Source organism: Pristiophorus japonicus, chromosome 6 (genome assembly GCF_044704955.1).
Source record: "Pristiophorus japonicus isolate sPriJap1 chromosome 6, sPriJap1.hap1, whole genome shotgun sequence".
NCBI lineage: Eukaryota > Metazoa > Chordata > Chondrichthyes > Pristiophoridae > Pristiophorus > Pristiophorus japonicus.
Window position 1 is genome coordinate 69,111,429 of NC_091982.1, and position 144,179 is coordinate 69,255,607.

General features: G+C 49.8%; 2 protein-coding genes across 2 annotated transcripts in view; both read right to left on the reverse strand.

Annotated features, from left to right (window-relative positions):
• Positions 1–27,990: 27,990 nt before the first annotated feature.
• LOC139266124 (transcription cofactor vestigial-like protein 3) lies at positions 27,991–94,631 on the reverse strand. Its single transcript, XM_070883970.1, has 5 exons — positions 94,509–94,631; positions 78,155–78,368; positions 77,190–77,426; positions 34,858–35,283; positions 27,991–28,034 (listed from the first exon to the last, which is right to left on the reverse strand). The coding sequence occupies exons 1-5, from the start codon at positions 94,629–94,631 to the stop codon at positions 27,991–27,993; spliced, it is 1,044 nt and encodes a 347-aa protein (XP_070740071.1).
• Positions 94,632–125,108: 30,477 nt separating this feature from the next.
• Positions 125,109–144,179, reverse strand: part of adgrg4a (adhesion G protein-coupled receptor G4a) — a 90,321-nt gene continuing 71,250 nt past the window's right edge. Inside the window, exons 20-21 of the mRNA XM_070882066.1 lie at positions 144,138–144,179; positions 125,109–125,516 (exon numbers count right to left, since the gene is read on the reverse strand). The exon at positions 144,138–144,179 is cut by the window's right edge and continues 102 nt beyond it. Coding sequence (XP_070738167.1) covers positions 125,368–125,516; positions 144,138–144,179 — 191 coding nt within the window. The 3' untranslated portion in view covers positions 125,109–125,367. The remainder of the gene's footprint in view (positions 125,517–144,137) is intronic.

Consider the following 144,179-nt stretch of genomic DNA (forward strand, 5'->3'; position numbering starts at 1 on the left):
AAGGCAATTCACACCTTGTTGGCGTTGTGGAGGCTTCCATTCAGCCTATTCACGCCGCTTCAAAGGATATGTTTGCAAGAGCTGTGGAACAATGGGGCACCTCCAGTGAGCTTGCAGACAAGCTGCAAACTCTGCAAAACCTGCTAACCACCACGTGGCAGAGGAAGATCGGTCCATAGTGGATCAAAGCAATTTCGTGCCTCAGTGAGAGGAGGCAGATGCTGAAGTACATGGGTGCACACATTTTTGATGAAATGTCCACCTATAATGCTAAATGTAAAATTGAATGGCTTACCCATAGCCATGGAACTGGACACTGGCGCTAGCCAATCCATCATGAGTAAAATTTTGTTTGAGAGACTGTGGTGCAACAAGGCACTCAGACCAGCCCTGAGCCCTATCCACACGAAACTGAGAACGTACACCAAAGAGCGCATCACTGTTCTGGGTAGTGCCATGATCAAGGTCACCTACGAGGGCACGGTGCACGAACTGCCACTCTGAATTGTCCCGGGCGATGGCCCCACACTGCTTGGAAGGAGCTGGCTGGGCACAATCTACTGGAACTGGGATGACATCTGAGCGCTATCACATGTCGATGAGGCCTCATGTACCCAGGTTCTTAACAAATTTCCTTCCCTTTTTGAGCCAGGCATTGGAAACTTTTCCGGGGCGAAGATGCGGATCCACTTGGTCCCAGAGGCACAACCCATTCACCACAAGGCGCGAGCAGTACCTCACATGATGAGGGAGAGAGTGGAAATCGAGCTGGGCAGGCTGCAACGCGAGGGCATCATCTCCCCAGTGGAATTCAGCAAGTGGGCCAGCCCGATTGTTCCAGTACTCAAAAGTGATGGCACGGTCAGGATTTGCAGCGATTCTAAAGTAACTATGAATCGTTTCTTGCTACAGGACCAATACCCGCTACCTAAGGCAGACGACCTATTTGCGACCCTTGCAGGAGGCAAGGCATTCACTAAGTTCGACCTGACTTTGGCCTACATGACGCAGGAGCTGGAAGAGTCTTCGAAGAGCCTCACCTGCATCAACTCGCACAAGGGACTGTTCATCTACAACAGATGCCCGTTTGGAATTCGGTCGGCTGCAGCGATCTTCCAGAGAAACATGGAGAGCCTACTCAAGTTGGCACCACGCACGGTGGTTTTTCAGGACGACATATTGGTCACGGGTCAGGACACCGTTGAGCACCTACAAAACCTGGAGGAGGCCCTCCAGTGACTGGATCGTGTAGGGCTGCGGCTGAAGAGGTCAAAATGCGTCTTCATGGCAACAGAAGTGAAGTTTTTGGGGAGAAAGATCGCGGCAGACGACATTCAGCTCACAGACGCCAAGACAGAGGCTATCAGGAATGCGCCCAGGCCACAGAACGTCACGGAGCTGCGGTCGTTCCTGGGACTACGCAACCATTTTGGTAAGTTCCTACCGAGGATAAGCACCCTTTCAGAGCCCCTACATGTGTTGTTGCGTATGGGAAAAAAACCAAGTAATTGCTTTTGAGAAAGCCAGAAACATTTTATGCTCCAAAAAGCTGTTTGTATTGTATAACTGATGTAAAAGATGTGCTAGCATGTGATGCGTCGTCGTATGGAATCAGGTGTGTATTAGAACAAGCTAATGTTGCGGGGAAGTTGCAACCTGTCCCCTATGCCTCCAGAAGCTTTTCTAAGGCCGAGAGGGCCTACAGCAGTTTGAGAAAGAGGCATTAGCGTGTGTGTTTGGGGTAAAGAAAATGCATCAGTACCTGTTTGGCCTCAAATTTGAGCTGGAAACCGATCACAAGCCCCTCATATCCCTGTTCGCTGAAAACAAGGGGATAAATACGAATGCCTCAGCCCGCATACAAAGGTGGGCACTCGCGCTATCAGCGTATAACTATACCATCCGCCACAGGCCAGGCACCGAGAACCGTGCGGATGCTCTCAGTCGGCTACCATTGCCCACCACGGGGGTGGAAATGGCGCAGCCTGCAAACTTGTTGATGGTGGTGCAGCCCGCAGACTTGTTGATGGTCATGGAAGCGTTTGAAAATGATAAATCACGTGTCACGGCCTGCCAGATTAGGACTTGGACCAGCCAAGATCCTCTGCTGTCCCTAGTAAAAAACTGTGTACTGCATGGGAGCTGGGCTAGCATCCCCGTTGAAATGCAAGAGCTAATCAAGCCGTTCCAGCGGCGAAAGGACGAGCTGTCCATTCAGGTAGACTGCCTGTTGTGGGGTAACCGCGTAGTGCTACCCAAAAAGGGCAGGGAGACATTCCTCTTGGATCTCCATAGCACACACCCGGTATAGTAATGATGAAGGTGATAAACAGATCCCACGTGTGGTGGCCCAGTATCGACTCTGACTTAGAGTCCTGTGTACGGCAATGCAGTGTGTGTGCTCAGTTGAGCAACGTGCCCAGAGAGGCACCACTAAGTTTGTGGTCCTGGCCCTCCAGACCATGGTCAAGGATCCATGTCGACTATGCGGGCCCATTTCTCGGTAAAATGTTCCTGGTGGTGGTGGATGCTTTTTCAAAATGGATTGAATGTGAAATAATGTCGGGAAGCACCGCCACCGCCACCATTGAAAGCCTGAGGGCCATGTTTGCCACCCACGGTCTGCCTGACATACTGGTCAGTGACAACGGGCCATGTTTTACCAGTGCCGAATTTAAAGAATTCATGATCCGCAATGGGATCAAACATGTCACCTCGGCCCCATTTAAACCAGCCTCCAATGGGCAGGCAGAGAGGGCAGTACAAACAATCAAACAGAGCCTTAAACGAGTCACAGAAGGCTCACTCCAAACCCGCCTGTCCCGAGTACTGCTCAGCTACCGCACGAAACCCCACTTGCTCACAGGGGTGCCCCCGGCTGAGCTACTCATGAAAAGGACACTTAAAACCAGACTCTCGCTGGCTCACCCAACCTGCATGATCAGGTAGAGAGCAGGCGGCAGCAACAAAATGTAAATGATGATCGCGCCACTGTGTCACGGGAAATTGATCCGAATGATCCTGTGTATGTGTTAAACTATGGACATGGTCCCAAGTGGATCGCGGGCACGGTGATAGCTAAAGAAGGGAGTAGGGTGTTTGTAGTCAAACTAGACAATGGACAAATTTGCAGAAAGCACCTGGACCAAACGAGGCTGCGGTTCACAGACTGTCCTAACAACCCACAGCAGACACCACCTTTTTCGAGCCCACAACACACACCCAAAGGATCAACGACACCACCCTGGACGAGGAAATTGAACCCATCGCGCCCAACAGCCCAGCAAGGCCAGGCTCACCCAGCAGCCCTGCAGGGCCAACAACACGCCAGCCCAGCGAGGGCACAGCCAACATACCAGAACAGACATTTGTACCGAGGCGGTCCAATAGGGAAAGAAAGGCTCCCGAATGCCTCACCTTGTAAATAGTTTTCACTTTGACTTGGGGGGGGGGGGGGAGTGATGTTGTGTATCTGTAAAGCATGCACTCCCATGTTCCGCCACCAGGGAGCGCATCCCCTGAAGTCCCCTGAAGGGATGCTGGGATCCCTTGGGAGCACTGTATATAAGCCGGCCCCTAAGTCCTGTTCCTCACTCTGGAGTGTCTCAATAAAGACTGAGGTCACTGTTACTCCAACCTCCCTGTGTGCAATCTCATCTGTGTTAGGAACACAATAGAAAGAATGAACAAACCTGTGTTTCATGACCTCAGGATGTCCCAAAGCCCATCACAGTCAATGAAGTAAATTTGAAGTGTAGAAAATACAGCAGCCAACTTCTACAAAGCAAGCTCCCACAACCAGCAATGAGATAATGAGCAGATAATCTGCTTTAGTGATGTAGTTGTCAGCCTGGATTATGTGCTCAACTCTCTAGAGTGGGGTGTGAACCAACATCATCATCAGCATAGGCAGTAACTCGAAATCGAGGAAGACTTGCTTCCACTCCCAAAGTGAGTTCTCTAGTGGCTGAACAGTCCAATACGAGAGCCACAGACCCTGTTACAAGTGGAACAGACATTCGTCGAGGGAAGGGGTGGGTGGTGCTGGTTTGCCGCGCGCTCTTTCTGCTCTTGATGCTCTTTGCATTGAGACTCGAAGAGCTCAGCGCCCTCCCGGACACACTTTCTCCACCTCGGGCGGTCTTCGGCCAGGGTCTCCCAGGTGTCAGTGGTGATGTCGCACTTTACCAGGGAGGCTTTGAGGGTGTCCTTGTTTCCCCTGTCCTCCTTTGGCTCGTTTACCATGAAGGAGCTCCGTATAAAGCATTTGCTTAGCGAGTCTCGTATCTGGCATGCGAACAATGTGGCCTGCCCAGCGAAGCTGATCGAGTGTGGTCAGTGCTTCAATGCTGGGGATGTTAGCCTGGGTGAGGACACTGATGTTGGTGCGTCTGTCCTCCCAGGGGATTTGCAGGATCTTGCGGAGACATCGTTGGTGATATATCTCCAGCAACTTGAGGTGCCTTCTATACATCGTCCATGCCTCTGATCCATATAGGAGGGTGGGTATTACTACAGCCCTGTAGACCATGAGCTTGATGGTAGATTTGAGGGCCAGGTCTTCAAACACTCTTTTCCTCAGATGGCCGAAGGTTGCATTGGCACACTGGAGGCGATTGTTGAATCTCCGCATCATTGTCTGCCTTTGTTGATAAGAGGCTCCCGAGATATGTGAAATGGTCCGTGTTGTCCAGGGCCGCGCCATGGATCTGGATGACTGGAGGGAAGTGCTGTGCGGTGAGGACAGGCTGGTGGAGGAACTTTGTTTTACGGATGTTAAGCGTAAGGCCCATGCTTTCATATGCCTCAGTGAATACATTGACTATGTCCTGGAGTTCAGCCTCTGAATGTGCACAGACACAGGCATCAGCCACATACTGCAGCTCAATGACAGAGGTTAGGGTGATCTTGGACCTGGCCTGGAGACGGTGTAGGTTAAACAGCTTCCCACTGGTTCTGTAGTTTAGTTCCACTCCAGCGGGGAGCTTGTTGATTGTGAGGTGGAGCATGGCGGTGAGGAAGATTGAGAAGAGAGTTGGAGCGATGACGCCACAATCTTCTGACTCGAGGACAAGAGTGCTGCCCCCCTGAGCCATGGCTGTGCAGAAAAGGAGATGTGGACGTCATGGATTATACTGCCCTCTGCAGGGCAGGATGCCCGTGAATGGGGTCATTGTCGATTTAAAGCTTTTAACTATGTCACCCCACGAATGTTTTCCCTTTCTGTGGAGGGCTGTGTCGTCCCATGGAATTGAAATGCCTGTTTCCACGAGGTGGAAACACAAATCAAAGAGCTGACTTTCCCCTGCCTGTTCCTAAGTGAGAAATATTGTCAGAGAACAGGGAAGTCCTGCCCCCATTGCTGCCCTGGCCAGTGGGCGGGCTGCCTTGGGAGTTGTGCCTTTCTCTGTGATGTCCTTGTTGCATCTCTCGGGATAGCTGTAGTGAGCGGTCACCCACGGCCATTGGCCTTGTGCGTTCTCTCAATCCCTGCTCTCCTACCTTGCACCTTCTCAACTTGGAAATGGAAGCAATAATCTTTACTGCCTGAACTTTTAATTTGGAGCGAAGCAACTTCACCTTTCTCAAGCCTTCTAGTTTTACCTTCTTAAACCCTCTCTCAATATCCTTGAGCCTACGTATCTTCGTCAAATGTTCTTTAGGTGTCAGTAGTCCCTGTAATTCCACCAGCTAATGCTAGCTCCTGAGAGCTGCAGACATAGGGGGTGTGGGGGGAGAGCCTAGGCACTCTGTTCCACGAGGCAGTCACACCCCTTGGTTAAGCAGCACTGTAGAGTCAATGGTCAGTGCCGGGAGGGTGTGACTGCGAGTCAGGCAGGTATGGGCACCCAGGACAGTAACATCACTGCCTGAGAACAGTCAATGATATTAATAGTCACACAATCAGGCAACATTTATTTACGGCAACTGCACATCCACCAACACGTATAATAAGATCAAATTTAAATTGTAACCTATGCCAACCACTCTTTATTGGGAGGTTGTTCTACTTGGCTCCCTCTTTGTTTTCTGCCGTCTGATAGCTGTGAAGGATAACAACACAAGAAATAGTAGCAGGAGTAGGCCATTCGGCCCCTCAAGCCTGCTCCGCCATTCAATAAGATCATAACTGATCTTCGACCTCAACTCTACTTTCCCGCCCAATCTCCATATCCCTTGATTCATTTAATATCCCAAAATCTATATATTAGCATGGATAGAGGATTGGCTAACTAACAGAAAACAGAGTCGGGATAAATGGGCCATTTTCCGGTTGGCAAACTGTAACTAGTGGGGTGCCACAGGGATCAGTGCTGGGACCCCAACTATTTACAATCTATATTAATGACTTGGAAGAAGGGACTGAGTATAATGTAACCAAGTTTGCTGATGATACAAAGATTGGTGGGAAAGCAATGTGTGAGGAGGACACAAAAATCTGCAAAGGGAAAAAGACAGGCTCAGTGAGTAGGCAAAAATTTGGCAGACGGAGTATAATGTGGGAAAATGTGAGGTTATCCACTTTGGTGGGAAAAATAAAAAAGCAAATTATTATTTAAATGGGGAGAGATTACAAAATGCCACAGTACAGAGGGACCTGGGGGTCCTTGTACATGAAACACAAAAAGTTAGTATGCAAGTACAGCAAATAATGAGAAAGGCAAATGGAATGTTGACCTTTATTGCAAGGGGGATAGAGTATAAAAGCAGTGAAGTCCTACTACAACTGTACAGGGTATTGGTGAGGCCACACCTGGAGTACCGCATGCAGTTTTGGTCTCCGTATTTAAGGAAGGATATACTTGCATTGGAGACAGTTCAGAGAAGGTTCACTCGGTTGATTCCTGAGATGAAGGGGTTGACTTATGAAGAAAGGTTGAGCAGTTTGGGCCTGTACTAATTAGAGTTTAGAAGAATGAGAGGTGATCTTATTCAAATGTATAAGATTCTGAGGGGGTGTGATGCAGAGAGGATGTTTCCCCTCATGGGGGAACCGAGAACTAGGGGGCATCATTTCAGAATAAGGGGTCGCCCATTTAAAACTGAGATGAGGAGGAATTTCTTCTCTCTGAGGATTATAAATCTGTGGAATTCTCTGCCCCAGAGAGCTGTGGCGTCTGGGTCATTGAATATATTTAAGGTGGAGATAGACAGATTTTTGAACGATAGGGGAGTGAAGAGTTATGGGGAGCGGGCAGGGAAGTGGAGCTGAGTCCATGATCAGATCAGCCATGATCGTATTAAATGGCGGAGCAGGCTCGAGGGGCCAAATGGCCGCTCCTGCTTCTATTTCTTATGTTCTTATGTTCTTATCGAACTCGGTCATTAATATACTCAATGACCCAGCCTCCACTGCCCTCTGGGGCAGAGAATTCCAAAGATTCACCACCCTCTGAGTGAAGAAATTCCTCCTCATCTGAGTCCTAAAAGGCTGACTCCTTACCCTGAGACTGTGACCCCTGGTTCTAGACTCCCCAGCCCGGGGAAACATCCTCTCAGCATCTACTCTGTCAAGCCCCCTCAGAATCTTGTCTGTTTCAATGAGATCACCTCTCATTCTTCTAAACTCCAGAGAGTATCGGCCCAATCTACTCAATCTCTCCTCATAGGACAACCCTCTCATCCCAGGAATCAGTCTGGTGAACCTCCGTTGCACCGCCTCCAAGGCAAGTATATCCTTCCTTAGGTAAGGAGACACAAACTGTGCTCAGTATTCCAGGTGTGGTCTCACGAAGGCACCGTACAATTATAGCAAGACTTCCTTACTCTTATACTCCAACCCCCTTGCAATAAAGGACAACATGCCATTTGCCTTCCTTATTGCTTGCTGTACCTCCATGCTGGCTTTCTGTGTTTCCTGTTCGAGGACACCCAAATCTTTCAACACCAACATTTAAACGTTTCTCACCATATAAAAAATATTCTGTTTTTCTATTCTGCCTCCCAAAGTGAATAACCTCCCATTTCCCCACATTATACCTCGCCTGCCACCTTACTGCCCACTCACTTAGCCTGCCGATAATCCTCTGCAGACACCTGGGGCTGGAGATTTGCTTGCGCCTCTGGGCGGAGCGCTACGTTTTCTGGTGGGAAATGGTTTGCGTCTCCGGTCGCAAAATTCACCAGCTGGGCCGTAAGTGTGGAGTGCAGCGCTAAGAGAGGCGTTCTACCCCTCTCTCAGGGTGCTAGGCCGGCTGAAAATCCAATGGAAAATCGCCCGCTATACAGCCGGCCTCGCGCCCTGAGAGAGGTTTCCGTGGAAAAAAACACCAAAAACATTCCCAATGCTTTACTAATGCCACATCCACATGAATGGCAAAAATAAAACAATAAAAGTCAATGGCACTGACCTCAGGTGGACCTTCCCTTCCCACACTGCGATCGCTACAGCTCGGACCACCCGCTTTCCCAGGCGGTCCCACCAGGGTGCGGACCAAACATTGAGACAGTGTCACAACCAGGGGGCGCTACACACCGGCACGCCTCCCCTGGGGGTATTGCTCCCCCCCACATACCCCCCACTCCCCCCCCCCACACACCAGCTTGCCTCACCCGGGCCATACTGCTCCCCGCCCCCACAAACACAGCACCGAATGTCCCGCGGGGCGCTGGAGGCTGGCCGCCCGCCCGTTACCGACATTCTGGGGCGAGTCCAGAGGCAGCAACAAACAGAAAATCCAGCACTTTGTGTTCTCCTCACAGATTACTGGCCCATCCAGTTTTGTATCGTCCGCAAACTTGGATACATTGCACTCAGTCCTTTCATCCAGGTCATTCATATAGATTGCGAATAGATGAGGCCCCAGCACTGATCCCTGCGGCACCCCACGAGTTACAGCCTGCCAACCTGAAAATAAACGTTTATCCTGACTCACTGTTTTCTGTCCGTTAGCCAATGATTTATCCATGCTGATGTATTACCCCCAACCCCATCTTACATGGCACCTTATCGAATGCCTTTTGGAAATCCAAATATACATCCACTGGTTCCCCTTTATGTACCCTGCTAATTACAACCTCAAAAAACGAATACATTTCTCAAACACTATTTCCCTTTCATAAAATCATGTTGACTCGGCCTAATCATGTTATGATTTCTAAGTAACAATGGATTCCAGCATTTTTCTCGACGACTGATGTCAGGCTAGCCGGCCTGTAATTCTCGGTTTTCTCTCTCCCTCCTTTCTTGAACAGCGGTGTTACATTTGCTACCTTCCAATCCGCTAGGACCGTTCTAGAATCTAGGGACTTTTGGAAGATCACAACCAATGCATCCACTATCTCTGCAGCCACCACTTTTAGAACCACAGGTAGTTGGACGCAAACACTCACATCTGAACATGTAACAACACCGTTGTGAAACTTAAGAGCGAAAAGATACAAACAAGATAAAACTCTGTACATCTCAAACCAAATCTAGCTAACATCTTTTGCTTCTATTGAAGGCACCTGGTCCGGCCCTCTGACCATAGTGTCAGCCTTACCTCAGTGGTTAGCACCTTCACCTCTGAGTTAGAAGGTTGTGAGTTTAAGCTCCACTTTAGGAACGTGAAAACATAATCTAAACTGGCACCCCAGGACAGTACTGAGGGAGCGCCGCACTGTCGGAGGGGCAATACTGAGGGAGTGCCGCACTGTCGGAGGGGAAGTACTGAGGGAGTGCTGCACTGTCAGAGGGGCAATACTGAGGGAGTGCCACACTTTCGGAGGGGCAGTACTGAGGGAGCGCCGCACGGTCGGATGGGCAGTGCTGAGGGAGCTCCACACTGTCGGAGGGGCAGTACTGAGGGAGCACCGCACTGTCGGAGGGGCAGTACGTAAGGAGTGCTGCACTGTCGGAGGGGCAGTACTGAGGTAGTGCAGCATTGACTGAGAGGCATTACTGAAGGAGCACCGTACTGTTGGAGGGGCAGTACAGAGGGATATAAGAACATAAGAAATAGGAGCAGGAGTCGGCCATTTGGCCCCTCGAGCATGCTCCGCCATTCAATAAGATCATGGCTGATCTGATCTTGGCCTCAGCTTCCCTGCCCGCTCCCCAGAACACTTCACTCACCTGCAGTTCAAAATCTATATATCTATAGAAGCTTTTGCAGTCCATTTTAATGTTCCCTGCAAGCTTCCTCTCGTACTCTATTTTCCCTGCCCTAATCAAACCCTTTGTCCTCCTCTGCTGAGTTCTAAATTTCTCCCAGTCCCCGGGTTCGCTGCTATTTCTGGACAATTTGTATGCCACTTCCTTGGCTTTAATACTATCCCTGATTTCCCTTGATAGCCACAGCTGAGCCACCTTCCCTTTTTTATTTTTACGCCAGACAGGGATGTACAATTGTTATAGTTCATCCATGCGATCTCTAAATGTCTGCCATTGCCCATCCACTGTCAATCCCTTAAGTATCATTCGCCAATCTATCCTAGCCAATTCACACCTCATACCTTCAAAGTTACCCTTCTTTAAGTTCTGGACCATGGTCTCTGAATTAACTGTTTCATTCTCCATCCTAATGTAGAATTCCACCATATTGTGGTCACTCTTCCCCAAGGGACCTCGCACAACGAGATTGCTAATTAATCCTCTCTCATTACACAACACCAGTCTAAGATGGCCTCCCCCCTAGTTGGTTCCTCAATATATTGGTCTAGAAAACCATCCCTTATGCATTCCAGGAAATCTTCCTCCACCGTATTGTTTCCAGTTTGGTTAGCCCAATCTATATGCATATTAAAGTCATCCATGATAACTGCTGCACCTTTATTGCATGCACCCCTAATTTTCTGTTTGATGCCCTCCCCAACATCACTACTACTGTTTGGAGGTCTGTACACAACTCCCACTAGCGTTTTCTGCCCTTTGGTATTCCGTAGTTCCACCCATACCGATTCCACATCATCCAAGCTAATGTCCTTCCTGACAATTGCATTAATTTCCTCTTTAACCAGCAACGCCACCCCGCCTCCTTTTCCTTTCTGTCTATCTTTCCTAAATGTTGAATACCCTTGGATGTTGAGTTCCCAGCCTTGGTCACCCTGGAGCCATGTCTCTGTGATGCCAACCACATCGTATCTGTTAACTGCTATCTGCACAGTTAATTCGTCCACCTTATTCCGAATACTCCTCGCATTGAGGCACAGAGCCTTCAGGCTTGCCTTTTTAACACACTTTGACCCTTTAGAATTTTGCTGCAAAGTGGCTCTTTTTGTTTTTTACCTTGGGTTTCTCTGCCCTCCACTTTTACTCATCTCCTTTCTGTCTTTTGCTTCTGTCTCCATTTTGTTTCCCTCTGTCTCCCTGCATTGGTTCCCATCCCCCTGCCATATTAGTTTAACTCCTCCTCAACAGCACTAGCAAACACTCCTCCAAGGACATTGGTTCCGATCCCGCCTAGTTCAGTCTGATTCTTTCTCCATACATAACAACTGGCGACGAGATACAGATAGCGAACCCAAAGATGCAGAGAACAGTGGGCATCCTGGAGAAATTCTTGGAGGGAGATGATTGGGAAACTTTTGTGGAGTGACTGGACCAATACGTCGTAGCCAACGAGCTAGATGGGGAAGAGAGCGCTGCGAAACGTAGAGCGACCCTCGTCACCGTCTGTGGGGCACCAACGTATGGCCTCATGAAGAATCTGCTCACTCCAGCGAAACCCACGGAGAAATCGTATGACAATTTGTGCACACTGGTCCGAGAGCATTTGAACCCGAAGGAAAGCGTTCTGATAGCATGGTACCGGTTCTACACCTACAAAAGATCTGAAGGCCAGGAAGTGGCGAGATATGTCACCGAGCTAAGACGCCTTGCAGGACATTGTGAATTTGAAGGACATTTGGAGCACATGCTCAGAGACTTTTTCGTACTTGGCATTGGCCACGAAACCATACTTCGCAAACTTTTGACTGCAGAGACCCCAACTTTGAGTAAGGCCATAGCGATAGCCCAGGCGTTCATTGCCACCAGTGACAATACGAAGCAAATCTCTCAGCACACAAGTGCTGCTACAAGTACTGTGAACAAAGTGATGTTGTTTTCGAATCGTAACAGACAGGGCAGGTCACACATACCTGCAGCTACACGTCCGCAGATGTCTCAGAGTCCACCATCAAGGGTGATGAATGCAAGGCCATTAACACCTTATTGGCGCTGCGGAAGTGATCATCGTTTCCATTCAGGCCGATTCAAAGGATACACTTGGAAGGGCTGTGGAACAATGGGACACCTCCAATGAGTGTGCAGGCGAGCTGGTAGGCCGGTTAAACCGCAAACCAGGGGAGGACAGATCCACGGAAGATCACGATGAAACAGAACCTCTGATAGAGGAGGCAGAGGTACATGGGGTGCACACATTCACGACTAATTGTCCCCCGATAATGCTGAAGGTTGAACTAAATGGACTTCCGGTGTCAACAGAGCTGGACACAGGCGCGAGCCAGTCCATCATGGGCAAAAAGACTTTCGAAAGGTTGTGGTGCAACAAGGCCTCAAGGCCAGTCTTAACTCCAATTCGCACGAAACTAAGAACTTACACAAAAGAACTGATTCCTGGAATCGGCAGTGCTACCGTAAAGGTCTCCTACGATGGAGTGGTGCACAAGCTACCACTCTGGGTGGTACAAGGCGATGGTCCCACGCTGCTCGACAGGAGCTGGCTGAGAAAGATATGCTGGAACTTGGACGACATCCGAGCACTATTGCCCGCTGACGACACTTCGTGTGCACAGGTCTTAAACAAATTCCTTCACTGTTCGAACCAGGCATCGGGAAATTCCAAGGAACAAAAGTGCACATCCACCTAATTCCGGAGGCGCGACCCATCCACCACAAGGCGAGAGTAGTACCGTACATGATGAGAGAAAGGGTAGAGATCGAGCTAGACCGGCTACAAAGAGAGGGCATCATCTCACCGATCGAGTTCAGCGAGTGGGCCAGTCCTATTGTCCCAGTCCTCAAGGGAGACGGCACCGTCAGAATCTATGGTGATTACAAAGTAACTATCAATCGTTTCTCCCCACTACCAAAGACCGACGACCTCTTTGCAACGCCGGCAGGAGGAAAGATGTTCACGAAGCTGGATCTGACCTCAGCCTACATGACGCAGGAACTGGAGGAATCATCAAAGGCCCTCACCTGCATCAACACGCACAAAGGTCTTTTTTTTTATAACAGATGCCCGTTTGGAATCCGATCAGCGGCACCGATATTCCAGAGAAACATGGAAAGTTTACTGAAGTCGGTCCCGCTCACCGTGGTCTTCCAGGATGACATCTTGGTTACAGGTCGGAACACAGTCGAGCATCTGCAGAACCTGGAGGAGGTTCTTAGTCGACTCAACCGCATGGGGCTCAGGTTAAAATGCTCGAAGTGCGTTTTCCTGGTGCCTGAAATGGAGTTCTTGGGAAGGAAGATTGTGGCGGGCGGCATCAGGCCCACCAACGCGAAGACGGAGGCAATCGAGAATGCACCGAGGCCATAGAATGTGACTGAACTGCGGTCGTTCCTGGGACTCCTGAACTACTTTGGTAACTTCTTACTGGGTCTCAGCACACTGTTAGAACCACTGCATGTCTTTCTATGAAAAGGGGGCGAATGGGTTTGGGGCAAAAGCCAAGAAAATGCCTTTGTAAAAGTGAGAAAATTGTTAAGCTCAAACAAATTGCTTGTGTTGTATGATCCATGTAAGCGTTTGGTACTAGCATGTGATGCGTCGTCATATGGCGTCGGGTGTGTATTGCAACAAGCTAATGATTTCGGGAAACTGCATCTGGTTGCTTATGCATCCAGGAGTCTGTCTAAGGCTGAGAGAGTCTACAGCATGATTGAAAAAGAAGCATTAGCGTGTGTCTATGGGGTAAAGAAAATGCATCAATACCTGTTTGGGCTAAAATTCGAATTGGAAACTGACCATAAGCCACTTATATCCCTGTTTTCCGACAGCAAAGAGATAAATACCAACGCATCGGCCCACATCCAGAGATGGGTGCTCAAGTTATCCGCATACAACTACATCATCCGCCACAGGCCAGGCACAGAAAACTGCGCCGATGCTCTCAGTACGCTGCCATTGCCCACCGCAGATCTAGCCAAGGTTATGGAAGCATTTGAGAGTGAGCAATCTCCCGTCACTGCCCGGCAGATCAAAACCTGGACAAGCCAGGACCCCTTATTATCTCTAGTCAAAAGCTGTGTGCTTCATGGGAGCTGGTCCAGTGTCCCAGTGGAAATGCAGGAAGAGATAAAGCCATTCCAGTGGCGCAAAGATGAAATGTCGATACATGCAGACTGCCTTCTGTGGGGCAATCGAGTCGTGGTCCCCAAGAAGGGCAGAGACACCTTCATCAATGACCTCCACAATACCCACTGTTAGTGTTAGTGTTTATCAGAAGAATCACTCAACACTCAGAGTCGGTTCCAATGCCAGTGCGGCCTTTATTGACGCCAGCGGGGAGAAAGTCACAGGACTGGATCCAGGCTTCTCTCCGCAGAACAAAGAAACTCATCGATCTTTATATGTTTTACAATAGTTCTTTACTACAGTTACATCAGCCCATTTCGGCTGGATACTATCCAATCATACTGATTATAGATTCAATTAGACCAATAGATAGAGTTAGTTTCTAAACGTAAAGTGGCTCATGTGTTGCCAAGAGATGTGTTGCTAAGGGGTGTGTTGCTCGGAATTACTCATGTATCTTGTAACATTGTCCAGGCCCCTTTATCTTGGGTGCTGTCTTTGGGTAGCCTCCTTATTAGAGTTACATATTCGGTTCTTGTCAGTTCGGGCTGATTAATGACCTCGTTATGTGAGGCAGATTCTCCCCTTATCTCTCTTCCTTGGACATCGGATGTGTCAAATCACTGGTTCATTGTATCCAAGGCATTCCTGGTAGTGGGCCTCACAGGGTCATTGCTCGGTCATTGCTCGGTCAGTCCCAGTTCATTACTTGACTAACGGGGTTCCCATCATGCTTGGGCAGCCATTTTATATGTGGCCGTTTTAAACTTATATGAGTTTAGATATATTCAGCAGGTGCCTAATGCCTACAACACCACCCAGGCACCATAATGATGAAAGCGATAGCCAGATCCCATATGTTGTAGCCTGGCATCGATGCGGACTTAGAGTCCTACATTCACAGATAGAAACATAGAAAATAGGTGCAGGAGTAGGCCATTCGGCCCTTCTAGCCTGCACCGCCATTCAATGAGTTCATGGCTGAACATTCAACTTCAGTACCCCATTCCTGCTTTCTCGCCATACCCCTTGATCCCCCTAGCAGTAAGGACCTCATCTAACTCCTTTTTGAATATATTTAGTGAATTGGCCTCAACAACTTTCTGTGGTAGAGAATTCCACAGGTTCACCACTCTCTGGGTGAAGAAGTTCCTCCACATCTCGGTCCTAAATGGCTTACCCCTTATCCTTAGACTGTGACCCCTGGTTCTGGACTTCCCCAACATTGGGAACATTCTTCCTGCATCTAACCTGTCTAACCCCGTCAGAATTTTATATGTTTCTATGAGGTCCCCTCTCATTCTTCTGAACTCCAGTGAATACAAGCCCAGTTGATCCAGTCTTTCTTGATAGGTCAGTCCCGCCATCCCGGGAATCAGTCTGGTGAACCTTCGCTGCACTCCCTCAATAGCAAGAATGTCCTTCCTCAGGTTAGGAGACCAAAACTGTACACAATACTCCAGGTGTGGCCTCACCAATGCCCTGTACAACTGTAGCAACACCTCCCTGCCCCTGTACTCAAATCCCTTTGCTATGAAGGCCAACATGCCATTTGCTTTCTTAACCGCCTGCTGCACCTGCATGCCAACCTTCAATGACTGATGTACCATGACACCCAGGTCTCTTTGCACCTCCCCTTTTCCTAATCTGTCACCATTCAGATAATAGTCTGTCTCTCTGTTTTTACCACCAAAGTGGATAACCTCACATTTATCCACATTATACTTCATCTGCCATGCATTTGCCCACTCACCTAACCTATCCAAGTCGCTCTGCAGCCTCACAGCATCCTCCTCGCAGCTCACACTGCCACCCAACTTAGTGTCATCCGCAAATTTGGAGATACTACATTTAATCCCCTCATCTAAATCATTAATGTACAGTGTAAACAGCTGGGGCCCCAGCACAGAACCTTCCGGTACCCCACTAGTCACTGCCTGCCATTCTGAAAAGTACCCATTTACTCCTACTCTTTGCTTCCTGTCTGACAACCAGTTCTCAATCCATGTCAGTACACTACCCCCAATCCCATGTGCTCTAACTTTGCACATCAATCTCTTGTGTGGGACCTTGTCGAACGCCTTCTGAAAGTCCAAATATACCACATCAACTGGTTCTCCCTTATCCACTCTACTGGAAACATCCTCAAAAAATTCCAGAAGATTTGTCAAGCATGATTTCCCTTTCACAAATCCATGCTGACTTGGACCTATCATGTCACCTCTTTCCAAATGCACTGCTATGACATCCTTAATAATTGATTTCATCATTTTACCCACTACCGATGTCAGGCTGACCGGTCTATAATTCCCTGTTTTCTCTCTCCCTCCTTTTTTAAAAAGTGGGGTTACATTGGCTACCCTCCACTCCATAGGAACTGATCCAGAGTCAATGGAATGTTGGAAAATGACTGTCAACGCATCCACTATTTCCAAGGCCACCTCCTTAAGTACTCTGGGATGCAGTCCATCAGGCCCTGGGGATTTATCGGCCTTCAATCCCATCAATTTCCCCAACACAATTTCCCGGCTAATAAGGATTTCCCTCAGTTCCTCCTCCTTACTAGACCCCCCGACCCCTTTTATAACCGGAAGGTTGTTCGTGTCCTCCTTCGTGAATACCAAACCAAAGTACTTGTTCAATTGGTCCGCCATTTCTTTGTTCCCCGTTATGACTTCCCCTGATTCTGACTGCAGGGGACCTACGTTTGTCTTTACTAACCTTTTTCTCTTTACATATCTATAGAAACTTTTGCAATCCGTCTTAATGTTCCCTGCAAGCTTCTTCTCATACTCCATTTTCCCTGCCCTAATCAAACCCTTTGTCCTCCTCTGCTGAGTTCTAAATTTCTCCCAGTCCCTAGGTTCGCTGCTATTTCTGGCCAATTTGTATGCCACTTCCTTGGCTTTAATACTATCCCTGATTTCCCTTGATAGCCACGGTTGAGCCACCTTCCCTTTTTTATTTCTATGCCAGACAGGAATGTACAATTGTTGTAGTTCATCCATGCGGTCTCTAAATGTCTGCCATTGCCCATCCACAGTCAACCCCTTAAGTATCATTCGCCAATCCATCGCAGCCAATTCACGCCTCATACCTTCAAAGTTAGCCTTCTTTAAGTTCTGGACCATGGTCTCTGAATTAACTGTTTCATTCTCCATCCTAATGCAGAATTCCACCATATTATGGTCACTCTTCCCCAAGGGGCCTCGCACAACGAGATTGCTAATTAATCCTTTCTCATTACATAACACCCAGTCTAAGATGTAATACATGCTCGCAGTTAAGCAATGTACCCAGGGAGGTGCCGCTAAGTTTATGGTCTTGGCCCTCCAAACCGTGGTCTAGGGTACACGTCTACTATGCAGGCCCGTTCTTGGGTAAAATGTTCCTTGTGATTGTAGACGCGTACTCCAAGTGGATTGAATGTGAGATAATGTCGGCTAGCACGTCCGCTGCCACTACTGAAAGCCTGCGGGCCATGTTTGCCATACATGGCTTACCCGATGTCCTGGTGAGCAACAACGTGCCATGTTTTACCAGTGCTATGTTCAAAGAATTCATGACCTGTAACGGGATCAAACATGTCACATCTGCTCTGTATAAACCAGCGTCCAATGGTCAGGCAAAGAGAGCAGTGTAAACCATCAAGCAAGGCTTGAAGAGGGTAACTGAAGGCTCACTGCAGACTCGCCTATCCCGAGTCCTGCTTAGCTATCGCACGAGACCACACTCACTCACTGGGATCCCACCTGCTGAACTGCTCATGAAAAGAGCACTTAAGACAAGGCTCTCGTTAGTTCACCCTGATCTACACAAACAGGCAGAGAGCAGGCATCTTCAACAAAGTGCATACCATGATAGCGCAAATGTGTCATGCGAGATTGAAGTCAATGATCCTGTATTTGTATTAAATTATGGGCAAGGTCCCAAGTGGCTTCCCGGCACTGTCATGGCCAAAGACGGGAGCAGGGTGTTTCGGGTCAAACTTTCAAATGGATTCATTCACCGGAAACACTTGGACCAAATCAAACTCAGACTCACGGACTATCTTGAGCAACCCACCTTGGACCCTACCTTTTTTAATCCCCCAACAGACGCACCAATGGTAACTGACACCACGGTTGACCACGAAGCAGAACCCATCATCCACAGCAGCCGAGCAGGGCCCAACACACCAGGCAGCCCAGCAAGGCCAGCTGCACAGCAGCTCAGCGAGGGCCCAACAAATGACTCAACAACACCAGCTTTCACACTGAGACGATCAACCAGGACAAGAAGGGCCCCAGATCGACTCACATTGTAAATAGTTACACTATTGACTTTAGGGGGGAATGTTGTTATATATGTAACCTTGCATTTAATCTGTACAGCCACCAGAGGGCTCATTCCCCGGAGTCTCAAGAGATTTCATAATCCCTTGGGTGCACAGGTAGTTAAGGAGAGGTTGGTGAGGCACTCTGGAGACCTGCAATAAAAGATTAAGGTCACACCTTACTTTTAGCTCACAGTGTTCAGTCTGACTCTTTCTCCATACACTACAATTTCCCTTTTATAAATCCATGCTGACTTGGTCCGATCCTGTCACTGCTTTCCAAATGCGCTGCTATTTCATCCTTAATGATTGATTCCAACATTTTCCCCACTACCGATGTCAGTCTAACCGGTCTATAATTTTCTGTTTTCTCTCTCCCTCCTTTTTTAAAAAGTGGTGTTACATTAGCTACCCTCCAGTCCATAGGAACTGATCCAGAGTTGATAGATTGTTGGAAAATGATCACCAATGCATCCACTATTTCTAGGCCCACTTCCTTAAGTACTCTGGGATGCAGACTATCAGGCCTCGGGGATTTATCAGCCTTCAATCCCATCAATTTCCCTAACACAATTTCCTGACTAATAAGGATTTCCTTCAGTTCCTCCTTCTTACTAGACCCTTTGGTCCCTTAGTATTTCCGGAAGGTTATTTGTGTCTTCCTTCGTGAAGACAGAACTAAAGTATTTGTTCAATTGGTCTGCCATTTCTTTGCTCCCCATTATAAATTCACCTGATTCTGACTGCAAGGGACCTACGTTTGTCTTCACTAATCTTTTTCTCTTCACATATCTATAGAAGCTTTTGCAGTCAGTTTTTATGTTTCCAGTAAGCTTCCTCTCATACTCTATTTTTCCCTTTGTCCTTCTCTGCTGAATTCTAAATTTCTCCCAGTCCTCAGGTTTGCTGCTTTTTCTGGCCAATTTATATGTCTCTTCCTTGGATTTAACACTGTCCTTAATTTCCCTTGTTTGCCACGGTTGAGCCACCTTCCCCGTTTTATGTTTACTCCAGACCGGGATGTACAATTGTTGAAGTTCATCCATGTGATCTTTAAATGTTTTCCATTGCCTATCCACCATCAACCCTTTAAGTATCATTCACCAGTCTGTTCTAGCCAATTCACGCCTCATACCATCAAAGTTACCTTTCTCTAAGTTCAGGACCCTAGTCTCTGAATTAACTGTGTCACTCTCCATCTTAATAAAGAATTCTACCATATTATGGTCACTCTTCCACAAGGGGCCTCGCACAACAAGATTGTTAATTAGTCCTTTCTCATTACACATCACCCAGTCTAGGATGGCCTGCCCTCTAGTTGATTCCTCGACGTATTGGTCTAGAAAACCATCCCTAATACACTCCAGGAAATCCTCCTCCACCGTATTGCCACCAGTTTGGTTAGCCCAATCTATATGTAGATTAAAGTCGCCCATGATAACTGAAGTACCTTTAATGCATGCATCCCTAATTTCCTGTTGGATGCTGTCCCCAACCTCACTACTACTGTTTGATGGTCTGTACATAATTCCAACTAGCGTTTTCTGCCCTTTGGTATTCCGCAGCTCCACCCATACTGATTCCACATCATCCAGGCTAATGTCCTTCCTTACTATTGCATTAATTTCTTCTTTAACCAGCAACATAGTGGATAGTAAGGGTCTATTTCCATTGGTCAATTACGAGAGGCATAGTTTTAAGGTGGTTGATGGAAGGTTTAGAGGGGATTTGAGGGGATGGGGCTTCTTTACGCAGAGGGTTGTGGGGGTCTGTAACTCGCTGCCTTGAAGAGTGGTGGATGCAGAAACCCTCACCACATTTCAAAGGTACTTGGATGGGCACTTAAAGTTCAGTAACCTGCAGGGTTACGGACCTCGAGCTGGTAATTGGGATTAAACTGGATGACCTTTTGTTGGACGGCGCAGATATAATGGTAAGTACTGCAGGGAATAGAATACGGCCAGGATGATCTCCTGGACTAGTTTCGATCACCTGGATGGGTCGGAGGAGAATTTTCCCAGATTTTTTCTCCCTAAATTGACCTGGTTTTTATCTGGTTTTTGCCTCTCCCAGGAGATCACATGGCTCCGGTTGGGGTGGAGTGTAGAATGTTTCAGTATAAGGGGTGTCGCAGTTGTGTGAGGCAGACTTGTTGGGCTGGGTGCTCTGTGCCTTTCCGTCATTGTTCATAGGTTTATATGTAACCTTTAGGGCTGCTGACCGAGGACCGTGCAGCTCTTTGTCGGCCGGTGGGACACGATGGGCCGAAATGGCCTCCTTCTGCGCTGTAAATTTCTATAAAAGTGATTTCTGATCGTGTTTGAAGCTGTAATTTAAATTAAATTCTCAAAAAAATGTGAATCTCTGCTGCCGCGCACCGTAACCTTGCCAGAAGTGTACTGGCCTTGTACATGGCCTTCTTTGACCTTACAAAGGCCTTTGACGCTGTTAACCGCGAGGGTCTATCGAGCGTCCTCCTCCATTTTGACTGCTCCCAAAAGTTTGTCACCATCCTCCGCCTGCTCCATGACAACATGCAGACCGTAATACTTACCAACGGATCCACCACAGACCCAATCCACATCCGGATCGGAGTCAAACAGGGCTGCGTCATCGCGCCAACCCTCTTCTCGATCTTCCTCGCTGCCATGCTCCATCTGACTCTCAACAAGCTCCCCACTGGAGCTATAGACTATAGAACCAATGGGAACCTGTTCATCCTCCGTCGCCTCCAGGCTAGATCCAAGACCGTCCCATCGTCTGTCGTCGAACTCCAGTAGGTGGACGACGCCTGCGTCTGCGCACATTCAGAGACTGAACTCCAGGCCATAGTCAGCATCTTCACTGAGGTGTACGAAAGCATGGGCCTTACACTAAACATCCGTAAGACAAAGGTCCTCCACCAACCTGACCCTGCCACACAGCACTGCCCCCCGGTCATCAAAATCCACGGCGCGGCCCTGGACAACGTGGACCACTTTCCATACCTCAGGAACCTACTAGCAGCAAGGGCAGACATTGATGACAAGATTCAACACTGCCTCCAGTGCACCAGCGCAGCCTTCGGCCACCTGAGGAAGAGAGTGTTTGAAAACCAGGCCCTCAAATCTAGCACCAAGCTTATGGTCTACAGGGCAGTGGTGATATCCGCCCTCCTGTATGGCTCAAAGACATGGACCATATACAGTAGACACCTCAAATCGTTGGAGAAGTATCACCAGCTATGCCTCTGCAAGATCCTGCAAATCCCCTGGGAGGACAGATGCTCCAACGTTAGTGTCCTCGACCAGGCCAACATCCCCAGCATCGAAGCACTGACCACACTCGACCAGCGCCATTGGGCGGGCCACAGTGTTGTGACACAAGACTCCCAAAGCAAGCGCTCTACTCGGAACTTCTACACGGCAAGCAAGCCCCAGGTGGACAGAGGAAATGTTTCAAGGACACCCTCAAAGCCTCCCTGATAAAGTGCAACATCCCCACCGACACCTGGGAGTCCCTGACCAAAGTGGAGGAAGAGTATCTGGGAGGGCGCTGAGCACCTCGAGTCTCGTCGCCGAGAGCATGCAGAAACAAGCGCAGGCAGCGGAAGGAGTGTGCGGCAAACCAGACTCCCCACCCACCCTTTCCTTCAACCACTGTCTGTCCCACCTGTGACAGAGACTGTAATTCCCGTATTGGACTGTTCAGTCACCCGAGAACTCACTTTTAGAGTGGAAGCAAGTCATCCTCGATTTCGAGGGACTGCCTATGATGCGATTTCTATGAAAGAGATTTCTGATCGTGTTTGAAGTTGTAATTTAAATTAAATTCTGAAAAAAATGTGACTCGCTGCTTCCGCGCACCACAACCTTACCAGAAGTGCGTCGGAAATTGAACGTCTAAATGTGGTAGAGGAGCAAAGGGATCCAGCGGTCTTGGGGTACACATTCACAAATCATTAAACATAGCGATGCAGGTTAACTCGGCCATGAAATACAAACAAAGCACTGGGGTTCATTTCTAGAGAAATAGAATAGAAGAGCAGCGAAGTTATGTTGCATTTGTATCGAACATTGGTTACACCACACCTGGAGCACTGTGCACAGTTCTGGTCTCCATATACCTTACTTAGACCACACTTGGAACATAAGAACATAAGAAATAGGAGCAGGAGTAGGCCATATGGCTCCTCGAGCCTGCTCCACCACTTAATACGATCATGGCTGATCCAATCATGGACTCAGGTCCACTTCCCCGCCCGCTCCCCATAACCCCTTATCCCCTTATCGTTTAAGAAACTGTCTATTTCTGTCTTAAATTTATTCAATGTCCCAGCTTCCACAGCTCTCTGGGGCAGAGAATTTCACAGATTTACAACCTTCTGAGAGAAGAAATTCCTCCTCATCTCAGTTTTAAATGGGTGGCCCTTTATTCGAAGATCGTGCCCTCTAGTTCTAGTCTCCCCCATCAGTGGAAACATCCTCTCTGCATCCACCTTGTCAAGCCCCCTCATAATCTTATACATTTCGATAAGATCACCTCTCATTCTTCTGAATTCCAATGAGTAGAGGCCCAACCTACTCAACCGTCCCTCATAAGTCAACCCCCCTCATCCCCGGAATCAACCTAGTGAACCTTCTCTGAACTGCCTTCAAAGCAAGTATATCCTTTCGTAAATATGGAAACCAAAACTGCACGCAGTATTCCAGGTGTGGCTTCACCAATACCCTGTACAGTTGTAGCAGGACTTCTCTGCTTTTGTACTCCATCCCCCTTGCAATGAAGGCTAATATTCCATTTGCCTTCCTGATTACTTGCTGTACCTGCATACTAACGTTGGTGTTTCATGCACAAGGACCCCCCAGGTCCCTCTGAACTGCAGCATTATGCAATTTTTCTCCATTTAAATACAGGCAGCTCTCGATTATCCGCACACGGATGTAACAGGAAACCGTTGTAACGACATTTAAAATTCCATGTGTGTGACGTCACTTTGAAACTCTGATGTTCCTTTCGAATGTTGCCTGTTGAGCCTTGCTTTTAAGTGCTCTGCCTCGCCTCAGCTCCCGCTGCTGCTCACACACAGGTCCACTGCCTCTCATAATTCATTCAAATGCCACAAACAGTTACAGGAAGTAATCAACAAACCTAATGGTCTTTAGATCGAGAGGACTAGAATTCAAGGATTAGAAGATACGCTACAGCTATTGGTTAGAGCACACCTGCTGTACTGTAAGCATTAACTGTAATGTCAACTCGCTCTAATGGAGAAATCGTTTACCCAGCATAGCCCAATCCCCGAGGGACCCGGATAATCGAGATTTGCCTGTAATAACTTTCTCTTTGATTTTTTTCTGCCAAAGTGCATGACCTCACACTTTCCAACATTATACTCCATCTGCCAAATTTTTGCCCACTCACTTAGCCTGTCTATGTCCTTTTGCAGATTTTTTGTGTCCTACTCACACATTGCTTTTCCTCCCATCTTTGTATCATCAGAAAACTTGGCTACATTACACCAGTCCCTTCTTCCAAGTGGTGGTTGACTCTTCACTGCCCTGTGGCGTGTCCCGGTGAGCCCCACAGTTTGTATCAAACCCGCTCCCAGCGGCTCTCCCCCACCTTCCCAGGGCAATGAGGGAGGGGCAATCAATGTCGGCCTTGCCAGCGACGCCCACAGCCCAGAGTGAATAATATTGTTTTAAACTCCTGGTTCTTTGGATTGCAGCCTGACTGATACCATCTGCGATGTTCTGTAAAGTGAACAGTTACTAAGAGGTATCCACACACATCTCCTTCTCCAATGGGGTCAGTTACCTTTGGGATCATGATGCATTTCAGGAGCCAGTGATTGCTCAGGAACACCTCCTCTGCCAGGCCATGTTGCAACAGTTTTAAGGTAAATCTTAAAATACTCCCCTAATTTGGCTCATTATAATTTTTGAAAGGCCGATTGATCTGTATGAGATATTCAAGCTGACCTTCCCACGTCGTATCCTCGCCATCTCCACCCACTTCCACCTCTGTAATAACGCACGGCTCAGGTTCTCTCTCAGCCCATCGCTACTGAGATCTTCATAGAATCAGAGTGATTCAGCACAGCAGGCCATTCGGCCCATCGTTCCTGTGTCGGCTCTATGACAGAGCGATCCAATCAGTCCCACTCCCCACACTTACCCCACAGCCAGGTACATTATTCCTCTTCCAGTATTTATCCAATTCCTGTTTGAAAGTCACTATTGAATCTGCTCCCACCGCCCTTTCAGGCTGCGCGTTCCCGATCACAACAACTCACTGCGTCAAATCTTTTTCCCTCACGCTGTCTCAGGTTCTTTTGCCAGTCACCTTAAATCTATGTCCCTCTGGTTACCGGCCCTCCTGCCCCTGGAAACACTTCCTCCTTATTTACTCGATCAAAATCCTTCATGATTTTGAACATCTCTATTAAATTTCCAGGAGAACAATCCAGGAGGACAATCCCAGCTTCCCCAGCCTCTCGCCATCACTGAAGGCCCTCATCCCCAGAACCGTTCTGGTCAATCTCCCTCACAGTGCAATCACGCGCAGAGCACAGAGCAGCTCGTGTTTAATTATCACAAGAATCCGTTTTCCTTTCAATAATTTATTTATAAAGCAACAAGGCAAGAATCAATATATTATTTTACTGGCACCACAACCATATAAATTAGTGGCTTTGCAAGTACCCGGAACACACAAACATAGAGCAAAAACTGGGATTAATCACAATCACGCTGCGCTGTGGGATAGGACAGGGTGAGGAATATAAAAGGAAGCACCACATCGGTAGACTGTGCCCCAGACCCACAATATACATCTCCTGGCTAAGGGCTGTCGATGTGTGATTGGTCAATCACTTTATACACAGCCTTATAGTAAAGTACATCCTTCATTCAGTGGCAGTATTGTTGCAGCCAGAGAGTCTCCAACCATCACCCCTTTGTTGCTGTCTTCAACCCAATATTTGCATCGCTGCTCCTTGTGTATATTTTTATTGAATGTCGTTAACCGCTGTCGAGATACGTGCGGTTGAAGTCTTATAAAAAGGAATCCCATGAGCCGCCCAACTGGCCAATTGGAAAGCAAACAGATTCCTCCTCACCCGGCTGGCTGAGAATCAGCCAATCAGCAGTTTTTCGATCGTTTTTTACAACTGGCAATCGATGGTGTTGAAAGGGAATGGAAGACCCCACCCCCACACACACACAATTGTGTTAATGCCCCTTTAGCTGCCCGCAGCAGACAAGTGTTCAGTTCCTGAAGCCTGCTCCAGACAGTGGTGCCGCTGTGCCAGTAGATGGGGCTCAAGGACCATGGATAGCTCAGCACCAGCACCACAGAGTTGCTTTCAATGATAGAGGTTACCAGATTTAGAAGACTTCAGCACCAAGTCTTTAGTTAATGTCAAGTACACCTATCTGTGAGTAAATGGGCAACATCTCTAGCATGGAGACATTCCTTATCATCTTGATTTGTTTTTATCCTTGTTTTCAAATCCCGCCATGGCCCTCGCCCCTCCCTATCTCTGTAATGAATATTGTGTGCAGTTTTGGTCTCCTTACCCGAGAAAGGATATATTTGCCATAGAGGGAGTGCAGTGAAGGTTCACCAGATTGATTCCCGGGATGGCAGGACTGTTGTATGAGGAGAGATTGGGTCGACTAGGCCTGTATTCACTAGAATTTAGAAGAATGAGAGGGGATCTCATTAAGATGTATAAAATTCTGACTGGGTAGGATAGACTGGATGTGGGGAGGATGTTTCCCCTGGTTGGGAAGTCTAGAACAAGGGGTCACAGTCTCAGGATACGGGGTAGGAAATTTAGGACCGAGATGAGGAGAAATGTTTTCACTCAGAGGGTGGTGAAACTATGGAATTCTCTACCACAGAAAGCTGTGGAGGCCAAGTCACTGAATATATTTAAGAGGGAAATAGATAGATTTCTAGACACAAAAGACATCAAGGGGTATGGGGAAAAAGCGGGAATATGGTGCTGAGATAGAGGATCAGCCATGATCATATTGAATGGCGGTGCAGACTCGAGGGGCCGAATGGCCTACTACTGCTCCTATTTTCTATGTTTCTATCTCCTCCAGCCCCACAACCCCCCGAGATGTCTGCGCTCCTCTAATTCTGCCCTCTTGACCATCCCTGATTATAATCGCTCCACCTTCTGTTGCCTGGGCCCCAAGCTCTGGAACTCCCTGCCTGAACCTCTCCGCCTCTCTCTCCTCCTTTTAAGGCTTATAACCTACCTTTTTGAGCGAGCTTTTGTACGCCTGCGCTAATAATCTCCTCATGTGGCTCGGAGTCAGATTTTTGTTTGATAACGCTCCTGTGAAGCACCTTGGGGTGTTAAAGTTAAAGGTGCTATATAAATGCACATTGTTTATAACTAGCCCGTGTTTTTCTCACGCCCGGAGCTGTGTGTTGGGAGCAGCCAGAAGCCTGTCTCCCTGGGCTGCCGCTATCTGTAGACCATCAGCCAAGCTCATCGAGTGCGTCACAAACGGCACCAGCTTTATGCGACAATCCGCGCTCCCGTGACAGAAGAATGTTTCGGTTTAAGGCCAAGCGGGGATGGTGTGTGAGCGAGGGTTTTGCCACGTTTATACAGGGTGCTTGTTTAGTTCGGATTGACCAATTACTCAGCACAGACTCGATGAGCCGAATGGCCCCCTTTCATTGCGGCAAACCTCTATCTCTGCAGGACAGCGAGCTCAATGATCAGGCTCCCAGAATTTACACGTGTTCAATCCAGCTCCCCTGTCCTCACACAACACAACAGCTAACTACTGGACGCTGCAATCTGAAATAACAACAGAGAAAGCTGGAAATCTCAGCGGGTCAGGCAGCATCTGTGGAGAGAGAAACCGAGTTAACGTTTCGAGTCGATGACCCTGACGGAGTTCTGACGAAGGGTCATGGACCCGAAACATTAACTCTGTTTCTCTCTCCACAGACGCTGCCTGACCCGCTGAAATTCCCAGCATTCTCTGTTTTTATTATCCCGTGTCTTCACATCAGACTGCCATTCCAATCTCGGAGCGTGTACACTGGGAGCTGGATTGGGAGTGTGTATACTGGGAGCTGGATTGGGAGTGTGTACACAGGGAGCTGGATTGGGAGTGTGTATACTGGGAGCTGGATTGGGATTGTGTACACAGGGAGCTGGATTGAGATTGTGTACACTGGGAACTGGATTGGGAATGTGTACGCTGGGAGCTGAATTGGGAGTGTCTACACTGGGAGCTGGATTAGGAGTGTGTATACTGGATTGGGAGTGTGTACACTGGGAGCAGACACCGTGTACTGCAATTCAAACTAAGCAGACAGCAGTATAAAAGAGACCTTGGTTGAGATGCAATGGTGGAGAGGTGGATGTGGGCCAGCAGTGAGGACCATGGTTGTATTGGGAATCGGATTAGATGCGGACAGCACACGCTAGTACCAGTACAGATCCTTCCGCTTCTCCACATGCTGGAGACCTGGTGAAGAAACGTACAATTAGACCAAGTAATGTTATGTTACGTATCATCTCATTCCTACCCGCTGTGACTCGGTGATAGCACGCTCGCCTTTGAGTTCGAGGTCGATGGGCTGAAGCCCCACTCGGGAGGGCGAATTGTCGGAGGGGCAGTACTGAGGGAGCGCTGCACTGTCGGAGGGGCAGTACTGAGGGAGCGCTGCACTGTCTGAGGGGCAGTACTGAGGGAGTGCTGCACTGTAGGAGGGGCAGTACTAAGGGAGTGCCGCACTGTCGGAGGGGCAGTACTAAGGGAGCGCTGCACTGTAGGAGGGGCAGTACTGAGGGAGCGCCGCACTGTCGGAGGGGCAGTACTGAGGGAGCGCCGCACTGTCGGAGGGGCAGTACTGAGGGAGTGCTGCACTGTAGGAGGGGCAGTACTAAGGGAGTGCTGCACTGTCGGAGGGGCAGTACTGAGGGAGCGCCGCACTGTCGGAGGGGCAGTACTGAGGGAGTGCTGCACTGTAGGAGGGGCAGTACTAAGGGAGTGCTGCACTGTCGGAGGGGCAGTACTAAGGGACACTGCCAGAAATGGACTAGCTAGCTGGGCATCTCACTGATGTTTGTGAAGTTCATGGAATTGCAAAATCTACTTTGGACCCAAAAAGATAAATCAATAAATCAGAGCGTGTTTTTAAATGGTGAGAAAGCAGGAATTGTGGAGGAGCAGCAGGCGTTGGGTGCACTCCCATCATTTACAGACCCAGGACAGGAACACAGGGTAATCAATCTGGCTCATGATGTGTTGGCTTTTACCTTGAGGGGGCTGCAATAGAAACGCCTCAGACATACAGAGGCATGATCCGATCCCATAGGAGCACCTTTTCACACAAAGATCTGTAACTCCCCCAAAAGGCTCTGGATCCTGGGGGTTATTTGGAGCAATCAAGGCTGTGATCAATAGACTTTTGTTGGTTAAGGGTGTCGAGGGATATGGAGCCAGGCAGGTAAAGGGGGTTGAGGAGTATAATCTGGTTCAATGGTGGGCTATGGTATCGGATCCTAACCTCAAATAGCTGCCTCACTGGCAGAGGCTGGAGGTGGGTCCCAGGAGGGGCAGTGGGTGGGTGGGTCCCGGGAGAGGCAGTGGTTGGAGCTGGTCCCGGGAGAGGCAGTGGTTGGAGCTGGTCCCGGGAGGGGCAGTGGTTGGAGCTGGTCCCGGGAGGGGCAGTGTGTGGGTGAGTCCCGGGAGGGGCAGTGGGTGGATGGGTCCCGGGAGGGGCAGTGTGTGGAGATGGGCATCGGGAGGGGCAGTGGGTGGGTGGATCCCAGGAGGGGCAGTGGGTGGGTGGGTCCCAGGAGGGGCAGTGGGTGGGCGGGTCCCAGGAGGGGCAGTGGGTGGGCGGGTCCCAGGAGGGGCAGTGGATGGGTGGGTCCCGGGAGGGGCAGTGGGTGGGTGGGTCCTGGGAGAGGCAGTGGGTGGGCGGGTCCCAGGAGGGGCAGTGGGTGGGTGGGTCCCGGGAGAGGCAGTGGGTGGGCGGGTCCCAGGAGGGGCAGTGGGTGGGTCCCAGGAGGGGCAGTGGGTGGGTGGGTCCCGGGAGGGGCAGTGGGTGGGTGGGTCCCGGGAGGGGCAGTGGGTGGGTGGGTCCCGGGAGGGGCAGTGGGTGGGTGGGTCCCGGGAGGGGCAGTGGGTGGGTGGGTCCCGGGAGGGGCAGTGGGTGGGTGGGTCCCGGGAGGGGCAGTGGGTGGGCGGGTCCTGGGAGAGGCAGTGGGTGGGTGGGTCCCGGGAGGGGCAGTGGGTGGGTGGGTCCCGGGAGGGGCAGTGGGTGGGTGGGTCCCGGGAGGGGCAGTGGGTGGGTGGGTCCCGGGAGGGGCAGTGGGTGGGTGAATCCTGGGAGGGGCACTGGTTGGGTGGGTCCCGGGAGAGGCAGTCGGTGGGTGGGTCCCGGGAAGGGCAGTGGGTGGGTGAATCCTGGGAGGGGCAGTGGGTGGGTGGGTCCCGGGAGAGGCAGTGGGTGGGTGGGTCCTGGGAGGGGCAGTGGGTGGGTGGGTCCCGGGAGGGGCAGTGGGTGGGTCCCGAGAGGGGCAGTGGGTGGGCGGGTCCCAGGAGGGGCAGTGGGTGGGTGGGTCCCGGGAGAGGCAGTGGGTGGGTGGGTCCCGGGAAGGGCAGTGGGTGGGTGAATCCTGGGAGGGGCAGTGGGTGGGTGGGTCCCGGGAGAGGCAGTGGGTGGGTGGGTCCTGGGAGGGGCAGTGGATGGGCGGGTCCCAGGAGGGGCAGTGGGTGGGTGGGTCCCGGGAGGGGCAGTGGGTGGGTCCCGAGAGGGGCAGTGGGTGGGCGGGTCCCAGGAGGGGCAGTGGGTGGAGGTGGATCCTAACAGGGACAGTGGGTGGGTGGATCCCGGGAGGGGCAGTGGGTGGAGGTGGATCCTAACAGGGACAGTGGGTGGGTGGATCCCGGGAGGGGCAGTGGGTGAAGCGGCTGTCGGGGTTGGTGGGGAAGAAGTGGCATGGACGGTGGAGTCTGGAGAAAGCTCTCCTGCTCCTTCCGCCCCACTTTGTCCGTGTTTTTATACATTAGACCTGACCTTCAGTGGGGGCGCGGGGAGGGGGGTGGTCACTGCCTGGGCTGCAGGAGACAGTGAGCGATGCAGAGAGACCCAGGCCCTCCTGTCCGCTCCATCCAATCACGTTTTACAGAAGGGTCTTTCAGCAGGCATCAGGCTTCTCAGTAACACTGGCAAAGGGGCCTATCGCCGGCTTCAGGCGTGCATCTGGGAAGCCTCAAGCAGCGGGCCTGACTAATTTAGCCATGTCCCGAACGCGCGCACAGATTGCACCCGGGGAAATCACCGCTACATTTCTCTGCTTTGCTCCAGTTTCACACCCAAAAAACACCAATTTCTGGCCCATTGAGCATCTGTGCGATATCATGGAGTCAGTCATAGAATCATGGAAATTTACAGCACGGAAGGAGGCCATTTTGGCCCATCGTGACCATGCCGGCTGACAAAGAGCCAGCCAGCCTAATCGCACTTTCCAGTTCTTAATTCATAGCCCTGCAGGTTACGGCACTTCAAGTGCACATCCAAGTACTTTTTAAATGTGGTGACGGTTGGGGGTAATATATTAGCATGGATAGAGGCTAACAAATAGAAAACAGAGAGTCGGAATAATTGGTTCATTCTCTGGTTGGCAAACAGTAACTAGTGGGGTGCCGCAGGGATCAGTGCTGGGACCTCAACTATTTACAATCTATATTAATGACTTGGAAGAAGGGACTGAGTGTAACGTAGCCAAGTTTGCTGATGATACAAAGATGGGAGGAAAAGTAATATTGAGGAGGACACAAAAAATCTGCAAAAGGACATAGACAGACTAAGTGAGTGGGCAAAAATTTGGCAGATGGAGTATAATGTTGGAAAATGTGAGGTCATGCATTTTGGCAGAAAAAATCAAAGAGCAAGTTATTATTTAAATGGGGAAAGATTGCAAAGTGCCACAGTACAGCGGGACCTGGGGGTACTTGTGCATGAAACACAAAAGGATAGTATGCAGGTGCAGCAAGTGATCAGGAAGGCCAATGGAATCTTGTCCTTTATTGCAAAATGGATGGAGTATAAAAGCAGGGAAGCCTTGCTACAGTTATACAGGATATTGGTGAGACCACGCCTGGAATACTGCGTGCAGTTTTGGTTTCCATATTTACAAAAGGATATACTTGCTTTGAAGGCAGTTCAGAGAATGTTCACTAGATTGATTCCGGAGATGAAGGGGTTGACTTATGAGGAAAGGTTGAGTAGGTTGGGCCTCTACTTATTGGAATTCAGAAGAATGAGAGGTGATCTTATCGAAGGCTCGAATGGCCGAATGGCCTACTCCTGCACCTATTTTCTATGAAACGTATAAGATTATGATGGAGCTTGACAAGGTGGATGCAGAGAGGATGTTTCCACTGGTGGGGGAGACTAGAACTAGAGGGCAAGATCTTAGAATAAGGGGCCACCCATTTAAAATTGAGATGAGGAGAAATTTCTTCTCTCAGAGGGTTGTAAATCTGTAGAATTTGTTGCCTCAGAGAGCTGTGGAAGCTAGGACATTGAATAAAGTTAAGACAGAAATAGACAACTTCTTAAATGATAAGGGGATAAGGGGTTATGGGGAGCGGGCGGGGAAGTGGAGCTGAGTCCATGATCAGATCAGCCATGATCTTATTGAATGGCGGAGCAGGCTTGAGGGGCCGTATGGCCGACTCCTGCTCCTATTTCTTATGTTCTTATGAGGGTTTCTGCCTCTACCACCCTTTCAGGCAGTGAGTTCCAGACTCCCACCACCCTCTACGTGAAGAAATTTCCCCTCAAATCCCCTCTAAACCTCCTACCAATTGCTTTAATTCTATGCACCCTGGTTGTTGACCCCTCTGCTAAGGGAAATAATTTCTTCCTATCCACTTGATCTAGGCCCCTCATAATTTTATTCAATCATGGACTTCGATTTTAGAGACATAGAAACATAGAAACAGAAATTTACAGCGCAGAAGGAGGCCATTTCGGCCCATCGTGTCCATGGCGGCCGACAAAGAGCCGCACGGCCCTTGGTCAGCAGCCCTAAAGGTTACATATGAACCTATGAACAATGACGGAAAGGCAAAGAGCACCCAGCCCAACCAGTCTGCCTCACACAACTGCGACACCCCTTATACTGAAACAGTCTACACTCCACCCCAACCGGAGCCATGTGATCTCCTGGGAGAGGCAAAAACCAGATAAAAATCCAGGCCAATTTAGGGAGAATAAATCTGGGAAAATTCCTCTCCGACCCATCCAGGCGATCAACACTAGTCCAGGAGATCACCCTGGCCATATTCTATTCCCTGCAGTACTTACCATTACATTTGCACCGTCCAACAAAAGGTCATCCAGTTTAACCCCAATTACCAGCTCTAGGTCTGTAACCCTGCAGATTACGGCACTTTAAGTGCCCATCCAACCATCTCTTAAAAGTGGTGAGGGTTTCTGCATCCACCACTCTTCCAGGCAACGAGGTCCAGATCCCCACAACCCTCTGCATAAAGAAGCCCCCCCTCAAATCCCCTCTAAATCTTCCACCAGCTACCTTAAAACTATGCCTCCTCATAACAGACCCCTCCACCAATGGAAATAGACCCTTAATATCCACTATGTCCAGGCCCCTCAATATTTTGTACACCTCAATGAGGTCTCTCAACCTCCTTTGTTCCAATGAGAACAAACCCAGCCTATCCAATCTGTCCTCATAACTAAGATTCTCCATTCCAGGCAGCATCCTAGTAAATCTTCTCTGCACCCTCTCTAGTGCAATCACGTCCTTCCTATAATACGGCGACCAGAACTGCACGCAGTATTCCAGCTGTGGCCTAACCAAAGTATTATACAATTTAAGCATAACCTCCCTGCTCTTATATTCTATGCCTCAGCCAATAAAGGCAAGCATTCCGTATGTCTTCTTAACCATCTTATCCACCTGGCCTGCTACTTTCAGGGATCTGTGGACAAGCACTCCAAGGTCCCTTTGTTCATCTGCACTATTAAGTGGCCTACCGTTTAATATGTATACCCTTTCCTTATTAGCCCTCCCCAAGTGCATTACCTCACACTTCTCTGAATTAAATTCCATTTGCCACTGCTCTGCCCACCTGACCAGTAGATTGATAGCCTCCTACAGTTCATGACTTTCCTCTTCATTATCAACCACATAGCCAATTTTAGTATCATCTACAAACTTCTTAATCATACTCCCTATATTCAAATCTAAACCATTGATGTATACCACAAAAAGCAAGGGACCCAGTACTGAGCCCTGTGGAAACCCCACTGGAAACATCCTTCCAGTCACAAAAACATCCATCAACCATTACCCTTTGCTTCCTACCTCGAAGCCAATTTTGGATCCAACTTGCCACTTTGCCCTGTATCCCATGGGCTTTAACCTTCGTGACCCGTCTACCATGTGGGATCTTATCAAAAGCTTTGCTAAAGTCCATATATACTACATCGTACGCACTACCCTCATCGACTCTCTTGGTTACCTCCTCAAAAAATTCAATCAGGTTAGTCCAACACGATCTTCTCTTAACAAATCCATGCTGACTGTCCCTAATTAATCCTTGCCTTTCCAAATGTAGATTTATCCTGTCTTTCAGGACTTTTTCCAATAATTTTCCCACCACTGAGGTTAGGCTGACAGACCTGTAATTACTCAGCCTATCCCTTTCTCCCTTCTTAAACAAAAATACCACATTAGCAGTCCTCCAATCCTCCGGCACCATGCCCAGCTCCAAAGAGGACTGGTAAATGATGGTCAAGGCCTCTGCTATTTCCTCTTTTACTTCGCTCAACAGCCTGGGATGCATTTCATCCGGGCCTGGGGACTTACCTACTTTCAAAGCTGCTAAACCCCTTAATACCTCCTTTATCACTATGTTTATTTCATCCAGAATATCATACTCCTCCTCAATAGCAGTATCTACATTGCCCCTTTCCTTTGTGAAAACAGACGCAAAGTATTCATTAAGAACCTTACCCACATCTTCCGCCTCCACACACAGATTACCCTCATGGTCTGTAATAGGCCCTACTCTTTCTTTAGTTAACCTCTTACTCTTAATATATTTATGGAACATCTTTGGGTTTTCCTTAATTTTAGTGATGTAAATGATATATTAATTGGTGATTGGAATTTATAGATGTTAATTATCTTTCCATAAAAAAACAAAAAGCACCTTGCTTTGGGATATGAGCCCTAGTTTACATCCCCAACCCCGATACAGTTGTTACCTCCTGAGTTGATCCATAGACCGACAGGCGTACCTATGTCAGGGTTCAAGCTCGGCCCCATCTCAGCGAGTCCCGGGCCAGTATCTGCCCAGGTGGGCATGAGGTTTGTCTTTGGTACGGTGTGTCGCTGGCTGGGTCCGGCCGCTGCTCTCTCACCTTGCAGCGGCACCAGAAGGGAGCTATACTGTCTGTTGCTGATTGCAGACGGCATCATCCGGTGGAGCTCGGGTATCGGCTGGCGGTAGACAGCGGCGGATAGACTTTGGCCGCTCACAGCAGGCAGGAGCCATGGATCGCGAGGCGGGGGGCGGAGAGCGTGGAGGGCATTTGGCCTGTACTGAGCCGTCGCCGTGGTTACCCTTGCCGCATTTCTGGGTCCAGCCAAGAGGGCGCGTCCTGGGTATGGGCTGGACCACAGTGGGGCTGCTGGAGCCCACTGCTTTGTGGACACTTTCTCGTCTGAGAAAAGGAGGAAATAGTTTTGAATGAATACATCGAAATCAGGCAATATAAACACGACTCATTTAACACAGTCAGTATGGCGATGTTGTGTGTGAGTTGCTGCACTCATAATCCAGAGAACGTCAGTCCAAATCCCACCGCGCCAGTTTGAGAATTGGAATTCAGTTAGAGAGAAACGTGGAAATAAAAATCCGTGACTAAAATTGTGGGAATGCCCCGTTTGGGGGCAGTAACACTTACGGGGCATGGGACTTCAAGCCAGGCACAGAGATCTCACCTCTCGCAATAAATGTGGGCAATGGGGGGGAATGGGGAATAATGGGGGACTGGAGGGATGGGAGGATGGGAGAAGGGGGAATGGGGGACTGGGGGGAATGGGGGGGATGGGGGACTGGGGGGGATGTGGGGATAGGGGATCTGGAATAAGGGATGGGATGGGGGACTGGGGGACTGGGGGGATAGGGGACTGGGGGGATGGGGGACTAGGGGATGGGGGACTGGAGGGGTGGGGGGATGGGGATTGGGCTGATGGGGTGATGGGGGGATGGGGTGATGGGGGCTTGGGGCGATGGGGGGTTGGGGCGTTGGGGGGGGATGGGGCGATGAAGGGGATGGGGGTATGAGGGGTGGGGCGATGGGGATTGGGGGGATGGGGGTGATGGGGGGTGATGGGGCAATGGGGGGATGGGGCGATGGGGTGATGGGGTGATGGGGGGATGGGGCGATGGGGTGATGGGGGGATGGGGGGATGGGGCAGTGGGGGGATGGGGGGGATGGAGGAGATGGGGCGATGGGGGGATGGGGGGATGGAGGAGGTGGGGCCGATGGGGGGGTGGGGCGATGGGGCGATGGGGGGGATGGGGGGATGGGGCGATGGGGGGATCGGGCATGGGGCGATTGGGGGGATGGGGGGATGGGGTGGTGGGGGTTGGGGGATGGGGCAGTGGGGGGATGGGGGGGATGGAGGAGATGGGGCGATGGGGTGATGGAGGAGATGGGGCCGATGGGGGGGTGGGGCGATGGGGGGGATGGGGTGATGGGGTGATGGGGGGATGGGGGTATGATGCGATGGGGGTTGGGATGATGGGGGGATGGGGGGATGGGGCAATGGGGGGGGGTGGAGGGATGGGGGGATGGGGCGATGGGGGGATGGGGGATGGGCGATGGGGGGATGGGGCGATGGGGGGATGGGGGGATGGGGGATGGGCGATGGGGGTTGGTGTGATGGGGGATGGGGCAATGGGGGGATGGGGATGGGCGATGGGGGGATGGGGGGATGAGGCGATGGAGGGGATGGGGCGATGGGGGGAAGGGGTGATAGGGGGATGGTGGGATGGGGGGATGGTGTAATGGGGGGATGGGGGGATGGGGCGATGGGGCGGATGGGGGGATGGGGTGGGGGGAATGGGGGGATGGGAGAATGGGGGATTGGTGGATGGGGACTTGTGGGGAATGGGGGGTGGGGGGATTGGGGAAATGAGGGGATGGGGGGGATAGGGGGTGGGGGGATGGGGGCGGTGGGGCGATGGGGGGATGGGGCGATGGAGGGATGGGGGAATGGAGGGATGGGGAATGGGGGGATGGGAAAATGGGGGATGGGGGATTGGGGGGAATGAGGGAATGGGGGATTGGGGGAATGGGGGGATGGGGGGATAGGGGGTGGGGGGATGGGGGCAGTGGGGCGATGAGGGAATGGGGCGATGGAGGGATGGGGGAATGGGGGGGATGGTTGAATGGGGGATGGGGGATTGGGGGATGGGGTAACCAGTATCAAGGCCTGGCACGATGAACGTGCCGAGATGGTGAGGTGTGGCGTGCACCGATCACCAGGACCCAGAGTGGAGAAGCTGCACGGAGAGGTGAATTGTGGGCCCAGCCATTGTTTACCAACCTCCCTGCCGTGAGCATCCTCCATAAAGTGGTCTTTGGGCAAAGCCGTGGGATTAGCTGGAAATGGCAGCACGGACACAGGCCATTCGGTCCATCTACCCCAAGTTTATCCTCCTCACCCGCCCTATTCCCATATTCCTTGTTCTTCCTGTTCTTTCCACCACCGGTCTAAGCTGGGAGTGCACCATGCTGCATCAGGAAGCATTTGACGTTGAGCTGATCAGATCACGAGCACTGTGAGCTCCCTGCCTCCATTGGCTGGGAAGAACTAGCTTTGGTGAGAACCTTCATCCAATGAGAGGCCATCAGTCCTCAAGCTGCAAGTGGTGGTGGTCTGGGCGAGCGTTTGTGGAACGGGACGAGAGTGTGAGCAGAAGTAAAGGGCCTTCATGACCTTATCTTTTATTGCCGTAAAATTAAATAAGAGAAGACGTCCTTTGACATCGAGCTGTGTCACGTCTCGGGACTGACCCAAAGCATTTCACAGGCACTGAATCACGCTGAGGTTCAGTGATGTAGACAAGTGTGCTAATCAGTTCCTAACTCTCTGAATCCCACACAGCCACGACATAAGTGAGCTATGAATGTATTTTGTGGATTGCTGGTTGAAGGGAGGTTACTGACCAATAAAGACAGCTCCCTGCTCTTCTGTGAACATTGATGTGGGATTTTTAACAAGCATTGCAACAGGAGATATCTCGGCTTCACAGCTCATGCAGGGGATGTGTCCTTCAACACTGCTGCACTCCCTTGGCTTCAGCCTGGATTGTGTGCTCTGATCATGGAGTAAGGTTTGAGCACCTGACCGTGGCCCGGAGCGAGTCTGTTTCCCCGCCACAGTGAGCTGTTAAAGTTACAAGCAAAGCATCCCTGCTCGCTGAGCAACCGCCACCATGGGCCACAGTGGCCTCCTTCTGCACTGTACATTTCTATGTTTCTATGTTACACAATGGTTTAATTATAATACAATGGCTTTAGAGGCATAATCTCAAAAATGACATTACATCTGGCACTAATATTAAATATCCTGGTCAGTTTGCCACTTTGCATGTCACTGCACATTTTCTGTAGCGTTTCTACAGTGTGTTGCTGAATGTCTCTGGGATTTGGCTGATATTGGCAAAGAAAACAGGCAGAAACACAGGAACAGGAGGAGGACATTCAGTCCCCCGAGTAGAGGCCATTCAGCCCCTCGAGCTCGTGGCTGATCTGCGACCTAACTCCATCGATCCGCCTTGGCTCCATAACCTGTCTTTGGCCCATGAGCAATACAGCAGCCTAGTTATATTACAGTCCGTGCACTAGCGCACTGTGACTTCTGTGCCACATTATTGCACAAAGAGCAGTATAACTGTGGTTTGGAGCTTTGCCACGCGCCGAGAGGGAAATGCCATCCTGCTTGGGATTCGTGCCAACCGCACTGTGATTGCAATCGTTGCCAGGCCACCTTTATAAATATTACTTTTTAATTTATGTTTTGAAGATTCCTACATCGATGAGTGTTTAAATGCAGGACTCTGCATAACTTGCTGCTGGCAGCTTGGACTGCATCGGTGCCAGTTCCAGTAACAAATTGGCTCGATAACTCTTTGTGCTCATGTGGCAAAGAGCTGTTAGACATAGACATAGAAAATAGGTGCAGGAGCAGGCCATTCAGCCCTTCTAGCCTGCACCGCCATTCAATGAGTTCATGGCTGAACATGAAACTTCAGTACCCCCTTCCTGCTTTCTCGCCATAACCCTTCTCACCCCCGCGCTGCCCACCGTGCGTCATCAGGTAAAGGGTCAATACCCGGCCTCCCACCTTCCTCCCTCCATAAACTTCACCTCATCCAAAACTCGGCTGCCCCGTGTCCCAACTCGCACCAAGTCCCGCTCACCCATCACTCCCCGTGCTCGCTGACCTACATTGGCTTCCAGTCTGGCAATGCCTTGATTTTAAAATTACCATCCTCATGTTTAAATCCTTCCATGGACTTGCCCTTCCCTATCTCTGTAACCCCTACACCCCTCCCTATCTCTGTAACCTCCTCCAGCCCCTACATCCCTCCCTATCTCTGTAGCCTCCTCCCCCTACACCACTCCCTATCTCTGTAACCTCCTCCAGCCCTACACCCCTCCCTATCTCTGTAACCCCCTCCAGCCTACACCCCTCCCTATCTCTGTAACCTCCTCCAGCCCCTACACTCCTTCCTATCTCTGTAACCTCCTCCAGCCTTACATCGCACCCTATTTCTGTAACCTCCTCCAGCCCCTACACCCCTCCCTATCTCTGTAACCTCCTCCAGCCCCTACACCCCTCCCTATCTCTGTAGCCTCCTCCAGCCCCTATACACCTCCTTGTCTCTAATCTCCTCCAGCCCTGCACCCCTCCCTATCTCTGTAACTTCATCCAGCCCCTACACCCCTCCCTATCTCTGTAACCCCCTCCAGCCCCTTCACCACTCCATATTTCTGTAACCTCCTCCGTCTCCTACACCCCTCCATATCTCTGTAACCTCCTCCAGCTCTACACCCCTCCCAACTCTGTAACCTCCTGCAACCCCACATCCCCCTCAACATCTCTGCGTTCCTCTAATTCTGCCCTCTTGAGCATCCCCGATTTGCATCGCTCCCCCATCGGTGGCCGTGCCTTCAGCTGCCTGGGCCCCAAGCTCTGTAACTCCCTCCTTAAACCTCTCTGCCTCTCTTTCCTCCTTTCAGACACTCCTTAAATCCTCCCTCTTTGACCAAGCCTTTGGTCATCTGTCTTGATATGGTGTCACAGTTTGTTTGATAATCGCTCCTGTGAAGTGCCTGGGGCTGTTTTCCTACATTGAAGGTGCTTTATGAATGCAAGTTGTTGTTGTAGGGACAGTTGCCTAAATGCAGAAAGCTTGGGCAGCGATTGGCCGAGTCGAGGATTAGGGATCCCCAAGGTGTGCACAAGGGTATTGCTGGAGTTTAACCAGCTAATGCTATATAAGCCACCGGCACTGAGTGCTGTGAGCTTGCTGCCGATTGCCCAGCCAGGACCATCCTATTCGTCTGGATGCTGGTTAGCGCGTTTATTTCGAGTCACGTCCCGCTGACCCCATCCCGGGGCCACAGCATACCCCATCGAATGGTGGCTCTAAGGTGGGAAACTTTAGCAGTTGTGTCTGTTGGTTTCAGCCATGACTCAGTGGGCAGCGCAATCGCCTCTGAGTCAGAAGGTTGTGGGTTCCAGCACCACGCCAGGGACTTGAACACAATAATCTAGGAAGGGGAGTTCTCCCATGTGTCCTGGGGCCAATATTTATCCCTCAACCAACACCTAAAGCAGATTACCTGGTCATTAACACATTGCAGTTTGTGGGAACTTGCTGTGCGCAGATTGGCTACCACCTTTCCCACATTACAACAGTGGCTACTCTTCAAAAATATTTCATTTGGTGTGAAGCACTTTGGGATGTCCTAAGGTGGTGAAAGGCGCTATGTAAATTCAATAGAGAGGGTACAGAGGAGATTAGCGAGGGCGTTGCCTGGACTGGAGAATTTTAGCTATGAGGAAAGATTGGAGAGGCTGGGTCTGTTTTCTTTGGAACAGAGGAGGCTGAGGGGAGACCTGATTGAGGTGTATAAAATTATGAGGGGTCTGGATAGAGTGGATAGAAAGGACCTGTTTCCCTGAGCAGAGAGGTCAACAACCGGGGGCATAGATTTAAAGTAATTGGGGGAAGGTTTAGAGGGGATTTGAGGGGAAATGTCGTCACCCAGAGGGTGGTGAGGGTCTGGAACTCACTGCCTGAAAGGGTGGTAGAGGCAGAAACCCTCACCACATTTAAAAAGTACTTGGATGTGCACCGGAAGTGCTGTAACCTACAGGGCTACGGACCGAGAGCTGGAAAGTGTGATTAGGCTGGATAGCCTCTAGTTGGCTGGCACGGACATGATGGGCCGAATGGCCTACTTCCGTGCTGTAAATCTCTATGATTCTATGATTCTAATATGTCTTTCTTTTCCTGACAGCACAGATTCACTGGAATGATACATAAGAATATAAGAAATAGGAGCAGGAGTAGGCCATACGGCCCCTTGAGCCTGCTGCACCATTCAATAAGAGCATGGCTGACCTGATCCTGACCTCAGCTCCGCTTCCCCACCCGCTCCCCATAACCCTTGATACGGGGCTTAAAGGGTTAAATTATGAGGACAGGTTGTGTCACTGTGGCCGACTCCTGGTCCTTATTTCCCAGGTTTCTGTTCTGTAACTGATCGCTTCGCTGATGCCATCAGGCCGGCTGCATTGAACTGGCCCAATATGAGATAGCCGTGCTGTGACAGGTTGTGAAGGTCTCGCTGATAATCTGCATTTGGTACGAGGACCAGTTCAGAGTTCAGAATTCAGAGTTACCCAGAGGTCCCTGCCCAACTTCACGAGTACAGGCAAAAGCAAAACATTTAGAAATATTTAACTGAGGCCACACCTCTCGGCAGCACAGGAATTATTCCCTCTGGTGAGCGAGTCCAGAACAGGTGGGCGTAATCTTTCAAATTACAGCCAGGCCATTTCGGAGGGAAATCAGGAAACAGTTTTCTACACAAAGGATAAAAGGCAATCTGGAGCTCTCTCCCCAGAAGGCTGTGGATTCTGGGGGACAGTGGAGCTTTCAAGACTGAGGTCGATAGATTTTTTGGGTAAGGGTATCGAGCGATACGGAGTTGAGGTACAGATCAAACATTATCTAATAGAATGGTGGAACAGGTTTGAGGGGCTGAATGGCCTCCTCCTGTTCCTATGTTGTGATGACAGCACCAGAATTGGAGGCACATAACCTGTTGACTAATATCGCCCCCTGTTTTACCAGCGGACATCAGGTAACCTCAGGAATATAAAAGGCCAAAGAGTGCCATCATCGTCCATCCATCCAGTGCCAAAGTTCAATCACAAAGCACACACGCTCCCTCAATCCCTCCACTGATTTCTCATCCGCCTTGATCTTAAACCATTGATGTTCTGGATCCCGCTCACAGTCCATTCCAAACATGCCCCTCCCTCCTCCCCTCCCTCCGCCATGTCTTATATCGGATCAGTCCATTAACGTCCCCTCCCCGACAACCCTGCGTCTGCGCACATACAGAGGCTGAACTCCAGGATATAGTCGACGTATTTACTGAGGCGTACAAAAGCATGGGCCTTACACTTAACATCCGTAAGACAAAGGTCCTCCACCAGCCTGTCCTCGCCACACAACACTGCCCCCCAGACATCAAGATCCACGGCGCGGCCCTGGACAACGTGGACCATTCCCCATACCTCGGGAGCCTTTTATCAGCAAAGGCAGACGTTGATGCGGAGATTCAACACCGCCTCCAGTTCACCAGTGCAGCCTTTGGCCGCCTGAGGAAAAGAGTGTTCGAAGACCAGGCCTTCAAATCTACCACCAAGTTCATGGTCTACAGGGCTGTAGTAATACCCGCCCTCCTGTATGGCTCAGAGACATGGACGATGTACAGAAGACACCTCAAGACGTTGGAGAAATACCACCAACGATGTCTGCTGCACAGGAGGGCAGGAAAAAGAGTGGGAGAGCTATAGTGATAGGGGCTTCAATTGTAAGGGGAATGGATAGGCGTTTCTGCGGCCACAACCGAGACTCCAGGCTGGTATGTTGCCTCCCTGGTGCAAGGGGCAAGGATGTCTCGGAGCGGGTATAAGACATTCTGAAAAGGGAGGGTGAACAGCCAGTTGTCGTGGTACCAACGATATAGGTAAAAAACGGATGAGGTCCTACGAGATGAATTTAGGGAGCTAGGGGCTAAATTAAAAAGTAGGACCTCAAAGGTAGTAACCTCAGGATTGCTACCAGTGCCATGTACTAGTCAGAGTAGGAATCGCTGGGTAGCTCAGATGAATATATGGCTTGAGGAGCGGTGCAAGAGGGAGGGGTTCAAATTCCTGGGACACTGGAACCGGTTCTGGGGGAGGTGGGACCAGTACAAACCGGACGGTCTGTACCTGGGCAGGACCGGAACCAATGTCCTAGGGGGGAGTGTTTGCTAGTGCTGTTGGGGAGAAGTTAAACTAATATGGCAGGGGGATGGGAACCTATGCAGGGAGACAGAGGGAAGTAAAATGGAGCAGAAGCAAAAGATAGAAAGGAGAAAAGTAAAATTGGAGGGCAGATAAACCCAAGGCAAAAAACAAAAAGGGCCACATTACAGAAAAATTCTAAAGGGGCAAAGTGTGTTAGTATGACAAGCCTGAAGGCTCTGTGCCTCAATGCGAGGAGTATTCGGAATAAGGTGGACGAATTAACTGCGCAGATAGCAGTTAACGGATATGATGTAATTGGCATCACGGAGACATGGCTCCAGGGTGACCAATGCTGGGAACTCAACATCCAGGGGTATTCAACATTTAGGAAGGATAGACAGAGAGGAAAAGGAGGCGGGGTGGCGTTGCTGGTTAAAGAGGAAATTAATGCAATAGTAAGGAGGGACATTAGCTTGGATGATGTGGAATCGGTATAGGTGGAGCTGCAGAATTCCAAAGGGCATAAAACGTTAGTGGGAGTTGTGTATAGACCACCAAACAGTAGTAGTGAGGTTGGGGACAGCATTAAACAGGGAATAAGGGATGTGTGCAATAAAGGTACAGCAGTTATCATGGACGACTTTAATCTACATATTGATTGGACTAACCAAACTGGTAGCAATGCGGTGGAGGAGGAGTTCCTAGAGTGTATTAGGGATGGTTTCCTAGACCAATATGTCGAGGAACCAACTAGAGAACTGGCCATCCAAGAATGGGTGATGTGTAATGAGAAGGGATTAATTAGCAATCTTGTTGTGCGAGGTCCCTTGGGGGAGAGTGACCATAATATGGTAGAATTTTTTATTACGATGGAGAGTGACACAGTTAATTCGGAAACTAGGGTCCTGAACTTAAGGAAAGGTAACTTCGACGGTATGAGACGTCAATTGGCTAGAATAGACTGGCAAAGGATACTTAAAGGGTTGACGGTGGAAAAGCAATGGCAAACATTTAAAGATCACATGGATGAACTTCAGCAATTGTACATCACTGTCTGGAGTAAAAATAAAACAGGGAAGGTGGCTCCACCATGGCTAACAAGGGAAATTAAGGATAGTGTTAAAGCCAAGGAAGAGGCCTATAAATTGGCTAGAAAAAGCAACAAACCTGATGACTGGGAGAAATTTAGAATTCAACAGAGGAGGACTAAGGGTTTAATTAAGAGGGGGAAAATAGAGAGGAAGCTTGCAGGGAACATAAAAACTGACTGCAAAAGCTTCTATAAATATGTGAAGAGAAAAAGATTAATGAAGACAAACGTAGGTTCCTTGCAGACGGATTCAGGTGAATTTATAATAGGGAACAAAGAAATGGCAGACCAATTGAACAAATACTTCGGTTCTGTCTTCAGGAAGGAAGGCACAAATAACCTTCCGGAAGTTCTAAGGGACCGAGGGTCTAGTGAGAAGGAGGAACTGAAGGATATCCTTATTAGGCGGGAAATTGTGTTAGGGAAATTGATGGAATTGAAGGCTGATAAAGCCCCGTGGCCTGGTAGTCTGCATCCCAGAGTACTTAAGGAAGTGGCCCTAGAAATAGTGGATGCATTGGTGATCATTTTCCAACAGTCTATCGACTCTGGATCAGTTCCTATGCACTGGAGGATAGCTAATGTAACAACCATATTTTAAAAAAGGAGGGAGAGAGAAAACGGGTAATTATAGACCGGTTAGCCTGACATCAGTAGTGGGGAAAATGTTGGAATCAATCATTAAGGATGAAATAGCAGCGCATTTGGAAAGCAGTGACAGGATCGGACCAAGTCAGCCAATTTATGAAAGGGAAATCATGCTTGACGAATCTTCTGGAATTTTTTGAGGATGTAACTAGCAGAGTGGACAAGGGAGAAGCAGTGGATGTGGTGTATTTGGACATTCAAAAGGCTTTTGACAAGGTCTCGCACAAGAGATTGATGTGCAAAATTAAAGCACATGGTATTGGGGGTAATGTACTGATGTGGATAGAGAACTGGTTGGCAGACAGGAAGCAGAGAGTCGGGATAAACGGGTCCTTTTCAGAATGGCAGACAATGATTAGTGGGCTACCCCAAGGTTCAGTGCTGGGACCCCAGCTCTTTACAATATACATTAACGATTTAGATGAAGGAATTGAGTGTAATATCTCCAAGTTTGCGGATGACACTAAACTGGGTGGCGGTGTGTGCTGTGAGGAGGACGCTAAGAGGCTGCAGGGTTACTTGGACAGGTTAGTTGAGTGGGCAAATGTATGGCAGATGCAGTATAATGTGGATAAATGTGAAGTTATCTATTTTGGGGGCAAAAACACGAAGGCAGAATATTATCTGAATGGCGGCAGATTAGTAAAAGGGGAGGTGCAATGAGACCTGGGTGTCATGATTCATCAGTCACTGTAAGTGGGCATGCAGGTACAGCAGGCGGTGAAGAAGGCAAATGGTATGTTGGCCTTCATAGCAAGGGGATTTGAGTATAGGAGCAGGGAGGTCTTACTGCAGTTGTACAGGGTCTTAGTGAGGCCTCACCTGGAATATTGTGTTCCGTTTTGGTCTCCTAATCTGAGGAAGGACGTTCTTGCTATTGAGGGAGTGCAGCGAAGATTCACCAGACCGATTCCAGGGATGGCTGGACTGACATATGAGGAGAGACTGGATCAAATGGGCCTTTATACACTGGAGTTTAGAAGGATGAGAGGGGATCTCATAGAAACATATAAGATTCTGACTGGACTGGACAGGTTAGATGCAGGAAGAATGTTCCCGATGTTGGGGAAGTCCAGAACCAGGGGACATAGTCTTAGGATAAGGGGTAGGCCATTTAGGACTAAGATGAGGAGAAACTTCTTCACTCAGAGAGTTGTTAACCTATGGAATTCCCTGCCGCAGAGAGTTGTTGATGCCAGTTCATAGGATATATTCAAGAGGGAATTAGATATGGCCCTTACGGCTAAGGGGATCAAGGGGTATGGAGAGAAAGCAGGAAAGGGGTACTGACGGAATGATCAGCCATGATCTTATTGAATGGCGGTGCAGGCTCGATGGGCCGAATGACTTAATCCTGCACCTATTTTCTATTTTTCCATGTTTCTATGTCTCCTGCAAGATCCTGCAAATCCCCTGGGAGGACAGGCGCACTAACATCAGTGTCCTCGCCCAGGCTAACATCCCCAGTATTGAAGCACTGACCACACTCGATCAACTTCGCTGGGCAGGCCACTTAGTTCGCATGCCAGACTCGAGCAATTGCTCTATGTGGAGCAATTCACGGCAAACGAGCCAAAAGTGGGCAGCGGAAACGTTACAAGGGCACCCTGAAAGCCTCCCTGGTAAAGTGCGACATCACCACTGACACCTGGGAGTCCCTGGCCGAAGACCGCCCTGGGTGGAGAAAGTGCATCCGGGAGGGCGTTGAGCTCTTTGAATCTCAACGCCGCGAGCGTGAAGAGATCAGGTGCAGGCCGCGGAAGGAGCGTGCGGCAAATCAGTCCCACCTACCCCTTTCCCCGATGAATGTCAGTCCCATCTGTGATTGGGTCTGTGCTTCTCGTATTGGACTGTTCAGATACCAAAGGACTCACTTTAGGAGTGGTAGCAAGTCTTCTTCGATTCCGAGGAACTGCCTATAATGATGATGAGTTGAACATTCCAAGGTGATTCACCAGAGGACACCACCTACATTCACCTCGAAATAACATCGGAAACCAGCAGGAAAATCAAAATTAGACCATTAAGCACCGCCACAGTGCAGCAGACCCGTGCGCTGTGCAACGTGCCGGGCCAGAGTAAAAACCTACAACTGGACTCAGAGAGAAAGCTAACTACACACTAGTGATGGAGTCGGGCCAAGGTCCTTGCAGGAAATGGGGATCGGCAAATATCTGGCTTACATTGATTTTTATGAAATAATTAAAAGATGCCATTGCAGCCACAGTTATTCCTCGTTCCAACCATGGGCGTTGGCTTATGACTATAGTTGTGACTCGGACGTCAATGATTTAACCCTCAGTGACCCTCACTTAAAGGTAACTCTAGTGGGAGCCAATTCCCATCGTGTGCCAATTTCCCTCATATCCTGACTCCTTTAAAATTCACTGAGATGTATGCACACGGGCTGCCTAAGAACGAGCAACTCTGCTTTAATCAGACTCCCGTCAAACCATGAAATGTTAATCTGTACAACAAGCACACTAGAAACATAGAAACATAGAAAATAGGTGCAGGAGTAGACCATTTGGCCCTTCGAGCCTGCACCACCATTCAATATGATCATGGCTGATCACGCAACTTTAGAACCCCATTCCTGCTTTCTCTCCATACCCATTGATCTCTTTGGCCGTAAGGGCCACCTCTAATTCCTATTTGAATATATCCAATGAACTGGACTCAACAACTTTCTGTGGCAGAGAATTCCACAGGTTCACAATTTGGAAGAAAATCTTTCTCTTCATCTCGGTCCTAGATGGCTTACCCTTTATCCTTAGACTGTGTCCCTTGGTACTTGACTTCCCCAACATCGGGAACATTCTTCCTGCATCTAACCTGTCCAATCCAGACAGAATTTTATATGTTTCTATGAGATCCCCCCTCATTCTTTTAAACTCCAGTGAGTATAAGCCTAGTCCATCCAGTCTTTCTTCATATATCAGTCCGGCCATCCCGGGAATCAGTCTGGTGAACCTTCGCTGCACTCCCTCCATAGCAAGAATGTCCTTCCTCAGATTAGAAGACCAAAACTGCACATAATACTCAAGGTGTGGTCTCACCAAGGCCCTGTACAACTGCAGCAAGACCTCCCTGCTCCTATACTCAAATCCTCTCGCTATGAAGGCCAACATGCCATTTGCCTTCTTCACCGCCTGCTCTACCTGTATGCCAACTTTCAATGACTGATGTACTATGACACCCAGGTCTCGTTGCACCTCCCTTTTTACTAATTTGTCACCATTCAGATAATAGTCTGCCTTCCTGATTTTTGCCACCAAAGTGGATAAGAACATAAGAATTAGGAACAGGAGTAGGCCATCTAGCCCCTCGAGCCTGCTCCGCTACTCAACAAGATCATGGCTGATCTGGCCGTGGACTCAGCTCCACTTACCCGCCCGCTCAACATAACCCTTAATTCCCTAATTGATTAAAAATCTATCTATCTTGATTTGAATACATTCAATGAGTTAGCCTCAACTGCTTCCCTGGGCAGAGAATTCCACAGATTCACAGCCCTCGGGAGAAGAAATTCCTTCTCAACTCGGTTTTAAATTGGCTCCCCACCCGTATTTTGAGGCTATGCCCCCTAGTTCTAGTCTCCCCGACCAGTGGAAAAACCTCTCTGCCTCTATCTTGTCTTTCCCTTTCATTATTTTAAATGTTTCTATAAGATCACCCCTCATCCTTCTGAACTCCAACGAGTAAAGACCCAGTCTACTCAATCTATCATCTATCATTTTAAGTTAACCCCCTCATCTCCGGAATCAGCCCAGTGAATCGTCTCTGTACCCCTCCAAAGCTAGTATATCCTTCTTTAACTAAAGTGATCAAAACTGCATGCAGTACCCCAGGTGTGGCCTCACCAATACCCTGTACAGTTGCAGCAGGACCTCCCTGCTTTTGTACTCCATCCCTCTCGTAATGAAGGTCAACATTCCATTTGCCTTCCTGATTACCTGCTGCACCTGCAAACTAACTTTTTGAGATTCATGCACAAGGACCCCCAGGTCCCTCTGCACCTCAGCATGTTGTAATTTTTCCCCATTCAAATAATATTCCCTTTTACTGGTTTTTTTTCCAAGGTGGATGACCTCACACTTTTCGACATTGTATTCCATCTGCCAAACCTTAGCCCATTCGCTTAACCTATTCAAATCTCTTTGCAGCCTCTCTGTGTCCTCTACACAACCCGCTTTCCCACTAATCTTAGTGTCATCTGCAAATTTTGTTACACTACACTCTGTCATCTCTTCCAGGTCATCTATGTATATTGTAAACAGTTGTGGTCCCAGCACCGATCCCTGTGGCACACCACTAACCACCGATTTCCAACCCGAAAAGGACCCATTTATCCCGACTCTCTGCTTTCTGTTAGCCAGCCAATTCTCGATCCATGCTAATACATTTCCTCTGACTCTGCCTACTTTTATCTTCTGCAGTAACCTTTTGTGTGGCACCTTATCGAATGCCTTTTGGAAATCTAAATACACCACATCCATCGGTACACCTCTATCCACCATGCTCGTTATATCCTCAAAGAATTCCAGTATATTAGTTAAACATGATTTCCCCTTTATGAATCCATGTTGCGTCTGCTTGATTGCATTATTCCTGTCTCGATGTCCCGCTATTTCTTCCTTAATGATAGCTTCAAGCATTTTCCCCACTACAGATGTTAAACTAACCAGCCTATAGTTACCTGCCTTTTGTCTGCCCCCTTTTTTAAATAGAGGCGTTACATTAGCTGCTTTCCAATCCGATGGTACCTCCCCAGAGTCCAGAGAATTTTAGTGGATTATAACGAATGCATCTGCCATAACTTCCGCCATCTCTTTTAATGGGATGCATTTCATCAGGACCAGGGGACTTGTCTACCTTGCGATCCATTAGCCTGTCCAGCACTACCCCCATAGTGATAGTGATTGTCTCAAGGTCCTCCCTTCCCACATTCCCGTGACCAGCAATTTTTGGCATGGTTTTTGTGTCTTCCACTGTGAAGACCGAAGCAAAATAATTGTTTAAGGTCTCAGCCATTTCCACATTTCCCATTATTAAATCCCCCTTCTCATCTTCTAAGGGACCAACATTTACTTTAGTCACTCTTTTCCATTTTATATATCGGTAAAAGCTTTTACTATCTGTTTTTAAGTTTTGCGCAAGTTTACTTTCGTAATCTATCTTTCCTTTCCTCATTGCTTTCTTAGTCATTCTTTGCTGTCGTTTAAAATTTTCCCAATCTTCTAGTTTCCCAGTAACCTTATACGCATTGGTTTTTAATGTGATACTCTCCTTTATTGCCTTGGTTATCCAAGGCTGGTTATCCCTTCTCTTACCGCCCTTCTTTTTCACTGGAATATATTTTTGCTGAGCACTATGAAAGAGCTCTTTAAAAGTTCTCCACTGTTCCTCAATTGTGCCACCATTTTGTCTGTGTTCCCAGTCTACTTTAGCCAACTCTGCCTTCATCCCACTGTAGTCCCCTTTGTTTAAGCATAGTACGCTTGTTTGAGACACTACTTCCTCACCCTCAATCTGTATTACAAATTCAACCATACTGTGATCACTCATTCCGAGAGGATCTTTTACTAGGAGATCGTTTATTATTCCTGTCTCATTACACAGGACCAGATCAAGATAGCTTGCTCCCTTGTAGGTTCTGTAACATACTGTTCTAAGAAACAATCCCGTATGCATTCTATGAATTCCTCCTCCAGGCTACCCCGTGCGATTTGATTTGACCAATCGATATGTAAGTTAAAATCCCCCATGATTACTGCCGTTCCTTTTTCACATGCCTCCATTATTCCCTTGATTGTTATCCGCCCCACCATGAAGTTATTATTTGGGGGCCTATAAACTACACCCACCAGTGACTTTTTCCCCTTACTATCTCTAATCTCCACCCACAATGATTCAACATTTTGTTCATTAGAGCCAATATCGTCTCTCACAACTGCCCTGATATCATCCTTTATTAACAGAGCTACCCCACCTCCTTTCCCTTCTTGTCTATCTTTCCAAATTGTCAGATACCCCTGTATATTTAATCCCAGTCTTGGCCACGTTTCTGTAATGGCCACCAAATCATACCCATTTGTAATGATTTGTGCCGTCAACTCATTTACTTTGTTTCGAATGCTGTGTGTGTTTAGGTAAAGTGTTTTAATACTAGTTTTTAAACCATGACTTTTAGTTTTGACCATTCCTACAGCCCCTTTATGTTCATACATATTGTCCCTTCCTATCACCTTGTGGTTTACACTTACCCCAGTGCTACTCTGCTCTGTTGCCTCCTGCCTTTTGCATCCTTTCTTGGGGTTCTGTTCATCTGAGCTCTCACCCGCCCTAACTAGCTCAGAGCCCTCTCCTGGGCTTCCATCCCCCTGCCAAGCTAGTTTAAAGCCCTCCCAACTGCACGAACCTTCGCTGCACTCCCTCCATAGCAAGAATGTCCTTCCTCAGATTAGAAGACCAAAACTGCACATAATACTCAAGGTGTGGTCTCACCAAGGCCCTGTACAACTGCAGCAAGACCTCCCTGCTCCTATACTCAAATCCTCTCGCTATGAAGGCCAACATGCCATTTGCCTTCTTCACCGCCTGCTCTACCTGTATGCCAACTTTCAATGACTGATGTACTATGACACCCAGGTCTCGTTGCACCTCCCTTTTTACTAATTTGTCACCATTCAGATAATAGTCTGCCTTCCTGATTTTTGCCACCAAAGTGGATAAGAACATAAGAATTAGGAACAGGAGTAGGCCATCTAGCCCCTCGAGCCTGCTCCGCCACTCAACAAGATCATGGCTGATCTGGCCGTGGACTCAGCTCCACTTACCCGCCCGCTCAACATAACCCTTAATTCCCTAATTGATTAAAAATCTATCTATCTTGATTTGAATACATTCAATGAGTTAGCCTCAACTGCTTCCCTGGGCAGAGAATTCCACAGATTCACAGCCCTCGGGAGAAGAAATTCCTTCTCAACTCGGTTTTAAATTGGCTCCCCACCCGTATTTTGAGGCTATTCCCCCTAGTTCTAGTCTCCCCGACCAGTGGAAAAACCTCTCTGCCTCTATCTTGTCTTTCCCTTTCATTATTTTAAATGTTTCTATAAGATCACCCCTCATCCTTCTGAACTCCAACGAGTAAAGACCCAGTCTACTCAATCTATCATCTATCATCTTAAGTTAACCCCCTCATCTCCGGAATCAGCCCAGTGAATCGTCTCTGTACCCCTCCAAAGCTAGTATATCCTTCTTTAACTAAAGTGATCAAAACTGCACGCAGTACCCCAGGTGTGGCCTCACCAATACCCTGTACAGTTGCAGCAGGACCTCCCTGCTTTTGTACTCCATCCCTCTCGTAATGAAGGTCAACATTCCATTCGCCTTCCTGATTACCTGCTGCACCTGCAAACTAACTTTTTGAGATTCATGCACAAGGACCCCCAGGTCCCTCTGCACCGCAGCATGTTGTAATTTCTCCCCATTCAAATAATATTCCCTTTTACTGGTTTATTTTCCAAGGTGGATGACCTCACATTTTCCGACATTGTATTTCATCTGCCAAACCTTAGCCCATTCGCTTAACCTATCTAAATCTCTTTGCAGCCTCTCTGTGTCCTCTACACAACCCGCTTTCCCACTAATCTTTGTGTCATCTGCAAATGTTGTTACACTACACTCTGTCCCCTCTTCCGGGTCATCTATGTATATTGTAAACAGTTGTGATCCCAGCACCGATCCCTGTGGCACACCACTAACCACCGATTTCCAACCCGAAAAGGACCCATTTATCCCGACTCTCTGCTTTCTGTTAGCCAGCCAATTCTCGATCCATGCTAATACATTTCCTCTGACTCTGTCTACTTTTATCTTCTGCAGTAACCTTTTGTGTGGCACCTTATCGAATGCCTTTTGGAAATCTAAATACACCACATCCATCGGTACACCTCTATCCACCATGCTCGTTATATCCTCAAAGAATTCCAGTAAATTAGTTAAACATGATTTCCCCTTTATGAATCCATGTTGCGTCTGCTTGATTGCACTATTCCTGTCTCGATGTCCCGCTATTTCTTCCTTAATGATAGCTTCAAGCATTTTCCCCACTACAGATGTTAAACTAACCAGCCTATAGTTACCTGCCTTTTGTCTGCCCCCTTTTTTAAATAGAGGCGTTACATTAGCTGCTTTCCAATCCGATGGTACCTCCCCAGAGTCCAGAGAATTTTAGTGGATTATAACGAATGCATCTGCGATAACTTCCGCCATCTCTTTTAATGGGATGCATTTCATCAGGACCAGGGGACTTGTCTACCTTGCGATCCATTAGCCTGTCCAGCACTACCCCCATAGTGATAGTGATTGTCTCAAGGTCCTCCCTTCCCACATTCCCGTGACCAGCAATTTTTGGCATGGTTTTTGTGTCTTCCACTGTGAAGACCGAAGCAAAATAATTGTTTAAGGTCTCAGCCATTTCCACATTTCCCATTATTAAATCCCCCTTCTCATCTTCTAAGGGACCAACATTTACTTTAGTCACTCTTTTCCATTTTATATATCGGTAAAAGCTTTTACTATCTGTTTTTAAGTTTTGCGCAAGTTTACTTTCGTAATCTATCTTTCCTTTCCTCATTGCTTTCTTAGTCATTCTTTGCTGTCGTTTAAAATTTTCCCAATCTTCTAGTTTCCCAGTAACCTTATACGCATTGGTTTTTAATGTGATACTCTCCTTTATTGCCTTGGTTATCCAAGGCTGGTTATCCCTTCTCTTACCGCCCTTCTTTTTCACTGGAATATATTTTTGCTGAGCACTATGAAAGAGCTCTTTAAAAGTTCTCCACTGTTCCTCAATTGTGCCACCATTTTGTCTGTGTTCCCAGTCTACTTTAGCCAACTCTGCCTTCATCCCACTGTAGTCCCCTTTGTTTAAGCATAGTACGCTTGTTTGAGACACTACTTCCTCACCCTCAATCTGTATTACAAATTCAACCATACTGTGATCACTCATTCCGAGAGGATCTTTTACTAGGAGATCGTTTATTATTCCTGTCTCATTATACAGGACCAGATCAAGATAGCTTGCTCCCTTGTAGGTTCTGTAACATACTGTTCTAAGAAACAATCCCGTATGCATTCTATGAATTCCTCCTCCAGGCTACCCCGTGCGATTTGATTTGACCAATCGATATGTAAGTTAAAATCCCCCATGATTACTGCCATTCCTTTTTCACATGCCTCCATTATTCCCTTGATTGTTATCCGCCCCACCATGAAGTTATTATTTGGGGGCCTATAAACTACACCCACCAGTGACTTTTTTCCCTTACTATCTCTAATCTCCACCCACAATGATTCAACATTTTGTTCATTAGAGCCAATATCGTCTCTCACAACTGCCCTGATATCATCCTTTATTAACAGAGCTACCCCACCTCCTTTCCCTTCTTGTCTATCTTTCCAAATTGTCAGATACCCCTGTATATTTAATCCCAGTCTTGGCCACGTTTCTGTAATGGCCACCAAATCATACCCATTTGTAATGATTTGTGCCGTCAACTCATTTACTTTGTTTCGAATGCTGTGTGTGTTTAGGTAAAGTGTTTTAATACTAGTTTTTAAACCATGACTTTTAGTTTTGACCCCTCCTACAGCCCCTTTATGTTCATACATATTGTCCCTTCCTATCACCTTGTGGTTTACACTTACCCCAGTGCTACTCTGCTCTGTTGCCTCCTGCCTTTTGCATCCTTTCTTGGGGTTCTGTTCATCTGAGCTCTCACCCGCCCTAACGAGCTCAGAGCCCTCTCCTGGGCTTCCATCCCCCTGCCAAGCTAGTTTAAAGCCCTCCCAACTGCACGAACCTTCGCTGCACTCCCTCCATAGCAAGAATGTCCTTCCTCAGATTAGAAGACCAAAACTGCACATAATACTCAAGGTGTGGTCTCACCAAGGCCCTGTACAACTGCAGCAAGACCTCCCTGCTCCTATACTCAAATCCTCTCGCTATGAAGGCCAACATGCCATTTGCCTTCTTCACCGCCTGCTCTACCTGTATGCCAACTTTCAATGACTGATGTACTATGACACCCAGGTCTCGTTGCACCTCCCTTTTTACTAATTTGTCACCATTCAGTTAATAGTCTGCCTTCCTGATTTTTGCCACCAAAGTGGATAAGAACATAAGAATTAGGAACAGGAGTAGGCCATCTAGCCCCTCGAGCCTGCTCCGCCACTCAACAAGATCATGGCTGATCTGGCCGTGGACTCAGCTCCACTTACCCGCCCGCTCAACATAACCCTTAATTCCCTAATTGATTAAAAATCTATCTATCTTGATTTGAATACATTCAATGAGTTAGCCTCAACTGCTTCCCTGGGCAGAGAATTCCACAGATTCACAGCCCTCGGGAGAAGAAATTCCTTCTCAACTCGGTTTTAAATTGGCTCCCCACCCGTATTTTGAGGCTATGCCCCCTAGTTCTAGTCTCCCCGACCAGTGGAAAAACCTCTCTGCCTCTATCTTGTCTTTCCCTTTCATTATTTTAAATGTTTCTATAAGATCACCCCTCATCCTTCTGAACTCCAACGAGTAAAGACCCAGTCTACTCAATCTATCATCTATCATCTTAAGTTAACCCCCTCATCTCCGGAATCAGCCCAGTGAATCGTCTCTGTACCCCTCCAAAGCTAGTATATCCTTCTTTAACTAAAGTGATCAAAACTGCACGCAGTACCCCAGGTGTGGCCTCACCAATACCCTGTACAGTTGCAGCAGGCCCTCCCTGCTTTTGTACTCCATCCCTCTCGTAATGAAGGTCAACATTCCATTTGCCTTCCTGATTACCTGCTGCACCTGCAAACTAACTTTTTGAGATTCATGCACAAGAACCCCCAGGTCCCTCTGCACCGCAGCATGTTGTAATTTCTCCCCATTCAAATAATATTCCCTTTTACTGGTTTTTTTTCCAAGGTGGATGACCTCACATTTTCCGACATTGTATTTCATCTGCCAAAGCTTAGCCCATTCGCTTAACCTATCTAAATCTCTTTGCAGCCTCTCTGTGTCCTCTACACAACCCGCTTTCCCACTAATCTTTGTGTCATCTGCAAATGTTGTTACACTACACTCTGTCCCCTCTTCCGGGTCATCTATGTATATTGTAAACAGTTGTGATCCCAGCACCGATCCCTGTGGCACACCACTAACCACCGATTTCCAACCCGAAAAGGACCCATTTATCCCGACTCTCTGCTTTCTGTTAGCCAGCCAATTCTCGATCCATGCTAATACATTTCCTCTGACTCTGTCTACTTTTATCTTCTGCAGTAACCTTTTGTGTGGCACCTTATCGAATGCCTTTTGGAAATCTAAATACACCACATCCATCGGTACACCTCTATCCACCATGCTCGTTATATCCTCAAAGAATTCCAGTAAATTAGTTAAACATGATTTCCCCTTTATGAATCCATGTTGCGTCTGCTTGATTGCACTATTCCTGTCTCGATGTCCCGCTATTTCTTCCTTAATGATAGCTTCAAGCATTTTCCCCACTACAGATGTTAAACTAACCAGCCTATAGTTACCTGCCTTTTGTCTGCCCCCTTTTTTAAATAGAGGCGTTACATTAGCTGCTTTCCAATCCGATGGTACCTCCCCAGAGTCCAGAGAATTTTAGTGGATTATAACGAATGCATCTGCGATAACTTCCGCCATCTCTTTTAATGGGATGCATTTCATCAGGACCAGGGGACTTGTCTACCTTGCGATCCATTAGCCTGTCCAGCACTACCCCCATAGTGATAGTGATTGTCTCAAGGTCCTCCCTTCCCACATTCCCGTGACCAGCAATTTTTGGCATGGTTTTTGTGTCTTCCACTGTGAAGACCGAAGCAAAATAATTGTTTAAGGTCTCAGCCATTTCCACATTTCCCATTATTAAATCCCCCTTCTCATCTTCTAAGGGACCAACATTTACTTTAGTCACTCTTTTCCATTTTATATATCGGTAAAAGCTTTTACTATCTGTTTTTAAGTTTTGCGCAAGTTTACTTTCGTAATCTATCTTTCCTTTCCTCATTGCTTTCTTAGTCATTCTTTGCTGTCGTTTAAAATTTTCCCAATCTTCTAGTTTCCCAGTAACCTTATACGCATTGGTTTTTAATGTGATACTCTCCTTTATTGCCTTGGTTATCCAAGGCTGGTTATCCCTTCTCTTACCGCCCTTCTTTTTCACTGGAATATATTTTTGCTGAGCACTATGAAAGAGCTCTTTAAAAGTTCTCCACTGTTCCTCAATTGTGCCACCATTTTGTCTGTGTTCCCAGTCTACTTTAGCCAACTCTGCCTTCATCCCACTGTAGTCCCCTTTGTTTAAGCATAGTACGCTTGTTTGAGACACTACTTCCTCACCCTCAATCTGTATTACAAATTCAACCATACTGTGATCACTCATTCCGAGAGGATCTTTTACTAGGAGATCGTTTATTATTCCTGTCTCATTACACAGGACCAGATCAAGATAGCTTGCTCCCTTGTAGGTTCTGTAACATACTGTTCTAAGAAACAATCCCGTATGCATTCTATGAATTCCTCCTCCAGGCTACCCCGTGCGATTTGATTTGACCAATCGATATGTAAGTTAAAATCCCCCATGATTACTGCCGTTCCTTTTTCACATGCCTCCATTATTCCCTTGATTGTTATCCGCCCCACCATGAAGTTATTATTTGGGGGCCTATAAACTACACCCACCAGTGACTTTTTCCCCTTACTATCTCTAATCTCCACCCACAATGATTCAACATTTTGTTCATTAGAGCCAATATCGTCTCTCACAACTGCCCTGATATCATCCTTTATTAACAGAGCTACCCCACCTCCTTTCCCTTCTTGTCTATCTTTCCAAATTGTCAGATACCCCTGTATATTTAATCCCAGTCTTGGCCACGTTTCTGTAATGGCCACCAAATCATACCCATTTGTAATGATTTGTGCCGTCAACTCATTTACTTTGTTTCGAATGCTGTGTGTGTTTAGGTAAAGTGTTTTAATACTAGTTTTTAAACCATGACTTTTAGTTTTGACCCCTCCTACAGCCCCTTTATGTTCATACATATTGTCCCTTCCTATCACCTTGTGGTTTACACTTACCCCAGTGCTACTCTGCTCTGTTGCCTCCTGCCTTTTGCATCCTTTCTTGGGGTTCTGTTCATCTGAGCTCTCACCCGCCCTAACGAGCTCAGAGCCCTCTCCTGGGCTTCCATCCCCCTGCCAAGCTAGTTTAAAGCCCTCCCAACTGCACGAACCTTCGCTGCACTCCCTCCATAGCAAGAATGTCCTTCCTCAGATTAGAAGACCAAAACTGCACATAATACTCAAGGTGTGGTCTCACCAAGGCCCTGTACAACTGCAGCAAGACCTCCCTGCTCCTATACTCAAATCCTCTCGCTATGAAGGCCAACATGCCATTTGCCTTCTTCACCGCCTGCTCTACCTGTATGCCAACTTTCAATGACTGATGTACTATGACACCCAGGTCTCGTTGCACCTCCCTTTTTACTAATTTGTCACCATTCAGTTAATAGTCTGCCTTCCTGATTTTTGCCACCAAAGTGGATAAGAACATAAGAATTAGGAACAGGAGTAGGCCATCTAGCCCCTCGAGCCTGCTCCGCCACTCAACAAGATCATGGCTGATCTGGCCGTGGACTCAGCTCCACTTACCCGCCCGCTCAACATAACCCTTAATTCCCTAATTGATTAAAAATCTATCTATCTTGATTTGAATACATTCAATGAGTTAGCCTCAACTGCTTCCCTGGGCAGAGAATTCCACAGATTCACAGCCCTCGGGAGAAGAAATTCCTTCTCAACTCGGTTTTAAATTGGCTCCCCACCCGTATTTTGAGGCTATGCCCCCTAGTTCTAGTCTCCCCGACCAGTGGAAAAACCTCTCTGCCTCTATCTTGTCTTTCCCTTTCATTATTTTAAATGTTTCTATAAGATCACCCCTCATCCTTCTGAACTCCAACGAGTAAAGACCCAGTCTACTCAATCTATCATCTATCATTTTAAGTTAACCCCCTCATCTCCGGAATCAGCCCAGTGAATCGTCTCTGTACCCCTCCAAAGCTAGTATATCCTTCTTTAACTAAAGTGATCAAAACTGCACGCAGTACCCCAGGTGTGGCCTCACCAATACCCTGTACAGTTGCAGCAGGCCCTCCCTGCTTTTGTACTCCATCCCTCTCGTAATGAAGGTCAACATTCCATTTGCCTTCCTGATTACCTGCTGCACCTGCAAACTAACTTTTTGAGATTCATGCACAAGAACCCCCAGGTCCCTCTGCACCGCAGCATGTTGTAATTTCTCCCCATTCAAATAATATTCCCTTTTACTGGTTTTTTTTCCAAGGTGGATGACCTCACATTTTCCGACATTGTATTTCATCTGCCAAACCTTAGCCCATTCGCTTAACCTATCTAAATCTCTTTGCAGCCTCTCTGTGTCCTCTACACAACCCGCTTTCCCACTAATCTTTGTGTCATCTGCAAATGTTGTTACACTACACTCTGTCCCCTCTTCCGGGTCATCTATGTATATTGTAAACAGTTGTGATCCCAGCACCGATCCCTGTGGCACACCACTAACCACCGATTTCCAACCCGAAAAGGACCCATTTATCCCGACTCTCTGCTTTCTGTTAGCCAGCCAATTCTCGATCCATGCTAATACATTTCCTCTGACTCTGTCTACTTTTATCTTCTGCAGTAACCTTTTGTGTGGCACCTTATCGAATGCCTTTTGGAAATCTAAATACACCACATCCATCGGTACACCTCTATCCACCATGCTCGTTATATCCTCAAAGAATTCCAGTAAATTAGTTAAACATGATTTCCCCTTTATGAATCCATGTTGCGTCTGCTTGATTGCACTATTCCTGTCTCGATGTCCCGCTATTTCTTCCTTAATGATAGCTTCAAGCATTTTCCCCACTACAGATGTTAAACTAACCAGCCTATAGTTACCTGCCTTTTGTCTGCCCCCTTTTTTAAATAGAGGCGTTACATTAGCTGCTTTCCAATCCGATGGTACCTCCCCAGAGTCCAGAGAATTTTAGTGGATTATAACGAATGCATCTGCGATAACTTCCGCCATCTCTTTTAATACCCTGGGATGCATTTCATCAGGACCAGGGGACTTGTCTACCTTGCGATCCATTAGCCTGTCCAGCACTACCCCAATAGTGATAGTGATTGTCTCAAGGTCCTCCCTTCCCACATTCCCGTGACCAGCAATTTTTGGCATGGTTTTTGTGTCTTCCACTGTGAAGACCGAAGCAAAATAATTGTTTAAGGTCTCAGCCATTTCCACATTTCCCATTATTAAATCCCCCTTCTCATCTTCTAAGGGACCAACATTTACTTTAGTCACTCTTTTCCATTTTATATATCGGTAAAAGCTTTTACTATCTGTTTTTAAGTTTTGCGCAAGTTTACTTTCGTAATCTATCTTTCCTTTCCTCATTGCTTTCTTAGTCATTCTTTGCTGTCGTTTAAAATTTTCCCAATCTTCTAGTTTCCCAGTAACCTTATACGCATTGGTTTTTAATGTGATACTCTCCTTTATTGCCTTGGTTATCCAAGGCTGGTTATCCCTTCTCTTACCGCCCTTCTTTTTCACTGGAATATATTTTTGCTGAGCACTATGAAAGAGCTCTTTAAAAGTTCTCCACTGTTCCTCAATTGTGCCACCATTTTGTCTGTGTTCCCAGTCTACTTTAGCCAACTCTGCCTTCATCCCACTGTAGTCCCCTTTGTTTAAGCATAGTACGCTTGTTTGAGACACTACTTCCTCACCCTCAATCTGTATTACAAATTCAACCATACTGTGATCACTCATTCCGAGAGGATCTTTTACTAGGAGATCGTTTATTATTCCTGTCTCATTACACAGGACCAGATCAAGATAGCTTGCTCCCTTGTAGGTTCTGTAACATACTGTTCTAAGAAACAATCCCGTATGCATTCTATGAATTCCTCCTCCAGGCTACCCCGTGCGATTTGATTTGACCAATCGATATGTAAGTTAAAATCCCCCATGATTACTGCCGTTCCTTTTTCACATGCCTCCATTATTCCCTTGATTGTTATCCGCCCCACCATGAAGTTATTATTTGGGGGCCTATAAACTACACCCACCAGTGACTTTTTCCCCTTACTATCTCTAATCTCCACCCACAATGATTCAACATTTTGTTCATTAGAGCCAATATCGTCTCTCACAACTGCCCTGATATCATCCTTTATTAACAGAGCTACCCCACCTCCTTTCCCTTCTTGTCTATCTTTCCAAATTGTCAGATACCCCTGTATATTTAATCCCAGTCTTGGCCACGTTTCTGTAATGGCCACCAAATCATACCCATTTGTAATGATTTGTGCCGTCAACTCATTTACTTTGTTTCGAATGCTGTGTGTGTTTAGGTAAAGTGTTTTAATACTAGTTTTTAAACCATGACTTTTAGTTTTGACCCCTCCTACAGCCCCTTTATGTTCATACATATTGTCCCTTCCTATCACCTTGTGGTTTACACTTACCCCAGTGCTACTCTGCTCTGTTGCCTCCTGCCTTTTGCATCCTTTCTTGGGGTTCTGTTCATCTGAGCTCTCACCCGCCCTAACTAGCTCAGAGCCCTCTCCTGGGCTTCCATCCCCCTGCCAAGCTCGTTTAAAGCCCTCCCAACCGCACTATCAAAACCACCCGCGAGAACATTGGTCCCGTCTCTGTAGAGGTGTAACCTGTCCGACTTGTACAGGTCCCACCTACCCCATAAGCGGTCCCAATTGTTCAGGAAACTAAAGTCCTCCCTCCTACACCAATGTCCCAGCCACGTATTTATCTGACTAGCCTTCCTATTTCTACCCTCACGAGTACGTGGCACTGGCAGTAATCCGAGATTACCACCTTTGAGGTCCTGGCTTTCAATCTTACTCCTAGCTCCCTAAACTCAGCTTTCAGGACCTCACCCCTCTTTCTACCTATGTCGTTGGTACCAATGTGGACCACAACCACTGGCTGTTCCCCTTCCCTCCCCAGAATGCCCTGCAGTCGCTCAGTGACATCATTGACCCTTGCACCAGGGAGGCAACACACCATCCTGATGTCACTTTTGCTGCTGCAGAAGCGCCTATCTGCTCCTCTAACTATTGAATCTCCTATCACTATAGCCCTAGTGATAGGAGATTCAATAGAAGACTAACTAGTCTTCCGTCCTGGTTCAGTGTTTGCTCTAACCTCGAATATTGTTAGCGTGCATTAAACAATGCAAATTATTCACTGCAAAACCATTCAGAAACAGATCCTCACTTAAAGGACGTGTTGTGGCAGCAGTGAGCTTTAGGCTGGCCACTGTTCGATCATGAATCATGCTCTCAGTTTCTGTCTTGCAGTGGCTCAGTGGCCAGCACTCTCGCCTCTGAGTCAGAAGGTTGGGGGTTCAAGTCCCACCGCAGAGACTTGAGCACATTACCCAGGCTGACCCTCCCAGTGCAGTGCTGAAGGAGCCCAGACTGTCCCCCACTGGGGCTTTTCCTTGGCTCGTGTCTGGCTCTGTTGTAGACCCATTGATCAAAATTGATCACTGTGATTGGTCAACAACTCCAATATCATTAGATCCTGTGACTCCCAGGGTGGGAGAAGGACTGGAAGGATCTCGGTCCTCTCTTCTCTCACAGTTCCTGTGTTTCTATCACACGGGCTTTTGTGTGGATCATAACCCCCGGCACGGATGCATTGGGCCGAATCGTCTCGAGTGCTGCACACTCAATGTAGTTCAGGTAAACCCATCTTGCAATCTTGTGAAGCCTGTTCTGTGATTATACAACACAGCTATTTATAAAGTGTTTCATATCAGTTTAATTCATCATCGTTGGTCGACCATCACTGGACTCCTGTGACTGTTCCCCGTCCCGAGCCCTGGGGCTTTGGGCTGCCCACACTCACTCTGTCAGTGACCAGTTGTATACTGGGGCTGGGTCACTGGGGTCACTGGGACCTTGGGTCACTGGGCTGCCCACACTCACTCTGTCAGTGATCGGTTGTGTACTGGGGCTTGGTCACTGGGTCACTGGAACCCTGGGTCACTGGATCACTGGGACTCTGGGTCACTGGGACCCTGGGTCACTGGGTCACTGGGATCCTGGGTCACTGGGTCACTGGGACACTGGGTCACTGGGACACTGGATCACTGGGTCACTGGGCTGCCCACACTCACTCTGTCAGTGACAGGTTGTGTACTGGGTCACTGGGTCACTGGGACCCTGGGTCACTAGGTCACTGCGTCACTGGGTCACTGGGACCCTGGGTCACTATGTCACTGCGTCACTGGGTCACTGGGCTGCCCACACTCACTGTGTCAGTGACCAGTTGTGTACTGGGGCTGGGACCCTGGGTCACTGGGCTGTCAGACCGTTGGCTAATGTCAGGGTCAGCTTGTCTGCAGTCTGATGGGGTTTGCTCCGGGTATATCCCAATCCTCTCCTCCTCCAGGGGCCCATTCCCCCAAAGCCATTGGCATTTCTGGAGGGGGCTGGGTTATTTAAACCCCCCGCCCAGCACTCAATGCTGACCAATCATAGGCAACGCCCTCTGCTATTGTTAGCTGACCTGACACCAGCAGCTTAAGGAGGAAGTTTGCGTTAGAGGCTAGAAGCGAGAGAGATTACCGATTAGATAACAAAGTTTCTTTTACGTTGTTCAGGAATGTAACAAAGATTTTCAGGTAAGTGAACAGTATTCAAGTGGGTGGACTTGGGTTTTTAGAGTTTTGAAGAATTTAGTAAAGAGGTAAACAAACAGTTTGATTTTAATGGCCGTGCCCAAGTCTGTGACTCGTGTTCCTGATGAGCAATACTCTGGTACTGAAGGGAAGAATCCGGACCTGTGTCTTTGAATCATTGAAAGAAATAAGCTTTTCAATGCCTCACTGAAGGGCATGGACAACATTAAAAACCTAGTGATTCACTCATTACATTGGTTGGCAAGTATAAAGAGCTGGAACATCGTGGCCTCCCGAGAGAATAGCTCCGCAGGTCGGGTTATAAAAGAGTGGGAGCGGCGTACCACTTCAACCTCCAGCGTGAGCTGCTCCAAGTGTGCGATGATTTTCAGATGGGAGACTGGGTGACATCATCAAAACCCTGGTCGGCGTTTTGGAGCGTGGGCAGGAACATCGGCAGGGTCCCGGTACAGAGGAGTGGGAAGGTCAGGGCGGATGAGTGGTGAGTGTTTGTGGCGAGATGCGGTGTGTGTTTATGGTGGAGGAGCGGCGAGAGATTGTGGCGGAGGGGCGACAGATGAGGGTACGCGGCCCAGAAGAGCTGAGGGCCCACGGGCCAGCCCACGCTGCGATATGGTCCGTGCAGCAGAGCAGGTCTCCAGTCGTCCAGGTTAACCCTTGCCACTGGACCAAGACCTAGCTCTGTCAAACCCGTGTGGTGGCTGGTGTACAACGGTCACCACACATTAAAAAAATCCACGCACAGGCATCTTCCACACTCTCAATTGGAGTTCAGGACTGGAACATCGGGTCCTTCATCGAAACATCTGTGAACCCGTGGAAGCAAGTCATCCTCGATCCAGGGACCGCCTATGATGATGATGATGAAGGATGAAAGTTCAAGAAAGAGATTGCATTGATATAGCACCTCTCCCATCTTCAGACATCCCAAATCTCTTCACAGCCAATGAATTGCTTTTAAAGGTAAACGGGGCAACTAGTCTGTGCAGAGGAAGATCCCAAATAAACAACAAGTGGACAGATGAACTGTTAACTTGTTTTTGGTGGCTTTGGTTGCAATTTGATGTTCGTCAATACATTTATGTTCTTTGAATAATACCATGTGATCTTTACAGGTCGGCCTTGGTTTAGTATCTCATCAAATAAGTAACATCTCCGACAGTGCAGCACTCCCTCAGTACTGCTCCTCCAACAGTGCGGCACTCCCTCAGTACCACCCCTCCGATAGTGCAGCACTCCCTCAGTACTGCCCCTCCGACAGTGCAGCACTCCCTCAGTACTGCCCCTCCAACAGTGCGGCGCTCCCTCAGTACTGCCCCTCCGACAGTGCGGCACTCCCTCAGTACTGCCCCTCCAACAGTGCGGCACTCCCTCAGTACTGCCCCTCCGACAGTGCGGTGCTCCCTCAATACTGCCCCTCCAACAGTGCGCCTTTCCCTCAGTACCGCCCCTCCGACAGCGTGGAGCTCCCTCAGTACTGCCCCTCCGACAGCGCGGCGCTCCCTCAGTACTGCCCCTCCGACAGTGCAGCACTCCCTCAGTACTGCCCCTCCGACAGTGCGGCACTCCCTCAGTACTGCCCCTCCGACAGTGCATCACTCCCTCAGTACTGCCCCTCCGACAGTGCATCACTCCCTCAGTACTGCCACTCTGACAGTGCGGCACTCCCTCAGTACTGTCCCTCCGACAGTGCGGCACTCCCTCAGTACTGCCGCTCCGACAGTGCGGCACTCCCTCAGTACTGCCCCTCAGTACTGCCCCTCCGACAGTGCGGCACTAATCTTGAACCCACAACCTTCTGACTCTATGTGATCTCCATACCCAAGCTGATACCAAATATACTGGAAATATTCCCTTAACAATTAGTAGCTGACAACGTGTCTATTAGAAGCCGCTAGTTGACAACTTGCTGCAGACAGAGCCCCGATCACGGAGTTTGTGCACAGTCTTCCGAGTTCTTCCACTTTATGTTGTTTTAAATAAAGTTATTGCATTTCAACAAATTAGAAACGATCCTGAAGAAATTCAAAATAAGAATTTTTCTGACTCCATCCACAAATCCTATGAAGTCGACCCCCCCCCCACTCTTCCCCTCACCCACTCACCCCGCACCCCCCACTTCTCCCTCCCCCACTCTCCCCCTCATCCCATCCCCTCCCCCACTCCCCCTGCACTCTCCCCCTCACCCACTACCCCACCCCAGTCTCCCCCTCCCCCACTCCCCCCTCTCCCAGTCTCCCCCTCCCCCACTCTCCCTCTCCCCCTCCCCCACTCTCCCCTCCCCACTTCCCCCGCACACTCTCCCCCTCCCCCACTCTTCCCCTCCGTCACACTGCCTCCCCCACTCCCCCCCATCCCGCACCCCCCCCCTCACCCATTTCCCCTTCACCCACTCACAATCTCCCATTCTCAGAATCCATATTCCCCACGCCTTGCTGTTGCCTTTGATCAGGAAACAAGTCCGTGGTGCCAGCTCTATCTGCCCAGCCACACATGCCCCACGGTGAGGGTTTGGACAGCACAGTCTCTCCTGTCCCTGATCCCGCGCGGACGTTTTTCCACATTCTCTCTGGCGATGTAGGTCAGGAAATGGGAGAATGAGGAAATAACGACTTTGTCTCGGACTGCACAGTCGAGGGTGAGAATAAAATAGCAGAATTACAAAGAGAACTAAAAATAAGTCGAGGGCAAGAACTGAATTCAATATAAGTAAAAATATGGATATTAAGGAAAAGGAGGGATATGGGGAGCGGGCGGGGAAGTGGAGTTGAGATGCAAGATCAGCCGTGATCTTATTAAATGGTGGAGCAGGCTCGAGGGGCCGAATGGTCAACTCCTGCTCCTATTTCTGATATTCTTATGTTCTTGTGTTATGGTGATGGAGGAAATAATGAGATTAAGGTTAATCTCCAGGACCTGAGGCTTGCCACCCCAGAGTATTAGCAGAAGTAGGTGTGGAAAGTGTTGATGCTTTAGTTATCATCTTCCAAAACTCTCTCGATTCTGGAATTGTTCTCTTGGATTGGATTAAGAAAATGTCAAGTAAAGGCGTGTGTTGTGGGGAAGTTACAGAATCTGTTATTAGGGACAGAGTGACTGAGCCCTTGGACAAACATGAGCTGATCGGAGAGAAGCTGCCTGGATGTGTAACGGGTAAGTCATGACTAATGAACCTGGCTGAATGTTTGGAGGAGGTGACTAACGTGGTAGGCAATGGAGTGTCTGTGGATGTTATTTATACGGCCTTCCACAGGCACTCGGTAAAGTTCCACACAAGAGATTGTTAATAAAAAGGACGTGCATGAAATCGGAGACAATTTATTGTCTTAGAAACATAGAAACATAGAAAATAGGTGCAGGAGTAGACCATTCGGCCCTTTGAGCCTGCACCGCCATTCAATGAGTTCATGGCTGAACATGCAACTTCAATACCCCATTCCTGCTTTCTCGCCATACCCCTTGATTCCCCTAGTAGTAAGGACTACATCTAACTCCTTTTTGAATATATTTATTGAATTGGCCTCAACAACTTTCTGTGGTAGAAAATTCCACAGGTTCACCACTCTCTGGGTGAAGAAGTTTCTCCTCATCTCGGTTCTAAATGGCTTACCCCTTATCCTTAGACAGTGACCCCTGGTTCTGGATTTCCCCAACATTGGGAACATTCTTCCTGCATCGAACCTGTCTAAACCCATCAGAATTTTGAACGTTTCTATGAGATCTCCTCTCATTCTTCTGAACTCCAGTGAATACAAGCCCAGTTGATCCAGTCTTTCTTGATATGTCAGTCCCGCCATCCCGGGAATCAGTCTGGTGAACCTTCGCTGCACTCCCTCAATAGCAAGAATGACCTTCCTCAAGTTAGGAGACCAAAACTGTACACAATACTCCAGGTGTGGCCTCACCAAGGCCCTGTACAACTGTAGTAACATCTCCCTGCCCCGGTACTCAAATTCCCTCGCTATGAAGGCCAACATGCCATTTGCTTTCTTTACTGCCTGCAGTACCTGCATGCCAACCTTCAATGACTGATGTACCATGACACCCAGGTCTCGTTGCACCTGCCCTTTTCCTAATCTGTCACCATTCAGATAATAGTCTGTTTCTCTGTTTTTACCACCAAAGTGTATAACCTCACATTTATCCACATTATACTTCATCTGCCATGCATTTGCCCACTCACCTAACCTATCCAAGTCACTCTGCAGCCCCATAGCATCCTCCTCATAGCTCACACTGCCACCTAACTTAATGTCATCCACAAATTTGGAGATACTACATTTAATCCCTTCGTCTAAATCATTAATGTACAATGTAAACAGCTGGGGCCCCAGCACAGAACCTTGCGGTACCCCACTAGTCACTGCCTGCTATTCTGAAAAGTACCCATTTACTCCTACTCTTTGCTTCCTGTCTGCCAACCAGTTCTCAATCCACGTCAGCACACTACCCCCAATCCTATGTGCTTTAACTTTGCACATTAATCTCTTGTGTGGGACCTTGTCGAAAGCCTTCTGAAAGTCTATTTACATCACATCAACTGGTTCCCCCTTGTCCACTCTACTGGAAACATCCTCAAAAAATTCCAGAAGATTTGTCAAGCATGATTTCCCTTTCACAAATCCATGCTGACTTGGACCTATCATGTCACCTCTTTCCAAATGCGCTGCTATGACATCCTTAATAATTGATTCCAACATTTTACCCACTACCGATGTCAGGCTGACAGGTCTATAATTCCGTTTTCTCTCTCCCTCCTTTTTTAAAAAGTGGGGTTACATTGGCTACCCTCCACTCCATAGGAACTGATCCAGAGTTTATGGAATGTTGGAAAATGACTGTCAATGCATCCGCTATTTCCAAGGCCACCTCCTTAATACTCTGGGATGCAGTCCATCAGGCCCTGGGGATTTATCGGCCTTCAATCCCATCAATTTCCCCAACACAATTTCCTGACTAATAAGGATTTCCCTCAGTTCCTCCTTCTTACTAGACCCTCTAACCCCTTTTATATCCGGAAGGTTGTTTGTGTCCTCCTTAGTGAATACCGAACCAAAGTACTTGTTCAATTGGTCTGCCATTTCTTTGTTCCCCGTTATGACTTCCCCTGAATCTGACTGCAGGGGACCTACGTTTGTCTTTACTAATCTTTTTCTCTTTACATATCTATAGAAGCTTTTGCAGTCTGTCTTAATGTTCCCTGCAAGCTTCCTCTCGTACTCTATTTTCCCTGCCCTAATCAAACCCTTTGTCCTCCTCTGCTGAGTTCTAAATTTCTCCCAGTCCCCGGGTTCGCTGCTATTTTTGGCCAATTTGTATGCCACTTCCTTGGCTTTAATACTATCCCTGATTTCCCTTGATAGCCACGGTTGAGCCACCTTCCCTTTTTTATTTTTACACCAGACAGGGATGTACAATTGTTGTAGTTCATCCATGCGGTCTCTAAATGTCTGCCATTGCCCATCCACTGTCAGCCCCTTAAGTATCATTCGCCAATCTATCCTAGCCAATTCACGCCTCATACCTTCAAAGTTATCCTTCTTTAAGTTCTGGACCATGGTCTCTGAATTAACTGTTTCATTCTCCATCCTAATGTAGAATTCCATCATATTATGGTCACTCTTCCCCAAGGGGCCTCGCACAACGAGATTGCTAATTAATCCTCTCTCATTACACAACACCCAGTCTAAGATGGCCTCCTCCTAGCTGGTTCCTCGACATATTGGTCTAGAAAACCATCCCTAATGCACTCCAGGAAATCCTTCTCCACCGTATTGCTTCCAGTTTTGTTAGCCCAGTGTTGGATCAGGAATTGGTGAGGAGGCAGGAGGCAGAGAGTGGGGGTAATGGGTGTGTGCTTACAGTGGCAGGATGTGACTAATGGTGCCTCCTGGGGACCTATACTGGGCCTTCGGCTTCTCACCATCGATAGCAATAACTTAGATGAAGGAATAGAGAGCCCCTATTTCAAACTGTGCTGACGACACTAAGTTAGATTGCTCAGTAAACTGTCGATGGGAGCAGAAAGTTGCAAAGGGACATAGATCGATTCAGTGAGTGAGCAAAGATGGCAGATGGCATTCAGTGTGGGGAAGTGCCCCCAAGAAAGGTTGATCAGAGCATTTTTCAAATGGCGAGAAGCTCGGAATTGTGGCGGAGGAGAGATTTTGGGTCCAAGTACAGAAATCGCACACAGCTAGTGGAAAGGTACAAAAATAAGAACATAAGAACATCAGAGTTAGGAGCAGGAGTTGGCAATTCGGCCCCTCGAGCCTACTCCGCCATTCAATGAGATCATGGTTGATCTTCGACCTCAACTCCACAGTCTGATCCCCATATCCCTCGATTCTCTTAATATCCAAAAATCTATCGATCTCAGCCTCGAATATACTCAATGACCCAGCCTCCACAGCCCTCTGGGGCAGAGAATTCCAAAGATTCACCACCCTCTGAGTGAAGAAATTTCTCCTCATCTCAGTCCTAAATGGCCGACCCCTTATCCTGAGACTGTGACCCCTGGTTCTCGACTCCCCAGCCCGGGTGAAACACCCTCCCTGCATCTACCCTGTCAAGCCCTGTAAGAATTTTGTATGTTTCAATGAGATCACCTCTCATTCTTCTAAACTCCAGAGAATATCGTCCTGGTCTACTCAATCTCTCCTCATAGGACAATCCCCCCACCCCAGGAATCAGTCTGGTGAACCTTCGTTGCACTCCCTCCAAGACAAGTATATCATTCCTTCGGTAAGGAGACCAAAACTGTACACAATACTCCAAGTGTGGTCTCACCAGGGCCCTGTATAATATTGGCACAGCAGCTCGACCTGCAAGGACCATCAGCAGGTCGGGACCTTTAAAGGAGCAGTGTGCAATATACCACTGCAAGGTATAGCACGTGCAGGAGAGTGACGGCTGTGAAGAGGGCGACTGGATTGAACATCACCATAATCCAGGTCGCTGATTGGAGCATGGGCAGGTACAGCAGGAGCGGCGAGGTTGGGGTGCAGGAGTTGCGAGTGATCGTGGAACGACGTGATCGAGGCCCAGGGGAGGCGTGAGTTCGGGGCCAGGAGCCCAGGGGCAGCACGGGCCAGCCCACACTGCGATATGTGTGTACACTAGGTCCGTGTAGCAGAGCAGGTCTCCAGTCGTCTTGGTTAACCCTTGTCACTGGACCAAGACCTAACTCTGTCAAGCCCGTGTGGTGGCTGGTGTGCAACGGTCACCACACGTTAAAAAAATCCACCACAGGCATCTTCCACCCTTCAGGATGTAGTTCGAGATCTGGAATATTAGGTCCTTCATTGAAACACCTGTGAACTCATTCCTTTTTTGATGGTGATGATATAATTGCAGTAAGTCTTTACTCTTATAATCAAATCCTTTTGTAATAAACAACAAAGTGTATTTATATAGCGCCTTTAACGTAATGAAACATCCCAAGGCACTTCGCAGGAGTGTTATGCGATAGAAATTTGATACCGAGCCGCATAAGTAGAAATTAGTGCAGGTGAAGGAGAGAGAGGCAGAGAAGTTTAGGCAGGGAATTCCAGAGCTTGGGGTCCAGGCAAAAGAACCACGGCCACCAACGGTCGAGCGATTATAATCAGGGAAACTCAAGAGGGCAGAATTAGAGGAGTGCAGATATCTCGGGGGGTTATGGGACTGGAGGAGGTTACAGAGATAGGGAGGGGGGTGCGGGGGGGCGAGACCATGGAGGGATTTGTAAACAAGGATGAGAATTTTGAAATCGAGGTGTTGCTGAACCGGGAGCCAATGTAGGTCAGCGAGCACAGGGGGTGATGGGTGAGCGGGACTTGGTGCGAGTTAGGACACGGGCAGCCAAGTTTTGGATCACCTCGAATTTACGTAGGGTAGAATGTGGAAGGCCAGCCAAGAGAGAATTGGAATAGTCAAGTCTAGAGGTAATAAAGGCAGGGATGAGGGTTTTAGCAGCGGATGAGCTGAGGCAGGGGCGGAGTCGGTAACATCACATACCATTTGTTTTCTTGCTCTACCTGCATTGTAACTTTCAGTGATTGGTGTACAAGGACACCCAGGTCCCTCTGAACACCAACATTTCCCAATCTCTCACCATTTAAAAAATACTCTGCTTTTCTATTTTTCCTACCATCATCATCCTAGGCGATCCCTCGAGCGAGGATGACTTGCTTCCACACCAAAAGTGTTGAGTTCGTGGATGTTTCAATGAAGGACCCGATGTTCCAGTCCTGAACTCCAGGGGTGAAAGAGGCCTGTGCTTGGATATTTTTAATGTGGGGTGACGGATGCACACCAGCCACCACACGGGCTTGACAGAGCTAGGTCTTGGTCCAGTGGCAAGGATTAACCAAGACGACTGGAGACCAGCTCTGCTGCACGGACCTAGTGCGCACACATATCGCAGTGTGGGCTGGGCCCCTGCTGCCCCTGGGCCCTCGTCTCTTCTGGACCCTCATTTGCCGCACCTCCGCCATGATCTCTCGCCGTTTCTCCGCCACAAACAATCGTCGCACCTCCGCCATGATCCCTCACCGCTCCTCCGCCACAAACATTTGCCGCACCTCTGCCACGATCTCTTGCCACTCAACTCTTGTCACATCCCAGCCACGATCTCTCACTGCTCATCCGCCCCGACCTTCCTACTCCTCTGCTGTACCTGGGCCCTGCCGATGTTCCAGCCCACGCTCTAACCGGTGACCTGGGCCTTGATGACATCACCCAGTCACCCACCTCAAAGTCGTCGCACACTTGGGACGGCTCGCGCTGGAAGCTGTAGCGGCTGCGATCCAGCTCTTATAACCTGTGGTGGTGTCCTCTCGCAGGTTGGGATGGCCCACGATCCTACCACAGTGGATCACTTCACATTTCTCCACATTATATTCCATTTGCCATGTTCTTGTCCACTCACTCAGCCTGTCTATATCCCCTTGAAGCCTCTTTGCATCCTCCTCACAACTTACATTCCCACCTAGCTTTGTATCATCAGCAAACTTGGATTTGGTCTCCTCATCCAAATCATTGATATAGATTGTGAATAGCTGGGGCCCCAGCACTGATCCTTGTGGTACCCCACTAGTTACAGCTTGCCAACCCAAAAATGAGCCATTTATTCCTACTCTCTTTAATGCAAACAGGGAACTACAGACCAGTTAGCCTGACATCAGTCATAGGGAAAATGCTAGAATCTATTATTAAGGACGTGGTAACAGGGCACTTAGAAAATAATAAAAGGATTGGGCAGAGTCAACACGGATTTATGAAAGGGAAATCATGTTTGATAAATCTATCAGAGTTTTTTGAGGTTGTAACTAGCAGGATAGATAAAGGGGGAACCAGTGGATGTGGTGTATTTGGATTTTCATTAACCAATCCTCAATCCATGCAAGTATATTATCCCCAATCCCATGAGCCCTAATTTTGTGTAATAACCTCTTGTGTGGCACCTTATCGAATGCCTTCTGAAAATCCAAATACACCACATCCACTGATTCCCCCTTTATCTATCCTGCTAGTTTTACAACCTCAAAAAACTCTGATAGATTTATCAAACATGATTTCCCTTTCATAAATCCGTGTTGACTCTGCCCAATCCTTTTATTATTTTCTAAGTGCCCTGTTACCACGTCCTTAATAATAGATTCTAGCATTTTCCCCACGACTGATGTCAGGCTAACTGGTCTGCAGTTCCCTGTTTTCTCTCTCCCTCCTTTCTTAAATATCGGGGTTACATTAGCTACCTGCCAATTTGCAGGAACCGTTCTAAAATCTATGGAATTTTGGAAGATGACAACCAATGCATCCATTATCTCTATAGCCACCTCTTTCAAAACCCGAGTGAAAAAGGCTAATGGAATGTTGGCCTTTATCTCGAGGGCTGCAATACAAAGGGCAGGAAGTGATGTTCCAGCTGTACAGAGCCGCGGTCAGACCCCGTGTGCTGGGCCCCGCCCCCAGGGAGAATATATCGGGCTCGGAGGGGGGCAGTGCAGATTCACCAGAATGATACCCAGGGCTGAAAGGGTTAAATTAGGCAGACAGACCAGGCTTGTATTCCTATCTTAAAATAGAAGATTAAGGGATGATCATATTGACGTTTCAAGATGTTTGAAGGATTTGATAGGGTGGATAGAGAGAAACGATTCCCTCTGGTGGGAGGAGTCCAGAACAAGGGGGCGTCACCTTCAAATTCGAGCCAGGCCGTTCAGGGTGATGTGAGGGAGCATTTCTTCACATACAGGACAGTGGGAATTGGGAACTCTCTTCCCCAAAAGCTGCTGAGGCTGGGGGTCAGTTGGAAATTTCCAAACTGAGATAGATAGATTTTTATTAATGGTTACAGAACCAAGGCGAGTAGATGGAATTAAGATACAGATCAGCCATGATCTGATGGAACAGGCTCGAGGGGCTGAATGGCCTCCTCCTGTTGCTGTGTAACAGAGCATGGAGAGCGATCAGGCTCAAGGAGCTAATTGTGCGCAGACTTCACTCTCTGAGCCTGCGACTGATGCCTGCACCCTGGGTGGGAAGCTCCTGACTCGGGAACCCGCTCGCAGACACTCGTGGTGTTGCTGTGTCAGAGTCACTGAGCTGCCTTGGGTCTGACAGCAGGCAGTGGCCACGAATACAATCCGAACGATGGTCGTGATATCAAGCTTTTCCCAAGGAAGGTTTTGATTTCCCACCAGCCGCCCCCGAGTCTCTCTGACCATCAACCCCCTGCTAACACTACCGTGCTCCCCCCGGCTCACACTCACCCCCCACCCACTCACACTCACACACACCCTACTCACACTCACACCCCCCCGCTCACACTCACACACACCTTGCTCACACTTACACCCCCCACTCATGCTCACACACACACTGTGCACACTTACACCCCCTGCTCACGCTCACACACACCCTGCGCACACTTACACCCCCTGCTCACACACACCCCCTCACACTCAACCCCGCTCACACTCACCCCCACTCACACTCACCCCCTCACACTCAACTCCACTCACACTCACCCCCGCTCACACTCACCCCCACTCACACTCATCCCCTCGCACTCAACTCCACTCACACTCACCCCCGCTCACACTCACCCCCACTCACACTCACCCCCTCGCACTCAACTCCACTCACACTCACCCCCGCGCACACACACCCTGCGCACACTTACACCCCCTGCTCACACTCACCCCTTCACACTCAACCCCACTCACACTCACCCGCACTCACACTCACCCAACTCACGTTCACACCCGCTCACACTCACCTCCCCACTCACACTCACTCCCCGGACTCCCCCACTCACCCCCCTTACACTCACTCCTGTTCGCACTCACCCCCCCTGCTCAAACTCACCCCCCACTCACACTCATCCCGCCGCTCACACTCACGTCCCGCACACACTCACCCCCACTCACACTCACCCCCGCTAACAATCACATACCCTCCGCTCACACTCACCCCCACTCACACTCACCCCCCGCTAACACTCACACACCCTGCGCTCACACTCACCCCCGCTCACACTCACATCCCGCCCCTCTCACACACACCCCCGCTCACACTCACCTCCACTCACACATCCCCGGACTCCCCCTCTCACCCTCTGCTCACACTCACCCCCGCTCACACTGAACCCCGCTCACACTCATGCCCCGCTCACACTCACCCCCGCTCACACCCCCACTCACACTCATCCCCCGCTCACACTCACCCCAACCACACTCATTCCCTGCTCACACTCTTTCCCCGCTCACATTCACCACTGCTCACATACCCTCCGCTCACACTCACCCCCAGCTCACACTCACCCCCCGCTCAAACTCACCCCCGCTCACATTTACACCCGTTCACACACACAGCCACTCACACACCCCCGGACTCCCCCTCTCACTCCCCGCTCACACTCACACTCCGCACACACTCACCCCCACTCACACTCACACCCCGCTCACACTCACATCTCGCCCCTCTCACACACCCCCCCGCTCACACTCACCCCCACTCACACATCCCCGGACTCCCCCTCTCACCCCCCTGCTCACACTCACCCCCGCTCACACTGAACCCCGCTCACACTCACCCCCGCTCACACTCACCCCCGCTCACATTTACCCCTGTTCACACACACATCCGCTCACACACCCCAGACTCCTCCGCTCACTCCCCGCTCCACTCACACTCCGCACACACTCACCCCCACTCACACTCATATCCTCGCTCACACTCACGTACCCTCCGCTCACACTCACCCATCGCTCACACTCACACCCTGTCCCGCTGACCCCCCTGCTCACACTCACACCCTGCTCACACTCACCCCCGCTCACACTCACCCACAGCTCACACTCAGCCCCTGGACTCCCCATCTCACCCCCCGCTCACACGCACCCCCGTCCACACTCACCCCCCGCTCACACCCACCTCCCCGCTCACACTCACCCGTGGACTGCTCATCTCACCCTGCACTCACACTCATCCCCTGCTCACGCTCACTCACCACTCACACTCACTCCCTGTACTTCCCCTCTCACCACCCTCACACTCACCCCCGCTCACACTCACCTCCGCTCATACTCATGTCCCACATACACTCACTCCCTGCTGACACTCATCCCCCGCCCACACTCACTCCCCGCTCACACTCACCCCCTGCTCACATCATCCCCAGCTCACACTCACTCCCGCTCACACTCACCCTCGCTCACACTCACCCCGCTCACACTCACACCCTGCTCACACTCACCCCCGCCCACACTCACCCACAGCTCACACTCAGCCCCTGAACCCCCGTCTCACCCCCCGCTCACACTCACCCCCGTCCACACTCACACCCACCTCCCCACTCACACTCACCCGCGGACTCCCCACCTCACCCTCCGCTCACACTCATCCCCTGCTCACACTCACTCACCGCTCACACTCACTCCCCGGACTTCCCCTCTCACCGCCTCACACTCACCCCCGCTCACACTCACCCCCGCTCGCACTCATGTCCCACACACACTCACCACTGCTCACATTCATCCCCCGCCCACACTCACTCCCCGCTCACATCATCCCCAGCTCACACTCACCCCCCGCGCACACTCACCCCTGCTCACACTCACCCACTCACACTCACACCCTGCTCACACTCACACCCGCTCACATCATCCCCAGCACACACTCACCCCTGCGCACACTCACCCACTCACACTCACCCCCTGCTCACACTCACCCCCGCTCACACACCCCCGCTCACACTCACCCCCGCTCATACTCATCCCCAGCTCACACTCACCCCTGGCTCACACTCACCCCCTGCTCACACTCACCCCCACTCACACACCCCCGGATTCCCCATCTCACCTCCCTGCTCACACTCACCCCCCGCTCGCACTCACCCCCGCTCACACCCCCCCGCTCACACCCCTCCGCTCACACCTCCCCGCTCACACACCCCCGGACTCCCCATCTCACCTGTCTTCGGTCCCATGCTCTCACTTTTTCTCTTGGCGGAGACATTGATGGGACTGCTGTGTCGTTTCAAAGCTCTGGAGAAATGCTCGTCCACCACGCTGTTGATGTCCCCTTCGAAGTAGGTGAAGAGCATGCAGCGCGAGTGGTCCTCGCTGTCCCGGCCTCGCGCTGTGCTCGCTCGCGGGCTCACACCCTCACCCTCCCACTCTTCCCCCGTGTGCTGTGGGCCAACCGTGCCTGTCAACGCAGAGAAAGTGTCAAACCCTGATACTGCATTCCGTCGACATGATCAGCCCATAACCTCACCCATTCCATCAATCACAGAGTGATGCAGCTCAGGAGGCCATTGGGCCCATCGTTCCTGTGCCGGCTCTGTGACAGAGCGATCCGATCAGACCCACTCCCCGCTCTTTCCCCACAGCCCGGCACATTTCTCCATTTCAACTATTTATCCAATTCCCGGTTTGAAAGTTACTATTGAATCTGCTCCCATCGCCCTTTCAGGCAGCGCGTTCCCAATCCCAACAACTCGCTGTGTTTAAACATTTTCCTCCTCTCCCCCTCTGGTTCTATCGCCGATTATCGTCAATCTGTTTCCCTCTGGTTACCCACCCTCCTGCCCCGGGGAACACGTTCTCCTGATTTACGCTGTCAAAACCCTGTAATTTTGAACGCCTCGATTAAATCTCCCCTTAACCTTCTCTGCTGTAAGGAGAACAGCCCCAGCTTCTCCAGTCTCTCCATAACTGAAGTCCCTCATCCCTGGGACCATTCTGGTCAATCTCCCCGGCACCCTCGCCAAAGACTCAACATCCATCTGAAAGTGTGGTGCCTAGAGGGACACAGTCCTCCAGCTGGGGTGGAAGCAGAGTTCTTTGGAGTCTGACAGGTACAATGCTGATCTCCCATGGTGTGCCGCACACTCCGGAGGGAGCCATGCCCTGTGCATTGCTGCGTTTCCCTACCTGACTCTTTCTCCATGTGCGAGCTGCCCTGACGATCCTCAGTACTGATGCTGACACGGAGATCGTCCTCCTCTGCTGCCCATGGCGGTGAAACTCCTGAGCTTCCTGCACTGTCTGGTCGATCCAGTTTATCTGTGTAGCGTAGAGTGAGCTGCTGACTGGAGAGGAAGGGCTGCCGATAGCACCCACCCTGACAGAGAGCAGGCGGCCTGGGCTGTGGTTACATACACAAGCACAGGAATGTTCACCAACCTGTTACCCCGGCTCAGGAATGAGGAACGATCCAACTTTCCTGCTCTAACTGGGGCCTTTCGAAAGCTGCACGTCAGGGACAGGAGCTGATACCACACTAGTGCTCAGGGATTATTTGTCTGGTTATTTTAGAAATGATTGTAGAATGTGGTCTGGCAACTAGAAGCGGCGATGACTGTAGCTGTCTGTCTCGCATCGGACTCAGGGGATCATGAAAGTAAAGTCCCCGGTGAACGGGAGGCTCAGGGGAGAAGTGAGGCTGAGTCAGCTCACAACCCATACGGTGTGTGTTCACTGCTGTCGGCTATCAGTTAGAGCACGCAGCTAATGCTCACACACACACACACACACACACACTCACACACTCAGACACACACTCACACACACATACACTCAGGCACACACACACACACTCACACACACACACTCAGACACACACTCACACACACATACACTCAGGCACACACACACACACACACACACACACTCAGACACACACTCACACACACACACACTCACACACACACACACTCACACACTCACACACTCACACACTCACACACTCACACACACACTCACACACACATACACTCAGGCACACACACACACAAATATACACACACACACGCACACACACACATACACTCACACACATACACTCACACACATACACTCACACACACACATACACTCACACACATACACTCACACACACACATACACTCACACACACACACATACACACACACACTCACACACACACATACACTCACACACACTCACACACACACACAGATATACATACACAGATACACACACACCCACATACTCGCACACCCAAGTGCACACACCCACACAAAATAATACTTGTACATATATTTATGTTTAATAATGCCTATATGATTATATATATATAATAAAACATGTAACCATAAGCAATTGTCACCTGTTAACCAGAGCTAACGTGTCTCGGTGGTAGCTCTGGTTACTGTGCGTCACGGGGTGAGGAGTTGGATCCCAGTGCAGACTCACACTCTCGTGCCGCACTGTGGCAGCGCGGCCTTTAAGTGACACTAAACCAAGGTCTCTTTTGTAAAGTCCAGTAGGGTACAGATGGACAGTGGTTCTGTTACTGGACCAATAATCCAGAGAACGTGAGTTCAAATCCCACTGTGGGTAGTTTGACAATTTGAATTCAATTTGGAAATAAAAATCTGGTCGCAGTCACAGTGACCATGAAGCTGTCGGATTGTCGTACAAACTGATGTCCTTTTAGGGCAGGAAAGCTGCCGTCCTTACCCGGTTTGGGCCTATAGGTGACTCCTGTCCCACACCAGCATCTGTAGTGGCCCAGCGAGACTCTCAGCTGGTATCAGACCCATGGGCACCTTCACAGGGCATCGGGGGACGGCAATAAACGCCAGTCCTGACAGCGACGCCCCCAACCCCAGAATCAAAATGATTGTGTGGCACGAACCAACGAGCAGCAGGTTTCCTGCCCAATATTTATTCCTCAAAACAGATTGACTTGTCCCATTGCTGTTTGTGGGAGCTTGCTGTGCAAAAATTGACCTGGACAACATTCAGGTTTGGGCTGATAAGTGGCAAGTAACATTCGCGCCACACAAGTGCCAGGCAATGACCATCTCCAACAAGCGAGAGTCTAACCACCTCCCCTTGACATTCATAGAAACATTGAAACATAGAAAATAGGTGCAGGAGTAGGCCATTCGGCCCTTCTAGCCTGCACTGCCATTCAATGAGTTCATGGCTGAACATGCAACTTCAGTACCCCATTCCTGTTTTCTCGCCATACCCCTTGATCCCCCGAGTAGTAAGGACTTTATCTAACTCCTTTTTGAATATATTTAGTGAATTGGCCTCAACAACTTTCTGTGGTAGAGAATTCCACAGATTCACTACTCTCTGGGTGAAGAAGTTTCTCCTCATCTCAGTCCTAAATGTCTTACCCCTTATCCTTAGACTGTGACCCCTGGTTCTGGACTTCCCCAACATTGGGAACATTCTTCCTGCATCTAACCTGTCTAAACCCATCAGAATTTTAAACATTTCTATGAGGTCCCCTCTCATTCTTCTGAACTCCAGTGAATACAAGCCCAGTTGATCCAGTCTTTCTTGATATGTCAGTCCCGCCATCCCGGGAATCAGTCTGGTGAACCTTCGCTGCACTCCCTCAATAGCAAGAATGTCCTTCCTCAGGTTAGGAGACCAAAACTGTACACAATACTCCAGGTGTGGCCTCACCAAGGCCCTGTACAACTGTAGCAACACCTCCCTGCCCCTGTACTCAAATCCCCTCGCTATGAAGGCCAACATGCCATTTGCCTTCTTAACCGCCTGCTGTACCTGCATGCCAACCTTCAATGACTGATGTACCATGACACCCAGGTCTCGTTGCACCTCCCCTTTTCCTAATCTGTCACCATTCAGATAATAGTCTGTCTCTCTGTTTTTACCACCAAAGTGGATAACCTCACATTTATCCACATTATACTTCATCTGCCATGCATTTGCCCACTCACCTAACCTATCCAAGTCACTCTGCAGCCTCATAGCATCCTCCTCGCAGCTCACACTGCCACCCAACTTAGTGTCATCCGCAAATTTGGAGATACTACATTTAATCCCCTCGTCTAAATCATTAATGTACAATGTAAACAGCTGGGGCCCCAGCACAGAACATTCAACAGCATTACCATCGCCGAATCCCCCACCATCAACGTCCTGGGGGTCACCATTGACCAGAAACTTAACTGGACCAGTCACATAAATACTATGGCAACAAGAGCAGGTCAGAGGCTGGGTATTCTGCGGCGCGTGTCTCACCTCGTGACTCCCCAAAGCCTTTCCACCATCTACAAGGCACAAGTCAGGAGTGTGATGGAATACTCTCCACTTGCCTGGATGAGCGCAGCTCCAACAACACTCAAGAAGCTCGATACCATCCAGGACAAAGCACTGCAGCAACTCGCCAAGGCTTCTTCAGCAGCACTTCCCAAACCCGCGACCTCTACCACCTAGAAGGACAAGGGTTGCAGGCGCATGGGAACACCACCACCTCCACGTTCCTCTCCGAGTCACACACCATCCTGACTTGGAAATATATCGGCTGTTCCTTCATCATCGCTAGGTCAGAATCCTGGAATTCCCTCCCGAACAGCAGTGTGGGAGCACCTTCACCACACGGACTGCAGTGGTTCAAGAAGGCGTCTCACCACCACCTTCTCAAGGGCAATTAGGGATGGGCAATAAATGCCGGCCTTGCCAACGACACCCACATCCCGTGAATGAATTTAAAAAATTGCAGGCCGCGATTGCTACAACAATAACGACACGGTGGCGATAAATTCATAAATTTCACACGAATAGCGTTTGTTGCTGGTGCCTGTGAAAGGCAAGGATCTGAAAGGACCATACAGACAATGACGGTCAGGTAAAGACCCTCTGGTCCATCGAGCCCATCCCACACCATCGCGATACCTTGTGTATCACAACATATACACCACCCCAAACCCTGTCACCATGTAATCTCCCTGGGAGAGGCAAAAAAACAGATTCAAAAACCCAATCTGGGGAAAATAAATCTGGGAAATTCCTCTCCGACGATCAAAACTAGTCCAGGAGATAACTGGCCCTGAATTCCCAGCAGTAACTAACAAACACCAAATCCCGCTCACCCATCACCCTGAGCTCGCTGCCCCGTGTCCTAACTCGCACCGAGTCTCGCTCATCCATCACCCCCTGTGCTCGCTGCCCCGTGTCCTAACTCACACCAAGTCCCGCTCACCCATCACCCCCTGTGCTCGCTGCCCCGTGTCCTAACTCACACCAAGTCCCGCTCACCCATCACCCCGAGCTCGCTGATCTACATTGGCTCCAGGTTAAGCAACGCCTCTATTATGTCTGTAATGTACTTATAAATGACCCCACGAGGCAATGTGTTGTACTCAAACTGTAGTGACCTTGGTCCTTTATTCCAAACTTCAGAGTGAGGCACAAGCATGGTGGGCAGCCTTTTATACTGGGCCCTGCCACCAGGGCAGGAAACCCCCAGTCTCCACCAGTTGCACCCTCTAGTGGTGCCAGCATGTATATACACAGTATAAACCTTATTGGTGGTACATCAGGCAAACAAGTCTCCATCTTATGCAACTATACAGTGACTACACAGCGAGTACATCCATAGTCTGCATATACAACAGACTCGATTTTAAAATTCTCATCCTTGTTTTCAAATCCCTCCATGGCCTCGCCCCCTCTCTTTCTCTGTAATCTCCTCCAGCCCCACAACCCCCTGAGATGTCTGCGCTCCTCTAATTCTGCCCTCTTGAACATCCCTGATTATAATCGCTCCACCATCGGTAGCCGATCCTTCAGCTGCCTGGACCCCAAGCTCTGGAACTCCCTCCCTAAACCTCTCCGCCTCTCTACCTTTCTCTCCTCCTTCAAGATGCTCCTTAAAACCTCTCTCTTTTACCACCTGCTGTAATTTCTACTTCTGCGGCTCGGTGTCAAATTGTGTTTGATAATCGCTCCCGTGAGGCATCGTGGGATGTTTTACCACGTTAAAGGTGCTATATAAATACAAGTTGCTTTGTTGATGTTGTTGTTTTGTAAGAGGTGATGTCCGCCCCAGCAGAAACCGGCCCAGCTCTCGCTTGAAGGAATTCAGTGAATCAGCGTCCTCCGCACGAGACAGCAGCCTGTTCCAAAGATCCACTATTCTCTGGGAAAAGTACCATCTCCTGACATCTAATTTAGATCTAGTCTTGTGCAACTTCCCCTTTAACCTCTGCCCCGTGAGCGGATATCGGTCTGGTCCGTGACCCACGAGGCTGGCTCTGCCACCCGCTTGCACCATCCTCGCGGGGCACGGGGCAATCTCCGCCAGGGGGCGGGGAGAGGTCAGCGCACCGCCAAGGGGTCGCCGCGTACGGCGATAACATCAATGCTGGTTGTGTGGCGGCCTGGGACGCTACCTGCGGGGCACGGTGCTGCCGTGACAACGCCTCCGCTAACTCATGGACAATTTCCCGAGGACGATAGCGACTCCCCCACCCCCCAGAGCCACTAACAGCCAGCGCAAAAAGGGGCAATATCCACCCCAAGGGCTTTAAGGGGAAGCTGGATAAAAACATGAGGGAGAGAGGAATGGAAGGATATGGTGATGAGGTGAGACGGAGAGGGGTGGGAGGGGGTTGGTATGGCCCGGCACGGACCCATTGGGCCGAACGGCCTGTTTCTGTGCCGCACAATCGATGTAATTCCGTGTAATAGAAAATGGTGTAAAGACTCAGCGGGTCAGGCAATGTCCGTGGGGTGAGAAACAGAGTTAACGTTTCAGGTCGCTGACCTGTCGTCAGACTCAGTGAGTATTTACAGCATGACCTGTTTTTTGCTTCAGATTTCCAATTACACTGAGTGGATCAGACTAATTACACTGAGGGGATTATGTTATGTATGTAACTATGTAATACTTACCACCAGAGGGCGCGACTGTTGGAGTCCTAATGGTCACCTGCACACACGTGCAGCGCCAGTATAAAAGGTTGGCTGCCATGTTGTTTCTGCACTCTGGAGTTGTAATAAAGAAGACTTAGGTCACACTCAGTTTAGCTCACAGTACTCAGCCTCGTGGAGTTCTTGTATACACAACAATTTGGCGACGAGTAACACAATACGAACCTTCACACAACCATGGCTGTCATTGAAATATTAGAGAGATTTGTAGAGGGTGATGATTGGGAAGCCTTCATTGAGCAGCTCGACCAGTACTTCGTGGCCAACGAGCTGGAAGGAGGCACTAACGTGGTTAAGCGTAGGGCGGTTCTCCTCACCGTCTGTGGGCCTAAAATATACGGCTTCATCAAGAATCTGCTCGCACCGACAAAACCAACGGAGAAGGAATATACAGAGTTGTGCACGCTGGTCCGGGACCACCTCAAGCTGAAGGAGAGTATCCTCATGGCCAGATATCGTTTTTACACGCACCATCGCTCCGGGGGTGAGGACGTGGTGAGTTATGTCGCTGACCTGAGACACCTCGCGGGACCTTGTGATTTTGGAGCTGCGTCGGGACAAATGCGGCAGGACCTTTTCGTGCTGGGCATCAGCCACGAGGTCATTCTTCGAAAGCTGCTGGCTGCCGAAAGCCTAGACCTGAGCAGGGCCATCACCATCGCCCAGGCATACATGGCCACGGACGGTAACACCAAACAGATATCTTCTCAACAGTGAAGCTCACCAGCAAGTACTGTGCATAAAATGACGTCGCTAGCAGCCGAACTGCATAGGCAGGGCCTATACATCTACGGCTGCAAGACCTGTGATGACTCAGAGTCCGCCATCGGGGGTGAATGTGAATCCATTAGCACCATGTTGGCACTGCGGGGATAATCAGCGGGCCCATCAATGTCGATTCAAGCACTATGTGTGCAAAGGCTGCGCAACAATGGGGCACCTCCAGTGAATGTGCAAACGTGCTGCGACATACCACATGGCAGAGGATGATCGATCCGGTGTGGATCACGCAGGCAACTCAACCCGAGGAAGAAGTGTATGGGGTACATACCTTCACCACCAAGAGCCCTCCTATAATGCTGAAATTCAAATTAAATGGCGTTCCAGTATCCATGGAGTTGGACACGGGTGCAAGTCAGTCAATAATGAGCCAGAAGGCTTTCGAGAAACTGTGGGACAATAAAGCACAAAGGCCCAAACTGAGCCTGATTAATGCAAAGCTGCGTACCTACACCAAGGAGCTCATACCAGTTATTGGAAGTGCGGCAGTGAAGGTATCGTATGATGGAGCTGTGCATGACCTATCATTGTGGATTGTTCTAGGCAATGGCCCAACGCTGTTCGGCAGAAGCTGGCTAGAAAAGATTAGATGGAATTGGAACGACATCAAAGCACTATCTTCAGTGGATGACGCCTCATGTGCTCAAGTGCTGAACAAGTTTCCCTCGCTATTTGAACCAGGCATCGGCAACTTCACAGGCGCCAAGGTACAGATCCATCCAAGCCTCGATGCATGGCCCGTCCATCACAAGGCTCGGGCTGTTCCGTACATGATGAGGGAGAAAGACGAGATCGAACTGGACAGACTCTAATGCGAAGGAATCATATCGCCAGTCGAGTTCAACGAATGGGCCAGTCCAATTGTTCCGGTGTTGAAAAGCGATGGCACGGTCAGAATCTGTGGAGACTACAAGGTAACGATTAAGCGAGTCTCACTACAGGACCAGTACCCGCTGCCCAAGGCAGATGACCTGTTCGCAACGTTAGTGGGGGGGAAGTCGTTCATCAAGTTGGACCTAACCTCCGCCTACATGACACAGGAGCTGGCTGAATCTTCGAAAGGACTGACGTGCATCAACATACACAAAGGGCTGTTTATATACCACAGGTGCCCTTTCGGGATTCGCTCGGCTGCAGCCATTTTCCAGAGAAACATGGAGAGTTTGCTGAAATCTGTTCCGCACACCGTTGTGTTTCAAGACGACATCCTGATCACTGGTCGTGACACCATCGAACATCTACACAATCTGGAAGAGGTTCTAAGTCGCCTAGACAGAGTGGGACTCAGGCTGAAACTCTCCAAGTGGGTTTTCCTGGTGCCAGAAGTCGAATTTTTGGGGAGAAAGATTGCAGCAGACGGCATCAGGCCCACGGACTCAAAGAGATTGGGGTAATGTACTGACGTGGATAGAGAACTGATTAGCAGACAGGAAGCAGAGAGTCGGGATAAACGGGTCCTTTTCAGAATGGCAGGCAGTGACTAGTGGGGTGCCGCAGGGCTCAGTGCTGGGACCCCAGCTATTTACAATATACATTAATGATTTAGATGAAGGAATTGAGTGTAATATCTCCAGGTTTGCAGATGACACTAAATTGGGTGGCAGTGTGAGCTGTGAGGAAGATGCTAAGAGGCTGCAGGGTGACTTGGACAGGTTAAGTGAGTGGGCAAATGCATGGCAGATGCAGTATAATGTGGATAAATGTGAGGTTATCCACTTTAGTGGCAAAAACATGAAGGCAGAATATTATCTGAATGGTGGCAGATTAGGAAAAGGGGAGGTGCAACGAGACCTGGGTGTCATGGTACATCAGTCATTGAAAGTTGGCATACAGGTACAGCAGGCGGTGAAGAAGGCAAATGGTATGTTGGCCTTCATAGCAAGAAGATTTGAGTATAGCAGCAGGGAGGTCTTACTGCAGTTGTACAGGGCCTTAGTGAGGCCTCACCTGGAATATTGTGTTCCGTTTTGGTCTCCTAATCTGAGGAAGGACGTTCTTGCTATTGAGGTAGTGCAGCGAAGGTTCACCAGACTGATTCCTGGGATGGCAGGACTGACATATGAGGAGAGACTGGATCGACTGGGCCTGTATTCACTGGAGTTTAGAAGGATGAGAGGGGATCTCATAGAAACATATAAAATTCTGACAGGACTGAACAGGTTAGATGCAGGAAGAATGTTCCCGATGTTGGGGAAGTCCAGAACCAGGGGACACAGTCTAAGGATAAGGGGTAAGCGATTTAGGACTGAGCTGAGGAGAAACGTCTTCACTCAGAGAGTTGTTAACCTGTGGAATTCCCTCCCGCAGAGAGTTGTTGATGCCAGTTCAATAGATATATTCAAGAGGGAGTTAGATGTGGCTAAAGGGATCAAGGGGTATGGAGAGAAAGCAGGAAAGGGGTATTGAGGTGAATGATCAGCCATGATCTTATTGAATGGTGGTGCAGGCTCGAAGTGCCGAATGGCCTACTCTTGCACCTATTTTCTATGTTTCTATGTTTCTATGAAATTAAGCTGTTTCACCGACGCAAAGATGAAATATCCATCCAGTCGCCTTGTCTCTTATGGGGTAATCACGTGGTTTTGCCAAAAAAAGGCAGGTAGACGTTTATATGTGACCTACACAGAACCCACCCAGGCATTGTAATGATGAAGGCAAATACCAGGTCGCATGTTTGGTGGCCCGGCATTGACTCGGACTTGGAGCCATGCGTGCATCACTGCAACACTTGCTCGCAGCTGAGCAATGCACCAAGGGAGGCTCCACTGAGTCTGTGGTCATGGTCCTTCAAACCATGGTCCAGGATCCACGTAGATTTTGCCGGCCTCTTTCTAGGAAAGATGTTTTTAGTAGTAGTGGACGCTTACTCTAAATGGATTGAATGGGTAATCATGTCATCCAGCACATCCACATCCACCATTGAAAGCCGCCGGGCCATGTTCGCCACCCATGGCTTGCCCGTCGTCCTTGCCAGCGACAATGGACCGTGTTTCACCAACTCAGAATTCAACAAGTTTATGACCCACAATGGCATCAAGCATGTCAGTTCTGCTCCGTTTAAGCCCGCGTCTAACAGTCAAGCGGAGCGGGCAGTCCAATCAAGCAGAGCATGAAACGCGTGACGGACGGCTCCCTGTAGACCCGCTTGTCTCGCATTCTGCTCAGTTACTGGACGCGACCCCACTCGCTCACCGGGGTTCCCCCGGCAGAATTGTTAATGAAGAGAGCCCTCAAAACCAAGCTCTCCCTAGTTCCCTCAGATCTTAATGATCACGTGGAAACACGGCGACACCGGCAGAACATGTACCACGATCACGCGGCTGTTTCACGTGACATTGATGCCAACGACCCTGTGGTTGTCCTGAATTACGGTCATGGTCCCAAGTGGGTTTCTGGCACTGTTTTGGCCAAGGAAAGGAATAGGGTGTTTATAATCAAACTGTTAAATGGCCAAACATGCAGAAAGCATTTAGATCAGACCAAATTGTGATTTACTGACAACCAGGAACGACTTGAAGAGGACATCACCATCGACGATCCACCAACACACACCCAACCAGCAATCGACCTCGCTGTCAATCATGAGGATGAAACCACCTGACAGTCCGGTCAGACCAGCCATAGTGCAGTGCAGCAATGGTCCGACCAACTCACACACACCAGGGTTTGAACTTAGATGATCAACCAGGGAGCGAAGGGCTCCAGATCGCCTCAACTTGTAAATAACTTGTACCGAAGACTTTAGGGGAAGTGCTGTTATGTATGTAACTATGTAATATTTACCACCAGAGCGCGCGATTGTTGGAGTCCTAATGGTCACCTGCACACACGTGCAGGGCCAGTATAAAAGGTTGGCTGCCATGTTGTTTAGGCACTCTGGAGTTGTAATAAAGAAGACTAAGGTCACACTAAGTTTAGCTCACAGTACTCAGCCTCATGGAGTTCTTCTATACACAACAGATTAGACCCATTACACTGAGTGGATTAGATCCGTTACACTGGAGTTTCTTGATAAGTATTGATGTGTCTCGTTCATGCCTCAAATTCAAGAACCTCTCCCTTTGCCAGGAATCACATCCCTCCTTTAACATATCTCCAAGTTTTCAGATGACACTAAGCTGGGTGGCGGTGTGAGCTGTGAGGAGGATGCTAAGAAGCTGCAGGGTGACTTGGACAGGTTAGGTGAGTGGGCAAATGCATGGCAGATGCAGTATAATGTGGATAAATGTGAGGTTATCCACTTTGGTGGCAAAAACAGGAAGGCAGAATATTATCTGAATGGTGACAGATTAGGAAAAGGGGAGGTGTATCGAGACCTGGGAGTCATGGTACATCAGTCATTGAAAGTTGGCATACAGGTACAGCAGGTGGTGAAGAAGGCAAATGGTATGTTGGCCTTCATAGCAAGAAGATTTGAGTATAGGAGCAGGGAGGTCTTACTGCAGTTGTACAAGGCTTTCGTGAGGCCTCACCTGGAATATTGTGTTCAGTTTTGGTCTCCTAATCTGAGGAAGGACGTTCTTGCCATTGAGGGAGTGCAGCGAAGGTTCACCAGATTGATTCCTGGGATGGCAGGACTGACATATGAGGAGAAACTGGATCAACTGGGCTTCCTCGTCCAGGCCAACATCCCCAGCATTGAAGCACTGACCACACTTGATCAGCTCCGCTGGGCAGGCCACATAGTCCGCATGCAAGTCACGAGACTTCCAAAGCAAGCGCTCTACTCGGAACTCATCCACGGCAAACGAGCCAAAGGCAGGCTGAGGAAACGTTACAAGGACACCCTCAAAGCCTCCCTAATAAAGTGCGACATCCCCACTGACACCTGGGAGTCCCTGGCCAAAGACCGCCCTAAGTGGAGGAAGTGCATCCGGGAGGGCACTGAGCACCTCGAGTCTCATCACCGAGAGCGTGCAGAAATCATGCGCAGGCAGCGGAAGGAGCGTGCTGCAAAACAGGCTCCCTGCCCACCCTTTCGGTCAACGACTATCTGTCCGACCTGTGACAGAAAATGTGGTTCCCGTATTGGATTGTACAGCCACCTAAGAACTCATGCTAAGAGTGGAAGCAAGTCTTTCTCAATTCCGAGGGACTGCCTATGATGATGATGATGATCCACTGGAGTTTAGAAGAATGAGAGGGGATCTCATAGAAACATAGAATTCTGACGAGATTGGACAGGTTAGATGCAGGAAGAATGTTCCCGTTGCTGGGGAAGTCCAGAACCAGGGGTCACAGTCTAAGGATAAGGGGTAAGCCATTTAGGACCGAGTTGAGGAGAAACTTCTTCACTCAGAGAGTGGTGAACCTATGGAATTCTCTACCACAGAAAGTTGTTGAGGCCAGTTCGTTAGATATATTCAAAAGGGAGTTAGATGTGGTCCTTACGGCCAAAGGGGTCAAGGGGTATGGAGAGAAAGCAGGAAAGGGGTACTGAGGTTGAATGATCAGCCATGATCTTATTGAATGGCGATGCAGGCTCGAAGGACCGAATGGCCTGCTCCTGCACCTAATTTCTATGTTTCGATGTTCTATGTTTCCTTGTCACCCGTGGCTCAATGCATGGCACTGTCGCCTCTGAGTCAAAAGGTTGTGGTTAAAGCCTTATTCCAGAGGCTTGAGCACGTAATGCAGGCTGACACTCCCAGCGCAGTACTGAGGGAGTGCTGCACTGTCGGAGGTGCCATCATTTGAATGAGACGTTAAACCGAGGCCCCGTCTGCTCTCTCAGGTGGTCATAAAAGATCCCATGGCACTATTTCGAAGAAAAGCAGGGGAGTTACCCCTGGTGTCCTGGCCAACAATCATCCCTCAACCAACATCACTAACACAGTTTATCTGGTCATTATCTCATTGCTGTTTATGGGAGCTTGCTGTGCGCAAATTGGCTGCCGCGTTTCTTACATTACAACAGTGACTACACTCCCAAAGTACTTCATTGGCTGTAAAGCGCTTTGAGACGTTCGGTGGTCGTGAAAGGCGCGATATAAATGCAAGCCTTTCTTTCTGCCTGTGTGTCTGAGTGTTGACCTGTAACACTGTACATAGTTTCTGGCCATAACCGGCACTTTTCAGGCTCCCTGGGGCAGTTGCACTGGGCACCACCTTGCCTGGGAATGCAAGAATCATTCCAACTATTGTTTCAGACAGAACTAAATCGACCGATACTGGCAGTGAAAGACGCAGAATATCACAACAATAAACAAGATCGCGAACAGGTTCTATAAATGTTGGTTAAATCGTCCGTTCCCAAAATGGGAGCCAGCGAGGGGTTTAATCACGGACACTTGGAACCGTCCATGGATAAATGAGACAGATTGGATGGGAGGCGGAGAGATCAGAATTGAAGTATCATCTGAAGTGACACCATTTGCAGATAACTGAGTGAAACTTCAATGGAACAACAATCACTAAATAGCAGAGCGCTGGCGAGTTAAGACACAGTGGGTTCCAGAGCACGGTGGGGCAGGACTGGTTTGTCAAGATATTATCAGGAGACAGCATTTAAGTTGTCAGCACTGGCACATATAAAGATTAATTCGCTGTGCACAACATGTGATCAGAACTCAGCTAATCTGCTTTAATCAGTCTTATTATCTCGGAAGGAGTTTGACATCAAAATATGGTTAGCAAAATGGAAGCCTGTGGGATTAAAGTGACAGTGTCAGCACGGACACAAAACTGGCTGAGGGATAGAAAGCAGAGAGTCATAGTCAAAGGTTGGTCTTCCTTAATGCCCAAAAATCTATCCAACTCAGTCCTGAATATACAATCATAGAATCACAGAAATTTACAGCACAGAAGGAGGCCATTCGGCCCATCGTGTCCGCGCTGGCCGACAAATAGCTATCCAGCCTAATCCCACTTTCCAGCTCTCGGTCCATAGCCCTGTAGGTTACAGCACTTCAGGTGCACATCCAAGTACTTTTTAAATGTGGTGAGGGTTTCTGCCTCTACCACCCTTTCAGGCAGTGAGTTCCAGACCCCCACCACCCTCTGGGTGAAGACATTTCCCCTCAAATCTCCTCTAAACCTCCCCCCAATTACTTTAAATCTATGCCCCCTGGTCGTTGACCCCTCTGCCAAGGGAAACAAGTTCTTCCTATCCACTCTATCCAGGCCCCTCATAATTTTATACACCTCAATCAAGTCTCCCCTCAGCCTCCTCTGTTCCAACAAGAACAAACCCAGACTTATCCAATCTGTCCTCATAGATAAAATTCTCCACTCCCAGCAACTTCCTCGTAAATCTGCTCTGTACCCTCTCTAGTACAATCACATCTTTCCTATTATGCGGTGACCAGAACTGCATGCAGTACTCCAGCTGTGGCCTAACTACTGTTTTATACAGTTCAGGCATAACCTCCCTGCTCTTGTATTCTATGCCTTGGCTAATAAAGGCAAGCATTCCGTATGCCTTCGTAACTACCTTATCTATCTGGCCTGCTACCTTCAGGGATCTGTGGACATGCACTCCAAGGTCCCTTTGTTCCTCTACACTTCTCAGTATCTTACCATTTAATGTGTATTCCCTTTCCTTGTTAGCCCTCCCCAAATGCACACTTCTCCGGATTGAATTCCATTTGCCACTGTTCTGCCCACCTGACCAGTTCATTGATATCTTCCTGCAGTCTACAGCTTTCTTCTTCATTATCAACCACACAGCCGATTTTTGTATCATCTACAAACTTCTTAATTATGCCCCCCACATTCAAGTCTAGATCATTAATGTATACCACAAAAAGCAAGAGACCCAGTACTGAGCCCTGCGGAACCCCACGGGAAACATCCTTCCAATCACAAAAACATCCATCAACCATTACTCTTTGCTTCCTGCCTCTGAGCTCATTTTGGATCCAACTTACCACTTTGCCCTGGATCCCATGGGCGTTTACTTTTGTGGCCATGTGGAACCTGATCAAAAGCCTTGCTAAAATCCATTTATCTTCAAGTAGCTGTTTCCAATCTATTTTGGCTAAATCACATCTCAGCTTTGTAAAATTAGCTTTTCCCCAAATGAAAACTTTTATTCCTGGTCTATCTTTGTCATTTCCATAACTATCCTAAATCTCACTGAATTATGATCACTAGCACCAAAATGCTCTCCCACGGATACCCTTTCTACCTGCACAGCTTCATTCCCTTAAACTAAATCCAGAACTGCCCCCTCCCTTGTTGGGCTTGCTGTACCACTCCAGGGACTTGAGCACATAAATCTTGGCTGTCACTCCAATGCTGTGCTGAGGGAGTGCTGCACTGTTGGAGGTGCTGTCTTTCAGATGAGACATTAAACCAAGGCCCCATCTGCTCTCTCAGGTGGATGTAAAAGATCCCACGGCACTATTACAAAGAAGAGCAGGGGAGTTATCCCCGGTGTCCTGGCCAATATTTATCACTCAATCAACATCACAAAAACAGATTATCTGGTCACTATCACATTGCTGTGTGTGGGAGCTTGCTGTGAGCAAATTGGCTGCCGCATTTCCTACATTACAACAGTGAATACACTCGAAAAGTACTTAATTGGCTGTAAAGCAATTTGAGATGTCCAGTGGTCGTGAAAGTCGCTATATAAATGCAAGTCTTTATTTTTTCTTTCATGTACTGACTAAAAAAGTTCTCCTGAATGCATTTTAGGAATTCCGCACCCTCTATACCTTTCACACTAATTCTAACCAAATTAATATTAGGATAGTTGAAATCCTCTAATATTACTGCCCTATAGTTTTTGCACGTCTCAGAAATGTGCCGACATATTTGCTCTTCTATCTTCCTCTCACTGTTTGGGGGTCTATTGTACACGCCCAGGAATGTTGAGCTGCCATACCTGCCCCTCTTTCAGCCATATCTCAGTAATAGCTATAATATCGTACTCCCAAATGTCTATCTGTGCTCTCTGCCCATCTGTCTTATTCTCTAAACTCCCTGCATTGAAGTATATACCATTTACTGGTGCCAAACTCGCTTGACTATTTTCTCGCCTTTGTTTTATCTGACTTCCAAACTCGCTTACTAATATTCTGCCTTCCAATTCCAGCTTTGCTTCTTTCCCCACTGAATCTATTCTCCGGTTCCCATCCCCCTGCCAAGCTAGTTTAAACCTTCCCAACAGCACTAGCAACCCCCCCACTGCAAGGATATTGTACAGGTCCCTCCTCCCCCAGAAACGGTCCCAATGCCTCAGGAAACTAAAGCCCTCTGACCTGCACCATCTCTCCAGCCACGTATTCATTTGCTCTATCCTCCTATTTCTGTACTCACTAGCTCGTGGCATCAGGAGTAACCCGGAGATTACTACCTTTGAGGTTCTGCTTTTTAATCTCTCTCTGAGCTCCCTAAAATCTGCTTGCAGGACCTCATCCCTCTTTCTACCTATGTCATTGGTACCGATGTGGACCACGACCTCTCCACCCAGAATGCCCTGCAGCCGCTCGGTGACATCCTTGACCCTGGCACCAGGGAGGCAACATCCCATCCTGGAGTCACATCTGCAGCCACAGAAACTCCTGTCTGCTCCCCTGATTATTGAATCCCCTATCAGTATAGCTCTTCCATTCTTCTTCCTCCCCTCTGTGCAGCTGAGCCACCCGTGGTGCCTTGACTCCGGCTGTATCCCCCCAGAGCCACCATCGCCCCCACCGGTACTCAGAACAGATTACCGGTTGGAGAGCGAGATGGACCCAGGGAACTCCTGCACTATCTGCCTAGTCCTCCTTGTCTGTCCAGCGGTCACCCACTCCCTCTCTGCCTGCACACCCTTAAGCTGCGGGCTGGCTACCTCGAGAACCACGCTATCCACATAGCTCTCAGTCTCGCGGAAGCACCGCAGTGACCCCAGCCGCTGCTCAAACTCCGAAACACGGATCTCGAGCTGCCGTAACTGGCGACACTTCCCGCACATGTCCAGGTTACGCGAAGTGTCCAGGACTTCCCACACGGCACAGGATATGCATTCCACGGACTGAGCTGCCCTGCCGTCCCTCTAGTCTATTAACTGAAGTTTTTGGTATAGTTGCACTGTCCTACTTTAGAGAGTAATACAAACTTTAATACTCACCGACCAATCACCTGCCTGCGGTCCTGTGACGCCACTTTTGAGTTTCTGCCTGTCTTTCACTCAGCTCTCCCGCTCTCAGTCCTTCTTTTAAATATACTCATCGTCTCAACCTCCACATCCCTCTGGGGCAGAGAATTCCAAAGATTCACCACCCTCTGAGTGAAGAAATTCCCTCCTCATCTCAGTCCTAAATGGCCGACCCCTTATCCTGAGACTGTGACCCCTGGTTCTAGACTCCTAAGCCCGGGGAAACATCCTCCCTGCATCAACCTATCAATCCATCAAAGAAACGTAGGTCTCAATGTGATCAGAGGGTTGTGGAGGCTCAGTCTTTGATTATATTCAAGGCACAGATCGGTAGATTTTTGGATATTGAGGGAGTCAAGGGATATGGGGATAGTGCAGGCAACTGGCGCTGAGTTAGAAGATCAGCCATGATCTTACTGAATGGCGGAGCAGGCTCGAGGGGCCGAATGGCCGACTTCTGCTCCTATTCCTTATGTTCGTATGTTATGTTCTTATCACCTCTCATTCTTCTAAACCCCAGAGAGTATCGGCCCAATCTACACAATCTCTCTTCATAGCACAACCCTCTCATACCAGGGATCAGTCTGGTGAATCTTTGTTGCTCTGCCTCCAAAGCAAGTCTATCCTTTCTCAAATAAGGAGACCATAACTGTGCACAGTACTCCACTTTTGGTCTCACCAAAGTCCAGGGGTCAGTATTAGGACCACTGTGCTTTTCAATATATACTAATGACCTGGATTTGGGGATACAAGGTATAATTTCAAAGTTTGCAGTTGACACGAGACTTGGAAATGTAGTACAGAGTGAGGAGCACGTACAGACTGGGGAGATGGGCAGACACGTGGCAGATGCAATTTAACGCAGAGAAAGGTGAAGTGATTCATTTTGATAGGAGGAATGAGGAGAGGCAATATAACCTAAAGGGTACAATCCTGAAGGGGTGCAGGAACAGAGAGACCTGAGGGTATGTGTGCATAAATCAGTGAAGGTGGCAGGGAAAGTACTGCAGATGCTGAAAATCTGCAATTAAAACAAAGTGCTGAAACACTCAGCGGGTCGGGCAGCATCTGTGGAGAGAGAAACAGTTAACGTTTCAGGTCCATGACCCTTCGTCATAACCGGGAAAAGTTAGAGATGTCACAGGTTTAAGTAAATACAGAGACAGGGAAAGGGGGGAGGGGAAGGGAAGGTCTGTGATGGGTGGAAGACAGGAGATTAAATGACAAAAGGGGTGATGGTGCGAGATGAAAGGGGATGGTAATGGGACCAGGAAAGTGTCATGTGCGTACTTTTGGGATTACTAGCCACTAGATGGCATCACTGTTGGAGGCCATTGGGCTGCATGCACGTGTGTGCAGCCCAAGTATAAACGGCCAGCCATTTTGTGCATTAGTCACTTTGGGCCTTAATAAAGCAGAGCCAAGGTTATACCTCTTGGAGTTAAACAGGACTCAGTCTAACAGTTATTGCATACACAACATTTGGCGACGAGGCAACAAGAACCTTTGCATGCAAAAATGAGCACAACTGGATTGTTGGAGTGATTCATGGAAGGAGAAGATTGGGCAGACTTTGTGAGCTGTTTGAGCCAGTTCTTCGTGGCCAACAAAATGGAGGAGGTCGGCGACGCAGATCGGCGCCGGGTGGTGTTCCTCACGGTTTACGGTCCAAAAATTTATGGTCTGATAAAGAATCTACTCCTGCCTGTGAGTCCAACAGAGAAGACGGATGAAGAATTGTGTACACTGGTACAGGACCACCTTAACCCAGACGAAGGCATCATCATCTCGAAATACAGATTTTATACACACATTCGCTCAGAGGGCCAGAATGTGGCGGAATTCGTTGCCGACCTGAGATGTCTAGCGGGACCGTGTAAGTTCAGGGCTGTGTTGGCAGACATGCTGCGGGACTTCTTTGTAATTGGCATCAACCACGAGGTGATCCTGCGTAAACTACCGGCGGTGGAGACGTTGGACTTGAACAGGGCCATCACGATCGCTCAGTCATGCATGACGACGGATAGAAGTCTAAAGCAGATATCAGTGAAAAATCAAAACTCGGCAAGTACTGTAAATATGATTGATTTGGTGTTTGGTAGAGCGGCACATGGCAAGGCCTACCTGACTGGATACATGAAACTTGTGGCTGTCCAAAGTCCGCCAGCGGAAATGCATCCGATTTCTCCATGTTGGTGTTGTGGGGGAAATCTCCGGCACCAGTAGTTTCGATTTAAGCAATATAGTTGCAAAGGCTGTTGAGAGTGGGGCATCTCCAGTGCAAGTGTCCGCAGATGAGCAAGTGTGCTGCGACACACCACGTGGAGGATGGTGGTCAGACTAGCACAGATCCGGATATGCAATCCGAGATACCAGAGGAGGAAATGTATGGACTGTACTCATTCCTAACTAAGAGCAAACCGATAATGATCAACGTGAAATTTAATGGGGTACCGGTATTGATGGAACTGGACACGGGGGAGGCGAGTCAATCGATAATGAGCCAGAAGGTATTTGACAAGCTGTGGGATTCTAAGACTGTGAGGCCCAGGCTGAGTCCAGTCAAGTTGCGCAAGTACACCAAAGAACTCATAACAGTGATTGGCAGTGCCACAATTAAAGTGTCGTATGATGATGCGGTTCATGGGTTACTGCTATGGATTGTCCCAGGCAATGGCCCAATATTGTTCGGTAGGAACTGGCTTGAATAAAATCAGATGCGACTGGAACGACATCAAGGCGTTGTTTTCGGAGGCAGATACATGTGTCCAAGTACTGAGCAAGTTCCTCTTGCTGTTCGAACCAGGCATCGGCAACTTCACGGGAGCCAAGGTGCAGATCACGTGGACTTGGATGTAAGACCCGTCCATCATAAAGCTCGGGCAGTTCCGTATATGATGAGAGAGAATGTCAAAATTGAACTGGACAGACTCCAGCATGAAGGATTCATATCACCGGTTGAATTTAATGAATGGGCCAGCCCCACTGTTACTGTGCTGAAAATTGATGGCACAGTCAGAATCTGTGGAGACTACAAGGCGACGATCAACAGGGTTTCAAAACAGGATCAGTACCCGTTACCGAAGGCTGATGACTTGTTTGCAACGCTAGCTGGGGGGAAATCGTTCACCAAACTGGACTTGACGTCGGCCTACATGACATAGGAGCTGGTCGAGACATCGAAGAGACTTACATGCATTAACATGCATAAAGGACTATTTATTTATCACAGGTACCCTTTTGGAATTCACTCGGCTGCAGCAATATTTCAGAGGAACATGGAGAGTCTACTGAAGTCCGTTCCCAGAACCGTTGTGTTCCAAGATGACATTCTGATCACAGGTCGTGACTCCAAGTAATATGTCCTTACTATACAGTATAAATGCACACGAGGCCCATACTAGAGAAAAGGTCACTCTATGACCAGTAACCTTTATTTGCCAGCACTGAGGTGATGAAGGTGGGTGGAGCTTCCCGTTTTATACCTGAAAGTCTGGTTAGGAGTGTCTCCCACAAGTTCACCACCTAGTGGTCGATGTTCTCACGGTGTACAACTTCGGTCAGTTTATACATGGGTTACAATGACAGTTAAATACATGACATCACCTCCCCCCCAAAGTCTTATGGGATCACAGGTTAAGTCTCTCTGGTGGTTTATGCTCCCTTGTAGAGCGTCTGAGTTGGGGCTCCGGTTGTTGGACGCTGACCTGAGTGTCTGCTGTTTGCGGTGCCTCAGGCCTGTCCGGACTGCTCACAGTGATTGGGCTCTCCTCTGCTTGGTTCCGGTGTTCTGTCACCTGTGGAGGAGTGAACTCTACATCGTGTTGTTCCTCTGCTTTTTCTATGGGGTTGCTGAACTTCCTCTTTGTTTGATCCACATGTTTGCGGCAGATTTGTCCATTGGTAAGTTTAACTACCAGAATCCAATTCCCCTCTTTGGCAATCACAGTGCCTGTGAGCCACTTAGACCCTGCAGCGTAGTTGAGGACAAAGACAGGGTCATTGACATCAATACATCGCGCCCTCGCATTCCCGTCATGGTAGTCACATTGTGACTGGTGCTTGCTCTCAACAATTTCTTTCATGGTGGGGTGTATAGAGGATAACCTGGTTTTGAGCGTCCTTTTCATTAGCAGCTCTGCGGGTGGGACCCCTGTGAGCGAGTGTGGGTCAGGATCTATTGGCCAACAGGAGGCGTGATAAGCGACTTTGTAGGGAACCCCCTTGGATTCTGAGCATCCCCTGTTTGATTATCTGCACTGCTCGTTCCACCTGGCCGTTTGAGGCCGGCTTGAACGGTGCGGTTCTGACATGGTTGATACCATTTCTTGCCATGAAGTCCTGGAATTCAATGCTTGTAAAGCACGGGCCATTGTCGCTGACCAAGACGTCCGGTAGACTATGGGCGGCGAACATTACCTGTAGACTTTCTACCGTGGCAGAGGATGTGCTTGAATTGAGAATGTCACACTCGATCCATTTGGAGTAGGCGTCTAGTACAACCAAAAACATTTTTCCCATGAAAGGACCTGCGTAGTCCACATGGATGCGTGACCATGGCTTATCGGTCCAGGACCAGGGGCTAAGGGGGGCTTCCCTGGGCACATTGCCCAGCTGGGCACACGTGTTGCACCTGCGAACACAAAGTTCCAGGTCTGCATTTATTCCTGGCCACCAAACGTGTGACCTGGCCATTGCCTTCATCATGACAATGCCCGGGTGCTCATTGTGGAGTTCTCTGATAAACACCTCTCTGCCCGTCTGAGGCATGACGGTTTCCCCATAGTAGGCAATCGGCCTGAATCGACAGTTCATCCTTGCGCCTGTGAAATGGCTTGAATTCCTCAGGGCATGCCCCGCACGTGACTGCCCAGTCCCCATTTAGTCAAGAAATGTGCACACATTTCTTGACTAAAGACAGTTGCGGGTCTCTATTTGTCCAGACCTTAATCTGATGGCTGTCACGGGTGAACCTTCGCTTTCGAAAGCTTCAACAACCATGACCATCTCAGCGTCATGCTCGGTTGCCCCCTCGGTGGTGGCTAGTGGGAGCCTGCTGAGTGCATCGGCACAGTTTTCGGTGCCCGGTCTGTGCCGAATTGTATAGTCATAGGCGGCTAATGTGAGTGCCCACCTCTGTATGCGGGCCGACGCATTTGCATTTATGGCCTTGTTGTCGGCCAAAAGGGACGTTAGGGGTTCGTGATCTGTCACCAGCTCAAATTTCCTGCCAAACAGGTACTGGTGCATTTTTTTTTACAGCATATACGCATGCTAGCGCTTCCTTTTCTACCATCCCGTAGCCCCATTCTGCCTGGGACAGACTTCTGGAGGCGTAAGCTATCGGCTGTAACTGACCTTTGGCATTAACATGCTGCAACACACACCCGACCCCATAGGACGACGCGTCGCACGTTTAAACGAGTTTTTAAATGGGTCATATAGCGTTAACAGATTGTTGGAGCATAACAAATTTCGTGCTCTATCAAAAGCCCTTTTCTGGCTGTCCCCCCCAGACCCATTCGCGACCTTTGCATAGGAGCACGTGTAGCGGCTCTAACAGCATGCTCAATTTGGGAAGAAAGTTACCAAGATAGTTCAGGAGCCCCAGGAATGAATGCAACTCTGTCGTGTTACGGGGTCTGGGTGCTCTCTGGATCGCTTCTGTTTTGGACGCAGTAGGTCTGATCCCGTCTGCTGCTACCCTCATCCCCAGGAAGTCTACCTCTGGAGCTAGCAAGACGCACTTTGCCTTTTTCAGTCGCAGACCTACCCGGTCCAGTCTGTGTGGCACCTCCTCCAGGTTGCGGAGATGTTTTTCAGGATCACAACCCATGATGAGGATGTCGTCTTGAAAAACCGCTGTCCTTGGAATCGACTTGAGGAGGCTTTCCATATTTCGTTGAAAGATTGCAGCGGCCGAGCGAATCCCAAACGGACATCTGTTGTACTCAAACAACCCCTTGTGTTTCATGATGGTGGTCAGCTTCTTCGACTCACTCGCCAGCTCCTGGGTCATGTAAGCTGAGGTCAGGTCCAATTTTGAAAAAGGTTTGCCACCGGATAGCGTCGCAAAGAGGTCCTCCGCTCTCGGTAGCGGGTACTGGTCTTGGAGTGACACCCGATTGATGGTGGCCTTGTAATCGCCACATATCCTGACCGACCCATCTTCCTTGAGCACCGGCACGATCGGGCTCGCCCAGTCACTGAATTCGACTGGTGAGATGATGCCTACCCTCAGCAGGCGGTCCAATTCGCCATCTATCTTTTCCCGCATCACGTATGGCAACACTCTGGCCTTGTGGTGTACTGGCCTGATGATCGGGTTTATCTAAATCACTACCTTGGTCCCCATGAAAGTGCCAATGCCGGGTTGAAATAGTGAGTCAAATTTGTCAAGGACCTGTGAGCATGATATTCGCTCCACAGAAGAAATTGCATTGACATCGCCCCATTTCCAGTTCATGACAGAAAGCCAACTCCTCCCCAGCAGTGCGGGACTGTCCCCCGGGACAATCCAGAGTGGCAACCTGTTCTCCGAATCTTTGTGGGTCACGACTACCATGGCGCTGCCTAGCACCGGAATGATCTCCTTTGTATATGTCCGTAACTGTGCGTCAATTGGCAATAATTTTGGCCTCCTGGCCTTGGACGCCCACAACTTGTCGAACTGTTTGATACTCATCAGGGACTGACTGGCCTCCGTGTCTCGCTCCATTGATAATGGGATGTCATTGAGGAGCACTTTCATCATTATCGGTGGCGTCCTGATGTGTGAACTGTATATGTGCTCCACATGAACTCGCTGAACTTCAGTTTCCAGCGATTTTCCCCAGTGTCCATTTGGCCTCGGAGGGCTTACATCGGGCCCGTCCTCCTCGTACATCAACCTGGCTGCAGGCTTCCTGCACATACGCAGCAAGTGACCACAGGTATATTGCTGATACCTTCAAACTCTGGCTGTGTGTTTTCCTCCACACCTCCAACATGAGCCGTTGTTGGAAACAAAAGGTCCATTACCAGTCGATCGTCTCTGACTGTCTCTGTAACTTTCCTTAAGCACACCATTGACAGGTGTTGATGGCCCCATTACTGGCCGCATTGTCCCTTGCGATGGCATGAATCGCCGTTCAGCTAGAAATTGTCTCTGTTGAATTCCCCCTTTGGGTTCGACTACATGCTCGGGCATGTCCGATTGCCCCTGTCTGCCTGGAGAACTGTGTGTTGCATTAACAATGTTGATTCCCTGTCCATTTGCTGCATTTAAACCAAGATTTTTGTCAAACATCATTCTGGTCTCTTCCTCCACTGAGATAAATGTCTGGGCCATCAAAGCCGCCGTTTCCAGGGTCAAGTCTTTGGTCTCAATCAGTTTCCTAAAAACCCCAGCATGCCCGACGCCCTCAATAAAAAAGTCTCCCAGCATCTCCGCTCTGCATGCATCTGGGAACTTACATAGGCTCGCCAGTCGCCGGAGATCTGCCACGAAGTCTGGAATGCTTTGCCCTTCTCGCCGCCGGTGCGTGTAAAACCGGTGTCTCGCCATGTGCATGCTGCTCGCTGGTTTAAAGTGTTCCCCGATCAACTTACTGAGCTCTTAAAAGTCTTGTCCGCCGGCTTCTCTGGCGCTAGAAGGTCCTTCATCAGGGAGTACGTCCTGGATCCACAAACCGTCAGGAGATGAGCCCTGCATTTGTCGGCCGAATCCTGCCCCAGCCATTCCTTAGTGACGAAACTTTGCTGTAGTCTCTCAATAAAATCGTCTCAATCATCACCAACACAGTACCTCTAGTCTGTGCTGCTAGTGGCCATGCTCGCGTGGTTTAAATCCCAGTTTCTTGTCGCCAATAATATGTCCTTACTATACAGTATAAATGCACATGAGGCCCATACTTGAGAGAAGGTCACTCTGTGACCAGTAACCTTTATTTGCCAGCACTGAAGTGATGAAGGTGGGTGGAGCTTCCCCTTTTATACCTGAAAGTCCAGGTTAGGAGTGTCTCCCACAAGTTCACCACCTAGTGGTCAATGTTCTCACGGTGTACAACTTAGGTCAGTTTATACATGGGTTACAATGACAGTTAAATACATGACACCAAGGAACATCTGAACAACCTGGAAGAGGTTCTACATCGTCTGGACAAAGTGGGACTCAGAATGAAACGCTCGAAGTGCATCTTCATGGCACCAGAATTCCTGGGGAAGAAAATTGCTGCTGACGGCATCAGACCCACAGACGCGAAAACCAAGGCCATCAAGAATGCATCCAAGCCACAGAATGTGACGGAGCTGCGTTCGTTCCTGGGTTTACTCAACTACTTCGATAACTTCCTACCTAAATTGAGCACCTTATTAGAACCACTGCACATGCTACTAAGATAAGGCGACAACTGGATGTAAGGTGTGTTTCAAGACAGAGCTTTTGAGAAAGCCATTAATCTGTTTTGCTCTAACAAGCTGGTGGTACATTATGGCCCATGTAAATGTTTAGTATTGGCCTGTGATGCTTCGTCATATGGAATTGGTTGCATGCTCCAACAAGCTAATGAGTCGGGTAAACTTCAACCAGTCGCGTACGCTTCAAAAATTTTGTCTCAAGTGGAAAGAGCCTACGACATGATAGAGAAAGAAGCATTAGCCTGTGTGTATTGGGTTAAAAAGATGCATCAGTGCCTGTTTGGTCTTCGGTTTGAATTGGAGACAGATCACAAGCCGCTCATTTCACTATTCTCCGAAAACAAAGAAATCAATACCAATGCTTCATCTCCCATCCAGAGGTGGGTGCTGACATTATCCGCTTAGGATTATGTTATTCGCCATAGACCTGGCATTGAGAATTGTGCCGATGCACTGAGCCGTCTGCCGTTGCCCACACCGGAGGTGGAAACGCCACAACCGGTGGACCTATTGTTAGTTATGGATGCTTTTAAGAGTGAAGGAACCCCTATCACGGCTCAACAAGTTAAGACCTGGACCAGCCAGGACCCGATTTTATCGATGCCGAACAGTTGCATCCTCAAAGGTGATTGGTCTGCCATACCCAAGCAAATGTGCGAGGAGACCAAACCTTACATCCATAACAAAGACAAATTGTCTATTCAGTCGGATTGTATACTGTGGGGCAATCGTGTTGTTATGCCCAAGAAAGGGAGAGAGAAGTTTGTATGTGAGTTACATAGCACACATCCCGCCATTATAATGATGAAAGCCATTGTCAGGTCTCATGTATGGTGGCCTGGAATTGACTCTGAGCTGGAATCATGTGTGCATCAGTGCAACACTTGCATGCAGCTCAGCAAAGCACCGCTGAGTCTGTGGTCGTGGCCATCCAAATCATGGTCCAGGATCCACATCGACTTTGCAGGTCCCTTCCTGGGAAAGATGTTTTTAGTTGTGGTGGATGCATATTCGAAGTGGATAGAGTGTATAATCATGTCATCCAGTATATCCACAGCTACCATTGAGAATCTCAGTGTCATGTTCACGACACATGGTCTGCCTGACATCGTTGTTAGCGACAATGGATCGTGCTTCCCCAGTCAGGAGTTTCAAGAGTTCATGAAACTCAATGGTATCAAGCATGTAAGGTCAGCACCATTCAAACCTGCATCCAATGGGCAAGCAGAACATGATGTCCAAATCATAAAGCAGAGTATGAAGCGAGTAACCCAAGGGTCACTGCAGACCCGCCTGTCTTGCATACTGCTTAGTTACAGGACAAGACCACACACGCTTACCGGGGTCTCGCCTGCTGAACTAATGATGAAAAGAGGTCTTAAGACCAAGCTATCTCTTGTACACCCTGACTTGAATAATCATGTTGAATATAGAAGACAAAGTCAGCAATGTATCACGACCGCGCAGCTGTGTTACGCAATATTTCTGTAAATGTTCCTGTGTATGTTCTAAATTATGGTCAGGGTCCTAAGTGGATCGCTGGTACTGTCATGGCAAAGGAGGGCACCAGAGTATTAATTTCAAGCTCAAAACTGGGCAAACATGCAGGAAGCATAGGGATCAGACAAAGCTGCGACAGACATACGAACCGGAACAGTCGGAGGAAGAGACAATCGACGACCAACCAACCTACCCCAAATCATCAGAGGACTCAGTGGTCATCGGGACTTTCAATCACTGACATGTTCAATGAAAATGGACTTTCAATCCCTGACATGGCCATTGCCACTCCCACCAGGTCAGCCACCCAGCCACCAGTCACCACAGACTCTGAACACTCACCCAAGGCTGGAGTTGAACTGAGACGGTCAACCCGGGAGCGTAAAACACCGGACCATCTCAATTTGTAAAAGACTGTTAATATCTCAGAGGAGGGTTATTGTCATGTATGTACTTTTGGGATCACTAGCCACTAGATGGCATCACTGTTGGAGGCCATTGGGCTGCCCAAGTATAAAAGGCCAGCCATTTTGTATATTAGTCACTTTGGGCCTTATTACAGCAGACCAAGGTCATACCTCTTGGAGTTAAACAGTACTCAGTCTAACAGTTATTGCATACACAACACAAAGAAACAAAAGCTGGGTCTAGAGGAGGGATAAATGGGAATAGCACAATCATCGCCAATAGCGGCTGTCCGGAATAACTATGGGCAGTGGTTCGATCTGAAATTGTTGAACTCAATGTTGAGTCCAGAACTAAATGGTACAACTTTAAAGGGGTTGCAGGAACGGAGAGACCTGGGGCTGTATGTGTTGCGTATGCAATAACTCAATAGGCTTAGTACCGTGAACTCAATCAGGTGCGACCTGACTCTACTTTATTAGCTCTCAAAGTGCGGATTAAACATGGAGGCTTTCTTTATATACAATGGCTGCACGTGTGTGCTGTGGCCCAATGACCTCCGGCGGTCGCTCCCCCTAGTGGCGGGTAAATCCAGGCATACATACATTACATCATTCCCCCCAAGATCTTGGTATCAGTCCTATTTACAAATTGAGACGGTCCGTGGCTTCCCGCTCCCTAGTTGATCGTCTCAATTCAATTCCAGATCTGGGTGAGCTCTCCGAGTCATTCATGACGTGAGGCTGGGTAGCCGATCTAATGGCAGTGGCAGTGTCCATGTCGGGGATTGAAGGTCCAGATTCATTGACAACAGCAGGGTCTTCTGATGGCTGAATATGAATCGGTTGGTGATTGATGGTGTCTTCTTCAAGCTGTTCTGGTTCGTCTGTGTGCCGCAATTTTGTCTGATCAATGTGCCTCCTGCATGTTTGCCCAATAGTGAGCCTGACAATAAGCACCCTGTTACCCTCCTTGGCTGTAACAGTGCCAATGACCCACTTGGGGCCTTGACCATAATTTAGCACATACACAGGATCATTAATAGAGATGTCGCGTGACACGGCAGTGCGATCATGATACCACTGCTGATGTTGACGTCTGTTTTCGACGTGATCGTTAAGATCAGGGTGGACAAGCGAGAGCCTGGTCTTGAGACTTCTCTTCATCAACAGTTCAGCAGGGGGGACCCCGGTAAGCATGTGAGGTCTTGTCCTGTAACTAAGCAGTATGCCTGACAAGCGAGTCTGCAAAGTCTACGCGTTTCAGGCTCTACTTGATGGTTTGGACGGCCCGCTCCGCTTGACTATTGGACGCGGGTTTGAATGGTGCTGACCTTACGTGCTTGATACCATTGAGTCTCATAAACTCTTGAAACTCCAAACTCGTGAAGCACGATCCGTTGTCGCTCACAATGATGTCGGGCAGACTATGAGTGGCGAACATGGCACGAAGGCTCTCAATGGTGACTGTGGATATGCTGGATGACATGATTACACATTCTATCCATTTGGAATGCCAAAAACATTTTGCCCAGGAAAGGACCCGCATAGTCGATGTGGATCCTCGACCATGGTTTGGATGGCCATGACCACAGACTTAGCGGAGATTCCACTGGTGCATTGCTTAATTGCATGCAAGTGTTGCACTGATGCACACATGACTCCAAATCAGAGTCAATGCCAGGCCACCAAACATGAGACCTGGCAATGGCCCATCATCACAATACCAGGATGGGTACTGTGTAAATCCCGTACAAATCTCTCCCTGCCTTTCTTGGGCTTAACAACATACCCCATAGTGAACGATCAGATTGAATGGATAGTTCGTCTTTGCGACGGTTGTAAGGTTTGGTCTCATCACACACTTCCCTGGGAATAGCTGACCAATCACCAGTAAGGACACAACATTTTAAAACCGATAAGATCAGATCCTGGCTGGTCCAGGTCCTAACTTGTTGAGCAGTGACAGGCGACCCTTCACTCTCAAAGACATCCATGACCAACAGTAGGTCTGTGGGCTGTGGTGTTTTCACCTCCGGCGTGGGCAACATATACGCAGGCTAAAGCTTCTTTCTCTACCATGCCATAGGCTCTTTCCGCTTTAGACATGCTTCTCGACGCGTACTCAACGGGTTGCAGTTTGCCCGACTCATTGGATTGTTGGAGCACGCAACCAACCCCATGTGATGAAGCATCACAGGCCAATACTAAACGCTTGCATAATGTACCAGCAATTTGTTGGTACAAAGCAGATTTCTAGCCTTTTCGAAGGCCCTGTCTTGAGATACACCCCAAACCCAGTTGTCGCCTTTTCTGAGCAGCATGTACAGTGGCTCTAATAATGTGCTCAATTTAGGAATTACCGAAGTAGTTGAGAAGACCAAGGAACGAACGCAGCTCCGTCACATTCTGGGGTCTGGATGCATTTTTGATGGCCTCTGTTTGAGTCCGTAGGCCTGATGCCATCAGCAGCAATCTTCCTTCCCAGGAATTCGACTTCCAGTGCCATAAAGACGCACATTGAACGTTTCAGCCTGAGCCCCACTTTGTCCAGACGATGTAGAAGCTCTTCCAGGTTGTGCAGGTGTTCGGCAGTGTCACGACCTGTGACCAGAATGTCGTCCTGGAACACCACGGTTCTAGGGACAGACTTCAGTAAATTCTCCATGTTTCTCTGAAATATGGCTGCAGCCGAGCGAATTCCAAAATGACACCTGTTGTAAATGAACAGCCCTTTATGCATATTGAGGCACGTAAGTTTCTTCAATGATTCTACAAGCTCCTGTGTCATATAGGCCGACGTCAGATCCAATTTCCCCCGGCTAGCGTTGCAAACAGGTCATCAGCCTTTGGTAACGAGTACTGATCCTGTTTCGAAACTCGGTTGATTGTAACCTTGTAGTCTCCACCAATCCTGACAGTGCCATCACTCTTTAGCACAGGAACAATGGGACTAGCCCATTCGTTAAATTCGACCGGTGAAATGACCCCTTCACGTTGGAGTCTGTCCAGTTCGATTTCGACCTTCTCCCTCTTCATGTACGGGACCGCCCGGGCTTTGTGATGGACGGGTCTTGCATCCGAGTCCAGATGGATCTGCACGTTGGCTCCCGTGAAGTTGTCGATGCCCAATTCAAGCAGCGAGATAAATTTGCTCAGCACTTGAGCACACGAAGTGTCATCCACCGATGACAAAGCTTTAATATCGTTCCAGTTCCACTTTATTTTTTCGAGCCAACTCCTGCCGAACAGAGTTGGACTATTGCCTGGAACGACCACAGTGATAGATCATGAACCGCCCCATCATATGGCACCTTGACTGCTGCACTGCCAATCACTGGTATGAGCTCTTTGGTGTAGGTACGCAATTTTGCATTTACTGGACTCAGCTTGGGTTTCACGGCCTTGGTGTCCCACAGCTTTTCGAAAGTCCTCTGGCTCATAAATGACTGGCTTGCACCCTTGTCTAATTCCATAGATACCGGCACGCCATTCAATTTTACTTCAATCATTATCGGTTGACTCTTTGTCAGGAACAAATGTACACTATACACTTCCTCCTCGGGTATCTCGGGTTGTATTGCTGGATCCGCTCCGGATCGGTCATCATCATCCACATGGTGTGCCGCAGCACGCTTGCTGAGCTGCGGACACATCTGCTGAAGGTGCCCCATTTTCGCACAGTCTCTACAAATATACTGTCTGAAATGGCACTGATGGGGCCGATGATTGCCTCTACAACGCTAACAAGGTGGAATCGGATTCGTGCCCAATGTCGGACCTCGAGCAGCTACAGGTTTCACAAACACAGTCGATAGGCCCTGCCAGATGCAGCTCTGCCAACCGACGACACAATCTGGTGCACAGTACTTGCCGTGGAGTTCCGACTCTGCAAGGATATCTGCTTTGTAATATCGACCATGGTCAGGCAAGCCTGGGCGATCGTGATGGCCCTGTTCAGATCCAGGGTCTCCACAGCCAGCAGCTTCCGCAGGATCACCTCGTGGTTTATGCCTATTACAAAGACGTCGCGCAGCATGTCTTCCAACGCGGTTCCAAACTTACACGGCCCAGCGAGACGTCTCAGGTCGGCAACAAATTCCGCCACGTCCTGGCCCTCAGAATGAACATGTTTGTAAAAGCGATATCTTGAGATAATGATGCCTTCTTTAGGTTTGAGATGGTCTCGAATCAGAGCACACAATTCCTCATAGGTCTTTTCAGTTGGACGTGCAGGTGAGAGCAGATTCTTTATGAGGCCATAGATTTTTGGACCACAAACCGTGAGGAAAACCGCCCTGCGCCTAACTGCGTCAGCGTCTTCATCCATCTTGTTGGCCACGAAGTACTGGTCGAGGCAATCTGTAAAATCCTCCCAGTCTTCTCCCTCCACGAATCGCTCCAGGATTCCAACGGTGCTCATTTTTTTTTGTGTGTGTGAAAGTTCGTAATGTGTCTCGACGCCAAGTGTTGCGTATGCAATAACTTAATAGGCTTAGTACCGTGAACTCAATCAGGTGCGACTTGACTCTACTTTATTAGCTCTCAAAGTGAGGATTAAACATGAAGGCTTTCTTTATATACAAGGGCCGCACCTGTGTGTCTGTGGCCCAATGACCTCGGACAGTCGCTCCCCCTGATGGCAGGTAAACCCAGGCATACATACATTACAGTATGTGCACAAATCTCTGAAGGTTGCAGGACAAGTTGAGATGGCTTTTACAAAAGCATATGGGGCTAGAACCTCCACTTTTGTGCTTATTGCCCAAAAATGGGCATTATTCCTGGCATGGGTGTTAAAAAAGGGTTTTCAGATCATCGGCTTCTCGTCCATTCTCAAAACACCTAGTTTACATTTTTGTAAATGGGCGTTACCGCGAGCGATGTGAAATGGGCGGTAGCGTTAAATTTTTCTGATCTTCTGCCGTAAAGTGTTGCCGTCCTTAGCAACGGCATGGCAACGCACGATTCCCGCGATTCAGGAGGTCAAGGGTCATCATGACATGCGCAGAAAAGGAATGAGGGAGCTCAGAGACACAGAAAGTGTGTGTGGGTGTGGTGTGTGCTTGTTTGGCTCTTGTGGGAGGCAAGACAGAGATTCACCAGCAGCAAAAAGCCCACTAAGCACCAAGAACATAGTTGGCATCGAGTTTTTGTCCAACAAATAAGATATAAGATGGAAGGGATGGAGGAGGCCCTGGAGCTGGTAGCCAGGAACACTGGTGGCAGAGGGCTCCCAGTGCTCCCGGAGCGCCGCACCCCCATTGCCAATCACACATGAGAGCCAGGAGCAACATCTAATGTTCGGTTTAAATGTTTTTTATTTAACAAAACCTTGTAGCACATTTACATGCTGCACCATTACATGCTGGTGATTCCTTAACATCAAAGGGTATAATTACACTTAACTTCAATCAACTTAAATTTTAACTGTCACCACGGTGATGTCCACGATTGATGTATGACCTGCACACTCAGCCTTGTAAATAACACCAACGTTCCTTCAGGCAAAGCGATCATTGATGAGCTCCTGACATAAGGCTCTTGCAGCTATCATGCCACCATGGGCCCTTTCATGCGGTCTACAGGTAGGTGGGGGCATGGCTTCAACGTCAGCCTGATTGTCTGGGCTGATGTCAGCATTCGCCTCCTCGTCCTCCTCTTCCTCTCTCTGGTGAGGTGGACTGTCAGACTCATCAGGCAATTCTTGTCCCCTCCTGATAGCCAAATTGTGTAGCATGGAGCACATCACCATGAATTGAGCTACCTGCTCAGGGTGGTATTCGAGCTCGCCTCCTGAGTGGTCCAGGCATCTTCAGCACTCCAATGGTTTTCTTCACGATATTGCGAGTTGCTCTGTTGCTCTCGTTGTATCGCCTCTCGGCCTCGGTGTAGATGTCATGCAGGGAGGTCATCAGCCAGGTGTGGCCATATCCTTTGTCACCAAGCATCCAGCATTGACCTTGTGGTTGATTGTTAAACAAGTCAGATACAATGCTCTCACGCAGGATGTGAGCATCATGGATGCTAGCCGGAAATTGAGCATTCACTGCCAGTATAATTTGCTGGTGGTCGACAACCAGTTGGACATTCAGGGAGTGGAATCCCTTGCGGTTCCTGAAAACCTCAGCATCCTGAAAAGGTGCCCGCATCGCGATGTGCGTACAGTCTATTGCTCCCTGCATCTTGGGGAAATTTGCAATTCTGAAGAATCCTCGAGCCCTCTCAGTCTGTGCCTCCCTGGTCATAGGGAAGCTGATCAAGTCCCTCCTGCGTGCGTACAGGGCTTCAGTGACCTGTCTAATGCGGCAATGTGTGGCACACTGAGACAGACCGCAAATGTCACCAGCTGTGGCCTGAAAAGAACCCGAGGCATAGAACGACAGTGCCGCGGTGACTTTGACCTCAATGGACAGTACAGTACTGATGGTGCTGGCAGGCTGCAGATCTTCCTTATGAGCTGGCATACCTCAGTGATAACCTCTTTGTGGAAGCGCAGTCTCCGAACGCAGGTGGTGTCAGGCAAGTTGAGGTAAGAATACTTCTCCTTATACTTGCGGGCGGTGTAACGTCTGGTCCTCCTCATCTGTCTGTCATGTCTTACATTGGGCACATAATGCAGTGGAGCGTTACTTCAGCGATGTCAAGTCTGCTGCATGTAATTGGTCACCAGGAGAGGGTGAGAAAGGACAGGCCCCATTGCCGTGGCTCTCTGTTTTCCACCGATTGGTCACAAACAAGGAATGTCCCGACGAACACACCTCTTCAATTCCAATTGGTCACAAAGTACATCCGAACTCTGCTGGAGTTGAAGCACAGCAGCCTTTTAAAGGATGCGACATGTGATCTACAACATGGCGTCCATAACGCTGTGATTCGTTCCGGTTAGTTCCACTTTTTGTGGGAGTTTTTTTGTACGAGCGATATTTTGGGCGAAATGTGTGCGAGGTGGTGAAATTGATGATGGGCGATCTCATGGCCGCTAGTTTGGATAAATATGCTCTTTACGACAAAAAACAGTGGGCGGACGTTAATATTGAATCTTGTCGTTAATTCCATGCGGAAAATAACGCTGGCGATATTATGGGCGTTGAATTAGCCCATTCTGCTGATTCCGCCAAAAAACAGTGGGCAGGTGGTAATATTTTTACTCGGCATTAACATAGAAACATAAAAACATAGAAACATAGAAAATAGGTGCAGGAGTAGGCCATTCGGCCCTTCGAGCCTGCACCACCATTCAATATGATCATAGCTGATCATGCAATTTCTGTACCCCATTCCTGCTTTCTCTCCATACCACTTGATCCCTTTAGCCGCAAGGGCCACATCTAACTCCTTTTTGAATATGTCTAATGAACTGGCCTCAACAACTTTCTGTGGTAGAGAATTCCACAGGTTCACAATTCTCTGAGTGAAGAAGTTTCTCCTCATCTCGGTCCTAAATGGCTTACCCTTATCCTTAGACTGAGACCCCCTGGTTCTGGACTCCCCCAACATCGGGAACATTCTTCCTGCATCTAACTGCAGCAAGACCTCCTTGCTCCTATACTCAAATCCTCTTGCTATGAAGGTCAACATGCCATTTGTTTTCTTTACTGCCTGCTGTACCTGCATGCCTACCTTCAATGACTGATGTACCATAACACCCAGGTCTCATTGCATTTCCCCTTTTATTAATCTGTCACCATTCAGACAATAATCTGCCTTCGTGTTTTTGCCCCCAAAGTAAATAACCTCACATTTATCCACATTATACTGCATCTGCCATGCATTTGACCACTCACCTAACCTGTTCAAGTCACCCTGCAGCCTCTGAGCATCCCCCTCACAGCTCACACCGCCACCCAGCTTAGTGCCATCTGCAAACTTGGAGATATTACACTCAATTCCTTCGTCTAAATCATTAATGTATATTGTAAATAGCTGGGGTCCCAGCACTGACCCTTGCGGTACCCCACTAGTCACTGCCTGCCGTTCTGAAAAAAAGAACATGGGGAAAGTAACGCTCGCCGATAAGTTTCCAAAAAAGCTCGTCAGTTTCCATTTTGTGCCAAAATGGGCGATATCTGGCCGTTATACGTCATTTCAGCGGTAAAATGGCCGTGAAGTGGATGTTAAGCAGGCAAATAAATTGGAGGTTCGAGCCCGTGGCACCTTGGCCTTTATAAACAAAGGCAGGGAATACAAAAGCAAGGACGTTATGCTCGGCCTTTATAAATCACTGGTTAGACCACAGCTGGAGTATTGTGGCCAATTCTGGGCACCGCACCGCAGGAAGGATGTGAAGGTCTTGGAGAGAGAGCAGAGGGAATTTACTGGGATGGTTCCAGGGATGAGGGACTTCAGTTACATGGAGAGACTGGAGAAGTTGGGGCTGTTCTCCTTAGAGCAGAGAAGGTTAAAGGGAGCTTTAACCATGGTGTTCAAAATCATAAATGATTGGGAATAAATCAGGAGAACCTGTTTGCCGCAGCAGGAGGTCAGTGTCCAAGGTCACAGGTTTAAGGAAATGGAGGGGAGATGAGAAAAATGATTGTTACGCAGCGAGTGGTTTTGATCTGGACGGGCGATGGAAGAAGTTTCGACAACACCTTTGGAAAGTGAATTGGATAACTAATTGCAGGGAGCAATTTCCAGGGCTGTGGGGAAAGAGCGGGGAGTAGGACTGATCAGATCGCTCTCTCACACAGCCGGCACAGACTCGATGGGCCCACTGGCCCCCTCCTGTGCTAGGAGATTCTGTGCAGCAAGCAGATCGCCAATGGAACTCCAATGGAACTCATGGCCACGAGCTTGGTTCAGACTCTGACCATTGAACGGGGCAGGCAGCGAGCTCACATTGACCACTGCCCACCGATAGATGTGGACATGTCAAAATCAATCCCGTTGTTAGCGGCTAGCTATGGAAAACATAGAAACATAGAAACATAGAAAATAGGTGCAGGAGTAGGCCATTTGGCCCTTTGAGCCTGCACCGCCATTCAATAAGATCATGGCTGATCATTCCCTCAGTACCCCTTTCCTGCTTTCTCTCCATACACCTTGATCCCCTTAGCTGTAAGAGCCATATCTAACTCCCTCTTGAATACATACAATGAACTGGCATCAACAACTCTCTGCGGTAGGGAATTCCACAGGTTAACAACTCTCTGAGTGAAGAAGTTTCTCCTCATCTCAGTCCTAAATGGTCTACCCCTTATCCTAAGACTACGTCCCCTGGTTCTGGACTTCCCCAACATCAGGAACATTCTTCCTGCATCTAACCTGTCCAGTCCGTTTAGAATCTTCTACATTTCTATGAGATCCCCTCTCATCCTTCTAAACTCCAATGTATAAAGGCCCAGTTGATCCAGTCTCTCCTCATATAACAGTCCAGCCATCCCGGGAATCAGTCTGGTGAACCTTCACTGCACTCCCTCAATAGCAAGAACATTCTTCCTCAGATTAGGAGACCAAAACTGAACACAATATTCCAGGTGAGGCCTCACTAAGGCCCTGTACAACTTCAGTAAGACCTCCCTGCTCCTATACTCAAATCCCCTAGCTATGAAAGCCAACATACCATTTGCCTTCTTCACCGCCTGCTGTACCTGCACGCCCACTTTCAGTGACTGATGAACCATGACACCCAGGTCTCGTTGCATCTCCCCTTTTCCTAACCTGCCGCCATTCACATAATATTCTGCCTTCATGTTTTTGCCACCAAAATGGATAACTTCACATTTATCTACACTATACTGCATCTGCCGTGCATTTGCCCACTCACCTAACCTGTCTAAGTCACCGTGCAGCCTCTGAGCATCCTCCTCACAGCTCACACCGCCACCCAGTTACATAGATATATAGAAAATAGGTGCAGGAGTAGGCCATCCAGCCCTTCGAGCCTGCACCACCATTCAATAAGATCATGGCTGATCAATTCTTCGGTACTCCTTTCCTGCTTTCTCTCCATACCCCTTGATCCCCTTAGCCTCAAGGGCCATATCTAATTCCCTCTTGAATATATCCAATGAACTGGCATCAACAACTCTCTGCGGCAGGGAATTCCACAGGTTAACAACTCTCTGAGTGAAGAAGTTTCTCCTCAACTCAGTCCTAAATGGCCTGCCCTTTATCCTAAGACTGTGTTCCCTGGTTCTAGACTTCCCCAACATTGGGAACATTCTTCCTGCATCTAACCTGTCCAGTCCAGTCAGAATCATATATGTTTCTATGAGATCCCCTCTCATCCTTCTAAACTCCAGTGTATAAAGGCCCAGTTGATCCAGTCTCTCCTCATATGTCAGTCCAGCCATCCCTGGAATCGGTCTGGTAAATCTTCGCTGCACTCCCTCAATAGCAAGAACGTCCTTCCTCAGATTAGGAGACCAAAACTGAGCACAATATTCCAGGTGGGGCCTCACAAAGGCCCTGTACAACTGCAGTAAGACTTCCCTGCTCCTATACTCAAATCCCCTTGCTATGAAGGCCAACATACCATTTGCCTTCTTCACCGCCTGCTGTACCTGCATGCCAACCTTCAATGTCATCCGCAAACTTGGAGATATTACACTCAATTCCTTCATCTAATCGTTAATGAATATTGTAAAGAGCTGGGGTCCCAGCACTGAGCCCTGTGACACTCCACTAGTCACTGCCTGCCATTCCGAAAAGGACCTGTTTATCCCGACTCTCTACTTCCTATCTGCCAACCAGTTCTCTATCCACGTCAGTACATTACCCCCAGTACCATGCGTTTTGATTTTGCACACCAATCTCTTGTGTGGGACCTTATCAAAAGCCTTTTGAAAGTCCAAATACACCACATCCACTGGTTCTCCCTTGTCCACTCTGCTAGTTACATTCTCAAAAAATTCCAGAAGATTCGTCAAGCATGATTTCCCCTTTCATAAATCCATGCTGACTTGGTCCGATCCTGTCACTGCTTTCCAAATGCGCTGCTATTTCATCCTTAATGATTGATTCCAACATTTTCCCCACTACTGATGTCAGGCTAACCGGTCCATAATTACCCGTTTTCTCTCTCCCTCCTTTTTAAAAAAGTGGTGTTATATTAGCTCCCCTCCAGTCCAGAGGAACTGATCCAGAGTCGATAGACTGTTGGAAAATGATCACCAATGCATCCACTAGTTCTGGGCCACTTCCTTAAGTACTCTGGGATGCAGACTATCAGGCCCCAGGGATTTATCGGCCTTCAATCCCATCAATTTCCCGAACACAATTTCCCGCCTAATAAGGATATTCTTCAGTTCCTCCTTCTCACGAGACCCAATGTCCCCTAGTACATTCGGAAGGTTATTTGTGTCTTCCTCCGTGAAGACAGAACTGAATTATTTGTTCAATTGGTCTGCCATTTCTTTGTTCCCCATTATAAATTCACCTGAATCTGACTGCAAGGGACCTACGTTTGTCTTCACTAATCTTTTTCTCTTCACATATTTATAGAAGCTTTTGCAGTCAGTTTTTATGTTCCCTGCAAGCTTCCTCTCGTACTCTATTTTCCCCCTCTTAATTACACCCTTAGTCCTCCTCTGTTGAATTCTAAATTTCTCCCAGTCCTCAGGTTTGTTGCTTTTTCTAGCCAATTTATATGCCTCTTCCTTGACTTTAACACTATCCTTAATTTCCCTTGTTAGCCATGGTTGAGCCACCTTCCCCGTTTTATTTTTGCTCCAGACTTCAGTACAATTGCTGAAGTTCATCCATGTGATCTTTAAATGTTTGCCATTGCTTATCTACCTTCAACCCTTTAAGTATCCTTTGCCAGTCTATTCTAGCCAATTGACGCCTCATACCGTCGAAGTTACCTTTCCTTAAGTTCAGGACCCTAGTTTCTGAATTAAATGTGTCACTCTCCATCTTAATAAAGAATTCTACCATATTATGGTCACTCTTCCCCAAGGGGCCTCGCACAACAAGATTGCAAATTAGTCCCTTCTCATTACACATCACCCAGTCGAGGATGGCCAGCTCTCTCGTTGGTTCCTCGACATATTGGTCTAGAAAACCATCCCTACTTCACTCCAGGAAATCCTCCTCCACTGCATTGCTACCAGTTTGGTTAGCCCAATCAATATGTAGATTAAAGTCGGCCATGATAACTGCTGTACCTTTATTGCACACATCCCTTATTTCTTGTTTGATGCTGTCCCCAACCTCACTTCACTTGGTGGTCTGTACACAAATCCCACTCGCGTTTTCTGCCCTTTGGAATTCCGCAGCTCCACCCATACCGATTCCACAGCATCCAGGCTAATGTCCTTCCTTACTATTGCATTAATTTCCTCTTTAACCAGCAATGCCACCCCGCCTCCTTTTCCTCTTTGCCTATCCTTCCTAAATGTTGAATACCCCTGGATGTTGAGTTCCCAGCCTTGGTCACCCTGGAGCCATGTCTCAGTGATGCTAATTACATCATATCCGTTAACTGCTATCTGCGCAGTTAATTCGTCCACCTTATTGCGAATACTCCTCGCATTGAGGCACAGAGCCTTCAGGCTTGTCTTTTTAGCACACTTTGACCCTTTAGAATTTTGCTGTGAAGGTGCCCTTTTTGATTTTTGCCTTAGGTTTCTCTGCCCTCTACTTCTACTATTCTCCTTTCTATCTTTTGCTTCTGCCTCCATTTTATTTCCCTGTGTCTCCCTGCATAGGTTCCCATCCCCCTGTCATATTAGTTTAACTCCTCCCCAACAGCATTAGCAAACACTCCCCCTAGGACATTGGTTCTGGTCCTGCCCAGGAGCAGACCGTCCGGTTTGTACTTGTCCCACCTCCCACAGAACCGGTTCCAATGTCCCAGGAATTTGAATCCCTCCCTTTTGCACCACTCCTCAAGCCACGTATTCATCTGAGCTATCCTGCGATTCCTACTCTGACTAGCACGTGGCACTGGTAGCAATCCTGAGATTACTACTTTTGAAGTCCTACTTTTTAATTTAGCTCCTAGCTCCTTAAATTCGTCTCGTAGGACCTCATCCCGTTTTTTACCTATATCGTTGGTACCTATATGCACCACGACAACTGGCTGTTCATCGTCCCTTTTCAGAATGTCCTGCACCCGCTCCGAGACATCTTTGCCTCTTGCACCAGGGAGGCAGCATAACATCCTGGAGTCTTAGTTGTGGCGCAGAAACGCCTATCTATTCGCTTACAATCGAATCCCCTATCACTATAGCTCTCCCACTCTTTTTCCTGCCCTCCTGTGCAGCAGAGCCACCCAAAGTTGGTCATTCTCGCCCCCTGTGACTGTGGGTTCATGTTGCACTCCAGATATTTGATCACAGAATCCAGGCAGACACTCCAGTGCAGTGCCGAGGGAGCGCGGCACAGTCGGAGGGGCAGCACTGAGGGAGCGCCGCACTGTCGGAGAGGCATTTCCAAGGGAGCGCCTCACTGTCAGAGGGGCAGTACTGAGGGAGCGCCGCACTGTCAGAGGGGCAGTACTGAGAGAGCACCGCACTGTCGGAGGGGCAGTACTGAGGGAGTGCCGCACTGTCGCAGGTGCAGTACTGAAGGAGCGCCGCACTGTCAGAGGGTCAGTACTGAGGGAGCGCCGCACTGTCGGAGGGGCAGTACTAAGGGAGTGCTGCACTGTTGGAGGGGCAGTACTGAGGGAGTGCTGCACTGTCGGAGGGGCAGTACTGAGGGAATGCCGCACTGTCGGAGGGGCAGTACTGAGGGAGTGCCGCACTGTTGGAGCGGCAGTACTGAGGGAGTGCTGCACTGTCAGAAGGGCAGTAGTGAGGGAGCGTCACAGTGTTGGAGGAGCAGTACAGAGGAAGCGCCGCACTGTTGGAGGGGCAGTACTGAGGGAGTGTCGCACTGTCGGAGGGGCGGTACTGAGGAAGCGCCGCACTGTCGGAGGGGTAGTACTGAGGGAGGGCTGCACCGTCAGAGGAGCGGTACTGAGGGAGCGCCGCACTGTCGGAGGGGCAGTACTAAGGGAGTGCTGCACTGTTGGAGGGGCAGTACTGAGGGAGTGCTGCATTGTCGGAGGGGCAGTACTGAGGGTGCGCCGCACTGTCGGAGGGGCAGTGCCGAGGGAGCGCCGCACTGTCGGAGGGGCAGTGCCGAGGGAGCGCCGCACTGTCGGAGGGGCAGTACTGAGGGAGTGCCGCACTGTTGGAGCGGCAGTACTGAGGGAGTGCTGCACTGTCAGAGGGGCAGTAGTGAGGGAGCGTCACAATGTTGGAGGAGCAGTACAGAGGAAGCGCCGCACTGTTGGAGGGGCAGTACTGAGGAAGCGCCGCACTGTCGGAGGGGTAGTACTGAGGGAGGGCTGCACCGTCGGAGGGACAGTACTGAGGGAGCGCTGCACTGTCGGAGGGGCGGAACTGAGGGAGGGCTGCACCATCGGAGGGGCAGTACTGAGGGAGCGCTGCACTGTCGGAGGGACGGTACTGAGGGAGCGCTGCACTGTCAGAGGGGCAGCTCTGAGGGAGCGCTGCACTGTCGGAGCGGCAGTACTGAGGGAGTGCTGCACTGTCGGAGGGGTAGTACTGAGGGAGCACAGCACTGTCAGAGGAGCGGTACTGAGGGAGTGCTGCACTGTCGGAGGGGTAGTACTGAGGGAGCGCCACAGTGTTGGAGGAGCAGTACAGAGGAAGCGCCGCACTGTTGGAGGGGCAGTACTGAGGGAGTGTCGCACTGTCGGAGGGGCGGTACTGAGGGAGCGCCGCACTGTCAGAGGGGCAGTACTGAGGGAGTGTCGCACTGTCGGAGGGGCGGTACTGAGGGAGCGCCGCACTGTCGGAGGGGCTTTACTGAGGGAGTGTCGCACTGTCGGAGGGGCGGTACTGAGGGAGCGCTGCACTGTCGGAGGGGCAGTACCGAGGGGAGTGGGACTGATTGGATCGCTCTGTCACAGAGCCGGCACAGGAACGATGGGCCGAATGGCCCCCACCTGTAACATTCTATGATTACAACAGTGACTAGATTGCAAATATATTTCATAAGAACATGAGAAATAGGAGCAGGAGTAGGCCATATGGCCCCTTGAGCCTGCTCTGCCATTTAATACGATCATGGCTGGTCTGATTATGGACTCAGCTCCACTTCCCCGCCCTCCCCCCATAGCCCCTCATCCCCTTATCTGTCTATCTCCGCCTTAAATATATTCAATGACCCAGCCTCCACAACTCTCTGGGGCAGAGAATTCCACAGATTCACGACCCTCTGAGAGAAGAAATTCCTCCTCATCTCAGTTTCAAATGGGCGGTCCCATACTCTGAGACTATATCCCCTAGTTTTAGTTTCCCCTATGAGTGGAAACATCCTCTCTGCATCCACCTTGTCGAGCCCCCTCATTATCTTATATTTTCAATAAGATCACCTTTCATTCGTCTGAACTCCAATGAGTAAAGGCTCAGCCTACTCAACCTATCCTCATAAGTCAACCTCCTCATCTCCGGAATCAACCTAGTGAACCTTCTCTGAACAGCCTCCAAAGCAAGTATATCCTTCCTTAAATACCAAAACTGTATGCAGTGCTCCAGGTGTGGCCTCACCAATACCCTGTACATTTGTAACAGGACTTATCTGCTTTTATACTCCATCCCCCCTGCAATAAAGGTCAACATTCCATTTGCCTTCCTGATTACTTGCTGTACCTGCATACTAACTTTTTGTGTTTCATGTACAAGGACTCCCAGTTCTCTCAGTACTGCAGCACTTTGCAATTTTTCTCCATTTAAATTATAATTTGCTTTTCTATTATTTCTGCCAAAGTGGGTAACCTCACATTTTTCCACATTATACTCCAGCTGCCAAATTTTTGCCCACTCACTTAGCCTGTCTATATCCTTTTGCAGATTATTTGTGTCCTCCTCACAATTTGCTTTCCTACCCATCTTTGTATCATCAGCAAACTTGGCTACATTACACTCAGTCCCTTCATCCAAGTCATTAATATTGATTGTAAATAGTTGAGGCCCCAGCGGCACCCGACTAGTTACCGTTTGCCAACCGGAAAATGACCCATTTATCCCGACTCTCTGTTTTCTGTTAGTTAACCAATCCTCTATCCATGCTAATATATTACCCCCAACCCCGTGAACTTTTATCGTGTGCAGTAACCTTTTATGTGGCACCTTATCGAATGCCTTCTGGAAATCCAAATACACCACACCCACTGGTTCCCCCTTATCCACCCTGTTCGTTACATCCTCAAAGAACTCCAGCAAATTTATCAAACATGATTTCCCTTTCATAAAACCATGCTGATTCTGTTTGATTGAATTATGCTTTTCCAAATGTCCCACTACTGCTTCCTTAATAATGGACTCCAGCATTTTCCCAACGACAAATGTTAGGCTAACTGGTCTATAGTTTCCTGCTTTTTGTCTGCCTCCTTTTTAAATAGGGCCGTTACATTTGCTGTAGAGAGTTGTGAGACGGCCAGAAGTTATGAAAAATATTTTATAAAATGCAATTTCTTTCTTTATTATTTACAAACATTAGAAACAGACTTGTTTCACAGTTGGTCCGCATACCCTGAGTGTGTATGTTGCACAGGCCGATCAACATGGTCCTTGTGCTGGGTCACTGTGTGTGGAGTCAATGTGCGCAGGTTGCTGCCGGATGGACATTAGCTGTGTGGTGAGGAGCAGGGCGGATTGGCCGGCGGTGCGTGTGTTAACCAGTGCCTGCGGTGGTGTGGATCACGCGGGCCTTTGACACACTGCAGGACGCTGAATGGAATGTTGCTGAGCAGGTCGGTTCTGATGTCTGCTCTGTGACTGATCATCCACAGTCCTTTCATTGGCATCCAGAGCCACGTCCCCGGGCTGGGGAATGGTCACTTCTGGGCAGGTGCCCATTCTGGTGGTGAGGACCGCCTCCAGACACCTAGCCCGATACCCCCATCCCCCCCCCCCCCCCCACAACCACACCCACACACACCCCCCCCAACCCCCCCACCCCACCATCCCCAACCCCCCACACACACCCCCCCCCCAACCCCCCCACCCCACCATCCCCAACCCCCCACACACACCCCCCACTCTCCCACCCTCCCCCCACATCCCCCACAACCGCACCCACCCACACCCACAACCCCCCCCCACCCCCACCCCCCACAACCCCTCCCACCCCCACCACACCATCCCCACCCCCACACCCCCCCACACACACCCCCCACCCTCCCCCACATCCCCCACAACCCCCACCCCACCCCCATCACACCATCCCCACCTCCACACCCCCCACCCCCCCACAACCACACCCACCCACACCCACAACCCCCCCCCCCACCCCCACCCCCCACAACCCCTCCCACCACCACACCATCCCCACCCCCACACCCCCCACCCTCCCCCCACAACCACACCCACCCACACAACCCCCCCCACCCTCACCCCCCACAACCCCTCCCACCACCACACCATCCCCACCCCCACACCCCCCACACACACACCACCCCACACCATCACTCCCCCCCACCCCCCATACCCAGCCCCCCCCCACAACCATACCTACACACCCCCCACACACACCCCCACTCACACCCCCACACCCTCCACCCTCCCCTCACATCCCCCACACCTCCCCCCCCACACACACCCCACATCCAAATCCCCCCCACCCCCACCCCCCACAACCCCTCCCACCACCACACCATCCCCACCCCCACACACCCCACACCCCCCACACACACACCACCCCACACCATCACTCCCCCCACCCCCCATACCCAGCCCCACTCACACCCCCACACCCTCACCTCCCCCCGGCCTGTGGCGGGGGGAGTGGGGAGGGGCGGATCGCTGGAGGAGGGGGAGGCACACCTCCCCCCCCCACACACACCCCACATCCAAACCCCCACCACCACCACACCCAACACCCCCCCCCACACCCACAACTCCCACCCCCACCCCCCCCACTACCCCACCCCCCACCCCTGGGGGAGGAACGATTGCGGAGGGAGTGGGAGGGGCCTGTGGCGGGGGGAGTGGGAGGGGCGATCGCTGGAGGAGGGGGAGGGTCGATCACAGGGGGAGGGAGAAGGACAATCGCAGGGGGAGGGGGAGGGGCTTGTGGTGGGGGGGGAGGAGGGACAATCGCGGGGGGAAGGGGAGGGGCGATCGCTGGAGGAGGGGGAGGGTCGATCACAAGGTGAGGGGGAGGGGCCGGTGTTGGGGAGGGGGGGAGGGACGATCACGGGGGGAGGAGGAGGGGCTGGTGGCGGGGGGGGGGGAGGTGGGAGGGGCGATGACGGAGGGGAGGGACGATCTCAGGGAGAGGGGGAGGGACGATGGCGGGGGAGGGGCGATGGTGGAGGGAGGGGGGAGGGGCGATGACGAGGGATGGGATGATCGCGGGGCGGAGGGAGAGGGACGATGGCGGGGGGAGGGGATCCCGGCCATGATTATTTGTGTGGGTCACTCCTGCTCCTCTGGCCCCACCAATGTCCGCTATACGCCAGCTTTGTACGGCCTGGTTCCTTGTACCCTTCACCCGCTCAGATTGAACTGCGAATCGAGGCGTGTTTATTGAATCACCAGCTGGAAATGTCAGCCATTTGTTTGAACGTTTTGGGGCGGCCAGGATTGCTGATCCGATCGAGGTGTTTAAAATCATTAAAGGATTCGATCGGGTGGATGGAGAGAAACTGGTCCAGAACAAGGGGCATCACCTTAAAATCAGAGCCAGGCCGTTCAGGGCGATGTCGGGGAGCACTTCTTCACACAAAGGGCAGTGGAATCTGGAACTCTCTCCCCAGAGGCTGGGGGTCAATTGGAGCTTTCAAGCCTGAGGTGGTAGAGTTTTGCTGGGTCAGGGTATCGAGGGATACGGAACAAGGAGGGTAACTGGGGTTGAAGTACAGAGCAAGCGCGAGGGGCTGAACGGGCTCCTGTTGCGATCCTGACCCCGGCACTAACTCTGCAATCGGCCCGCCAATCGGGGCCCTTGTGGTGGTGGCATTTCACAGAACACACAAACATTTATCAATACAAATCCAATGGTTTCAGCATCTTCTGGTTTTCACTATTCATTTATAAAAAGTTGCAAACTATTGACACTGTCCTGAATGCATTTATAATTTTTATTAAAATTATTTGTGTTAATGTTTTGCGAGCAGTGGGTGATACCGTTACAATGTCTCCCGTCTCAATTATTGCATCAAATACATGAAACACACAATAAATAATCAATCAGGATCCAATAAAGGGACATCAGCAGAGATTTACAACTGTGATGGCCATGGATATATTATCATTAATAATCAATTCTCGGGGTTCTTGGCCAGGCAGACTCAGAGCTCCCGTATAGATTCTCAGACTCTGATTGAGACACACTGTTTGAACACAAATTACAGGATGATTCGGAGATATAGCTCTCTGTCAAATCGCAATGTGCTAAATGGCGAGTGAGGAGTGGGGGAGTGGGGAGGGGGAGGAGGAGAGGGGTAATGGTCCTGGGGGGAGGGGGGAACAGTCCCTGGGGGGTAGGGGAAGGGGGCTGGGGGGGAGGGGGGGGAGAGGGGGAACGGTCCCGGGGGAGGGGAGAGGGGGAAGGGAGAGGGGGAATGGTCTTGGCGGGAGGGGAGAGGAGGAGCGATCCCGAGGGGAGGGGGAACGGTCGCGGAGGGGGGTAGGGGGAGGGCGAGGGCGAGGGGATAGGGGAAATGGTCTCGGGGGAAGGGGAGAGGAGGAGCGATCCCGGGGGGAGGGAGGAGGGGGAACGGTCCCAGGGAGGGGGTAGGAGGGAGGGGGAACTGTCTCGGGGGTAGGGGGAGGGGGAATGATCCCGGGGAAGGGGGGGAATGGTCCCGGGGGAGGGGGGAGCGGTCCCGGGGGAGGGGGGGAACGATTCCGGAGGAGGGGGGGAGGGGGGAATGGTCCCGGAGAAGGGGGAGGGAGGAGGGAGAACGGTCCCGCGGGGGGGGGGGGGAACCATCGCGGAGGAAGGGGAGGGGGAGGGGGAATGGTCCCGGGGAGGGGGAGGGTGGATCGGTCCCGGGGGAGGGGGGAACGATCCCGGAGGAGGGGGAGGGTGAATGGTCCCGGGGAGAGGGGAGGGAGGAGGGCGAACGGTCCTGGGGAGGGGGAGGGGTCAACGGTCCCGGGGGTGGGGGGAGGGGGGGAGTGGTCCCGGGGGTTGGGAGGGACAGGCCTGAGGAGGGGGGAGGGGGGGCAACGGTCCCGGGGGGAGAGGGGGAACGGTCCCTGGGGAGAGGGGAATGATCCCGGGGGGTGTTGGGGTGTTGAGGATATGTCTGGGTGACGGTGCTCGGGGCAAGCTGCGTATTACGCGTTGAGGTACAAGGCAGTGGGCGATTGGTGGGGGGGCAGGCTGTATTGCGGCAGTGTGTAGTCTAGTTCCATTTCCCTGTTCGTCGCTCTCTGGTCTGTGCTGAAGTGGAAGGCCCAGTGACAATCATTGCTGTATCCGAGACCTGGGCAATTTGCAGAGATATGAAAGCTCCAATTAGAGAAACACTTCGAGAAAAAAGTATTACTAAACCTTAAAATCTTGTGAGGGTAAAATGTTTTGGGGCTAGCTGAACACATCCAGTAAATTGCCGACATTCCGTACCCGGTCTGGGCCTATAGGTGACTCCAGTCCCACACCATCGTGGTTGACTCTTCACTGCTCTGTGAAGTGCCCGAGCCAGGCACTGCGTTGTATCTTGAACCACGCTCCCAGAGGATGGCCCAGCACCTTCTCAGGCAACTCGGGATGGGCAATAAATGCCCAATAGCCTCCTCGGTTTCTATCATTCTAAGAAGCTTCCATGACATACACTCAAGGCTCGGCTGCTGCTGGGAGAGCAGGAGGCAGAATATTTCTGTAGCCCCACCTCCAGCCGCATTTACATCTGGTGACACTCCGCACTGCTGGGGGCTGCAATACAGAAGGTCGTGGGTTCAAGTCCCACACCACAGACTTGAGCACATAAACCTAGGCTGACACTCCAGTAGTACTGAGGGAGTGCCACACTGTCGGAGGGGCAGTACTGAGGGAGTGCTGCACTGTCGAAGGGGCAGTACTGAAGGAGTGCTGCACTGTCGAAGGGCCAGTGCTGAGAGAGCGGCGCACTGTCGGAGGGGCACTACTGAGGGAGTGCCGCACTGTCGGAGGGGCAGTACTGAGGGAGTGCCGCATTGTTGGAGGGGCAGTACTGAAGGACGCCGCACTGTCGGAGGGGCACTACTGAGGGAGTGCTGCACTGTCGGAGGTGCCGTCTTTTAGATGAGACGTCAATCCGAGGCCCTGTCTGCTCTCTCAGGTGGATGTAAAAGATCCCATGGCACTATTTTGAAGAAGGGCAGGGGAGTTATCCCCAATATTTATCCTTCAGTCAACGTAACAAAAAACAGATTATCTGGTCATTGTCACATTTCTGTTTGTGGGAGCTTGCTGTGCCCAAACTGGCTGCCGCGTTTCCCATATTACAACAGTGAGTACACTTCAAAAGTACTTTATTGGCTGTAAAGCGCTTTGGGACATCTGATGGTCGTGAAAGGCGCTATATAAATCCAAGTCTTTCTTTCTTACAAAGGGCAGGAAGTGATGTTCCAGCTGTACAGAGCCGCGGTCAGACCCCATGTGCTGGGCCCCGCCCCTCAGGGAGGGTATATCGGCCTCGGAGGGGGGCAGCACAGATTCACCAGAATGATACCCAGGGCTGAAAGGGTTAAATTAGGCAGACAGACTGGGCTTGTATTCCCTTGACTATTGAAGATTAATGGCTGATCATATTGAGGTGTTTAAGATGATGAAAGGCGTTGACAGGGTAGACAGAGAAATGATGGAAGTCCCTCCCTTAAAGGCTGTAGATGTTGGTGGTGAATTGGGGCTTTCAGGACTGAGACTGACGGACTTTTTTGGGTAAGGGTTTCAAGAGCTATGGAACCAAGGCAGGTCAATGGAGCCAAGATACCGGTCAGCCTATGAATGGTGGATTAGACACTGGGGTGGAACGGCCTCCTCCTGCTCCCACGTATTGAGATACTTACAGTTACTCCCAAACTGCCCTCCTCCTGACCAAGTGGCCTGAAGGTTGTATCAGGTGCCAGCACCAGGAAGGTAGGAGTGTACACTGGTGGAACTCACTTCAGTGGGGATCCCAGCACTGTTCCCTCTAAGGTGCGGGAGGGGTCATTCCTGAGTCATCCCAGTCCCAGCACAGCACAAAACTTTAAAACTCATTGGGAGAGATCAGCAGGAAGTGGACATAAACAGAGTGGTTTATTCTGGAATTTATAAAGAGTGGGAATTCAGAGAAGAGGGAGAAGTGACATAAAAACAGACAGTAAAAGCTTCTATAGGTATGGATAAAGGAAAAGATTAGTGAAAGCACAAGCTGAGACAGGAGAAATTATACTAGGGAATAAGGAAATGGCAGAGAAATTAAACAAATACTTTGTGTCTGTCTTCAAGGAAGAAGACACAAAAAAACCTCCCGGAAATAGTGGAGAGCCAAGGGTCTAGCGAGAATGAGGAACTGAAAGAAATTAGTATTAGTAAAAAATAGTACTAGGGAAGTTAATGGGACTGAACTTTGGAAGCAAGTCATCCTCGCTTCGAGGGACTGCCGAAGAAAAATTAAAAAGTAACAAATAAAAGTGAGTTAAACTTGTGTTATTCACTCTTCTTCCTTCTGCTAAATTGCTTCCTGCTTCACCTGATGATTGAAAGCCTGATCTTACAAACCCAACTGTGATAGGATCGTTTTATTTCAAAAAGCGGATTCATGTACTGCTCAAAATTCGAACAAACTCATTTCTCAATTCCTCTCTGAATATATGTCAGTGCCAGCAACCAGGGTCCCTCTGACTCACCCACCTGTAACGGCTTTAATAAGATCAGGTACACATGGTTATAACAACATCAGAAATAGGAGCAGGAGTCGGCCATTCGGCCCCTTGAGCCTGCTCCGTCATTCGATGAGATCATGGCTGATCATCGACATCAACTCCACTTTTCCGCCCGATGCCCATTTCCCTCGCCACTCCCTCGCCCCGACCTCGCTGCTCCCTTGCTCCGACCTCGCCCCGACTTCCCCGCTCCCTCGCCGCTCCCTCGCCTCGACCTTGCCGCTCCCTCGCCTCGACCTCCCCGCTCCCTCGCCGCTCCCTCCCCGCTTCCTCGCCCCGACCTCATTGCTCCCTTGCCGCTCCTGATAAATGTAATATTGCACCAGTGGTAGATTTATGGTTTTATTCTTGTTCTGATGAAAGTTAATAAAAACCTTAATAACTTAAAAAGTGGGGAAAATTGGAGCTTACTTTTCAAAATCAGAATTGTGGCGTCAGGGTTATATTTTTAGAACTGTTGGGTTTCCTCCCTTTCTCCAGACCAGCCCCAATAGTATGTCTGTCTGCGGATCAATTCAAATGGCCCAGTGCCAACAAAGCCTGCCTTTGTCAGAAACAAAAATATGAATTTTTTTTTTAAATTCATCGGATTACACAGGATATACAGCACAGAAACAGGCCATTTGCCCCAAACAGTCCATGCCGGCGTTTATGCTCCACTCGAGCCTCCTCCCGTCTTTTCTCATCTAAATCTATCAGTATAACCCTCTATTCCCTTCTCCCTCATATGCTTGTCTAGCCTCCCCTTAAATGCATCGATACTATTCACTTCAACCACTCCCTGTGGCAGTGAGTTCCACATTCTCACCACTCTCTGGGTAAAGAAGTTTCTCTGAATCCCCTATTGGATTTCTTGGTGACTATCTTATATTGATGGCCTCTAGTTATGCTCTTCCCCACAAGTGGAAACACTCTCTCTGTATCCACTCTATCAAAACCTTTCATAATTTTACAGACCTCTATTAGGTCACCCCTCAGCATTCTTTTTTCAAGAGAAGAGAGACCCAGCCTGCTCACCCTTTCCTGATATGTATACCCTCGCATTTCTGGTATCATCCTTGTAAATCTTCTCTGCACCCTCTCCAGTGCCTCTATATCCTTTTTATAATATGGCGACCAGAACTGTACGCAGTGCTCCAAGTGTGGTCTAACCAAGGTTCGATACAGGTTTAGTATAACTTCCCTACTTTTCAATTCTATCCCTCTAGAAATAAACCCTAGTGCTTGGTTTGCTTTTTATGGCCTTGCTAACCTGTGTCGCAACGTTTAGTGATTTGTGTATTTGTATCCGAGATCCCTTTGTTCCTCTACCCCAGGTGGACTCGTGACCTCCCAATAACAAGTGACCTCCCTATTCTGCCTACCTGACTTTCTACAGGCCAGTTCAGAAAATTGTTCAAAGCCAGAAAAAATGTACAGGAAAGTGATGTTGATTTTACTGTGAACAAACTTGCAGAATGGGCATATAAATGACAAATGATTTTCAATATAGATAAGTGTGAGCTTGTGCATTTTGGTACGAGGAATAAGGAGGTGGCCTGGGGGATTCTGGGGGAGAAATTCATTATCCCAGGAATGGCCGGTAACTCTGGAAGAGTTTGAGATTGAGCTCCAGGTGTTAATGAATCACGGTGCACGCAAAATTACATCTGATTGCTGAGAGAAGGGATTGGAGGGCGGAGTGCAGCACTGATGGCCTAGCTCAGTGCCAACAGACACATAGGCCTGAGCAATATCAGTAACAGTATAATGGCAATTCATCATTGCCACAGGCTCTTCCAGTTCTTAAAGGGGACGTTCCATAATGCTGCAGAACCTCATTCTAGTCTGGCACTTTGATATGTTGGGAGAATAAAAATGTCACTAATTTTCAGTGGCTACAACACACCAGAGACGCAACAACCTTGAAAGGACTGAATCCAACTGTTGCACAATGTCACACTGACGCAGTGGAACAGCACCAACTTGACAGCTGCCACTCACCACAATGATCACTTTAAGTAACGCCCCTGGAGCCAGCATCCGCCTGCGTGACCCGACGCGCCCTGTCACTGTCGGGGCAAGGCGCAAAGGCAAGGGGTGACAATCAATTTTGAAGATCAGGCGTCCAGTGAGCGTTGCACACTCTGCCTGATGTCACGATCTGCCTGGCTCTGCAGTACCCGCTGCTAACTCGTATCGGCAGCCATTACGCACCCAGCACGTTACACACCCTGCCCGTTTATACACCACGCCCGTTAGACACCACGCCCGCGACACACCCCACCAGTTATACACCCGCCCGTTACACACCCGTCCGTTACACCTCACCCGTTATACACCCCGTCCGTTATACACTCGCCCATTATACACACCGCCCGTTATACACTCGCCCATTATACACACCGCCCGTTATACACCCCGCCCGTTACACACCCTGCCCGTTACACACACCGCCCGTTACACACAACACCCGTTACACACACTGCCCGTTATACACTCGCCCATTATACACTCGCCCATTATACACCTGCCCGTTATACACCCCACCCACTATAAACTGACCCGTTACACACCGTCGTTACACACCGCCCGTTATACACCCGCCCGTTATACACCCTGCCCGTTATACACCTTGCCCGTTACACACCACCCGTTATACACCCTGCCCGTTATACACCCGCCCGTGACACACCCCACCCACTATACACCCACCCATTACACACTCTGTCGTTATACATCGCCCGTTATACACCCGCCCGTTATACACCCCGTCCGTTATACACCCTGCCCGTTATACACACCGCCCGTTATACACCCTGCCCGTTACACACCACCCATTATACACCCTGCCCGTTACACACTGCCCATTACACACCCCGCCTGTTATACACCGCACCCATTACACACCACCCGTTATACACCCTGCCCGTTACACATCACCCGTTATACACCCTGCCCGTTACACACCACCCGTTATACACCCGCCCATTACACACCACCCATTATACACAGCGTCTGTTATACATCCCACCCGTTGTACAACCCGTCCGTTACACACTGCTCGTTACACACCCGTCCGTTACACCCCATCTGTTACACACCCGCCCATTACACACTGCCCATTATGCACCCCGCCCGTTATACACCCCATCCGTTACACACTGCCTGTTATACACCTGCCCATTATACACCTGCCCGTTACAGACATGCCCGTTACACCCGCCCGTTACAGACCTGTCCATTATACACCTGCCCGTTATACACGGGCTCGTTATACACCCCGTCCGTTATACATCCCGCCCATTATATACACCTCCCGTTACACACCCCGCCGATATAGACCCTGCCCGTAACACACTACCTGTTTACACCCTGCCCGTAACATATCGCCCATTATACACCCTGCCCGTTACACGGGGCGAGCGTGGCCTCAGCAACACCGAGTGCAGGTCTCAGGCCCTAAGTCAGAGCGGCCGGGCCCGACACCAGGAAACCCTGCCCGCCCGGGGGCAGCGGGAGCCGCCATCACACAAGGACAACAACACCTTGCATTGCCGCCTCTGTCCCCAGCCGAGGGGACTCTGCACCGGCCTGGACCAAACGTTCTCTGCACCGGATTCGGAGGGCTTCTGGCCAGCCAAGGGGACTCCGGGACAACTTGCCAAAGGGACTTGAGGACGTGGGGCCAGCCGAGGGGACTCCAAGGCCGGCGTTCAACCCGCTGGAGGGACTCCAAGGCCGGCTCTGAACTGGCTGAAGGGACCAAGGCATGGCATCTTCTCATACACCCAACCAACTTTTTACATTAATTTTTTCAACTTTGAGCCAACTTTTAAACTTATTAAACAATTTGGGAGAACTTTTAAAACTTACATTTTAGACTTTCAACGAAATACTTTTAAACATTTATTATTATCTTACATCTTAGATTTTTAACAACTCTTAGAAACTTCTTAAAACTTTTTAACAACTCTTAAAAACTTTTGAAATAAATTAGAAACCTTTATCAACTTTTAACTTTTAAAATAACTTTGGAAGTCATTTTCCTAATGCCTGCCCTCCAACCTAGCCTCGGGCCATCTACCATCAATGGCGCTACCCGGCGCCGAGCTTGCTGCCAACACTTCGCCAATTAGGCTTATCGAGCTGTGCCTGGTCTCCCCCTTGCCACTGGACCAAGACCTTGTTCAGCTAAGCCCGTGTGGTTGCCGATGTGCAGTGGCCACCCCACGTTAAAAGAACTCATGCACAGGCTCCGTCAGTATGAAGTTCGGGACCTGGAATGTCAGGACCCTCATGGACAATCCCAACAGCAACAGGCCGGAACGCCGCACCGCCATAGTTGCCCAGGAATTCAGAAGTTTTGACATTGACATCGCCGCCCTAAGCGAGACCCGGTGGGCAGGGGAAGGCCAGTTGAAGGAACATGGTGGAGGTTACAGCTTCTGGAAAGGGAAACCAGAGGCCGAATGCCGCCTTCATGGAGTCGGCTTTGCCGTCAAGAATGAGCTGGTCGACCACCTCAAAGACTCCCCCTGTAGGGTTAACGAACGTCTCATGACTCTTCGTATCACCCTATCTCGGAACCAATGTGCCACAGTCATCAGTGCGTATGCCCCCACACTCGATGCAACGGATGAGGTTAAAGAGGATTTTTATTCCAACCTCGAGACATCCTTGTCCCGTGTCCCCACGGGTGACAAATTGATCTTCCTGGGTGATTTTAATGCCAGGGTTGGCAAAGACACAGCCCTCTGGGGAGACGTGATTGGCAGAGAGGGGGTAGGGAAAGGCAACTCCAGCAGTACCCTACTCCTGACAAAATGTTTAGAACATGAACTCCTCATCGCCAACACCCTGTTCCGCCAGAGGGACAAATACAAGGCATTGTGGCAACACCCTCGCTCCAAACACTGGCACCTGCTTGACTATGTCATCGTCCGAGCCAGGGATCGCAAGGATGTGCGCATCAACCGTGCTATGACAGGAGCTGACGACTGCTGGACGGACCACCACCTAATCCGATCCATCATCAACATTAACATTACCCCAAAGCAGAGGGGACAGCAGAAGCAGTTCCGCAAAAGTAATGCCGGAGCACTTAGAGACCCAGCTAAGAGAGCCCTATACAGTCAGCGCCTCACAGCCAATGTGGTGTGCCTTGATGACCCTGAGATGCTGAATCCCCATAGCGCTTGGTCTGCCCTCCAGGCTCTATAACCAGTGCCTGTGACGAGACACTTGGTCACTCAACCAGAAAACATCAGGACTGGTTTGATGAAAATGATCAGGAGATCGAAGAACTAATAGGTCGCAAGCGCAAAGCATTTCTGAGCCTCAAGCAACAGCCCAACTCGGGAGCTGCAAAACAACATCACAGACACCTCAAGGCTCAGGTCCAACAAAAAATGCGGGGCCTAAAGAACAGGTGGTGGATGGAGAAAGCACAGGAGATACAACAACTGGCCGACAGCCATGATATGCGAGCATTCTTCACTGCAGTCAAGGCCACCTACGGTCCAAACTCCCAAGGCCCCACCCCATTCCTGGACAAGAACGGGGAAACACTCATCAAAGACACCGAGGTTGTCAGGGCCTGATGGAAGGAGCATTTTGAAGATCTCCTCAATCAAGACTCTGCTTTTGACTCGAGTGTTCTCAATTCCATCCTGCAGCATGTGACTTGTCATCAACTCAGTGAAACTCAAACATTGTACGAGGTTGGCAAACAGCTTAAGAATAACAAGGCTACGGGAGTGGATGGAATCCCTGCTGAGGCACTAAAATATGGCGGAGAGGCGCTGTTGGCGCAGATACATGACCTCATCTCTCTCATCTGGACGGAGGAGAGCATGCCGGGAGATCTCAGAGATGCAGTGATTGTGACCATTTTAAAAAAGGGGGACAAGTCCGATTGCGGCAACTACAGGGGAATCTCCCTGCTTTCAGCCACTGGGAGAGTTGTCGCTTGAGTTCTCCTCAATCATCTTCTCCCTGTGACCGAGGAGCTCCTCCCGGGATCACAATGCGGATTTCGTCCCCTACGGAGCACAACAGACATGATCTTTGCAGCGCGACAGTTGCAGAAAAAATGCAGGGATCAGCGCCAGCCCTTATACATGGCTTTTTTCGATCTTACAAAGGCCTTTGACACCGTCAACCATGAGGGTCTATGGATGCCCCAAAAGTTTGTCAACATCCTTTGCCTGCTCCACGACGACATGCAGGCCGTGATCCTTACCAATGGATCCATTACAGTCCCAATCCATGTCCGGACCAGGGTCAAACAGGGCTGCGTCATCGCTCCAACCCTCTTCTCAATCTTCCTCGCCGTATACTCCACCTCACAATCAACAAGCTCCCCGCTGGAGTGGAACTAAACTATAGAACCATTGGGAAGCTGTTAAACCTACACCGCCTCCAGGCCAGGTCCAAGATCACCCTAACCTCTGTCGTTGAGCTGCAGTATGTGGACGATGCCTGTGCCTGCGCACATTCAGAGGCTGAACTCCAGGATATAGTCAATGTATTTACTGAGGCGTACGAAAGCATGGGCTTGACGCTTAACATCCGTAAGACAAAGGTCCTTCACCAGCCTGTCCCCGTTGCGCAGCACTTCCCCCCAGTCATCAAGATCCACAGCGCGGCCCTTGACAATGTGGACCATTTCCCATATCTCGGGAGCCTCTTATTAACAAAGGCAGATATTGATGCGGAGATTCAACATCGCCTCCAGTGCACCAGTGCAGCCTTCGGCCGTCTGAGGAAAAGAGTGTTTGAAGACCAGGCCCTCAAATCTACCACCAAGCTCATGGTCTATTGGGCTGTAGTAATACCTGCCCTCCTGTATGAATCGGAGGCATGGACGCTGTACAGAAGACACTTCAAGTTGCTGGAGATATATCACCAACGATGTCTCCGCAAGGTCCTGCAAATCCCCTGGGAGGACAGGCGCACCAACATCAGTGTCCTCGTCCAGGCTAACATCCCCAGTAGTGAAGCACTGACCACACTCGATCAGCTTCGCTGGGCAGGCCACATTGTTCGCATGCCAGATACGAGACTCCCTAAGCAAATGCTTTATACGGAGCTCCTTCATGATAAACAAGCCAAAGGAGGACAGCGGAAACGTTATAAGGACACCCTCAAAGCCTCCCTGGTAAAGTGTGACATCACCACTGACACCTGGGAGACCCTGGCTACAGACCGCCCGAGGTGGAGAAAGTGCATCCGGGAGAGCGTGAGCTCTTTGAGTCTCAACGCCACGAGCATGAAGAGGTCAGGCGCAGGCAGTGGAAGGAGCGAGCGGCAAACCAGCCCCACCGACCCCTTCCCTTGACTAATGTCTGTCCCACCTGTAACAGGGTCTGTGGCTCTCGTATCGGACTGTTCAGCCACCTAAGAACTCACTTTGGGAGTGGTTGCAAGCCTTCCTCGATTCCGAGGGACTGCCTATGATGATACACACTGCCCTATATACACACCGCCCGGTATACACCTGCCCGTTACACACCGCCCGTTATACACCCCGCCTGTTATACACCCACCCGTTATACATCCCGTCCGTTACACACCGCCAGTTATACACCCGCCCGTTATACACCCGCCCGTTATACACCCCACCCGTTATACACCCGCCCGTTATACACCCGCCCGTTATACACCCCACCCGTTATACACCCGCCCGTTATACACCCCGTCTGTTACACACTGCCCGTTACACACCCGCCTGTTACACACCAGGCTCGTTATACACCCGCCCGTTACACACCCCGCCCGTTATACACCCCGCTCGTTATATACCCGCCCGTTATACACATCGCCCGTTATACACCCGCCCGTTATACACCCGTCCGTTATACACCCGCCAGTTACACACCCCGCCTGTTATACACCCCATCCATTATACACCCCACCCATTATACACCCGTCCATTATACACCCTCCCGTTATACACCCCGTCCGTTACACACTGCCCGTTACACACCCGCCTGTTACACACCCCGCCCGTTATACACCCCACCGGTTATACACCCCGCCCGTTATACACCCCACTCGTTATATACCAGTCCTATATACACATCGCCCGTTATACACCTGCCCGTTATACACCCGTCCGTTATACACATGCCAGCTACACATCCCGCCCGTTTTTCACCCCACCCGTTATACACCCGCCGGTTATACACCCGCTCGTTATACACCCGCCCGTTATACACCCCGCTCGTTATACAGACGCCCGTTATACACCCGCCCGTTATACACTCGCCCATTATATACCCGTCCGTTATACACCCGCCTGTTATACACCCGGCAGTTACACACCCCGCCCGTTATACACCCCACCCATTATACACCCCACCTGTTATACACCCGCCCGTTATACACCAGCCCGTTATACACCCGCCCGTTATACACCCGCCCGTTATACACCCCGCCCTTTATACACCCGCCCGTTATACACGTTACACTCCTGCCCGTTATACACACGCCTGTTATACACCCGCCCGTTATACACGTTACTCTCCCGCCCGTTATACACCCCGCCCGTTATACACCCGCCCGTTATACACATTACACTCCAGCCCGTTATACACACACCCATTATACACCCCGCCCGTTATACACCCCGCCCGTTATACACCCGACCGTTATACACATTACTCTCCCGCCCGTTATACACCCAGCCGTTATACATCCGCCTGTTATACACGTTACACTCACGCCCGTTATACACCACGCCCGTTATACACCCCGCCCGATATACACCCGCCCATTATACACGTTACACCCACGCCCCATTATACACCCGCCCGTTATACACCCCGCCCGTTATATACCCGCCCGTTATACACCACACCCATTATACACCCCACCCGTTATACACCCGTCCGTTATACACCCACCCGTTATACACCCCGTCCGTTACACACTGCCCGTTACACACCCGCCTGTTACACACCCCACCCGTTATACACCCCACCCGTTATACACCCCACCCGTTATACAACCCGCCCGTTATACACCCCACTCGTTATATACCCGCCCGTTATACACGTTACTCTCCCGCCCATTATACACCCCTCCCGTTATACATCCGCCCGTTATACATGTTATACACCCCGCCCGTTATACACCCCGCCCGTTATACACCCGCCCGTTATACATCCCGCCCGTTATACACCCCGCCCATTATACACCCCGCCCGTTATACACCCGCCTATTATACACGTTACACCCACGCCCATTATACGCCCTGCCCATTATACACCCGCCCGTTATACACCCGCCCATTATACACGTTACACTCCCGCCCGTTATACACCCTGCCAATTATACACCTGCCCGTTATACACCCGCCCATTATACACCCGACCCGGTATACACCCCGCCCTTTATACACCCCACCCATTATACACCCGCCCGTTATACACGTTACACTCCTGCCCGTTATACACCCGCCTGTTATACACCCGCCCGTTATACACGTTACTCTCCCGCCCGTTATACACCCCGCCCGTTATACACCCGCCTGTTATACACATTACACTCCCGCCCGTTATACACCCACCCATTATACACCCCGCCCGTTATACACCCGCCCGTTATACACGTTACTCTCCCGCCCGTTATACACCCCGCCCGTTATACACCCGCCTATTATACACGTTACACCCACGCCCATTATACGCCCTGCCCATTATACACCCGCCCGTTATACACCCGCCCATTATACACGTTACACTCCCGCCCGTTATACACCCTGCCAATTATACACCTGCCCGTTATACACCCGCCCATTATACACCCGACCCGGTATACACCCCGCCCTTTATACACCCCACCCATTATACACCCGCCCGTTATACACGTTACACTCCTGCCCGTTATACACCCGCCTGTTATACACCCGCCCGTTATACACGTTACTCTCCCGCCCGTTATACACCCCGCCCGTTATACACCCGCCTGTTATACACATTACACTCCCGCCCGTTATACACCCACCCATTATACACCCCGCCCGTTATACACCCGCCCGTTATACACGTTACTCTCCCGCCCGTTATACACCCCGCCGTTATACATCCGCCTGTTATACACGTTACACTCATGCCCGTTATACACCACGCCCGTTATACACCTCGCCCGTTATACACCCGCCCATTATACACGTTACACCCACGCCCATTATACACCCGTCCGTTATACACCCCGCCCGTTATACACCCCGCCCGTTATACACCCGCCCATTATACACGTTACACCCACGCCCATTATACACCCGCCCGTTATACACCCCGCCCGTTATACACCCGCCGGTTATACACATTACACCCCCGCCCGTTATACACCCACCCATTATACACCCCGCCCGTTATACACCCGCCCGTTATACACGTTACTCTCCCGCCCGTTATACACCCCGCCGTTATACATCCGCCTGTTATACACGTTACACTCATGCCCGTTATACACCACGCCCGTTATACACCTCGCCCGTTATACACCCGCCCATTATACACGTTACACCCACGCCCATTATACACCCGTCCGTTATACACCCCACCCGTTATACACCCCGCCCGTTATACACGTTACACCCACGCCCATTATACACCCGCCCGTTATACACCCCGCCCGTTATACACCCGCCGGTTATACACATTACACTCCAGCCCGTTATACACCCACCCATTATACACCCTTCCCGTTATACACCCCGCCCGTTATACACCCGCCTGTTATACACATTACTCTCCCGCCCGTTATACACCCCGCCGTTATACATCCGTCTGTTCGCCTGTTATACACGTTACACTCACGCCCGTTATACACCACGCCCGTTATACACCCCGCCCGTTATACACCCGCCCGTTATACACCCGACCCGGTATACACCCCGCCCTTTATACACCCCACCCATTATACACCCGCCCGTTATACACGTTACACTCCTGCCCGTTATACACCCGCCTGTTATACACCCGCCCGTTATACACGTTACTCTCCCGCCCGTTATACACCCCGCCCGGAATACACCCGCCCGTTATACACATTACACTCCAGCCCGTTATACACACACCCATTATACACCCTGCCCGTTATACACCCCGCCCGTTATACACCCGACCGTTATACACATTACTCTCCCGCCCGTTATACACCCAGCCGTTATACATCCGCCTGTTATACACGTTACACTCACGCCCGTTATACACCACGCCCGTTATACACCCCGCCCGTTATACACCCGCCCATTATACACGTTACACCCACGCCCATTATACACCCGCCCGTTATACACCCCGCCCGTTATACACCCGCCCGTTATACACCACACCCATTATACACCCCACCCGTTATACACCCGTCCGTTATACACCCACCCGTTATACACCCCGTCCGTTACACACTGCCCGTTACACACCCGCCTGTTACACACCCCACCCGTTATACACCCCACCCGTTATACACCCCACCCGTTATACAACCCGCCCGTTATACACCCCACTCGTTATATACCCGCCCGTTATACACGTTACTCTCCCGCCCATTATACACCCCTCCCGTTATACATCCGCCCGTTATACATGTTATACACCCCGCCTGTTATACACCCCGCCCGTTATACACCCGCCCGTTATACACCCGCCCGTTATACACCCGCCCACCCGTTATACACCCCGCCCATTATACACCCGTCCATTATACACGTTACACCCACGCCCGTTATACACCCGCCCATTATACACCCCGCCCGTTATACACCCGCCCATTATACATGTTACACCCACGCCCGTTATACGCCCTGCCCATTATACACCCGCCCGTTATACACCCGCCCATTATACACGTTACACTCCCGCCCGTTATACACCCTGCCAATTATACACCTGCCCGTTATACACCCGCCCATTATACACCCGACCCGGTATACACCCCGCCCTTTATACACCCCACCCATTATACAGCCGCCCGTTATACACGTTACACTCCTGCCCGTTATACACCCGCCTGTTATACACCCGCCCGTTATACATGTTACTCTCCCGCCCGTTATACACCCCGCCCGTTATACACCCGCCTGTTATACACATTACACTCCCGCCCGTTATACACCCACCCATTATACACCCCGCCCGTTATACACCCGCCCGTTATACACGTTACTCTCCCGCCCGTTATACACCCCGCCGTTATACATCCGCCTGTTATACACGTTACACTCATGCCCGTTATACACCACGCCCGTTATACACCTCGCCCGTTATACACCCGCCCATTATACACGTTACACCCACGCCCATTATACACCCGTCCGTTATACACCCCGCCCGTTATACACCCGCCCATTATACACGTTACACCCACGCCCATTATACACCCGCCCGTTATACACCCCGCCCGTTATACACCCGCCGGTTATACACATTACACTCCCGCCCGTTATACACCACACCCATTATACACCCCTCCCGTCATACACCCGTCCGTTATACACCCACCCATTATACACCCCGTCCGTTACACACTGCCCGTTACACACCCGCCTGTTACACACCCCACCCGTTATACACCCCACCCGTTATACACCCCACCCGTTATACAACCCGCCCGTTATACACCCCACTCGTTATATACCCGCCCGTTATACACGTTACTCTCCCGCCCATTATACACCCCTCCCGTTATACATCCGCCCGTTATACATGTTATACACCCCGCCCGTTATACACCCGCCCGTTATATACCCCGCCCATTATACACCCGCCCACCCGTTATACACCCCGCCCATTATACACCCGTCCATTATACACGTTCCACCCACGCCCGTTATACACCCGCCCGTTATACACCCCGCCCGTTATACACCCGCCCATTATACACGTTACACCCACGCCCGTTATACGCCCTGCCCAATATACACCCGCCCGTTATACACCCGCCCATTATACACGTTACACTCCCGCCCGTTATACACCCTGACAATTATACACCTGCCCGTTATACACCCGCCCATTATACACCCGACCCGGTATACACCCCGCCCTTTATACACCCCACCCATTATACACCCGCCCGTTATACACGTTACACTCCTGCCCGTTATACACCCGCCTGTTATACACCCGCCCGTTATACACGTTACTCTCCCGCCCGTTATACACCCCGCCCGTTATACACCCGCCTGTTATACACATTACACTCCCGCCCGTTATACACCCACCCATTATACACCCCGCCCGTTATACACCCGCCCGGTATACACGTTACACCCACGCCCATTATACACCCGTCCGTTATACACCCCGCCCGTTATACACCCCGCCCGTTATACACCCGCCCATTATACACGTTACACTCCCGCCCGTTATACACCCTGCCAATTATACACCTGCCCGTTATACACCCGCCCATTATACACCCGACCCGGTATACACCCCGCCCTTTATACACCCCACCCATTATACACCCGCCCGTTATACACGTTACACTCCTGCCCGTTATACACCCGCCTGTTATACACCCGCCCGTTATACACGTTACTCTCCCGCCCGTTATACACCCCGCCGTTATACATCCGCCTGTTATACACGTTACACTCATGCCCGTTATACACCACGCCCGTTATACACCTCGCCCGTTATACACCCGCCCATTATACACGTTACACCCACGCCCATTATACACCCGTCCGTTATACACCCCGCCCGTTATACACCCGCCCATTATACACCCGCCGGTTATACACATTACACTCCCGCCCGTTATACACCCACCCATTATACACCCCACCCGTTATACACCCGCCCGTTATACACGTTACTCTCCCGCCCGTTATACACCCGTCCGTTATACACCCCACCCGTTATACACCCCGCCCGTTATACACGTTACACCCACGCCCATTATACACCCGCCCGTTATACACCCCGCCCGTTATACACCCGCCGGTTATACACATTACACTCCAGCCCATTATACACCCACCCATTATACACCCTTCCCGTTATACACCCCGCCCGTTATACACCCGCCTGTTATACACGTTACTCTCCCGCCCGTTATACACCCCGCCGTTATACATCCGTCTGTTCGCCTGTTATACACGTTACACTCACGCCCGTTATACACCACGCCCGTTATACACCCCGCCCGTTATACACCCGCCCGTTATACACCCGCCCGTTATACACCCGACCCGGTATACACCCCGCCCTTTATACACCCCACCCATTATACACCCGCCCGTTATACACGTTACACTCCTGCCCGTTATACACCCGCCTGTTATACACCCGCCCGTTATACACGTTACTCTCCCGCCCGTTAGACACCTCGCCCGTTATACACCCGCCCATTATACACGTTACACCCACGCCCATTATACACCCGTCCGTTATACACCCCGCCCGTTATACACCCCGCCCGTTATACACCCGCCCATTATACACGTTACACCCACGCCCATTATACACCCGCCCGTTATACACCCCGCCCGTTATACACCCGCCGGTTATACACATTACACTCCCGCCCGTTATACACCCACCCATTATACACCCCGCCCGTTATACACCCGCCCGTTATACACGTTACTCTCCCGCCCGTTATACACCCCGCCGTTATACATCCGCCTGTTATACACGTTACACTCATGCCCGTTATACACCACGCCCGTTATACACCCCGCCCATTATACACCCGCCCATTATACACGTTACACCCACGCCCATTATACACCCGCCCGTTATACACCCCGCCCGTTATACACGTTACACCCACGCCCATTATACACCCGCCCGTTATACACCCCGCCCGTTATACACCCGCCGGTTATACACATTACACTCCAGCCCGTTATACACCCGTCCGTTATACACCCCGCCCGTTATACACGTTACACCCACGCCCATTATACACCCGCCCGTTATACACCCCGCCCGTTATACACTCGGCCGTTATACACGTTACTCTCCCGCCCGTTATACACCCCGCCGTTATACATCTGCCTGTTATACACGTTACACTCACGCCCGTTATACACCACGCCAGTTATACACCCTGCCTGTTATACACCCGCCCATTATACACGTTACACCCACGCCCATTATACACCCGCCCGTTATACACCCCGCCCGTTATACACCCGCCCGTTATACACCACACCCATTATACACCCCACCCGTTATACACCCGTTCGTTATACACCCACCCATTATACACCCCGTCCGTTACACACTGCCCGTTACACACCCGCCTGTTACACACCCCGCCCGTTATACACCCCACCCGTTATACACCCCACCCGTTATACAACCCGCCCGTTATACACCCCACTCGTTATATACCCGCCCGTTATACACGTTACTCTCCCGCCCATTATACACCCCTCCCGTTATACATCCGCACGTTATACATGTTACACTCACGCCCGTTATACACCCCGCCCGTTATACACCCCGCCCGTTATACACCCGCCCATTATACACGTTACACCCACGCCCGTTATACACCCGTCCGTTATACACCCCGCCCGTTATACACCCCACCCATTATACACCCGCCCATTATACATGTTCCACCCACGCCCGTTATACGCCCCGCCCATTATACACCCGCCCGCTATACACCCGCCCATTATACACGTTACACTCCCGCCCGTTATACACCCCGCCCATTATACACCCGCCCGTTATACACCCGTCCATTATACATGTTACACTCCCACCTGTTATACACCTACCCGTTATACAGCCGCCCGTTATACACGTTATACACTCGCCCGTTATATACCCGCCCGTTGCACACCCGCCCGTTACACATCCGCCCGTTATACACGTTACACACCCGCCCGTTACACACCCACCCATTATACACTCGCCCGTTATATACCCGCCCGTTACACACCCGCCCGTTATATACCCGCCCGTTACACACCCGCCCGTTATATACCCGCCCGCTACACATCCGCCTGTTATACACGTTACACACCCGCCCGTTACACACCCGCCCGTTACACACCTACCCACTATACACCCGCCCGTTACACACCCACCCGTTACACACCCGCCCATTATACACGTTACACTCCCGCCCATTATACACCTGCTCGTTACACCACAGGAAGCCGGAATTCCTTGTTCTCGCTCACACTCGATGGTTAGCACTAAGTTCCGGCCAGAAATTGTAATTGCGGGAGCACTTACCATTCCCATATTCCTGGGCAGGAATGAAGTTCTTTCTGGAGC

Excerpts from the sequence above, each read along its gene's own strand:
- LOC139266124 (XM_070883970.1), bottom strand. The coding sequence starts at position 94,631 with ATGTGCGGGAAGTGTCGCCAGTTACGGCAGCTCGAGATCCGTGTTTCG. Across the intron at positions 77,427-78,154 it reads GCACATGGAGAAAGAGTCAG|GCACGGTTGGCCCACAGCAC; the intron begins GTAGGGAAACGC and ends CTGCGTTGACAG. Across the intron at positions 35,284-77,189 it reads GAGCATGGGACCGAAGACAG|ACGAGAAAGTGTCCACAAAG; the intron begins GTGAGATGGGGA and ends TCCTTTTCTCAG.